This window comes from Coffea arabica, chromosome 6c (genome assembly GCF_036785885.1).
Source record: "Coffea arabica cultivar ET-39 chromosome 6c, Coffea Arabica ET-39 HiFi, whole genome shotgun sequence".
In the NCBI taxonomy this organism is placed as follows: Eukaryota; Viridiplantae; Streptophyta; class Magnoliopsida; order Gentianales; family Rubiaceae; genus Coffea; species Coffea arabica.
Genome location: NC_092320.1, coordinates 16,191,138 through 16,334,059, shown reverse-complemented (window position 1 = coordinate 16,334,059; position 142,922 = coordinate 16,191,138). Strand labels below are relative to the sequence as shown.

At 34.8% G+C, this 142,922-nt stretch overlaps 11 protein-coding genes and 1 long non-coding RNA gene across 40 annotated transcripts in view; 7 read left to right on the top strand and 5 right to left on the bottom strand.

Moving 5' to 3' along the window:
- LOC113692763 (guanylate kinase 2) overlaps positions 1 to 2,863 on the top strand; it is a 4,697-nt gene extending 1,834 nt beyond the window's left edge. For all 3 annotated transcript variants that reach the window (XM_027211311.2, XM_027211312.2, XM_027211310.2), the window contains exons 6-12: positions 1 to 288; positions 875 to 996; positions 1,076 to 1,211; positions 1,298 to 1,343; positions 1,435 to 1,534; positions 1,608 to 1,705; positions 2,497 to 2,863. The exon at positions 1 to 288 is cut by the window's left edge. In XM_027211311.2, the coding sequence (XP_027067112.1) occupies positions 1 to 288; positions 875 to 996; positions 1,076 to 1,211; positions 1,298 to 1,343; positions 1,435 to 1,534; positions 1,608 to 1,705; positions 2,497 to 2,588 (882 nt within the window). In that variant the 3' untranslated portion in view covers positions 2,589 to 2,863. The remainder of the gene's footprint in view (positions 289 to 874; positions 997 to 1,075; positions 1,212 to 1,297; positions 1,344 to 1,434; positions 1,535 to 1,607; positions 1,706 to 2,496) is intronic.
- Positions 2,864 to 6,216: 3,353 nt separating this feature from the next.
- Positions 6,217 to 12,742, bottom strand: LOC113691985 (nuclear transcription factor Y subunit A-6). Of its 10 annotated transcripts, none has more exons than XM_072053128.1 (6): positions 12,431 to 12,742; positions 10,065 to 10,370; positions 9,205 to 9,296; positions 7,510 to 7,575; positions 6,820 to 6,984; positions 6,217 to 6,701 (listed from the first exon to the last, which is right to left on the bottom strand). In XM_072053128.1, the coding sequence occupies exons 2-6, from the start codon at positions 10,342 to 10,344 to the stop codon at positions 6,411 to 6,413; spliced, it is 894 nt and encodes a 297-aa protein (XP_071909229.1). In that variant the 5' UTR covers positions 10,345 to 10,370; positions 12,431 to 12,742; the 3' UTR covers positions 6,217 to 6,410. The 10 variants fall into 10 exon arrangements, 5 of the variants coding, with proteins under 5 accessions (XP_071909229.1, XP_071909228.1, XP_071909231.1 ...); XM_072053127.1 differs by having other exon boundaries at positions 10,065 to 10,373; positions 12,431 to 12,740; XM_072053130.1 differs by lacking the exon at positions 12,431 to 12,742 and adding an exon at positions 9,608 to 9,990 and having other exon boundaries at positions 10,065 to 10,203.
- An 8,934-nt stretch (positions 12,743 to 21,676) lies between these two features.
- LOC113691345 (G-type lectin S-receptor-like serine/threonine-protein kinase SD3-1) lies at positions 21,677 to 25,662 on the bottom strand. Its single transcript, XM_027209444.2, has 3 exons — positions 25,489 to 25,662; positions 24,636 to 24,736; positions 21,677 to 24,298 (listed from the first exon to the last, which is right to left on the bottom strand). Exon 3 carries the CDS (start codon positions 24,245 to 24,247, stop codon positions 21,962 to 21,964), a length of 2,286 nt encoding a protein of 761 aa, XP_027065245.1. The 5' UTR covers positions 24,248 to 24,298; positions 24,636 to 24,736; positions 25,489 to 25,662; the 3' UTR covers positions 21,677 to 21,961.
- Positions 25,663 to 46,266: 20,604 nt separating this feature from the next.
- LOC113693852 (zinc finger CCCH domain-containing protein 30-like) lies at positions 46,267 to 51,088 on the top strand. Of its 9 annotated transcripts, none has more exons than XM_072053125.1 (5): positions 46,267 to 46,618; positions 46,823 to 46,908; positions 47,470 to 47,654; positions 48,229 to 50,421; positions 50,875 to 51,088. In XM_072053125.1, exons 4-5 carry the CDS (start codon positions 48,317 to 48,319, stop codon positions 50,879 to 50,881), a joined length of 2,112 nt encoding a protein of 703 aa, XP_071909226.1. In that variant the 5' UTR covers positions 46,267 to 46,618; positions 46,823 to 46,908; positions 47,470 to 47,654; positions 48,229 to 48,316; the 3' UTR covers positions 50,882 to 51,088. The 9 variants fall into 9 exon arrangements, with proteins under 9 accessions (XP_071909226.1, XP_071909225.1, XP_071909227.1 ...); XM_072053124.1 differs by lacking the exon at positions 47,470 to 47,654 and adding an exon at positions 47,071 to 47,149; XM_072053126.1 differs by lacking the exon at positions 47,470 to 47,654 and adding an exon at positions 47,071 to 47,149 and having other exon boundaries at positions 46,823 to 46,917.
- Positions 51,089 to 57,354: 6,266 nt separating this feature from the next.
- LOC113694294 (protein DETOXIFICATION 42-like) lies at positions 57,355 to 65,098 on the bottom strand. 8 transcript variants are annotated; one of them, XM_027213205.2, is made up of 15 exons: positions 64,755 to 65,098; positions 64,318 to 64,669; positions 63,987 to 64,186; positions 63,721 to 63,842; positions 62,752 to 62,961; positions 62,390 to 62,568; positions 61,218 to 61,353; positions 60,917 to 61,013; positions 60,703 to 60,803; positions 59,185 to 59,348; positions 58,595 to 58,666; positions 58,364 to 58,480; positions 58,191 to 58,286; positions 57,868 to 57,989; positions 57,355 to 57,691 (listed from the first exon to the last, which is right to left on the bottom strand). In XM_027213205.2, exons 3-15 carry the CDS (start codon positions 64,061 to 64,063, stop codon positions 57,649 to 57,651), a joined length of 1,536 nt encoding a protein of 511 aa, XP_027069006.1. In that variant the 5' UTR covers positions 64,064 to 64,186; positions 64,318 to 64,669; positions 64,755 to 65,098; the 3' UTR covers positions 57,355 to 57,648. The 8 variants fall into 8 exon arrangements, with proteins under 8 accessions (XP_027069006.1, XP_071909219.1, XP_027069007.1 ...); XM_072053118.1 differs by having other exon boundaries at positions 63,987 to 64,181; XM_027213206.2 differs by having other exon boundaries at positions 64,400 to 64,669.
- A 1,276-nt stretch (positions 65,099 to 66,374) lies between these two features.
- LOC113694293 (putative pentatricopeptide repeat-containing protein At5g52630) lies at positions 66,375 to 70,203 on the bottom strand. The gene is made up of 4 exons (XM_027213201.2): positions 68,206 to 70,203; positions 67,811 to 68,016; positions 67,276 to 67,661; positions 66,375 to 67,040 (listed from the first exon to the last, which is right to left on the bottom strand). Exon 1 carries the CDS (start codon positions 70,054 to 70,056, stop codon positions 68,215 to 68,217), a length of 1,842 nt encoding a protein of 613 aa, XP_027069002.2. The 5' UTR covers positions 70,057 to 70,203; the 3' UTR covers positions 66,375 to 67,040; positions 67,276 to 67,661; positions 67,811 to 68,016; positions 68,206 to 68,214.
- Positions 70,204 to 74,538: 4,335 nt separating this feature from the next.
- Positions 74,539 to 99,032, top strand: LOC113693645 (uncharacterized). Of its 3 annotated transcripts, none has more exons than XM_072053115.1 (24): positions 74,539 to 74,854; positions 74,967 to 75,067; positions 75,551 to 75,761; positions 76,474 to 76,555; positions 76,664 to 76,958; positions 78,678 to 78,780; positions 78,869 to 79,005; positions 79,106 to 79,279; positions 85,123 to 85,328; positions 85,419 to 85,562; positions 85,649 to 85,737; positions 87,017 to 87,164; positions 87,935 to 87,981; positions 89,348 to 89,403; positions 91,821 to 91,984; positions 93,572 to 93,747; positions 94,617 to 94,674; positions 94,755 to 94,827; positions 97,074 to 97,175; positions 97,259 to 97,355; positions 97,429 to 97,557; positions 97,640 to 97,878; positions 97,956 to 98,096; positions 98,650 to 99,032. In XM_072053115.1, exons 1-24 carry the CDS (start codon positions 74,668 to 74,670, stop codon positions 98,827 to 98,829), a joined length of 3,339 nt encoding a protein of 1,112 aa, XP_071909216.1. In that variant the 5' UTR covers positions 74,539 to 74,667; the 3' UTR covers positions 98,830 to 99,032. The 3 variants fall into 3 exon arrangements, with proteins under 3 accessions (XP_071909216.1, XP_071909217.1, XP_027068028.1); XM_072053116.1 differs by having other exon boundaries at positions 78,678 to 78,783; positions 98,723 to 99,032; XM_027212227.2 differs by having other exon boundaries at positions 78,678 to 78,783.
- Positions 99,033 to 101,414: 2,382 nt separating this feature from the next.
- On the top strand, positions 101,415 to 103,826 carry LOC113693027 (uncharacterized). The gene is made up of 2 exons (XM_072053477.1): positions 101,415 to 102,538; positions 102,702 to 103,826. The coding sequence occupies exons 1-2, from the start codon at positions 101,759 to 101,761 to the stop codon at positions 103,785 to 103,787; spliced, it is 1,866 nt and encodes a 621-aa protein (XP_071909578.1). The 5' UTR covers positions 101,415 to 101,758; the 3' UTR covers positions 103,788 to 103,826.
- A 4,462-nt stretch (positions 103,827 to 108,288) lies between these two features.
- On the top strand, positions 108,289 to 111,366 carry LOC113692518 (uncharacterized). Its single transcript, XM_027210940.2, has 2 exons — positions 108,289 to 109,652; positions 110,166 to 111,366. Exons 1-2 carry the CDS (start codon positions 108,409 to 108,411, stop codon positions 111,193 to 111,195), a joined length of 2,274 nt encoding a protein of 757 aa, XP_027066741.1. The 5' UTR covers positions 108,289 to 108,408; the 3' UTR covers positions 111,196 to 111,366.
- Positions 111,367 to 114,059: 2,693 nt separating this feature from the next.
- Positions 114,060 to 116,631, bottom strand: LOC113693026 (uncharacterized). The gene is made up of 3 exons (XM_027211615.1): positions 116,581 to 116,631; positions 114,740 to 115,052; positions 114,060 to 114,619 (listed from the first exon to the last, which is right to left on the bottom strand). Exons 1-3 carry the CDS (start codon positions 116,629 to 116,631, stop codon positions 114,060 to 114,062), a joined length of 924 nt encoding a protein of 307 aa, XP_027067416.1.
- A 909-nt stretch (positions 116,632 to 117,540) lies between these two features.
- Positions 117,541 to 121,104, top strand: LOC113692477 (uncharacterized). Its single transcript, XR_003448956.2, has 2 exons — positions 117,541 to 118,283; positions 120,661 to 121,104. It is a non-coding gene; the product is annotated as an uncharacterized lncRNA (long non-coding RNA).
- Positions 121,105 to 134,252: 13,148 nt separating this feature from the next.
- On the top strand, positions 134,253 to 139,242 carry LOC113691774 (putative polyol transporter 1). Its single transcript, XM_027210070.2, has 3 exons — positions 134,253 to 134,613; positions 135,085 to 135,447; positions 137,758 to 139,242. The coding sequence occupies exons 1-3, from the start codon at positions 134,469 to 134,471 to the stop codon at positions 138,813 to 138,815; spliced, it is 1,566 nt and encodes a 521-aa protein (XP_027065871.1). The 5' UTR covers positions 134,253 to 134,468; the 3' UTR covers positions 138,816 to 139,242.
- The last annotated feature ends 3,680 nt before the right edge of the window (positions 139,243 to 142,922 follow it).

Here is a 142,922-nt window from a genome sequence, read left to right as displayed (position 1 = left end):
GGTGATGCTAAAAAGCCAATCGTTATCAGTGGGCCTTCTGGAGTTGGTAAGGGTACCTTAATATCTGCACTGATGAAAGAATTTCCATCAACATTTGGGTTTTCTGTGAGCCATACTACCCGTGCTCCGAGGGAGAGAGAGCAGAATGGGGTCCACTATCATTTTACTGAACGAAGCGTCATGGCGGAAGAGATTAGAGATGGAAAGTTTCTTGAGTTTGCTGAAGTTCATGGAAATCTCTATGGAACCAGCATAGAAGCGGTTGAGGTGGTTGCAGACGCTGGAAAGGTAAATTGGCAACCCTTGTTGTGTCTTCCTGATTAAATTAGCAGAGAAAAATGGTGTTTATGACCAATATGGGATCTGATATTAAGAGACTATCAAACAGATCATTCGGTAGATAAAATACCATTCATTACAGGTTATTTAGCTGACCTTAGTCAATAGCTTCACAAAATCAGCTAAACTTGCACTTTCCTATGCGATACCTCCTTTGGTTCCAATATGTAGTTTTGATGTCTGTTAGCAACTTTGGAGCCTTTACTTTTTGGTTGTCACCTTTAAGTTAGATTCTTGACACAACCTGACTGGTTAAATTCCTGTTTCATCAATGTTTCATATTCAGTTTCTGTTAAAAATCCTGTTTTTGCTAAATCACTACAAAATTTGGAGCTTTAATGAGTTGATATGCCCTTGGGATCAATATTCGTTGGATAGAAGATGAAAAAACGAATGGCGTCATGGTTTGATGTGATAAGCATCCATAGGTGATTACAGTCCATCATGATTATGCCAGTATCTCGTAGTCAAAATTAAGTGCATGGCTAAATTCAGTATTGCAACATTGAAAATGGTCTTGTATGATTTTGTGTAGAGATGCATCCTTGATATTGATGTTCAAGGGGCAAGGTCCGTGAGGGCTAGTTCTCTTGAAGCCATTTTCATCTTTGTTTGTCCTCCCTCGTTTGAGGAGCTTGAGAAGCGCCTTCGTGCAAGGTGGGCTCACCTAGACATTCAAATTTTGCTGTCCTCACATCATCTGTTGGATTGAGATGAAGTTTATTGACTTTGACAGGGGAACTGAAACTGAACAACAGATCCAAAAGCGACTACAAAATGCAAAGGCTGAGCTTGAACAAGCCAAGTCACAAGGACTCTTTGATCACATGTTGGTGAATGATGACCTGGAGACTTGTTATGCGAGCCTTAAGGTTGGCTCTCATCCTCCAGATTGCCATTCACTCCACATCGCCCCTCTTAAATCTTATGCTCACAATTTATCTTGTTATTGATGTAGAAACTGTTGGACCTTGATGAAGCTGTGGAGATAATAAATGAATCATGTATGCCTTGTCTTGTACATTCTTTTGAGTGCCTCATTTTTAGTTCCAACTAGAGATTTTATTTATCTAAAGCGGGTACTTTCTGTTGCAGCTCCGCCATTAGTCGACTTGCCAAGGGACCATTCGGTATCAAAGATTGATAAGAAGATTCTCATAAGTTGTGGCACTCGAGAAAGAGCTTCCAAAAACATGTATGTGGTTTACAGGTAGGCCTGTCTTCTTGATGTCCCATGAATATTTCTAACTTTTGGAACTTACGTGCAGATTTTTGCTGGATTTGTCCTCACTCAAAGGAGGGGCACCAGGAAGGACAAGAGGGCTCGATATTTATACCAGTGATTCAATGACAAATGGCATAAATGGTCATAAACCTTAGCCAACATCAATTTTCTACTTGACTTTAGTTTTCTCTTTCCTCTCTTCTTCAGTCTTTTTTCTTTTCAGTTAACCTAAGACAAGTTGAAGCTTTTCTGAAGTTCTGATTCCCATAAAGAATCAGTTTTACTTTGAAAAGTCATTTTTCTAAAGCATAGATGATTTGGAGAGGTAACCATTTCAACTTTTAACCTCCTGCCACACAGTAGATAGAATGCCTACTCCATATATATATATATATATATTGGTTGAGCTTCTAGCCTCAAACTCTTGCTCCTTTTCCTTTTACTTTGAGAGATGATGAAGGAAAAAGATTGACGTCTTGAGTCTTGAACCATGGAGGGATTTATTTGGGCATGCATCTTTTGAGTTATTATTCGTGTTTATTTTTTTCCCCCTCATGCATGGACATGTATTCGACTTCTTTATCCTGGTTGGTCTTTTCAATTTTTTGGGTGAAAAAATACTGTTGATCTAGCACTTTGCGTTGCCTTTAGAGTGTACAAAATGGGCTGCTAATTGCTTGGCCAGATCAAGAAATTAACTCCCTTCACTGTCTAGAAATTAACTCAAAAGTGTTCCCTTGCCATAACAGGGTATCATCATAGCATGATCCAACTCTGTCTTTTGTTTGGATTATGTTTGCCATGGTATTCACCATAATTGACAAAACCTGATGTAACTAAAACTGCGCTTTTTAGTGGACTTTATGCTAATTATGTGTGGTTTAAAACAGTCTTGAAATTCCCAAACTAACATGAATAACTTGCTAATAAAGTGGCTGTAGAAGGAGATGGAGAGCACTTGCATGAAGTTGAAGTGATTCAAGAGTATGAAATTGAAGGTGAAGGACCGTCGATCATGAAGTGAGCGAATGAAGATCACAGATGTCTAGCAACTAATTACGGTCAAGAATTCAGTAGTGTAACAGCCAGAAGATGATCATGATGAACAGCGGATTACAAATCCCTGATCTTTCAAATCACAATTGATTTGATTTATGATGGCTGCACGAGGCACAATATTTGATTTCTAGGTGTAGCAGAGTATGTATGCCGACAATAATCGCGCTTTTGGCACTGTCCATCAAAAGTAGTGAGAAAATTGTGATATACACAGAAACAAGCAAGTTGTCCGTGAAGAAACAGTTGTTTGGCAAATTTTACCATCAAACGGATCAAACAATAGTGGGAAGGGAATTTCCCCAGTGACTTCTTGCAAAGGAGGCACGGTGGGTCATAATTCATGGACCACAATAGTGTCAATCACCACAACACGTTTGCTTCAAGAATTAATAATCTTCCCTGAGCTGGAAGAATTGCAGTTGAACAGAAACTTGAACTTGGTAGTGATATATCAATCACATGCAAGCAATCAAGCAAGGCTGTTGGGATGAATGTGTGGATCAACTCCTTAATTGGATGCCTATGATAAATCTACCTTAACATATCCAAGTGGTGCCCAAGTTGCAACTACCCTTAAAGAACAAGGAAGTGTTAGGAATCTCAAATGAACGGACCTTTACCATCATTTAAGGGAAAAAAGAAGAAAGCTTTTTGTTGTAGAATGACTAATAAGATGGCCTTGCTTAGGTTTTATTTTTACAATAGAATCCTTTGATAAAAAGTTAAAAGGTGATGCATCCAACCATTATATGTATGTTTGGAAGATCAAGTTTAAACTGTTTTCTGAATTTCAAACTTCAAATTGATAATCTTTTAGATTTGTGTTTTGATAAGTAGAATGTTTTGAATTCAAAATCTTCTACTTACAATTTCCGTCATCTTACTACTCAATCCAATCCTTCTTCTGATCTTTTAGTTTTTGAGAGCACGAATTGAGACTTCACGCTATTTTGGATGACCAAGTTGAAACTTTTCAACTAAAAGGACCAATTTAGGATTTTATGTTATTCTTGGAAGGTCAATACAAAACTTGTAAATTTGAGGGACCAAATTGAAGTTTTGGCCCAAGGAATTAAGTAATTTTGCAATAGTCTTCTAGAAGCGTTGAACAGGACTTTCAAATTCTTTCTAAAAGCTCAGGGCGGTGGCTGGGGCCTGGGGGTGGGGGAGAGATCCAACTTGACAAGTGACGGAGACAGCCCAGCCGCAGTGCTGTATCCTCGTTTTATCATAGGATACTCGATGTAGAATTGGCCCATTCAAGAGGGGGGGCCCTAGAAAAGAATTTTGTTATGATTGTCGAAGAGGCCAAATGGGCCCCTCAAATTTTCAGAATTTTGCAAGTGGCCACATGTCTGTCCGGCCTGCTATTATTATCTTCCCGCTACAAGTTGCCAAATTTTGCCGGCATTAGTAAGCTTTCTTCTTTGGTACAAGCTTTTCAAAGCTAGTGTTGACTGATATTGGAAGGTGGACCTGATGATAATTAAGACATGTCTTTTGTTTGAAAATTCTAGGAAATTTCCTGCTAGTTTTTCTTTAATTGTCGTTGTTTCTTCGGTTAAGGAATCTTACTTTCTTCTACGCAAGAGTTTTACAATCATTATTGTGTTTGGATTTATTAGTTGAAATATTTATTAATATATTTTTTATGATTTGATACATGTGAAATGAGAAGGCAGTTAAAAAAAAACGTATTTATATTTCAAGTATAATAATATTTTTTAAAAAAAAAAAATAGGCATTCAGATGTTTTTCATAATACCAAGTGAATTTTTTGGATGTTTGTCTAAATTTTTTTTACTGTAGTTTACTGTAGAATTTTAAAAAAAAAATTAAAATGTGTACATTTTTTAATATTTTGAAATGTATAGCTTGAAATTTTTGAGATTAGTGTAGCTAAAGTTACTTGTAGCAGACAAACTTGATAAAAAACTTGCCTGCTAAACAAGGCCATTTTTTGCATTCTAAATGCATAGAAACGTGCTTCCAAAATCCAATCCAACTGATAAGAACATATGTAACTCGTCCCCTTTCTCTACCAAGACTGCTCCTTCTTCTCCTTCGTCTCCTCTCTTTTTTTTTTTGGGGAGAGGAGGGTGTTCTTACGCTTCTAAGAGTTTCACTTGAATCAGAAAATAAACAAATAAACAAAACAAGATGTGAAAGAGCATTAGAGTTAATAGAAGTCAAAATTTCCTTTCCTTTTTTTTTTTTTGGTTTTATTTTCGACTTGGAGACTTAGGAATCAACTAATTTTGCAAATTTGGTTGGTAGTTGGTACTAGGAAATGAATAGATTGCTTGAACCAAACATCTTACCACCATAGATACATTGCTGGTGCTGGTGACAGAGTCCATTTGATTTGGATTTGGTCAGTCCTCCTTTCTTGCCTTTACTGATTCCAACCCCAACATCCACTCATCACTCATGTTTTTTTGAATTGATGAAGAACCTGATAAACGGTTTTGATTTGGTCCAAGATTTTGCTCAATCCCTTTAAAAGTTTGGTCTTACAGTCCAGAGCAGTAGTAGTTTAAAATTTTTACCTTCGTTACAATTTCAGAATTGCCTTACAATTTTGCAATTTACAATTTTACCGTGTACTCCTTGACCTAGTAACCAAGAGCATCACTCTTAGGAAAATTTGGAGTCCAAATGTTTTTTTTTTCCAAGCTTACTAGTGACTTTTTTAACTACAAAGCTCAAAACAGTTCAGATTTCTGACTGCTGGAATCTAGAGTAATCTGACTTGAGTTTTATAATAACAAAAAAAAAATCCAGCAATGAACACATACTCCCCCAATTCCCCAAAAATGTTTTACTATGGCCTCAAACAAGGCCGCAAAAACCCAAGAATGGGTTCCAACTGGGCTTGACTTCGCTTTGCTAGGTCAAACTTGAACATTCAATGTCCAACTCGAATTCAAGTACATGTATAAATGAGCTTGAATTCGAACCTAATTAACCTCAAATTAAATTGAAATGAATTATAATAATTATTTTTTATAATAGATAATATATATATGTATATATGTTACTCTAAATACATATAAAAAATAAAATAAAAGGAATATATGTTGTTAGGCCCCAAGAGCATTTATGTCAAGTATCGAATAGCCCAAATTTCACTAAAAAGCTCGTCAACTCAAGTATTAAACAGCTCAAACTCGACCAAAAAACTTGTCGAACTCAACTCGACCGTATTAGTGATTAGTGATTGAGCAGGCTGACAAGCTCTCAACAAGTTAGCTCGATTCACTTTAGCCTCAAGCATTTTACACATCACTGTATTTTGGAAAAACGTAGTCGTAGTTTTGCAAAAATATTTTTCCAAAAAGTTTCACACACAACCTTGTGCCGTGTCTACATTGTAAAGGAAATGGGGAGGCTGGAAGCAGCAAAGTTCGAGGTCCATCCCGCCTATGAAACATTGGCCTTAAACAAGAAGTGCATTTTAGGCTAAAAATTATAGTGTCATAAGATTGTTTTGATAGCTAAGCAGCTGCAGCCATACTGCTAAATACATCAGTAATTGGTTCATATGCCACCAGAAATACGTTAACTGTACAACCGAAACTCTCAGACCAAAATTTTGCTCGTAAGAACAATCCATCCCTCTTATAGAAACGCCCGTTTCACAGCTGCAGAATGTGTCACAGTATCACACACAACTTTACAAGCTATCAACACTGTATCAAGCTAAAAGACACTTTTTAGCAGTGGTGAGGAATTTCTCCATCCCAACTTTCCAGTCCGATGGCTACCTGGAAGTCCCTATTGGTAGTTATTGAGTTTTACAATGGTATTGATATCCCCATTCAAAAGTGTTTGTGTTCTGCATTTCTTGGAGCAGAAACCCCTTCACTTCGTTACAGCTCTTCTGAGAAGTGCTGGAAAAGGGATGCTGAGAACCAAGTGAATCCTTCATCTCTGTGGGCGTAGCATTAAAATCGATGCTCTTCTTGGAAGCAGCACGGCTATCTGATTTATCAACATTCTTTTTGCTCAGGAACCTGCCTCCGCAACCTCTGGCTCTTCTCATAGCATGCAAGTGTCGAGATTCATGAAGATACGGCTGGAAAGCAAGCAACAGAAGCCTTAATCATACAACATGATCTCTAAAACCATCAGTAGATGCTGGAGAGTGTATCACATGATCCACTGAGATCAATTAAACAAAAGCTAAAACCAACCTTTCTAGCTTTCGCCACCTTATTTTCCAACTCAGCCTTTGCACGCAGTTGTCTTCGCCTTAAAATCCCATGGTATTGTTTCGCGTTCACATACACTGGTTCCTCCGCCAATTCAAGAGGCAATGCCAACCTAGAGTCGTGCATACTTTGCAAGTCTGGATGCACCTAAAACACAAAATATTATGTAAAACATTACATTAGGACAAAAAGAAAAGTTTGTGCTGAACTAAGCTGTCTCTGAAACTGGAAAGTCTTTGTGTTATACTCCTCGCAAACAGATCAAACAACAGAAGGAAGATAACTGAATCAATCTCCCCACTCAGCTCCACATCAGAAATTCCATACAGCGTGCCCCTATGCTGGACGAAAAGTAGTTTAAATCTCATCAGCTCTTAGAAGCATTTCTTTAGTAAAATACATTTGCATATCATCCTTTCAACCAACTCATGAAAATATTGATGGATTTTAGGTCCCGCCCCCTTTTCTCATGGATACCGTACCACTTGCTTGGCGTAGACTGATTGATGCACTTATGACACATTAAACATACTTTACAATCAAACTAACACATAATTCTTCAATGCCATCAGACCATTATAGATGTTACCTTATATCCATGCAGTCAACTAGATCTAAACTCGGATAGAGTGTAAATTTGTTATAAAAAATATTCTACGCTATATTAACAACCTCTAAACTGTCATCTGAAAGCAGGAAACGGTTGCCAGAATCACTTTTTCCACGCATGCCATTTTCCTGGAAAAAAAATTTTCAGGTGAAGACATAAAACATCCAAATGAAAACTGTTATCTAAATCTCTCTCACTGGTTTTGTTCTTTCTGGTAAGTTATGTTGATGTAGTCTTCTTCCAAAATATTTAATTGCACACCAAAAATAATATGTTTCTTCATCCACTAGATATGTTTAATTCTAAGATGGCCACCCATTGTTATCCATTACATCCTAGTTATCAGGCACTTTATAAATCAAAGGCCGTTAAGCACATTAGTAAAGAACCTTTTATATCTGGAAGCACTAGTAGTACAGTATCTCCAACAGCAAATCCAGCAATAATCATACTCATCATTGCTAAGTTGCATTAAGTACAAAAAAGATTTAAGGATAACATTAGAGCTGAGGATATCGTTACTTAAAGAAAAGTTCCAAGTCAATGAATCAATTTTTTAACTACTACTTTAGTTTGCTGATCAGCATACCTAGGACATTTGTCACTGCCATTGCATATATCCTCTAATTGGAGAGAGAATCTTGTTTTGTGTTTAAGTTCTCATATTGTGTTAGGCTGAAGGCCAAGGGTAATTCAGAAAATATATGTAAAAGGTAACATCAAAAGGGCTCCTCCTGCTTTATGTTTATGTTGATGATATGTTAGTTTTTTGTTACTTCTACCTGAATCTTTGTACGGCAATTTTCAAGACTACTCAGCAAAACTAATGAAGCTTCTGTATATAATAGTTGGATATCTGTTCTGCAAATCAAATCTGATGTTATAGTTTATATATAGTCAAGTATGACTTGTTAGTTGCTGTAATTTACGCAAATTTGAAATTATTGGTTGCAGTTCCACTAATTATCACCTTGAATCAAGCCCTGTTCAATGTTCAGTAGTTCTAGTGATTATAGTTGTCCATGTCTCAAAACTTGATGTTCCTGAGATGACATTTAGATTTCTGAAGTGACATTGATCAATCTATCTTTCACATATCTTTCACATGGAGATACAAAAGCCAGCAAAAACTGTTAAGATTTGGAGTCACTCTAGACAGTTTCATTCGTATTAATGCTTAATCCAGTGAAGCAAAAAATTATTAACGCATCATGCATAGCAAATGCTTGAGCATAACAAGTTTAGTTTACAGTGCACAAAGAAATAAATCAAGAATCGGAGTAACTTCTTTAAGGATTTTCAAATTCATGGAACAAAAAAGCTATTGAAACCCCTAATTCTGCAATGATCGCAGTGGACCAAGAAGAATGCTCAAGACAGAGACTGACCACGTTCACAGCATCAACATTAGCAGGCACAAAGAAAATGCAGATTCAAACCAAGCATATATCCAAAATGTGTATATAGAGGAGAGAGCCCGGCTTACATACCCAAGTTTGACCATGATCATGCGAATTACCCCAGAAAGATGATTCTGGACAAGGATATGTTGTGCATGCCAGGGACAGGAAAAGAGAAAAAAAAAAAAAAAAAGCAAAGATTTATTAGAAAGACAATGACAATAATAATTTCAGGTTCATGAAAGAAACATATTAATTTTAGATGCAAACAAAAATTCCAATTAAATTATGGAAGCCATGGATTCTCACATATGTACGTTGGAAGAAGGAAGAGAAATACATTGGATGATTGCTTACAAGTTTCAGTTGAGTAACTGGTATTAGATGTTCGCTCATCGTCGGAGAAGCTATACTTGAGAATTTGAGAAGTTCTTGTGCACTATTTTGGTCTAAACATTCAGACCAAAAAAAAAAATTATCTTGACATCCGTATCATGTAAATCAGCAAGTACTTGTGATTGCTCATTGTAGCAAAAAGAAGACATAGCCCTTATACTACACTTAAGAAACTAATGAACTACTTCTTTATTTTACTCACAAATTAAAGAATACACAAGATTAACATTGAATTGAATGTCAATGGAAAGATTATAGTAATGTGGTGTAATCATAATAAGGATGTCAATGGCAGAGAGTGGAAGACAACAATTAGACAAGCATACATTAAGAACTTTTTAAAACACTAATTGATAGAAGTTACCCAAGAGGAGCCTTCGAATGGTAAGACATTGGTTGTTCCAAGACGTTCGCTTTAACTTTTGGTACATATGGTATAAACAAATTCACCTATCAGCCACTTCCACAAAAGTGCCAAAAGAACACAAGAAGCACAATGGATACAGCATCAAACATATTGGCGATGGAAACAAAACAAAAATGTCCCTTTCAGAGCTTTCCTTTCTTCCCTTTTGCAAGCAACATACGTCTTGTTGAGACTCAAAAAATGACATTTTGAGTGTGCTCTATTTTTGCTTTTTTATACACATTTAAATGAACCAACCATCGTTAAGAAGCAACAGCAATCACCAAACTGCTATTGGATCTTAAAAAAGGCCAGACTTAGAAAGAATCACTTGTTACATCCTGCAAGTCAAAATTAAAATTGGAAAGCGGGAAAATACAGGAAGCGTGTTGATACTACTATAAATCCTTAGTACCTGATTCTAGGAACTTTGCAGTTTCCACTTCTCTGTATATTTCACCTCCACTTTTCTCCAAAAACTTTGCTTCTAATTCATTAGATGTTGTCACCAGTCCAGCATTTTGTTGGCTAGGCAAGGTTAGACTTGATCTGCTATTACCAAACACTAATACTTCTGTGGAGACACTACTGTTATTTTCGAAACCACTCAAATAACTCCGTGAATCAGTTGATGCATGTGAAATGCTTTTCACAGCGGACTCCAGTTTGTCAAATGTGCCTGATTTTTCCCGCATAGTTTTGATATTTACTCTGCTGTAATCTGCTGATGATAACAACAAAATTACCAGGATGTGTTAGCGTTAAATAAAAAAAAATTCAAAGACCGTGTTCTTAGCATTAAATTTCATGGAAGTGGGGCGACTCATGATGGTTCAGTTACATTCAGGAAAGCATCTCTCATCGAATTCCTCGGTATTTTTTTCCCCAAAAGAACTCTTTAAAATATGTTGAATACAGTAGAATTTTTGGACCGCATTAGTTTTGCTCTAAAATTGTCGATTTCCTACTTGATCCTAACCAATATTTTGGAACTCAGACCGGTGATCGAACCGGTAAAGTGGCCGAGTCAAGGTTCGACCGGTTCAATCCTAGCTCATTGATTTTATTTATTTATTTATTATTTTTAAAAATAAAAGATAACAAATAAGCAGAAATATATAAAATCAACGCCAAAATCCTAAATTTTGTAATATCTTATGGAGAAGATTTACTAATCTGTTACCTTCTCATTCATCGGCCAAATAAAAGAAAAAGCATTTCATAAAGAAATAAAGAATCAACAAAATTATGAACAAATCTATCCAATATTTTAAATTAAACAAGGACGAGTTTAACTTTCCCAACTGAAGAACAAATTTGATAGGATTTGTAAAATTAACTCCAAAAAAAAGGAGAAAAATATGAATATGAAAACAAAAGATAGAAGAGGAAAGGGAAAACAATTGTGTTTCTTTATCTATTGAGCTCAACTTCATTATCATCTTCATCATCAATAATGTAAAAGAAAAAATAGAAGAGAAGAGGGTAAAAAATGGAGATAAGCGAGGCTTGTCAAGCGGGCCTGGAGGTGAAAATTCTTACAGGAGGAAAGACGATTGAAAGTTTCTTTAGTTTTTAGTTGGATTAGTTATTTTGCTTTTAAGTTGGGCTAGGTAAGTTTTTTTGTTTTTAATTTGAGAAAAAAGGCCCATCAACCAACTTAATTTTAGTAGCAGACAATTAGTTGTAGTTGTTAAGCTTTGATAGAAACTAAAAGCCCAAAAAAGTCAGCAGCCATTAGGAAAAAAAAAAAAAAAGTTGAAGCCCCAAGTAAAAAATTCAAAAACCTGACTTGACCGCCGTTCATTTCGGTTCGCGGGTTTCGACTGATTTTTTTAACTTTTGAGTTTTTCATAAAATCGAACCGATGTCGCGGTTGGTTTACGGTTCGATCGATCGAATCAACTGGTCCGATCCGATTTTTAAAACATCTATCCTAACTTTCAATATTCCTAAATTTTTGGAGACTACAAAAGTGAAACATAATCCATCAAAGAGATACCAAAGCAAATCGGCCTATGAGGTTACGGGCTTGTTCTGTGCTTACTTTATTTACGCGATCGTAGTTTCGGATTTTGGACATAACTCATCTTCTTGTTTGCTTTTCCATCCATCTAGAGTATTAAATTATTCAGTTGCCAAAAGAGATAAAATCCTGAATCTACTAGTAAATAGTAGCTATAACTGATTCTTACTATTTTAGCCTCGTCTCTTCACAATCACCTGTTGCAAATTTACCTGCAGCAACTAAGCAAGAAGACCTATCTATATATGTTGCAGCACATTTCGGGTCACGCAATAGAATACTCCTAACAACTGAACTCCTCTTGATATCTAAATGAAAAGTCAAATTACAGAATACTTTACTGATCGAAGTGGTGTATGTGAAAAACTTAACACCATAGATATATCATTGGGATGTCTTAGAATTATTTTTGGAGTTTATTACTGTAAACTGCAACGACAAAAAAATGTTTTTCAAAACGAGGGTAAGATCCATTTTCTTTGTTGCACTAGTAGATGTTAAGATCAAGACAATAATGCCCACTAACAAATGCATAACCCCAAACGAAATGGAGTTAAGTTATGCATCCTCAACTCATTATCACACTCTGCTACATGCGTAAATTTTTATTTTTTTTTTTTTTTTAAAAAAGGAAGAGATATATATATATATGAACTCCCCAACAAATTAAGCAAAAGTGTCGAAAAGAAACTGTAGTACATATAAAAACCAAAACATGCAGATATCGAAGAGGGATTAATCTCAAGAAGACTTACACTAGATCATGAGCAAACAGGTTTTGGATCCCTTTCATGCATGCAATCCCATAAGGCTAAGAAGATAAAAGAGGGTTGATGGAGTTGTTTCAGTCTCTGAATGCCGTGTGAGGTGGGGTTTTTGTCGTAGCAGGAGATGATGATGAATATGGAAAGACGGCCATAGACTGGCAGGTAGATAAAAGGAGAGGAGAGAGAATCGAGAAGCGAAGGTAAGAGAGAGTGACCAGATCGATCGAGTGGCATGCGAATGTACAACTCAATCTTAGGATCAATCTTAAAGACAGCGATGTCTTCTGCTTCCCTTTCTTTCTTTCTTTCCTTCCCTGTTTAATATAATAGTTTAATAATAATAACAGTTGACAGGTATTACGACTTCCAGCTGCCGCTTGGACAGACTCCGCCCTAGATTTTGCCCATAATGACGTTAATGTCCAATGCCTTCTTCAAATAGTAACCCTATATATTACCCAATCATGCAGACTGGATAAACAAATTTGATGTCATTTTCTGTGCAAAAAAGTAGAAAATATTTTAAATGAAAAGGTTAATTTAACAATTAAGATCTAATTTGCCTATGAACACATTGGTTACACAACTAGCATATGGAAGTAATCAAATTCTCGTTACATCGATCCATTCCAAATTTGTTTTGACAATTCATATTAGCAAATTGGAGAGAGGCATTGGGATTCACCATTCCCAAGTTGCTTTATAAGGAAGGCAATCTTGTGACTAAGACAAGAATTCTAAGTTATATTGTCGAGGAGGATATGTTGCAGATTGTCTTTCATCGTAAATAAAAGAATTACCTTTTTTTTTAAAAAAAAAAAGAAAAGTATTTTTCAGTCTTTATTGTTTGAAAATTGAAGTATTCAAAAATTATTTCAAGACAATGGATAAATTAGTAGACCAATTGTCCTTCTAAACTCGTTTGGATTGCTATTCTTTGAAGTTTTAATAGAAAAATATATTCTGGTGATTTAATATATGTAAAATAAAAATATGATTAGAAAATATGTTCACAAAAACCTTAAAAAATTTTTTAGAGAAAAATGACGATCTAAACAAAGCATGTACACTAACCAAATAACTCAGTCTAAATTTAAAGGGACTATTATGAGATAAGATTCAAACTACTTAAAAATGGAAATATGTACATACAATTATGATCTATTTACTTAAAAAAAAAAGAAATTCTCAAAACAAAAGTTACATTACTCGTTTAGTGCTAAAAACATACAAATTTTTTTTAGATACATCAGAAAATGCAAAGCCTAATATAAAGTGAAGCTTTCTTGTTTGGATTATGACTTTTTAACAAAAAAATTTTACGTTTTTCGTGAATATATTTTTCAATCACATTTTTATCAAATATAATCAAATTATTACGGTATATTTTTCTATAAAAAAATTTCAAAAAATAGCAATTCAAATGGAAGCTTAATATTTAGTCAAATTCATGAGGCAAGTAAACCAAGTAACTAGTCATGGAGCTAAACCATCTTGCCACCATAGGCAGAAAAATGAAGGGGTAGAGTCGTCTTTAAGAAGTGACACTACTGATAACCTGTGGACTTGTACCGCAAGATGACATTAGCGTGATTAAGATAATCAGAGGCGACAATAAATTGATTAACGATTAACATTGATTTGTATTATTGGTCCAGTTTTGCATGTGCTGCCCCTCCAGCTTAAGCCGCTACGTGTCGAGCAGTGGTGGGGCCCGAATACCTACTTCCCCGGTGCGAAGGCCAGGTGTTGAATCAGTCCCCTTCCTAATTGATGACTCAACCGCCAGATAACGGCGTCGCGCCGTTAGTGGGGCCCGTTGTTTTGGAGTTGGGTGACAAGGCCTACCGTAACCCCCTCCAAAGAAGCAAGACGACATCGCACGGGTCTGACAATAGCGACCGTCAACTTTCCACGCGTCCCCTGACTGGTATCAGCGGACGTCATCAACATTGTACAATCCTCAGTCAACTTTCCAATTTGTGATGGACGCCAAACAATGAATAATTACTCGGGATTAACTTTTCTCTCTTTTTTTTTTTTTTTAAATATTACTGGATCAATTTCTCTTGAAACTTGTTCCTAGCCCCTGTTTGCTTGATTGTGAGGTCAAGTCCGCTTCAAAATTTAGGGGCTCGAATGGCCCATTTTGCTCTTTCTCGATATTAGATACATTTAAGGTTGCAAACGAGGCTAACAAAAGTAAACAATTTACAGTTCAAACTTGTTTATTTGTTTTACGGAATTTAAAATCATGTTTAAAAGTTAGGCTTTTTTATTTATCAAGTAAAATTCGGATGAGTTTCTATTGAGTCAAAACCGAGTTGAGTTTGAGTCATTTGACTAGTTCACATGCAAATTTCAATATTACGTTAATTGAGTCAAGTTTGAGTTGACTTTGAAATTTTACAATGTACAAAATTGTGTGTTTATTTTTTATTTGATTAATTAGCGAATCAAATTCGAACTTGCTTCAATCGAGTTGAACTCAATTTGAATACTGAACACCTTGATTTGCCTTTCCGTCTATGTTTTGAAGCTCAGGTCGATCGGTTCAATTGATTGAACCAAAAACCGAGTTGACATCCGATCTTTAAAAAATCATGAAACAAAACTTGGTCAAATCCAATCAAAAGTCGGGTTTGACCGAAAGAACCGCTTCAACCGGAGTCTAACCGGCTAAGATCTAAAGAAAAGTAAAGACGGACATTGGTTTGTGTAGTGGGGACCACTTAAAAACTAAATGCATGGGGCATGTGCTGTACACAATTGCCGCCAACATTGTGTGCCGTTTCTGACCATTGTTGTATTTTTGAGCTTTTTTAATTTTTTCCATCTTTTCCTTTTTTACCCTTTTTGTTTTCCTTTTGTGATTCTTCCTTTTAATTACTCTCAAATCTCTTCACAAACCCTACCATAAATCTCTCTCAAACAACTCCAATGGAAGATCTAAGTTTAAAAAGGAATAAAACATTAAAAAAAGAAAATAAAAAATTCACCTAGAAATATTTTATCAATTTTATGATTTGACCCTCAGAGTACTAGAAAACTATTATTACACCTAGAAACATTTTAGAACTTATAGCAATAGTCCTAATTTCTTGTATTACTTTTCAAATAAGCCCTTCAATTTGGTTCTAATTAAATTGTAAATTGCATAAATTGCTACTTAATTATACTACCTTATTTGTATTTTCTTGTAAAGTATCTTAGAAACATCAAATATACATTGAACCTACATTTCTTAGTATTAATATATTTTTAGAAATTCTACATAATATATTAATTTTTCAAATTAAATATATTTATGATATCACAATGATGCCATTCGGTTCTTGGATGGGTTCGACCAACCCATTGATCCCTAATTCTTGACCTATACTGAGTCGATAGCCGATTCGAGTTTCAAAACATAGCTTTTAGTAAGAGAAATTTGTTTTCTTCGGAATCATCTAAAGCGGGTGGGTTTCAATTCTGCTAACTTTTGATCTAAGATGGTATGGCTTTAGACCCATCAACATTCAGATCAAGGGTAGGTTTTTTTTTTTTTTTTTGGTCAAAGGTCAACTTCTATATATATGTATGATCAAGGGTAGATATTAGATAGAGGCGATTCTACGTTTCCTCTTAGGTATGATATCCTTGCCTAGGTCTAGCTTAGGTATGGTATCTTCTTAGATTTTCCCTTGACCTCTTTAGGTCCTTCCCTCCCCATAGCATCAAATAAATGTAATTATATCGTATCGGCAAAAAAAAAATTATATCCTCGCCTAGGTGCTTCTGCCACAAAATAGTGCAGCGAAATATTTTCCAAGAATTAAAAAAGAGAGGTGCTGGGAGGAAAGCCCTCGTCCCATTTAGCAACCCATATCTGATCAAAAGTTGTGCGCGTGATGGGCTCAACTAAAATGAGATACGGGCTCAAAATGAAACGGCCGATGCAGCCATGGTTTGAAGAATTTTGGGCTTAACTGAGCATTCCCACAAGAACATGATACTCTTTTTCTCTGTTATGAATTAATTATGTTCTTTTTTTCTTGAAACTAGACAATTGGCTTTAGTTTAATGAAAATTCTACATAAAATTCTTACCTTTGACATCAGGTATACCAAAATTTATAGACAGCCGACCCACCGAACCTTCTAACTTTGGCATGGCCATGGTTCCCATTTGGAACCGGAACCGGAATCAAAACCGTGGAACCAGAATCATGGTAGAACCTTGGATAAAGGTTTCGGTTCTCTAAAAAATAGAATCAGAACCAGAACCTTCGGTTCCAGAATCGTTAAAAAATAATTAAAAATAATTAATATAAGTAATAAGATAATTTGAAAAAATTAGTTGTGTTTAATAGGTTTTAAGAAAGTTTAAATTTTTAGCCTAGAATTAAGAAAGTTTAAGAAAGTAGTGAGACAAAGTCGAGGTTAAGCCTAGAATCACTAGAAATTCAAGCATGCGTGGATGATTGGACTAGAGCAGAATATAGACAACAAGAAATGGAAAAAGATGAAGAAGAAGAATTCAATTATACAACTGATTCTAGTGTCGTCGCAAGCAATGAAGATGATTAAATAATTAATGTTTGTTTTGATATTTCATCTCAATTTCAATGAAAAAATCATGCATTTTCTTTTCCATTTAAAATGATCACCATTTGATAGTGTAATGTATTTTTTAATTTGACAATGTAACGTACTTTTCATAAAATTTTTATTATCTATTTATTACTTTGTACTTTGTAGAATAATAATAAAATTAAAATATGATCTTATTTTGTATTTATTTTTTTACATTCTATTTGAAATTTTAAATATATTGTTATATTCGCATTAAAATTGGTAAGGATAAGGAATTAAATAAAATTGTATACAATCACACAGAACCAAAACCATCTTAGATGGTGCGGTTCTGGTTCTACCTCTTTGAAGAACCAGAACCGGCGGTTCTAGAACCGTGGCCATGCATCTAACTTCAGGAAAGAGGAGGAGGCGGATGCCGCTGCGGGTGAGAATTCAATTCATTCGCTTGTTCGTTGTGATTGGTTATTGAGTTTGATTGTTTGGATCGGTTATTTGATAATTTAGATCAATTTCAGTGGCTTTTTGGTGGTGATGTTATAAAAATGCCACTAAAATTGCTCAAAATACAGCAATCGCCACCGAAATTGGACCAATCAGAGGCTTCAATTTTGCAAATCAGCAATCCAATTGCAATCCAATTTCACTCATCCACGCTTTTATAATAATAATAATAATATAGATTTGGATTTTAAGCATGTAAAGGTGAAATCAGATTCTTGACTAGGAGTTCATCTCGTCAATCAGGATGCAGATGATCAAATCCGCTACAATATATTGTGAAAATCCGCAAGTTATTAGATCGGAATCATGAATGCAAATTGAGCCATTTTTGGAGGAATGGCAAGGCTTGTACCCATGCATTAGCTAAGGCAAGTCTTTTGAGTATGCAACTTGGGATTGTTTGCACAGAACCGGATTTGTTACTACTCACTAGCCAAGCCACGTTTTAATATGCAAGTCATGAAACTTCTTCTTTTCAATTTGGTACTTTTGTATTAATCTAACTATTGGATTGTTTTAAAGAAAAGAAGGGAATGGGGGAAACGAAGGAAAGATTTCACTGTCGTTGTTGTTGGATATTGCTGTGTTATAATTTAGCAACTCAATATCAAAGCATAACTGCCATTTGAAGATTAAATGGTAGAATCCAAGTACAGGCAAAAAATTTCACTCACACGCTAACGAGATAATCTAAGTAAAGCGGAACTAATATTGGTTGGATTCAAATGCTAATCATTTCAAACTAAAAATCTTCTGAAATGCCCCTAAGAAGAAGGCCTCAATGTCAGGAGGAGCAAAATATGCAATAGTGGTTGATGATCTTTTTGATAAGCACTGATCAGCAGCAGCTATTCTTCTCTTCTTTGGAGCTGATGGACATGTTCTAATCTCAGGTATTCTAAACCTCTTTGCCTTCGGTGTCGAATAAACAGCAGCATTCACCAAAAGATCTTTGCCATTATCCTCAATAAAGTTAATCTTCAAAGACCCTTTGCAAGCCTCAGCACTGCTGCAATGATCACAAGATAACTCCATGTTTTGCTGCTGCTGCTGCTTCTGCTAACTGTTTTTTCTCCTCCTCCTCCTCCTCCTTCTTCTTCTTCTTCTTCTTGTGTTATATACTGCCATGATAAAGGCTAATTGCCAAGTAATTAGTCTCCTCTGCTGTTCTTATCCAAAGAAACAGTTGAAAAGTGCTCATACTTTGTCAAAAAACGACACTTGATTTGCTCCTGCTATATCTTTGCCAAGGTAAGCAATGAGATAATGAGCTTGAAAAACACAAAATTATGGGTTTTTAGCATTGAGCGATACCCCATTGGACCGTTGAATAATTGGCTTCTTGGAAGAGGTTATGTCATACTCGTAATAGGTACAAGAAGAACACTACAACAGCAGCAACTGCTACCACTAATAAAGAAATTTCAATTTAGCACTTTTTGAACAATTCTAACTTTTACCCTTCTACCAATGTACCTTGAGACTTTGAACTTTTGTAGGGTTTTCATAGCTGTGAAAAAAAAAAAGGTTTTGCGGACATGCATTTACACTGACATAAATAAAGGTATGTTGGGTGGAGTTAATGAAATTTGATTGCTGGTTAAGTGGTTGGAGTTATCATACCTCTACACCAAATTTTATGTCTGTCAAGATTTTTTTTTTTTTTAAAAAAAAAAGAGAACAAAAATTTTAACTATCAAATCTATTAATGTGAAAATACAATAAGAGAGCAAAAATTTTCATGTTTATTAATTTGATGATCTCTGTTCAAATATTTGAGTTTTTAAATTAAAAATTAGTAGCTGTTTCTCTCGACCTCAAATGTATGTCTCAACTAGGGTGGAGTCTGCCTTCTAAATCTTTTTGTACAGATAGGCCATTACTAGAAGATGGAAATTTTTTTTCTTTTTTTTTTTTGGATAAGGACTTTAAACCTCCCGGTGGGAATGGAGAAAAATTAGTGTGTTCGGATAGAAGATTATTTGGGAGAATTATTTTTTTTTAAAATACTATAGTATTTTTTTTATGTGATATATGGAAGATGAAAAGATGATTGAAAAATATTTTTATGACACAATCAAATAAATTTTTACAAATAATGAGCTGTCCAAACACACACACATAGGTGGTATTTTATTTCTTGTTACGAATTATGAGAAATAGTGAAAATTTTGCGGGATAAATCATCCAGCCCAGACCACATGCATGTTAGGCTCACAACTTATTGTAGAGGGCCAGGTGGGCTCGCGTTGCTCCAGTGAGGCCCAAATTGTAAAGAAGTGATCTATACAATTAACCAAGAAAAGAAAATGAGAGGGAGTTTAGGCCGAAGAAGAAAAGGAAAAAGTAAAAAAGACAGAAATTAATTGTGTTGATGGCTTGGTGCTATCTTATGTTACACGCTACAATTGGTCTTGAAGCCACTGGGTTAGTGATCTGATATGTCTTCTCCAACCAATTCCTGGCCCAAATATAAATTTTTTTTCGGAGAGCTCAAAATCTTCATTTCAAGAAAGTTTCTTATATTTTAGAATTCCAGTTCAAAAGCATTTAAACAAAGAATTAATCTTTTATACACTGACCGTGTATGCATTTTCACCACTGAATATATGACACATAATCTGAATTTGAATTTGAAAATCAAAATTTTGCAGGTGCATCGTACATTCAACCGTGATAATAATGTATATGCTATCAGCGTATATAAGATTTACTTTTAAACAAAAGTCAGATCAAAGGGAAGAAAAGAGACCCTAAGCTTGGGAGTAGTAGTTTTAATTCTTGAGACGGTACAACTATGCAGAGAACAAATGAGGATGACATTTTGACTGCTTTGTTACGTGTACTTAATCAAAGGGTTAAAAGCACTAAGTTCCCCTAATGTTTGGTGCCATTTGCATTTTCTTTCTCGACGTTATTTTTGTTGCACTTTGCTCCCTCTGTTAAGCCGCTTCAGCTTTTACGATTAAAAAATGTCTGAAGTTTCAGTTTTGTCCTTGTCTTCGTTTTCCTCTATTCTTCTTTTCCTCCCCCAAACTTCTCATGTCACCCATTTCTAGCAATGAAATTATTTACTTTTTTTAAGAAAATCATGAACTAAGTTCCCAAAATATTTTAATTCTACTAAAGAAAAAATCTAGTCATATTAAGTAAATTTGAAACTTTACAATTGTTAAAAATATTTCCTCCTCAAATCATGAACATCAACAAATGGACATAAGATATAAATATGGTAAGATATCTCCCATACACGTCGTGAAAATTTTAATATTTTGACACAAAAGTTTTTTTTGTTAAAAGTACATGATATTCTTTTTTGATAAATGTACATAAAATGATTTTATTTTTATTTATGCAATAGATTTCAAGTGCATGTAATTTTCTTAAGGTATTTGGATCCCATTTTTATCAAATTCTACAGGTAAAACGACCTGTAGATCATTGAAATTCAATGACCTTTTTTGGTAAAATGACCTTCGGCAATAAGTTATTTTTTTACCGATACAATTTGGCAAAATGACTTTGCTGGCCATTTTTTGCCAATTTAATGACTTTTGTAGCCACAAAAAAAGTTTGATGACTGATCCGTACCCTGCTTGAGAGTTTAGTGACCTCTTTTACCATCCACTCTAAAAGTTTTGGTGCAAAACTATCGGTGTCATCCAACATTTCTCTGAAAGTGCAGTAATCAACTAAGTACTTGGAAAACATGCAATCCGGACTTTAACCCCCTCAACCAAAAAGAAAAAGGAGTGCCCAGCCTTGATGCACGATGAGTTATAGTTACTCAGTGTCAAGACTTTGTCGTTGCTATCACTTTTTTCTGTTCCCTTTTGGGCAGAATTTGCGCTCACTATCATTTCCCTGAGAAGCGTTATTAGGCAGCAAGCTTGACTTTTGTAGCCAAGAAGTTGGGAACAACTATGAACCATCAAAGGTGAGCATCAGTTTGAGCCGTCAAATCCATCCCTGACTGCAAAAATAAAAGGCTTTTTTCTAAACGTTTTATAGTTTTTAGCGTATCATTTTCGTACCTGATAATCTGTGCTGACAGCCTAATAAGACCTACAAAAATGTCTATTTGAATGTCTAATGGTTTAAACTTCAAAGCAAAGAAAATATCAATTCATGCTACACTGAAAAGGAGATCCACTACAAAAGAACAACACTAACGACAATGAAAAATTATAAAATTTCTGCACAGGCTTACTGATTAAAAAAATGCATCACAGAAATTCATTGCTCAAAATGGTTGCGACCCCTTAAAGCTGAGCAAAGGATGGAATATGCTCATCAGAGATCTTCAGATGATGGAATAAGCATATGGACTATAAAGGGTACAACCCTGCATTGATACTTGCATTTGCGCTGCTGTTACAATGAACTTAACTATACAATTGAGGGGGAAGAGGAACTTAAAATGGGAGGGTAGAAGCCTTTACCCCGATTCTGCATTTGATTCCAGTTTTCCTTCTGATGATGTCCTAGAATGGCAATGAGAAAAGAGAGGTGGTGGGATATCAACACTCAATGTGCCTTCTAGCACCTTAACTACCTCGCCCATTGAAGGTCTCATCCGTGCATCAGCTTGCAGGCACCAGAATGCAATTCTCAATGCTCGTTGCAACTCATCTGAACTCACACTTCCTTCCAATCGACTATCAACTATTTCGTAGCTTTGGTCAGCTAGCCATTTTTCATATGCCCATTCACAAGCATCGTCTGCATTTTGGCTTCCACTCATTATTTTCACCAACATCTTCCCAAAATCTCTAACATCTGCCTCTGCAGTTTGTTCGGTGTCTGATTCTTCACTAAGAAAAGTCTGCAACCCAAATTCACTCACCTTGACTTCAAAGTTATCATCTAAAAGCACATTTTCACATTTTAAATTCCCGTGACTTACGTAAACTCTACATCCTGTATGCAAGTAATAAATAGCCCTTGCCACTGCTAAGCAAATGCTTATCCTCCTTCTCCATGTCAATCTCTTGCACATTTTTGGATCTTCCAAACAATCTCCAAGTGAGCCGTTCTTTGCAAATTCATAGACCAAGAGCCTGTTGCTTGAATCACAACAGTAACCATCCAACTTTAACAGATTCTTATGAAATATACTTGCTATTTTAGAAACTGCACTCCTGAACTTCCTTTCTTCAATGCTTGTAGCCAAATCTTTGATTGCAACTGGTCGTTTATCTGGAAGTACACCTTTGAACACCTTGGGACCAATCTTGAGCTTAAAATTCTCTGTCAGCTCAGTAATCTCAGCATATGATAACATGATACAACCTCCGGTATTAGGATCCACATTACTAAAATCAGTTTTCTTCCTGATATATTTTCTTCTCCTCAAAAAGTAGAATCCAGCACAAAGTTGGATCACAAGAATTATGCCAAATGTTCCTGCAGCAACTCCAATAAGACAAGGAATGCAGATTTTCCGCAATGACTTTTGAATAAGTTTAGATTCAGGGGATTGAGGTAAAACTGCAACAGGATCTGAACATGTCTTTATCAGAGATATAGAACCCAATGAAGGATCAGACTTGCCACTCATATATCTAGTGTTTTTTATTCGGCATTGTGGAGTGCCATTGTTTATGAAGGTTACAGCAGTACAACGTGGGTCTTTCTCACACAAGGTTTTACATTCTTGCAGGTTGGTATGCACAATTGTATCGTTAGGCGGGTAAATTCCATATAGAAAAGTATGCTCATACAGAATCAGGGAAGAACCAGAATCACAATTTTCATCAGAGGAAGCCAAACATTTTGAGTTAAACTCACCAGCTGGCATGTATGGACATTTGCAAACTGGTAAGCCAGACTCGTTGAATACACAAATGCCATGGACGCCACAAGTTGCAAATACATCACACTGATTGTTGACAGCTTGCCAAACAGATCTCCATGAGCTTGAAGCATTTTGCCAAGAGTACAACCGAAGATTTCCATCAGCATCCAGCCTAAGAAACCGAAAATGTACGTTCGAATCATTGTGGTCGTCTCCAAAAATGGACCAAATAGACTTGGATGTTTGGTCAATTAATTGCAGTGTTCCATCAGCACTAAGTATTGCTCGATGAGCTGACTGGGATGGATTCCCACTGGTCCAGTAAATGATGCTAGTTTCCCACCTAAGTTGCAATTGACCAGAGTCACCCATATAAAGACTGTAATAGCTTGAAACAGGACTGTTACTAGGAGGCCGGAGTACATGGGAAGCAGAGAAATTCTGGCCTGGGAGAAGTGTATCAGAGGGATTATCAAAACTCTGCCAAACAGTGATCTTTTGTTTGTTCAGCAGGACAAAATTACCATCGTCACGAAGAAGAGCTGATACGACAGATGCATTACTAGTTTTGCTTGTCCAAGCAGTTATTCCAGTGTCAGAATCAAAAAGAAACAATTCCCCACTCTCATCAAGCTGGAAATATGACTTGTTACCAACTTTAAGGTCTGCTCCAGCCACCCAAACCACTGTTTGCTTATCTATAGGGATCGAACTTGAATTAAAGTGAATGCCAACTTTATATAGGTTGAAATAACTAAAAAATCCAATTGCAAAATCCCCATTGGAGGAGACCCAAAAGTTGTTATCTTCTACCGAGATTTTGGAGCCTAGTTGGATTTCTGAACTGACAACAAAGTTAAGGAGGAGGGTAAGAGAAACACAGAGCTGGACTGCTGTACTGAAGATCAATTTTGCTTGTCTAAGCATATCTGCATATGCTCAAAGATGAAGATAGCAACAGAATTGGACCACATCCAGCTGCCGCAGAACAAGAAGCAATGATTCAAATCTAACAGGGCAACAATTAAGCTAACAAAATTGCTAAGCTTTGAAACACGAGGAAACCTGTAGTTGCTTGGAAAAGACAAGCAGAAAGAAATGGCTATCATTTCGCCATAGGGAAGAGTATTCTAAACTGTCTTTATCATTTTGAAAGGACTGAAGTAATTTTGTAGAACTATTGGGTAGAGGAATCAAAAAGTCTTGTAATTTAGGTTTCTGTTAACTTAGTCAATATTTAAACCAAAGGCACATGTAGTTGAATGAAAGATGTAGAACGATAGAAAATAGACTGCAACATTTTAGAATATGATACCTGAAAAGGTATTCACAGTCCTCAAGCTTCAGGACAACTCTGGTAGATGCTTCTATTGGCAAGAGCTTGTATGCAGCCAGGGATACAACACTGGTTTGGTCCTAGTTGAAAAATTAACATGTTAGAAACAAATGAACCCACAGATGATGATTACACCAAAGAGCTCATGACCTAAAAAATTCAATCCTGGACCACCATGTATTCCACAAATGCATTTCAACATACATTTATTTTATGGATTTGATTGGGCCTGGTGTTGAAATCTTGGTTCAAATGGGACCCAATGCTGGTCAAAATTATGAGCCTAAAGGCTTATGCAATCACTTCGTGAACCTCAAACAGACAAGAAGAAGTGTTTTACAGGTATTCAAAGTTGTAAAGATCAAGGACTACTGAAACCATATGATATTGATATCACAAAAGAAAAAAAAAAAGAATATACATGAAGATATTATCACAAGTCAACACATAAAACAAAAGACTAATCTACTTTATTGGTTGGTCATTGATGGTAATTTTTACAAAAATTGCAGCTTTACACAACATTCTTTGTACTAAAAACTGTAACTTTTTCAAAACTTAAACCCAAATTAGGCCAATGGCCCATTGAAAAGAGCATTTGTGCAAGATCAAATTTTTACGTTCAAAGGAGAAACTGCAGGCAAAAATAAGTGAAGAATCAGTGTGAAGAATGTAGTTAAACCAGTAAAAATGCGTACAACTTCTTCTGGGATGGAACTAAATGCAGAGAAAATGAGAATCCATGTTTCAAACACTTCAAAACAACTGAGCAAAATACAATAATGTGGCGTTTTTCTTTTTTCCTTTGTTGCCAGAGTGAAAGAGGGAATACTATGTAAGAGAGATGTGGCCTAGTTGGAAGGTTGAATCCACTGCAGATTTGGTTGCATTGTCGCCGGAAATGGGAACGGAAGTCGTCGGAGTCAGTGGAGAGAATTCGCCGGAGAACCTTTGGCTTCGAGGATTTTGTTGTTAAAGAGTGTGAACTGTGGAAGTGAAGTCAAAGAGAACAAGCGAAAGTCTAATCCAGACATATGTCTTAACTCTTAAATTAATGTCACATAAATAGAAAATAATGCAGGCGCAGCAGCCGGTGGCCCACCATTTGTGTATCCATATATATAACCCAAAAAAAAAAAGAAAAAAAAATAGAGAATTGTAAGACGTAATTAATAATATTTGTTAGATGGAGTTATCAAATGGTAATTCTGCATTTTATAAGTTATAATCAGGACATACAAATTTCTCGCATAAATGCAAGATAGGGAAATAATTGTAATGTACAAAATTTTCACATAAATGCAAGATAGAATGATCGTCCCTTCTCTTGCATTTAAAACCTTCGTGACAAGGTTTAATTTATTCAAATTATCAACTGTTTTTGGAACTCATTTCACTAAATTTTCTTTGACAATTTTTAGACAATTTGAACTTTCCATATTGTAACTATTCTTTCTTTTTTTTTGGTAATAAAGTTTTACAATTTCAATAAATCAAATGATCGTATCGTTACAGAGAGATTGGTGTTATTTATTTTTCTGTTCTAAAGGGCATGGTCACCTTCTAAGTTAATTGCAAGTTAAAATTTTTATAAGAATATAAAGTTAATGTAGTAACCAACTCGTTTAGAAGGGGGACTCTCACTTTAATGTTTTAATTGTGTAAATAGTTAATGGAATTATACTGATGTAGATAAGGACCTTTCCTTTTGAACAAACTCTTTTTGCATATGTTAATAAAATATTTCGATCGTGTTTGGATTGTAATTTTTTGAAATTTTTATAGAAAATATACTATAATGATTTGATATATATGAAATAAAATATTATTAAAAAATATATTACAAAAAATATAGAGGTTTTTTTTTTGATGAAAAATCCCTTTCCATTTCTTGCTCAAAACCAAAAAAAAAAAAAAAAAACGTGTTATGGGGACGTTAGGTTAGGGTGGACACTGGACTCTTGGAATCTTCAATCGGATCTTTGACAGTTTGACTTTCAAGGCTTGGATGAGAATGTCGGGAGCACAGTACCAGAGCTCTGTTAAAAAATGCAACCCGTGTTATGGGCTTGGTACAATTTCAGAAACCTCCCTAAAATTTTTGACACTTTCACTATTCTCCCCTGAAATATTAGAGATTATACTAGCCTTCCTTGAACTAAACGTTTTGATAACCTAATAGGTCCACGTCATGAAAAAATACCATAAAAAAGTGTTTTGAGAAGTGAGATGATAAATTTGTTCCATGTATGCCCTTTTCTAATTGTTTTCAAGTTGCATTAGTAAAGAATGAAGCAATTAACAAAAATTAAGGAGTATAAGTGAAATTGAAAATGAAGCAGCAACGAGAAGCAACAATAATCTTTTACAATAGCTAGTGCAAAGTGCAACAGCTATATTTTCTGTCCTTTACAACTACACGTAAAGGATACGACTAGGTCTATATAGCTATTAGATTATCAATATAAGGATCTAAATATGGAGTAAAAAAAATTACCCTTTCTATTGTAGTTAGTGAGGTGAAAGTAAAGTATTGGTACAAAAAACATACATGGGAGTAACAAATCAGCAGAAAAGCATGAATAAATTTTGTCTCGACACAAGATTCAATAAAACAAGTCGTCCAGAAAAACCCTTCTATTTCTCTTGCTCATAAAGTCCTTGTCTAAGTCAAGTGATATCAATAAAAAAAAAATATCGCACCATATTAGGATAGCAATTAATGCCATTTGTTACTGTAATTACGACTGTTAATTTGAGATTAAATAAATGTCATCATTCTGGTTTAATTAGTTAATTTCATTTATTTAGTGCTCTAACCTTTTTTTTGTTAAATATCCATTTGTAATAAAGTTTTTTTTTTTTTTTAGTCTTAGGATAAATCAGTACTTCCTCTATATCTTATATAAGCAACAGAGTCCAAATTTCTAATAAGAGAAAGTCAGTGTAATTTCTAAAATCTCAAGGGAAATCAGTGAAATTTCTATAAAACCTCGGGAGAGGCTTCTATTATACCTAAGGGCTTTAATTACCATTTTAAACCACCACCTCAGTAGAGCTCTTTGCCTGGCAAATTGCAGAAGAAAAAGAATCACTCTCTCCCCTCGTATAATAATGTTTTGATGGTCTCATGATTTTGATTTGATCATTTTGTGTCGTTTTGGCGTACATTCATCATTACTATGGTTTATGTTCAAAATTAATCATGAAGGTTAGGCCATAGGCAACCATGACATTTTCCGATGTCTATTTCAAAAGCTATAAATCAACAATTACACCATTCACGTTCTGGCTGTAAATCTGAACGTCCAAACACGATTTTTTTTTTTTTCCTTTTGTCTTTCAAAAAAAAAAAACCGAACTTTTCCATCCGTCAAAATCTTGATAATAACATTGGTACGTCATACACTGTTAAACACTAATTAGTTGTCCGACTAATAAGTGCCCATTGGGAAAACATATAATTTAGGTTTGTTTGGATAGAGGATTATTTATTAAAATTTATTTGCTTACATGGGTTTGTCTGGATAGTGTATTATTTGAAATAAATACTGTAGCACTTTTTGTGATATGATATATGTGAGATAAAAAGGTGATTGAGAATATAAAAAGGTAGGTTGGGAAATGTGTTTGTGATGCAAGCGAAATATTATTTGGAATAATTTTGGTATCCAAACACTCCCACTATTATCATTACAATTTTCAACACACTTTTTTATCTTTTCAATTATCTTTTTATCTCACATACATCACATCACAAAAAGTGTTACAGTAAAAATATCTCAAATAATTTACAATCCAAACAGATCTATTATTGTTCCGAATCCAAATTCAAACAAAGATTAAAAGCATATATGAAAGGTTAGATGTCTAATCTATGAACTAGCCAAACAAGAAAAAAAAAAAAAAGAAAGAAAAAGGGAAAAGGTCTTGGTTGGTCACTTGCTCCAAACCTAATGTCATTTCTCAACAAGAAGCTGTCTCTCACGGATGCCATACTTTCTTGATGGGAAGTAAACAAACATATTGCTACCAATACCATGGAATTGTAACAGCAGATGATATGATTATTTAAAGAAGAGAAGCGGACAAGTAGGAACCAGCAGAAAATGGCCATGCCGTGCATGCAATCCAACAAAGTGGCTTTTGATCTCATCTCGTGACATCTCCACCACCGTATCCCTGGCTAATCACATTGGACCCATTTCATTATTGGGAGAATCACTCTTTTGCACTTTTCGGGGGTATTTATCCGGATTACTTCCATTGCCCGGTAGAGTTTTCCAATAATAGGTTTATGAAATTTTTTTTATATATTATTCTTTTTTATTTCACAGACAAGTTTATCCAAACACCAATGTAACGGCATATAATCTTTTATTATTTGAAATATTATTTAAAATAATTACTGTATCACTTTTTGTGATGTGATATATGTAAGATAAAAAGATAATTAAAAATATAAAAAGGTAAATTAGGAAATGTGATTATGATATAAGCGAAATATTATTTGAAAAAATTTAGTATCCAAACACTACTATTATACTGCTACAATGCTAAGAAGCACCTGCCAACACAAGTTAATCAAATGACAAGGACGAGCCACTTTTTTGACAAAAGATCATGTATTTAAATTATACTATTGATGTGATTAAGGGTTGTGTGGGTGAGTAATGTGTAAGAACTTTCATAAGCGACGTATGGTTCCAACAATATGTCCTGACTAATGAGAGTGATCGGAGTCGAATCTGTCCAAACTTTTTTTTCATCAAAAGGAAAAATAACATAAACTCAAGTGGATTTAGAGGAATGTAAAATAGAGTGACTTTTAATTGCAAATTCAAACTCATTTTAACCATAAGATTAGCATAAAAATAGGATCATGTCCTGACCTACAGTAATAACCAGAGTCGAATCCATTTAATTTTTTTTTAAAAAAAAAGAAACACCCTTATATTTGTTAATAACATAAACTTAAAGGGGATTTAGAGGAATGCAAAATAAATTGACCATTAACTGCAAATTCAAACTCATTTTAACCATGAGATTGGCATAAAAATTGTCTTCGAGACAGTAGTGAGATCTGGTACATTACCAATCGTGATGGCAGAGATTTTATTTACCAAAATAACCATCCAAATGAGGTCTTTTTTTGGGCTTTGGAATTTGGACATAAGCATGTCTCATACACAGCCATTGCTCAAAGTTTGTGGGCCTTTTGGTTTGCCTTCAGGTAGCCCGTCTAATTCTTATACAGGAATTACGAAAGAAGTGAATCTAGCGTGATGAGCCCAACAAAGTTTGCCTTGATTCCATCATAGCTAACAAGTTTAAGGCCCATAGTTTTTTATTCGTTTCTGCTTGTTAGCATTTGATGATTTGAAATTTGGATACTTTGTGGAAACATACTTCGGCGACAATTTGGGCCATGAGAGAGCCCATCCTCTGTTTAGTTGCGGTCGCCACACCAAACTCTCAAGGAAGAGTTTGAAAGACTAAGTGCCTGTTTGATAACATAAAAAAAGTGCTGAAATTGAATTCATTCAAACATTCAGATGTTGTAGGTGTTTGATAAATAAAAATTCACCTGCTGAACTTATTAAGTGGTGCTGAATTTGTATGTATTTTTTTCAGCACAAGAATCGTAGCTGAATGCTTAATTTGATAAGAATCAAGAGATTTACTTCAACTACTTTATTTTATCTACCAAATATATCCATGTTTGTTAATTACATTCAAAATCCTTATCTAATTAAACAACCTAATATTCCCTATTCAAAATCCTTATCTAATAAAACAAAACAACCTGATATTTTCTATTCAAAATTTTTTTTTAACAATAGTATTTTTTTGCAGTAATTTTCATCCACAAACATTTATATTTTGATATTTTTTTGTGCAGATAAATATTATTTATGTGATGCAGCTTATCCACACACATGTGGCTTTATGACACCATATCGAAATATTAGATATTGGTTATCTGATTTTCGAAATACTTCTCGTCCAAAATCAAAAGAAGAACGCTTTAACCAAACACATGCAAGATTGAGAAATGTAATTGAACGTGCTTTTGCAGTATTAAAAGCTCGTTTTTCCATTTTCAAAATGATGAAATCATACCCTTTTCTCACACAAAGAAACATTGTCACTGAATGCATTGCTCTTCACAATCATTGTCATTTTCATACCTAATAATTTTAAATTAATTAAATTATAGGTTCTATTTCCTTTTTGGATTAAAAGATAGAAGGGTAAAATTGTACAATTTAACTTATTAAACATTAAGTTATGAATATTTATCAAACAGTATAAATAGATTTAGCATTAAGATTCAGACATTCATATATCTCTTTTCAGTGCTTAAAATTCAGCAAATTAATTATTTCAGTATTCAGAATTCAGATTCAGTGTTATCAAACGGAGCCTAAGTACCTGTTTGATAACATAAAAAAGTGTTGAAACTGAATTCATTCAGACATTCAGATGTCGTAGGTGTTTGATAAATAAAAATTCACCTGCTGAACTTATTAAGTGGTGCTGAATTTGTATGTATTTTTTTCAGCACAAGAATCGTAGTTGAATGCTTAATTTGATAAGAATCAAGAGATTTACTTCAACTACTTTATCTTATCTATCAAATATATCCCTATTTGTTAATTACATTCAAATTCCTTATCTAATTAAACAACCTAATATTCCCTATTCAAAATCCTTATCTAATTCGACAAAACAACCTGATATTCTCTATTCAAAAATTTTTTTTAACAATAGTATTTTTTTTTTTGCAGTAATTTTCATCCACAAACATTTTTATTTTGATATATATATTTTTGTGCAGATAAATATTATTTATGTGATGCAGCTTATCCACACACACGTGGCTTTATGACACCATATCGAAATATTAGATATTGGTTGTCTAATTTTCAAAATGCTTCTCGTCCAAGATCAAAAGAAAAACGCTTTAACCAAGCACATGCAAGATTGAGAAATGTAATTGAACGTGCTTTTGGAGTATTAAAAGCTTGTTTTCCCATTTTCAAAATGATGAAACCATACTCTTTTCCCATACAAAGAAATATTGTCATTGTATGCATTGCTCTTCACAATCATTGTCATTTTCATACTTAACAATTTTAAGTTAATTAAATCATAAGTTCTATTTCCTTTTTGGATTAAAAGATAGAAGGGTAAAATTGTACAATTTAACTTATTAAGCATTAAGTTATGAATATTTATCAAACACTATAAATAGATTCAGCATTAAGATTCAGACATTCATATATCTCTTTTCAGTGCTTAAAATTCAGCAAATTAATTATTTCAGTATTCAGTATTCAGAATTCAGATTCAGTGTTATCAAACGGAGCCTAAGGGGGCGTTTGGTAAAAGGGTATCGGAATCAAGTAATGGAATAAACTTCATAATTGGTGTTTGATTCACTGATATGGAAATTAAAATTTTGGAATGATTTTTAAAAATTTGGCATCCCTCCATTCCTTAGTAAAATGGTGGGTTTTGTCCAAAACCCATGTGTGATTCCAAAATCTTATAATTACATAATATTTAGTATAATTAATATTTATATATATTATATATTTATATTTATATTATAATATATACATATATATAACATATTATAATTATATATTTTATTATAATATTAGTATATTATATAAATATATATTATAATTATTTAGTTAAATATAATTATATTTATAGAGTATATATTATAAATTTCTTAATATTATATAATAATATATTTATAATATATATGTATATTTATAAATGTATATTATATGTGCATATAATTATAATAAATACATATATGTGATATTAATAAATTATATAATTATATTTATTTTTATTTTTTAAATATAATAATATATAATAACTATATCTAATTAATTTGCATTATATTTATATAAAATATTAGTACAATTAATATTTATATATTATATAATTATAATTATATATTTATATTATAACATTTGTATAATTATAATTAATTATATATATAATATTTAATTTAGTTAGTTACAAACTTATAATAATGATATTATTACATTATATAACTATATATTATAATTATTTTATGTAATATATATTATAAATTTATTAATATTATATAATAATATATTTATAATATATACGTATATTTATAAATGTATATTATATGTGCATATAACTACAATATATACATGTATGTAATATTAATAAGTTTTATTATTATAATTATAATTATTATTTTAAATATAATAATAACTATATTTAGTATGTAATATATATTATATTTATATAAAATATTTGTATATATTATATAATTATAATTATATATTTATACTATAACATTTGTACATTTATATTTAATTTTATTAGTTACAAACTTATAATAATATTATTATTAGTTATATGTATTATATAATGTATATTAATTTATGTAATATAATTAATATTATCAATTATACTAATAATTATACATGTTTACTAATGGAAATTATTAATCAGTTAGACTAAATTTACTAATATATTTAATTAGTGAAAATTTCTTATATCCCATTTACAAATAGCCAATAACTATCATTTACAATGTGATTTATAATATATTTATTATATTCCATTCCAAAAGAGTCGACGAACTAAACATCAACTATAGTAATGATACACATTTGGCAAAGTTATGTATGGTTATTTTATCCTAGATCTTAAAATCTTATCTTTTTATTTCATATTTGTTTTTTTAACTTTGTAATATTGTTTTTCTTTTTTCTAAGAAAAGAAGAGATGGTGAAAGAAGACATTTCTATCATTAACATCAAAACTTTTTATTAGACAATGAACCAAAATATGGAAACAGAAATTAATTGTTACAAATCACGAATTCTTTGATGTCTAAATATCGTACAGCTACTCCTCTTCATTTTTTCCTTTCCAACCTTTCAACAAAAATATCTTTCCCCTTCTTTTTTCTTATCCTTATCCAAATTCCCAAGTACAATAGTACCCCTGTTTGTTTGCACCACAATAATACTTCTTACCAGTTAGCTGACAGACAAACTGTTATATGACAATATAGTTTATTTAATGCATGTAATTCATGAATGTTGTATATATCAATGTATATAATACTCCCTCCATCCCACTTTGATAATTCTGATTTTTTTTTTACACAGTTTAATAAAAAGTAATTAATTTTGTTGGAACAATCAATTTAGGTAGCTATTTTTCTAAAATACCCTCACATTAATTAGAGTACAACTTTATGGGAACTTGAATTGATGGTAAAAAAAGAATCAACTCTTATTAAATGGGGTAGGTTTATAGTAACAACAACTTACATTGAATAAGGGTATTTTAGAAAAATTAAAATACAACAACATTCTTCAATTGAAAAGTGGACTACAATTTGGGATAGACGAAAAAGAAAAACAAGACTATCAAAGTGAGACGGAGGGAATAGTAAGATTTTTTCTAGCTGACGTATGCAGAGCATTCGTTAACACGTTTAATATTTATCAAATCTATTATGTGTACGTATATTTTAATAGCTATTATCCTTCCTTATATTTATATATTTTTTAATTTTATTTTATCTATTTTTTTATTATATTATATTATATTATATTTATTTTAATTAATTTTATATTTTTAAAAATATAACACTTGAAATATATCTGAACGTGTCCTTACATTATAAACGTGATCAAATGGACGATGTAGATCAGCCCATTTGGTGAAATTTTCACCAAGAAGTTCTCTTCAGGTGAAGTGGGACCTTATAATCCAAATTCCGTGGTTGGATGAACACTGCTCCAGTAAATGCACTTGCAGCTTTTTTCGCAGGCCACTACTACCAAGTGCTAGTACAACGAAAAAACATGCATTTATACTTTCAGGCAGAGCCCCCAACCAAAACCACTGAACCTACATTTTTTTCATTTTTTTTATTGAGGCCAGCCAAACAATCAAGGCATGCCATGTGTTTGAAGGCCTCACTGCCTATGGCCCGAAGGGGACCCATTTCCTAGGGTAGTACAAAAACTTTTGAAATCCAATGGAGCCCATTAATCCTGAGACATTTCAATTCCTGTCATTCTCATATGAAGAACCACCATACGAGGGAGTCAGATCAGAGTCCCAAATCAATTTCATGGCCCACCAACTGGTGGAATTGAAAAGGTTCCTAAATTGATTACGTCCTTAATATAGAATTGACATTTTATACAGTAACAGGATAGTAATTTTTTTATAGTAACAATTATATATATATACCCTCCCAATTCTTCATATATTTTTTCATTCCTAATTATTAGGTATAAAATTTGAACCCTAAACTTGTAAGTGAGAAGAATTTTAGGAAATCTTTCTTGATCATTGGGCCTAACGAAGGCACTAAATTGCAAATAAGTGCCCTTGGACATCGAGTTTTGATTATGGAAGAAAAACCATCATAAGTATAAGTTACGAATTAGATTCACCCTCCGGTCCATACAAAGGCCGAAACCAAGCAAAATCCCCCTGATCAAGTTGTATTAAAAAAAGAGTCCATTTATAAAATGCGATAGAAAATCATGACATTTTAAATGATAGATATAAATATGAAAATTCTTAAAATCAAGAAAGTAGATCATCTTTTAGTTCTATTTTTATTATTTAAATCTTATGTCGCTTAATATAAGATTTTTCTTATGAGTAAAATCCAAGTATCCAAATAGTTCATTTTTTTTAATTCTTTTAATTTTATTCAATTAGACATGTCAGCTCAGGAGAGAAGATATACGTAATTAAAATAACAACTTTCACACGCACGCACACAACAACTAGAGAGAAAGTCAATAGATGTTCACAAGTCTCGACCGGTTTTTTTATCTTCATATCATGCATGAAGTCCTTTAAGAATTCCTTCCAGAGAGGTATTAATTTTGGTTTGATTCAAATGATTCATGTGAACTAATCATCAAACTTTTAAAAAATTTTAGCTGTTGCGCAGTTTCGATTGATTATCCTGTTTTGATTTTTGATTTCTGTTGACTTACTAAGGCTCATTTATTTAGGTAGATAGAAGTAATTGATCAATCACTCGATTTTGATTACGAACTTATGCCTTCAAAACAATTTTTTTTTCTTTAGGAGTCTCAGGTAAATAATCTAGATGGAACAATCTAAGATTCGCGAACATAATTTTCTACATGAATCTCAAGCAAATAATATTTGTGTTTGGTACCCCGCTTTTTTTGAGGGTTTTTTTTTTATCCAACTTTTTAAACAATTTTATCTACAATAACTTCTAAAAACATCACAAATTTTTTAGAATACATACCTCAAAACAAACATATGTATTTCTCTCTTCTATCACTGTCCTTCCACCTCAACTCACCACCACCTTACCCTCCCCATTCGTATATTCTGAAACACTCTCTTTTGCGATTTCGGCAGCTAAAACTTATTTCAAATCTTATATATCGCATATTCTTTTCACAATTTGGACTTGTTTCGAATTTTGGATATAATATCTACTCAATTTTTTAATTTCAACATATTTTTGAATAGACTATTCATTAGTACTCTTTGGAAATAAACTTCTTGAGTTTCCTAAAAGGTTTAATGGTACTATGTAATGCATAATGATCCCGTGGAAATTGCAGGGGAAAGAAACACTTTAATCAAGTAAAGGTAAAGATTTGGTTGACTTTAAAGTAATCTTTCGTTCTCCTTATTCCGTGTAAGGTTTATAATATCCTTTAAACTGAAAAATTGAAGTGCAACCTTGCTATTTTTTTTTTCTTCCCTTTCTCATCTTAACTTTTTCCTTCCCCCCCCCCCCCCCTCCTTTCTGATCCCATCTTAACTTGACATGCTAAGGGTGCAGCTGAATTTACTTTTAGATACGGGTGCTTCCATGTCAACAATGAAGATAGAGAAAAAGCAAAGTTCTAAGCTTTCTGGTCCCGTTCTTGATGTTCTACGTAACAAACTTTTGAAAAAGAAACGAAGGACATTATTTGGTTGATAATGTCCAGAAATCTTATATCTCCAATGAATTTATTCGCTGATAGAGATAGAGGCGAACATGAACGAAGCCAATTTAATTGTCGGATTCTTGAAGGGCCAATGTTCACAAACTTGAGACAGAAAGCGTTGTTATCATTATCATTCTATTGTGTGAGCGCCACCACGTTTCCAGTGGTCATTTCAAGATGTTCGTATTCAAATACCAGGGCAAAAAGCCCATTTGGCTCTCAAATTTTAATAATTTTATACTTTAGCCCTCAAACTATTAATTGTACTTATTTGGCCCTTGAACTATTCAAAACGGACAGTTATAGTTCCTTCGTTCGTTTGAGGTGTTAAAGTTAATGAAAAGAGTATCAAATGTGATGCACGAGGAGGGAAGGAATATGTTGGATGTTTAGAAGGAGGGAGTGTAAGTGAGAGATTTTGGGTTTGAATCCTTCCGTTTGCACTAAAAAAAAAATACGATGCACGAGTGAAAATGGAAATTTTTTCTTGCACGTTAGTAAAGAGAGTAACTCTGGTTTAGGATTTTTAATTCAACACAAAAGTAAGACAAATAAGTCATGTATCCAAATTCTTTATGAAATGAAGAGTTCATCGATATAAAATAGTAAAAAATGGACATATTAGGTTTTGAAGTAAATGCAAAAGGTTGAAAAAATACTAGTTAACTCATGACAATTTGGAGCATTTTATGTCAAATTCTTTCTCGATTTAAACTCTTCATGCACTAAGGAACATTTTGATATAAAATCCAAAAGACCTAGTGAAAGATTTGTAAAATGGAGATAGAACTACCATATTTGACTTCAAATCTAGTCTTATCTAGTGAGATGCATTGAAAACTAAGCCAAAATTTGAAGTATATGCAAAAGATGAAATCCAAGGGTTTACATGTCAATGGCCTTTGATTGGTAATGAATAGATCAATAGTCACCGGTTTTGATTTGAGGAAGAAGAAGATCAAAACTACGCCATTTTGAACTATATTTCCCTAAAGTTAATGGTTTAAATTGACGAAAGGGGTATGAGTACACATTTTAAATAATTTTAGGGGTTAAAAAGATACAAATAATGGTTAGAGGACTAAAAGTATGAGACCCTTAAAGTTTGAGGGCTAAATAATCTTTTTGCCCTAAATACTAACTTCTACATAGTGCCGCGTCACATTTAAAACATTTCAAATTCTACCTCATGTTTAAAATGAACATTTTACCTTTCTCTATTGTGGTGATTGCTCCCAATAATTAATAGATTTGACATGAGATCAATAGAGGCACAAAAAAAGTGGTAGAAATTATAAAAAGAAAGATAGAAACTAGAACTAGTAGTGATGAGTATGTACAAATTGTTCGATTGGTTTCCTTTAAAAAAGTCAAAATTTTTAAAATAAAATCAACAGAACTAACCCTCAAAAGCACATGAAAAAATAGCTCCAATAACACTAAAAAAAAAACACACACGCACGCAATAACCTTTTATCTTTCCGTTTTGACTATTCTTGGCCATCCCTCACTTTGTTTTTAGGGATAATTTCAGACACCTTCCTTAAGGTATCTGATTATTGCAGGTAGCTCCTCTTTAGTTTAAAAAATTATGCTTACCTCCCCAATTGTAAGTATTTCAGTAACAATATAAATCCAATATGCTAAATTTGTCCTCAAAACTCCTAAAATACCCTTTTGTTAGAAGAAAAAAAACTCACTTATGGCTTTCATCCACGCTACAACCATTGCAAACGGTATAACCACTATCTTGACAAATTCAACAATTCACCTCAACTTGTCCATCTCAACTTGATCTTTATATTCTTACAATTTTGACAACCCAATATCTCCCACTTTCGTTGTTCCAAAGCTTCCAACCTAGTATTTACCCTTATTTTTCTAGGGCTAAATTCAATATTTGAATTGACCAATGTCACTGTTTAAACTTCAATCCTAATGTTTACAACATTCTTAATGCTAAAATAATCTAACCCATCAAGAATGCCAACACAGAGCAGCCTAGAGCAATACTAGCGACCAAATCCTATATCTGTAGGCAAATCCGATTGCAACTTTTATAATCCAAAAATCTATTTTGCACAATCAACATAATAGGGTAACCTTCACCAATCCTCAATTCATGTCCTTTTTTTAGCCATTACTTTTTTTTCTTATTTGTAGTCTATATCACCACCATCATTTTCATTTTCATTTAGTTTGACAACAAATTTACTCCTCCAACTTGTCATTTGGCAATTTCAATTCTACAATACTTACAAAAAATAGAAAAAAAAAACAAAAATAAAATAAAAAAAGAGGCCTATTTCCTTACTAGCAAGGATTCAGGATGTTTCAAATTGTAGTGTGGATGGCGGCTGTGGAACAAAAAATGGATGATGAGAGGAAAAAGACAGAAGACAGAAAAGTGAGGCACTGAGAGGGAGGGGAAGAGTTTGTTTGTTTGGTAGCCGTTGCTTTAGAATGAAAATTTGATTATAGTTGTAAGGTTTTGTCGTTTGTTGAAATTATGTAAAAGTGAAGAACATTATAGTTATTTTACTGTTGAAGGGAGATTAGTGTAATTATTCAAATCTGAAGGAATATGAGTGAAATTGTCAAAAACCTCAAGGGAGGTTTTTGAAATTATCCTATATTTTTAATGTGTTATTAGTGTATTTTTAGAGATCATAGTAAAATTACTTCTCCACTCCTTCGACATCTTCCGCGTCCTCTTTCCCCCTCCTTTCCTATTTCTTTTCCCTCGCCACCCACTATTTCTATCTCTGCCACATTTTCCACACCCTTCCCTCCTCTCTTTTTTTTCTCCAACTATCCTTTCCCCACCTTCCTCCAGCCACCTTATTTCTTCCAATCCCCTTTGTTTACCCTCTCTTTATTACTTCTCGGGCCCTTTTTCCTACAATTTTGGTCATAAGAAAAAGAAGATGAAAAAGATAATAGGAGACATAGAAGAAGGGGATAGGTGGTTAAGGAAAGAAAATAGATAGAGGATGGAGAGGGAGATGAAGAGTAGTAGGTCGTGGTGGTTGATGTGGAAATGCATATAGCTGTGTGAGTGTTTTAGGCATTTTAGCAATTTTTGTGTATTGTTTTGGGTATTTTTTTAGATAATGTATAGTGTTCTTGGAGTATTTATAAAAAATTACTATAGATGAGTATTCTAGACAAACAGTGTGTGTGCTTAAATAGGAGATTATTTGCAAATATATATTGTGACATTTTTATGATGTGATATATGTGAGATGAAAATATAATTAAAAATATAAAAAGATGGTTATCAAAATATGTTTATGATGCAAGTCTTTATTTTTTTGAAAATAAAAGTTGTATCTAAACAAGCCCAATAATGTTTTCTCAAAACAAGACAATCAAATAATGGGGTAATATTATTGGGGATGCCAATTGGGCTTTTTGAACTACGTTTTAGCAAGGCCAAACTTGGCTCACAAATTATATGAACTTTTGGCCTTTGGACTTTTACGATTCGAGCTCATATTAGTAAGTTCAAACTCAACTCATACTATTATATAAATTTTGGTTTCAAATTGGGTTTGATCCAAATTCATAATTAAATACATAATTATGTATAATATGTATTTTATAATTATGAATTAATACAAATTTATATAAAAATTATTAACATTTTATGTCGTAATATGTATAATTATAGATATTATTTTATATATTTTACATATATAATTATACTTATATATAGGCTAGACTTTAATCGAGATTGAATCTAGTATGATCCAAACTCGATTTACATTTAATTCGGGCCTAATATTTAAGCTAAATCTCTATTCGGACCAATTAAAATTTAGGTTCAATGAGTTTTTTTTTTTTAACTCAATAGACTGAGTTTGGGTTGACCCGACTCCATTAACAGTCCTAAATATTATTGGTGTTTTGCATCACTTCCACAACTATGAAATAAAAATACCACAACTACAAGTATGAAATGATCAACGAGCAAACTTTGTAGTATTGCATTTGAATACTTCCACCCTTTTTGTGCATAAACAAAAAAGAGTTTTCATCCTATTTTGCTTAGTTATAAGCCTTATGCACAGTCGTGTCTCCCCAGGCGTCTTTTCTCCTTTTTGTTTCCCTGCGTCATAAATTCTTTTATTTATGATCTCGTCTCTGTTTTCCTTTTGACTTTTTGAAGTAGTGCCACCTCTTGTGCACGTTCAAATGTGTATTTACATGATTTATGAGCATGAGAAAGTTGAATAAGGAAGAAGCACCGCCGAAATCCACCGCAATGCCCAGGCAAGCCGCCAACGTAAGCAAGGGTGGAGTCCGGACATTTCGAGCAAGAGAGACAGACGTCATAAAATCGCCCGAGCCCCTCGGCCTTTTCTGCTGGAAGCGAACTCTGCTTTAGCTCTCCATCGTCCAAATGTCTTCATTCATGGCTCCAACTGCACGTGTTACTCTCGCAGCACGACCGATTATTGGCGTCACAAAGACGTCAATAAACAAATAAATAAGCACGGCCTAGCCTGGCATGAATATTCATTCTGTGAACGGATATATATCATTTTCAGGTTCACCACCAAAAAATGGCCACAAACTTAGGGGAAAGGTCGGGTGTGTATACATGCAGTTCAAAAATTAGTAATGAAATGTAGAAATATAAAATGGTTTGAATTTTTTTATCAGCGATTTTTTTTTCCTTTTTTGGGCAAAGTGGGGAGGGCGCGGAATTTGAAAAAACGGAGAGCCAAAAATGAAAATTGAAACTCGGAATTTTTAAGTTTTAAAATTTCAACTTTAGTCGATGAATTAAGGCCTCGTCGACTTTCCTATCAAAGATAATTCCCTGAAAAATAAGATTAAATCTTATATATACTGATAGTATATATACTATTACTGTTGGATTTATGGTACATGTGAAAAAAAATTGTATTTGAAATTCAAAAATTGACATAGTTGTCATTCATATTTCTAGTATTTTATTCATATTTTTAGGTTGCAAAAGTGATTTTTAAGTCATTGATAGATACTTTTTAATATTTGTGGCAACATAGCCTGTAGGGAAAAGTAAATCACTCAAAAAAAAAAAAAAAAGAAAAGGGTAAGAGAAATAATTCAAGACTTGGTAGTTCATGTTAAAAATATAAATCTATCTTCTCGATCTTAAATCTTGGAGGTTGTTAAAAAATCATTTTTAGTTTGTTGAACCAAAAAAGAGAATTTCTACTTAGATAGAATTAACGTTTGCAATTTTCTGGCATTGCTCTACCTTACTCATTGGCTTAAATGATCCTTCATTGATTGATTACATTACATCTCTAGGGACTTATATAAGTAGAATTTATTATACATTACTGTTTGTTAATTAATTACCCTTTTTTTTTTTGGTGGACAAAGTCTTAATTATCGAAGCGGGCACAGAATTAGTCAGAAAGATAAAAAGATTAAGCAATACTCGGCGTAAGTTTAAGACAATTACTTGAGTAAAGTCAGTGGTAATGCAATTAAGAAGACTTATTGTATCACCTACCCACTCTCACAGACCAGCCAAAAGCAAAAGAAAAACATAATCCCGCTTAACATTTCTTGAAATACATTTTTAAAATGATCACTAAGAATTACAATGATAGAGGCAATTTGTGTAAGCATCAAATAAACAGGAGTTGAAATGCATACACATTGTAATTTTAATCTCCTACAAGCTGGGATTAATTGTACGTTTGAAAGAAAATTTTGCAACTTTGCAGCAAAAAAGAAAAAAAAACAATTCTTGATGATCAAACTACATATTTGTTTATTGGTCAATTTATTTTCTCCTTGTTGCTCTAAAATTAGATTCACCACAAAGAAGAATAAAGAAAAAAAAAAAAACGGAAATTCCCACTTGCTGGATTGCTTGACATGAAACTTTCAAATTCATGCAATTACCCACCAACGGTAGGTGCCCACAAGAGAAACTAAAAATGGATGATTCTAATTCCTCGGACCATAGTTCCTATTCTTTCTATGACATATATTGCAATGTGTTTTGCGTACAACTTTTTCTTTTTTCTTGATTTTTTTCTCCCACTATTCTTTTCATCTCTTTTCTCACGTGCTTCGTTGCCTTTTTCAACTAGAATTAATTAATGGCCCCAGTAAAGCTCCTAGAAAAGAAAGAAAAAGGAATAATTTTAGAAACACCTCTTGAGGATTCACAAAATATAACATAGCTTCCCTGAAATTTTTAAAATCTTACTTAATGCCCTTGAAGTGATGGTGAGACCATATGCTAATATTAAAGGTGAAGAATTATCAATAATACCCTAATATTTAAACTTCCTAAACTTGTTTTTATTTCTCTAAGTTTCCTGATTTTTTTAACAACGTTGACACACACACACACACACATATGTTGTTGAATTGCAAATGTCAACGAAATATAGAATTTAATCAATAAAATATTCCCGCGCATTTGGATTAGAAGAATTGCAGGTACTTTTTCCCCTTTTTTTGTGTTGTACAACTATATTTATCTATTTATTTGTTCCTATTCACATAGAGCATGAGAGAGGTGAAATAACTGAAGCTCTGGATGTCTTAGTTTTTTAAATTTTGACTTTTTCTTTTTATAATAAAATTTTTATTTTTTCACACCCATGAAAAGATCGGTCTATTTTGAGTAAATTCTCCGTATGCTATTGAAGTTCAATTTCATCTATTGCTGAGGTTTTTTGCTCAAATGCATGAGTTTTATATGCTAATTTCCTTCAACACAGTAGAAGGTTTTATTTATAGAAATGATTTAAAATATAGTATTTGCTTTTAGCGTCTCTCTCCGCTATAGAATTAACTATTTGCTGCAATATAAATGCTTATCAATTTTCATTCCCTTGCTTTTAAAATAATTCCAATTCAATACTTTTTCCCTTGATTTGTAAAATGTTCATTTTTTGATGGGTAATAAGGGCACTAAAATAGTCTCTCTCATCTAACATGAATTTTCTAATGTTAATTTTTATTAGAAGGGCTGACAATATAACCAAAATGTCAATTCAATGGTGCTAAAATGAGATTATGAAAACCTCAACGAAGCTAAATAATATTTCGTGAAACCTCAGGAAGGTTTGTAAATCAACCCAAAAAAATTAGGCCAAAAGTTTTTTTTTTTCTTCTGAAACGATAGGAAGGCCAAAAAGTTTTCAATTTTGCAGTTTTTGCATTGTATCTTTTAGTCAACTGCGGCGGCTGTCATGTCTCTTCCCTTGCCACAATTTCTTTAATTATTGATAACTATTTGTCTGCAAAATCCAATCCACTTTTTGGATTTCTTTCCCTCCTCGTCACAAAAGAAATAATAATTGCTTTAATTTCTAATACAAGCGAAAAATAAAATTTTTTGAATTAATAAAAATTTTGAAATTTTATTTTTGCCAAATTTAATTTCCGGTGTTTTTAGTCGTTGGTGCGCCGTGCTTTTTATCCCCCCACGCGATTTGACTTCAACATTTAACCAAAATTGACCTTTCCCTGAAATCCGAGACTCCAATTCGCGGAACTCAACCACGCATTCAATTCCAGTTTAATCTTTATCCAACACGCTCCCACGCGCTGCCACTGCTTCAACCGGTTACCCCTGCGCCCTTTGCTTACCTAACGGGCGACTTTAGTGACGTCTCTCACTCATCCAGCCGGTTCCCTTACCACTCCAAGTCCAACCGGTGCGGACAATTCTGTTGCAGGGCCTGGCACTTGGGGACGTGGGAAGAGTTCATTCGAAGAGCTCACGTCACTGTAGAAAAAGAGAAGGTTATTTGCGTCATAAAGTTTGTGGATTGTAAAATAGGGTGGTGCCGCCACGTAGTAAAGTTGCACAGGGATACGGTGCTACCTGTGGATGTGGTTCTGGTTCCAGCTGACCGAATTTCACTTTCATGTGGAGTGAATTTGGGTGAAGTTTTGAGGTTTTGCTTGCGGTTAAAACTAGAAAGTGAAGGGCATGATCTGGTGCTTTTGCATCCACAACCAGGCACAATGATCTTATGACGTGTAGAGAAGTAGAGCCAATAAGGTACTAAAAGTAAAATGAATTTACCTTCCATCACTAGTTTTCTTTGTTTGGGTGCGGTAATTTGCAAAGCTTACTCAATTACTAGCCCCATTTCGAAAAGCTCTTCTTTCTCTAAGAGAATAATGATGATAAATATTTTGAGATTTAGACTTTAGCTATAATGATAGAAATCATGATAAAGAGGAAAATCAAGAAAATATAAAATCATGACGATATGTAGGAAGCAAATTTATGTGTTAAATGCACAAAATTCATTTTATTAGGATATTGTCTTTCATTGTTGAGATATTGTCATTGTTTGTATTCAAATAAAAAATGATTAATAAGTAATAATGGAATAGTTATTTGAATGAAAATAGTTTTGACTTAAAAATGGCTTTTCTTTTTGCTGTTTTTAACTGTTTTGTCAATGGATTGTTAAATGTGAGAAAAACAAAAATCTTTGATTTTATCGACTAATTGTGGAGAAATTCTTTCAATTCTTGAAATAGTTTTACGCTCCTTTTATTATGAAAATTCTATTTCTCTAAGAGTTTTCTAACTAAGAACATTCGAACTTCAATTAAGATTGTAAATATAATCATTGGGATGGAAATCAAGAAATTATAAAATTCATTGTGAAGCAATGTGTATGACAATTTATACGATAGTGTAATAAATTATGACAATTTAAAAGAAGCCATTTTACTTGTACGTGTTAAATACATGAATTGTGTATTTATAATTTTTTTTGGCCGTCAAAATATTCTCGATGTCCTTGTTCAAATAAAATTAAAGTAATTATTTATGAAAATAACTTTTGACCGAAAATGCCTTTTTTGTGCTATTGGTTAGCATTTCTAAAGATAAAGAGCAACAAAATCTTTAATTTTGTCGTTTAGATGCCGAGAAAATCTTTTCATTAAAATACATTTTTTCTTTTTTGTCGTGGTATATTTCTCGACTAACTATCAACACAGTCTTCGTTTTGTCGTTTTATTCTTGAAGTACATTTATTTTCCGTTTGTCGTGATACATTTTTTCGATTAACTGATCATTCAAATTTTCTTCCGTCGTAACTAACTATCAACGTAATCTTTCCTTTTTCTCGACTGACTGACCATTCAAATTTTCTTTTGTCATTTTATTCTTAAAAATGCATATATTTTCCTTTTGTCACGATATATGTTTCCGGCTAACTAACTATCAACATAATATTTCCTTTGTCGTTTTATACTTAAAATATATATATTTTTCTTTTGTCGCGGCATATTTTTTCAACTAACTATCAACACAATCTTTCCTTTGTCATTTTAATTATAGTGAATCCTAACAATAGCAATTAAAAGAATTGAAATCCCCACATATAAATTGGAAATGCTGAAGTGAATATATGAAATTTAAGCCTAAAGAAAAGAATGTGAAACTTAAATCATAATGAAAGCCATTATACCATATCCATATTAGATTTGTAGTCTCCACGGTCAAATTTCCGCACACACGCTCCTATTGGTACCAGGTCAGAATGGTTCAGAAACCATGGACGCATAGGATAGCACCTCAAAATCAAAATGACATCGCAGTCCACTTTCTTTCTTTGAGAAAAATATTACTCCGAAGAAACATTTACCAAATCTTTGTTTGGACATATGTAAAAACGGTTTATCCCCTATTGGGTAGGCGTTCATTTCAATCAAAAATTACTCCAGACAAAGAGAGAGTGGTGTTCAACCGTGCGTAAAAAGAAATAGAAAAAAGAGAGGAGGAGTGATCGAGTATTACTTTTTTTAAAAAAAATAAAAAATTTTCAGTGCTATTTTTTGTAATATAATAATGATGGTCTTGATCATGAGTTGAGAGATTCTCGAGACAATTGAGAGTGAAAGAAAGTAAAGGGGAAGAAAGAAAGAAAGAAAAGAAGGACATAGGTAATGGCGAAACAGAAAGAAAGAAGAAGAAACTGAGGAGAAAAAAACAAACAGAGCACTAAACTAAACTAACAAGCACCTCCCTCTTCTACAGTTCTTCTTCTTCTTCTCTTTGCTTCACAACTTTTCCTTTCATCCCTTTTGTTCTCTAGATCTGTAAACTCATCCCTTCTTCTATTTTCCCGATTTTCCCTGTCTTTTCAGATTGTTCCTATTATGCATGCACTGGAAGAATGGAGCTGCTGAAGGAGTTTTGTTATTCTGATTAGCAGCTGAACCAATTTGTAGTGGTAAGAAATGTTAGTATTACTATTACTTCATTCATCTTTTGCATGTTATTCAATTTGTGCTCATTTTTTTTGTTTTCTGTTTGTAAGTTCTTTGTGCTGCCTTTTCAATCTTTGCTTCTTGAGATTATATTGGGATTCTGATGTATATATATGTGCATGCAGATAAGAAGCTTTTGATGTGAGCAAGTATTTGTGTCTATGTCTATAAATGTGTCAAGGGATGATGTTGTTTTGTTGTTAGGTGGGGATTTAGCGACTCTCTTTTCCTTTTCTTGATTGACTTTATTTTCAGGTTCTATTTTATTTTATTAAATTAGCTTACTTTCTTTGTGTTCAGGGGTTTTGCTGTTAAACTGTTGATGCATCTTTGCTTCTTGGTCCTTTTTTTCCCTCTTTCTTGTTTTAATCAATTTGTTTTATATGATTATATAGTTGTTTTAGATTTTCTTTCTACTTTCTTCTTTATCTCTTTTACATGATCCTTATGGTTCCTGAAAAATAGAGTACTGGAAAAGGAAGTGGCTTTCGTATATGAATAAAATGTTGTGCTTTACACTTCAGAAGTTTGAAGAGCCCCAAGTCAATGTACAAAGAAGAAACCTTTGTTAATGCATAAAGCAAAGTTCTTTTTCTGTCAATAACCGCACTGCCACCGAACTCAGCCCCCTGGATTGGGATTCTGAGATTGGGGGAGGAGAGGAGAGGGTGTTTTAGTGGTTTGGTTATGTCCAATCCTAGGCAGAAAGGTTAGATTCATTTGCCTTTTCTGTCATTTGCTTTTATGTCCCAAAGATTGAAATCCAAGTTCCAAAGTGGAGAAATCTTCTTCTTTCAGAAGTGTTTTCACCAACCAGGAATGGCATTTCGTCATTTTTCAGAAAATAATCCATAATGATACTGCTGCAAGTTTGGGGGCTTTTTAGCTCTCACAAATACAGATACACTTGCACATGTGAACCTCATCCATTATTTGATATAAATTGGTGAGCATATGGATGAGTCTGTTCCAAAAATGGTAACTTTTAATTGTCCAATCTGATTATCTCTTTAGCCAGTCAAAATATTTTTCAAATTTTATTGCTTTTCCGTTTTTACCTAAAAGTTTATCTCTTTCCCGTTATATTTTAATGTTTATTTGTTTCCTTTCTTGTTCTTGTACAATATCCACAATTTAGAACATAATTTTGGTCTATTCTGCCTAGTGGCTTTCTTTCATATTGCCAAGCTTTTGGTTGGAAATAGCTGCTCGTTGTGCTTGTCTCTCACTAATCTGACTTGATTGTATTAGTGTGATACTAATATCAAATCTTTTATTTGCAGTGTGAAATGGAAGTATGTTTTATGGACTGGAGTGGTTAAAGCGAAGACTGCCTCAAATTGTATCATCTCCTTTTGGTTATTGATAATAATGGACATGAATCATTTAACTGTTGAAACTGAAGATGTTTTGGCCAGTGTGCTTGAGCTTGCTGCCAACAATGACATGGATGGCTTCAAAAGATGGGTGGAACAGGACCCAACTAGCGTTGATGAAGTTGGGTTGTGGTATGGCCGCCAAAAGGGCTCAAAGCAAATGGTTCTTGAGGAAAGGACTCCTTTGATGGTTGCTGCTACATATGGCAGCATCGATGTTTTGGAACTGATTCTATCTCTGTCTGAAATAGATGTTAATCGGTCTTGTGGTCTTGACAAGAGCACCGCACTTCACTGTGCTGCCTCTGGTGGATCCGTAAAGGCCGTTGATGCTGTGAAATTGCTTTTAGCTGCTGGTGCTGATCCAAACTTGATGGACATCAATGGTCATCGACCTATTGATGTCATTATTGTCTGTCCTAAGTTCCAGGAAAGGAAACTTCTACTTGAAAAGCTTCTCAGTACTGAAGCTTCACTTGGTGACCACAGACTCAGGGTGTCAACAACTACTTCAAATTCGAATTCCAATTCACCGCCTCTTTCTCCATCCCCTGGAAATGGATCTCCATCATCTCATTCAGATTCAACTTCTTCTCCAAAGATTAGCGATCTTCCTGCCTCATCCATGTCAGAGAAGAAAGAGTACCCTGTTGATCCATCCTTGCCTGACATTAAGAACAGCATCTATTCAACAGATGAGTTCAGAATGTATTCATTTAAGGTTCGACCCTGCTCTCGTGCCTATTCACATGATTGGACAGAGTGCCCATTTGTCCATCCTGGTGAAAATGCTCGAAGAAGGGACCCGAGAAAGTTCCACTACAGCTGCGTTCCTTGCCCAGATTTTCGCAAGGGAACTTGTCGAAGGGGGGATATGTGTGAATATGCTCATGGGGTTTTCGAGTGCTGGCTTCACCCTGCACAGTACAGGACTCGGCTTTGTAAAGATGGTACAAGTTGCAATAGAAGAGTTTGCTTCTTTGCCCACACACAAGAGGAGATGCGCCCCTTGTATGTGTCTACTGGTTCTGCTGTTCCGTCTCCTCGCACGGGCCCCTCCAGCACTAATGCTGTGGATTTTGCTGGAATGAACTTCTTACCAGGTTCTCCTTCATCAGTTACGATGATGTCTCCATCTCCATTCAACCCACCCATGTCTCCTTCCACCAATGGCATTGCGAACATGGGATGGGCACAGCCAAATGCCCCGGCGTTGCATCTCCCTGGAAGCAATCTTCAGTCCAGTCGCTTGAGATCATCATTCAATGCCAGAGACATCCCTACTGAGGACTTAAACATGTTGTCAGAGTTCGATGTTCAACAGCAGCAGTTCCTTGATGAAATCTCTCGTATTTCTCAACCAAATATCAACTCAAGTTCTTTAAACCGAACTTCTCGTCCAAAAACCATGACACCGTCAAATCTTGAAGACCTATTTAATGTGGAGGGCTTATCTCCTAGATACTCTGATCAGGCATTAGCTTCTGCTGTTTTTTCCCCTACTCATAAGTCTGCGGTTCTTAATCAGTTTCAGCAGCAGCAGCAGAGCATGTTATCTCCAATCAACACTAACTTTTCACCCAAAAGTGTTGATCACTCTCTATTGCAGGCTTCTTTTGGAGTTTCATCATCAGGGAGGATGTCTCCCCGAAGCATGGACCCCATCTCACCTATGAGTTCCAGGGTTTCAATGCTCGCCCAGCGTGAGCAGCAGCAGCAGCAGCAGCCGCAGCAGCAGTTCCGGAGTCTTAGCTCGCGCGATCTTGGCTCCAGTTCAGCTGCAGTAGTTGGATCTCCAGCTGATACCTGGTCTAATTGGGGTTCCTCCATGGGGAAGCCTGACTGGGCTGTCAGCACCGAGTTTGGTAGGCTTAAGAGATCATCATCATTTGAGCTTGGAAATGAGGAGCCAGATTTATCATGGGTTCAGTCCCTTGTCAGAGACTCTCCACAAGAGATGAAGGAAAAGTCTGTACAGTATGTTGCTGGTGCTGCTACTTCAGCTGAGGGCGCAAATTTAGATCACCAAATTGATCAAATGGATCCTTCTGCTTTGACTGCATTGCTTGATCAAATGCAGCTTGACCATCTCATTGCTCAGTAAGATAAAAAAAAGTTTATCTTTGCTGGTCTTGAGGTTTTGAAAGTCGCAAGGTTTTGGTAAATACAGCAAGTTTTCAATTTTTTTGGTTTTTGTTGCCGGTGGCTTTTGGAAGATGGTAATTGCATCCTAAAAAGGTCCAAGGTGAAAAGGTCCAAAATTGTGGAGGAAAACCATTTTTCTTTATTCTAGTCTCATTTCAAGAAGATTTTAGAAGGATGAGGAAAGATTGGGTTTACTTGAGTAAGCAGGCCCTGTTTAGGTTATTACTCTCCTAATTACCAATATTTTTGCATTATTAGGTTCATTTGTCATTGTTTCTTTCTCTTTATCCATCGCCATAATGTTTCTCTGAAGTGGAGCTACTGATGCGTGGATAATCTTTATGGCGATGCGGTTGTTACTTTGAGGAGTTCATAATTTGTTCATTGGTTAACATCCATATTCTTTAGGGGGTAAAGAAAAGGAGCATGTTGCTGATGCAGATAATTTCTGTGGACTCTGATGTTGGAACTCCAAAATAATACCATACAGTTGTCAGAATTGCAGAGTAGAGGAAGATGAAAGAACTACCTATAGTTTTATATATGTAAAGCATGTAACTTTTACTGTTATTGGTACCATTTATTACTCTTGATTCTATGCATGTGTTCTTTCTTCCTTTAATGCTAGTTGCATTTTTATTCCAAGTGTTTTCCTATGTCATGTCATCACATATATTATACTCTTGGCATTGGTTGAGCCATGGGAACCTGATCCATAGTGGATTCCAAATCCCAATATCCAAAAGCTGGATGTGAGTTTGTGGGAGATGTGGACATGGGAATATGGATTGCAAGAAAAGGCTATCTACTTGTGGATTCTACCAATCCGTGTGCAGATCAGATGCTTGAGAAAATGTTTTATATAATCTAGGAATTATGAATCTTTCTTTCTAAGAGATGATGATGATGATGGTGATGATAATGAAGCTTTTGCACACCAAAATAAATAAATAAAGAAGGATTATGCGCTTATGGCAATGAATTGAACTCGATCTTCTTTTGGTGATGCAACTCTTATGCGGCATGTGGGTTCGATATTCTATGATTCTGGATTTGATGCTCTTGATAACATATGTTAGTGGAAGAAAATGATTTTTACTGGGATCATCTCCACCTGTTCTTTACTACTATTTTATTTGCTTGAGAGAATCACATTCACCATATCTTGTATCTTGATCAGATAAAATCTTATTCCTTTTGATCGAGTGTTTTTCCACGGAAAGGAAACTCGTGTGTTCTCTAGCATTATCCTCTCATTCTCTAGTGTAATCCCCTATTTCAGTTTTTAATCAGGGCTTTTTGAGTTCATACACGAATGCTATCAATTAGGTTAGGGCATGCTATTATTGATAGAACTCTTGTTAAACAAGATTATCTTTGTTAAAACGCCATGATTCTCTTCACAGATAGTGCACAGTGAAATTCAAACTCGATTAGACACGGTTGTTTGTGAAATGACACATTATTGGTGTCATTACTTATTAGGGTTTAGGTGTTTGTTGTTTCAATAAATATTCATAAAGCTTTCTGAATGTATGCTTGAAACAATTTCTTCTCACCCCCTCTCCCTTCTTGGGGGAATCCAAAAACCCGTGATTTTGTGCGTTGGTGCTCATTCTTTATTTATTTATTTTTTTGATAAATAAAAGTTTGAGTGAGTTCGACTCCGATCACTACGATGGGTTAAGGCATGTCCTGAGACCCATAACTCGCTTACAGAGATTCTTACAGATTGCCTACCGATATATCCATTATATCGTCAGCGGGATTCAAATGTACAAAATTTTTGTAAAAAAGCAATCCGTTGTTATCAATTGAGGCAACTTGTGTTTGCGGTGGTGCTCGTTCCACGATAGCAGACTACCTTGCTAGCTAGCTAGCTAGCTTAGCGCAGAAGGCATGGTGCTTTGTCATCTAGATGTTGAGCAATATGCCATGAGAACCTATCATCAAATTAGAATGGGTCTAAATTTAATTCATTGAACCCCAAAATAAAGGTCTCTTTAATTAAAGACTAGTCATTTTCTTGAATTAACATGCATGAGAAGAAAATGAAAAGAAGAGGTAAAAGGGGTGGAAAAAAGTAGTGTCACGTCCGTGTTGTCTTTCGGTGCCCATGCAACCGGGGAACTTTTTCCTTGTCCGTTCTAAGTTTTTCAAACTAGTACAAGAAAAGAACTTTTAGTAAACGGGAAAGAAACTTGCCCCCCCAACAACACAAAACCAAAAAAATATTGACCACAAAATAAATAAGTATATAAATATTAAAAAAATGGCATAGAGTAAGTTGGAGAAGGAAACAAGACTGTGATAACAACATTTGATAAATTATTGAAGCAAATGACCATGTCAAACAATGAATGACATTTAAGTCATTAACCAGTACCAACATTTGAATTATATATGAATTTAACGTCCCATCAATCCCTAAGTCTTTCCCCCCAAAACCCTGAGAAAAAACAAAGAAAGGTAGCCCATCAAGTTGCAACAGGGTTACCAATTGGCTGGATGAAGTTTCTCTGTGTTTATTTTACACATATATTTATATATTATGAATTAAAATTCTCAAAACTTAGGGGGGGCCATGGCCCCCCTCTGCCCCCCCTTGGCTCCATCATTGCTCTGTGGGTTCCTCTTATATTGTTCTTGGGGCTGATCTTAGCGATGCCTTCTGTGTCGTTTGCGTTGAGTGATGTGTGTGCGCTTTCTGTAACATTTGTGAAAGAAAAAAGTTGCAACAGGGTTCGACAAAAAAAAAAAAAAATCAAGTTGCAACAGGGGCTATAATAATAATTAGAAGTGGCAAAATGGATATATGGTTGATAAATGGTTTTAGTTAAATGGATTGTGGATCAAATTGATCCAATCCAATTAAAACCATTTAATAAATGGATCTAAATGGATGTCATTTAAATGGATAGTGTAAACCATGATCCATTCATTTATCCATTTACTCTCCCAAATCCTAAATTTAAGATCAAAATGTTTTTTTTCCAAAAAATACATATCCCCAAAGTTCTATCCTTAAATCACCTAAAACCTTTTGGTAATAACAAATACTTGTACTACTACTCTATTTCAGTTCTTCATAAAATTAGTTTAATTCCAAGAAAATTTAACTGTTGTGGTCAATTTAACCTTTCGTCATTACTTTAAGTATCATTTTGTAAAGTAATGAACAATTAAGAACTTGGCCATATTTTTATAACTTTTGAATGAATTGAATACGGCTTTACAGTGAAAAAAAGTTTACGTTTCCAATTTTTTGCACTCCTGTTCAAGAGTGATGTCTTGAATAAAAGTGGAGTTCTAATAAGAAATCTTATGTTATTTGACAAGTAAAATATTTGCATCACATGTGCACGTAGTACCTAAAAATGTATGAAACTCCTTATTATACCATTGATATACCAGCTACCTTATATTACTTAGTAAATTAGGTGTCTTTTGTTTTTTGGATAGTTGAGTTGGGTGATAAGGGGAGAGGGATTGCAAGTATGAGGATTTGGGAAAAAAAAAAGTGTCATTTACATATCTTAACCAATGTTGCGGGGACACTCGTTAGAAAATTTTTTTTTTATAAATAAAAGAATTAAAAAAATAAAAATTATTTTGACACTGCATGATGCATTCTCGCTTTTTCTTTACTTAAGAATATAAATGTTTGCAATCATTACTACATGAGAGTTTAATTAAAAAAAACAAGAGTAGAGACTAAAATATAATTTTGAAAAGGATGGAAGAAGTCTAGGAACTAGAACCAAATAAAATGCAATTAATGTTATTGGCAACTTGGCATGCGAGGAAGTTATGAAAGAAAGAATAGGTGGTCCCACAAAATTAATTTGACATATGATAAAGTTATGAAGAAAAGAATAGATGGTCCCACAACATTTTATCTCACATTCTTATAAATGTGTTTTCTATTTTTTAAGTTAAATGGATGTATATGGATAAGATGGATAATCCATTTAAATCCACTAACATAATTGGATTTAAATGGTTATCCATTTAAAACCATTGAATTTATATGGATCATCCAAATCCATTTAAGGTTGGTTTATATGGATGGATTAGTGGATATGAATCCATTTTGCCACTTCTAATAATAATATTTGTTAAACAAGAATGTTCTATGCGGCTGTGCCATGTTTGTTATGCAATGCAGAGTACTTACCTTAAGAGTCCTCAGACAAAGGTTAAAGGGATTGAGATTCTCTGAGATCATATCAGGAAATGATGATGTTAAAGATGAAAAATGTATCACAACCTTCTTTACTTTTCTTTCCTTTTTTTTTGGGTTTTTTTTTTAAGTTTTGTTTTCTTCTTTTATTTATCGACCATTCGCTTCATATATATCCGAAAAAAAAATTAAGATAAAAAATTAAAGATGAAAAATGTGGCACCATAGAGCTGAGATTGGTCACGTACACAGCATTCAAATACGGAGTATATGTCATTTTACATGCACAGAAAGATACTTTTCATCCCAAAAACAATTTATCTAACATCTTTGTATATGGTCCATCAAGCACTACACAAAATTCTTCTTCTTCTTTAAATTTTATTTTCATGGTGATGCAAAGAGGGAGAAGGGGGGGGGGGGGGAGAGGTGGGTATAGTATAGTGGTTAGCCATGATCAAATCAATTGTCATTGGGTCTGATCCATTGGTAGGTTTAGGGTTTAAATATGAGCCACACAGTAGTATTAATATGAGTGGTTTTGGTGGATGAAGGCACCTAATTTTGGAAATAACCATTAGTAGCATCAAAACACAATGAGTGGAGCTAATTATCATCCTAAACAATTTATTCCGTGATGTGGTCCTCAAATAATTTTCAAGACTTGATTTTAAATTTTCATTTTAAAATAACATATTTTGTATTCTCAACTGCTTTTCATATCCCAATTTTATTTTAGATTTTTTAGCCTAAAAAACTAAAAAAAAAAAATCAAAAGAATCTATTGCAATACTTTTTTATTCCGATTTTCTAAAACTAGCTATTATACACTAGCAGTTAAGAACGGCGCCGTTATTCCTTTTTCAAGTTTCCTTTTCATCCTCTAAAAGAAGTCGGATGAAAATATTTTCCCATTGTTTCTGTTAGGTATATTCACCAGTTTAAATCGTACATAATACTTGGCCTTTGAAGATTAGATTATTAATTGATATTTGAAAGAAATTAGTTATGAAATGAGTTGTTGGTAGGGATGGCAACGGGGCGGGGGAGGGGTCGGGGTTGAGGCGGGGGACCCTCCCCCATCCCTCGCCCCGCTGCCTACAAACTCCCCCCGCCCCATCCCCTGTCCCCTGCTCCCCCCGTCCCGTCCCCGCTTCCCCCGCGGGTGCCTTCACGGGGCTAATAAAAATTTGTTATATAATTTTATTATGGTTAAATTTTAGCAAATAATCAAGTACTAAAATATCAATATATCATCAAATTATTATTCATTGTAATTTTACAATTGAAACTTATAAAAACAATCAAACAAAAATTATTTGAATACAATCCAACATGATGAAATAAATATAACTAAAGTAGTCAAGTTTTCACTTTTGGCACAAATACAATCACTAATTCATTATTGTGCTTGTGTTTTTTTTAAGAAAAAAATGTTATTGTATTAAGTGTAATCAGGGATTTAGTATAAATGTATTACTAAATTTAGTATAACCAATTAATAATTTGTATTAGTAAACATATATAATTATTAGTATAATTAATAATATCAATTATATTATATATACTAATAGACATCATATAATACATATAACTAATAATATCATTATCATAAGTTTGTAACTAATTAAATTATATATTATATAATAATTATATACATATATATTTTATATATTTATTTTTTTAAAGCGGGTGGCGGGGCGGGGGTACACTCCCCCGTCCCCAGCCCCGTTTCTAAACGGGGGGAAAAAATTCCCCCCGCCCCCGCCCCACCCCCTCCCCATTAGCCCCCGTGGGCACCCGCCCCCATTGCCATCCCTAGTTGTGGGGCTTTGTCTACTGCCCTTTTGTTGGTTTCTGTTGTACTTTTTCTTTTCTTTTCTTTTTTTTTTTTGTTGTAGTTATAGCTGGTGCAGGCAAAAATTCAAGCTTACAAATTTATGTGGCCATCGGTTGTAAGACAATTTATCTCAAATAATTTGGTACTTTCTTTTTTGCTTATATACTTCAAACAGGTGGTTGGAAATGGATTCTCATTGATTCTCTTTGAAATAAAGGGGATTATTTAACAGCTCGTTAACACACTTATATTCCACCTAATCTAACACACACACACACATATATACACACACACTAAAAATTATTATCTTACTTTGCATTTGCATTTTTTTTCTAATTAATTTTACTTTTTCAAAAATTTAATATCTGAATTATGTGTTTTGGATACATGTTTTGTAAAATAATACCTCGATATATTATATGCCATAATGGGTCAAAGAAATTTAAAAGGGAATAAAAATGCTTATTCTAGTTTTTATCTCATGAAGGGGTGCTTTTATCTCATTAAAAATTAGTCAGACTTTTAAGTGGAGTCCAAAAACACCCCTTTAGGAGTTAGGCATGACTTTCCGCCTTTCTTAGGTGGAGTGATGAGGCGTGATACCAAACAGATTCCATTTTCACGCCTTGAGGAGATAGGTTGCGATCTCGCAGATGGCAGGTATAGTGCGGGTACTAAAAACGTTAACGCTGTTATGCTGCCCCCAGCCGTAGAGGGCAAGAGGCGTGATATATATCTTGCTATCAGTTCCACGTCTTTAGATTTTGCACACTGACACCTCTCATTAAAACTTGACAGAGAAAGCATAGTAAGGTTCTTATGGCTCTAATGTAATCTAACATTTTGCTTAAAAGGAAAAAAGATATGAAGAAAATCTAACCTAATTTTTCCTCCTCCATTTCCTTCTTCTTTTTTTTTTTTTGTTATTTGCTTTTTTTGGCTTTTGGCAGTTTTACAAACACATTGATCATATGGATATCATTTGCCTCATACAGCTCTCAAGATGCTATTGATACAACAAGGAATGAAAGTAGTGATTTATACCTACTAATATTATGGCCATCTAATATTATCAGCCACATATTCCTAAATGATGGCAGGAATTCTTCCAAAACCAAGAAAAATGAGGTGGTGCAAATCCAGCTATAATCAGCAGAAATTATCCCCGGAGATAGCGCCAAGGTCCTGTTCTGGTTCCTATCCTGCAGGTGTAAAAATGGAAATTAAGTAACAATTTAGATATTTGACAAAATTTCATGAAATTATAGCCTGCATGGAAATGTGAAGGGAAAGGTTCTCCCCTGTAGCTACAAGGGAAAAAAGAGTGTTTCTTTTCTATTGATTATGGAGAAATAACCATTAACCAATGCCAGATTACCTCCAAAATCCAGCTAACGCCCGCAAACTCATGAAGATAGATAATGCAAGCCATATACCAACAAAACCAAATCTCGAGGACAGCAGTAGCAAGAGTATTATACTCACTGCTGCCACAGAAATCTGCAGGAGAAAATACAAGATAAGCTAAACTTTGTCTATGGTTTCTTGAGAAGCAGGGAAATTTCTTTTTAACTTGTGCTGCTCATACTGGCAAAATATCATATGATAGACATGATGGACAGGAGTACGAGGAAATGCACAAGACTTCTCTCTAGACAAGCATCACGAATAGAAAGGAAAAGTTGAAGGGTTGAAACTTGCCATGGAGTAGGCAGAATAAGAAAAATCAGATGCTCCATAGTTTATTCCATCAAAAACAAAGGCCACAGAGTTAATTGGCTGCGTCACTACAACAAACTGCATTCAACCGTTAGTATACATTTTAACCGACACTGGAAACTTAAAAGAAGATCTTCGTGGAAAGCAAAATATACCGGGATGCCCAAACTTAAAAGATGGAGAACATTTATATCTGCTGTGAAAATTGTTGATGCATATTTCAGTATAACAATGACAATGAGTGAAAGAACCAGCCCAAGTACCAATCCCAACTGCAGAGTTGAAGATCTTGTCAGTACAGAATATAGATAGGAAAAAAATTTAAGAAAAAGGCAGAGATGAATGAAAGTAACAAGAAGTTCTTAAAGTATAAACAGTGGAAGTACCTGTAAGACACGAGAGGCAGTAGTTGTGGCTCTCTCGTAGTCATTTTTTGCAAATGCACTGGCAAGAATGGCCTGCAAAACAATTAAAACAAAGCTACCTATGTCTTAACACCAACAAATCAAAAGTACTTTCTAAAACTTGAGCAAAAAATGGGATAAAGCGTTGAATATTATGCAGAACAAAGGAATTAGTCCACTCAAAAGTAAGACTTAAACATGGCGTTGAATGAGTTATCTAGCTTCGGCCTTAAATGAATTAATCAGCTTTTCTAGTGCTTGGACTGCTAAATACTTGTTATGCTTGAAATGATATTTCAAATAGTTTGGACAAGAAACAGACTCATTCACATACATTTCACATGCTTATAGTTAGAATATACTAGTTATAGATGATCACGAACTCTCAGATTATATACATAACCCCTATGGTTCCAATTTTCTAGACATTATTCAGCGGTCATCATCTTTAAGTTGAGTGTGCTTCTTTAAGCCTCAGATAAGAAAAATTAAGTACAGATTAACTAATAATAAATTGCATCATTTATCAAAAACAAAAGACAATTAATGTAAACTGAATTAATGATCCTTACTTGTCCCGATACGGCTAATCCATCAGCAAGTAATGAGGTTGCCAGCCAAACCTGCAAGCAGACCTGGAAAGCAGCCATCGATGTTGATCCCACCCTTGCAGCCAATGAAGCTGCCAAGGTTACGCAGAATGTTGCTGCTATGACTCTCAATAATAGCAGAAATCCTGATCCCAAGTATGCAAAATAAATTAGTATTTCCATGCATATACATTTCCATCTATAAACAGCCGGAAGAAGTTAAGTGAATGCTTTGGGGGAAGAGAGGAAGAGACAAATAAGCATACATGGTAAATCAGCCAAGAGATCAAATATAGTGTATTTGATTGAAAATTTCATGAAATAAATGGTTTCATTTGCAAAACCAGATACTGAGAGTACAAAACTACAAATTTCAATTGCTAGAACAGATGAAGAATTTAGAAACTATGTCATGTTGCAGGTAGACACTCTGCTAATCGAGAAATAAAGCTTTTATGAATTACTTACCATCCTGGTTTTTCCTTCACAAAATTTTCATTTATTTTTAACAAATTGAACAATAGTATGTCTTTGCAAACTTTTTCCTTTGAACCATGCAAAGCATCATTTATACTGCAAAGAAGATTCAATAACTATCATGAAACTATCATCCCAATATATTTTTTCTCTTCTTTTCTCCTTTTGCAGGTATGGAGAAGGATTTGCATTTTTAGGGCCATGCAAACATACTTGAGTGGTGTCCGATTTCACTTGTAAACTCTGGGTATGATAAAAGTAAGAGATAATTGTTGTACAAGTTATATGTCAGTTATCACTTCCTTTTCAGCATGAGACTGCTAATTGCAGGTCTACAATATGTGCATGGATATTTGCCTACATCCCTGGTTGTATTCAATTCAAAAGGTACCAATTTATACAAACAAGCATTGATGGAAGCTAGCTCTTTTCTTGCATTAAGGTAATAGCAACGAGTATTGGTTGACTGCTAGTCAAAGGAAGAAGAATTGGACCCATAAATGGGGCACGTAGAGCATCAAAAATTATTTTCACCATGCTTCAACAGAATTACCCTATTGTTACTCTTAGAAAGAGAAGTATAAATACTTGCATAGCAGTCCACTTAAGGAGAAGCTTCTTGTGACATTATTAAAGAGGCAGGTTATTATCTTTTATACCATGTGTGGTGGTGTGACTAGAAGCATAGATCCGAAAGACTAAGTTACTGGTTTTGTTTTCTGAAAAATCAATTATTCCACAACAGAATTAAATCCAATACCAAATTTCACCAACTCAAGTGATAACTCAAATCTCATATTTTAATTTATATACTGAAATAAAAGTTGTCAATATGCTTAGTTGGTAAATTGTTTATGGATTGGCAAGGAAGAAGTATTCCACCTGGCTTATGCGTTCAATCAGCAACAACCCTGCAGTTCTAAGGTGATAAAGAAACTCCCCCATCATGCAGGTTACAGGAGGTATATGATGTTGGACAACACAAATAATGGATTGATGTCTTTAGCATCAGACATTACTCACCATTCTTAAGAAACCGACCCAACTGCAGATCTTTGATACTAGGGGCTAAAAGATCTACTTCACTCATTAATCTCCACATAAGTATTAGGGAAATAAAGTACCTGCAATTATTTAAAGACCAAATGAGAAGAAACTAAAATGAGCAAATAATACAAAAATTACAAGTTTAGATAAAATTACAAATAATTTACAACAGGTGAAACTTAAATCTTACTGGGAGATAACATGGGCAACGGCTGCACCAGTAACACCTAAACCAAACAGGAAAATGAATATTGGGTCCAGAATTATGTTTGTCAGATCTCCAATCACTGCGTTCCAGTAAACAATGTCAGCCTAATTGCATAGGGTAACAATTTTCACATACAAGAGCAGATTGGTAAAAATCTGTCACAAAAGATAGTAAATGTATAAAACTAGTCTGATTCATTTGTCCACTAGTACCCCAAAAGCAAGAGAAACATAAATATTAGTCAGAAAAAAAAGGTGCCTAAGAAACTTCAAAGCTTGCTTACTGGTTGCATAAAGAGGGGTTTTTGTATCCTTGAATCCACGAAAGACACCCTGCATGGCCAAGGAAAGGAGGACAGCTGGAGCGCCAAGTGACCTCACTATTAAGTACTTTTGGGCTGGGTTCAGCATAGGTGAATTCTACATGGAGAAAACAAAGCACTGTTATTTCATTTGGTTGCAGTAATGATCATTGATGATACAGTGGATACTGTGACAAGTAAGATAAAATGGTATTTGTAGAAATGTAAGCAATCCTGCATTAGATAATATTGTATAATCAGTTATCTTTATGAAACATCAACTGACTACTCCAAAACCCAATTACATTCTAATCCTTAAGAAAATTTTGAATTTTGAAAGTACAGAGCAGATACTCACACATTCAAGGCTAAGGAACAAACTTGACAATATTACAGCTTTGGGTATTAATTTATATCCTCATCAGTGAGAAATGAAAAAAACAACTTTGGTCATTACAATAATACACACCCAGTTGCTCTGTTTGCAAGAAACAACTGAATAACTCATAGAAATCTTGATAAAATTTGAATTGATCCTAGCTTAGATATAGATCTTAAAGCAAAAGAAGTACCATCTCCCCAGATGGACAAATGACCTACATCTTGTAAGCTAAAGATTAGACTTGAAGAGAAGATTCTTCTTCTCCAAAACAAGGTTGATGAGTTAAATTTGAAAGTACAAATGGAGGTCTCAACAAGAATCTGGTACAATGCTTAATAGTCACAATACATTCAACATGGTGAGATGTATAACATTCAGGTGAGGTATCATGTATTGCTTCTTACAATTCCATAAAATCTACTGATGAAGAACTAGGTGCAAGATAGGGATTAAACCAAAAATACAACTTAATATTTCTGTTCCACCAGACTATTTATCTTTCAAATTTGAAAGACATGAAGTAAATTAGAAAAAGCAAAACGCCCTGCTTAAAGAGTATATCTGATTCTTAAAGAGTTGCTCCATGGATTCTTTTTAACGACTTCACTCATATAGGAAACAACTTAAACAAAATTTGAATATCAACAAGAAGAAACTTCATTCAAGTTGAGCTATGAGATGTTCTGTTTATACTGAGGAGACCACCTAAAAAATGGTGAAGGCTGTGTGAAAGAACCATAAGTGATTACTAATATTAAGAAGATTAACTTACAGATTCTACACCCATGTAGTTTAACAAGGGTTTTGCAGCAAAAATGAGGAAAATTGCTTGGATGATACCAAGTATACAACCTATGAGCAATGCTGATGAAGCAGAAGAGTTATGCCTGCTGTTCCGCCTACCATCAACCACCTTCCCTTGGCTACTGCTGAATGATTTGCTACTCAATTCTGTATCAAGGTAGAGAACATCGGAAAAGTTCACAACAGCAGGAGCAAGATTGCTTATTTAACTAACAACTGTAATCAAATAGATAACATTGAAAAAGTGAATTTTCATATTTTCAACAAAAAAGGAATTATCACAGCACTTTTTTCTACGGATGACAAAGAGAAAAATAGTCAAAGCCTTACCCACTTTCGGTAGCAACTCTTCCTTTTCGCCATCTGCAGCAAAACCATTCTCCACTATTTCAATTTCTTGTGAATCAATGCTCAAACTTTTAGTAGCATCTTCTTCAGCAACAAAAGAAGTTGTCACACTAACGAGTGGGAATATTGCAATTTTTGATGCTTGGTTAAATACAGCAATGGCGACACCTACAGCCGCAAGTTCCACTGGACCTACATGCAGTTATGATGAATCAGTCAGACAATTAGGTTACCACTAGCGACTTTCCAAGACCCAATACGTAAAAAGCAAGAGGAAAGATATGACTTAGGTTGCATATAATTAATATTTTACAAGAGCTACAACGGTATTCAACATAACCAGTTCAGAAAAGAAAAAAGCAGAGAAGTACATTCCCTTTGCTGCTGCATTCATCTGAGAGCAGTTTAACAAAAAAAGAAGAAGAAGAAGAAGAAAGTGGTGAATTGCAAACACAGCCACAAGCCTAGGTAGCTTTGCAATAAACATAGCTCTAGTTCTAAGAATCTGAAGATTTGACCAGAAACTAGAAGCAAATGTGCAAAGAATATACTTCAAATTAAACTAGCAATCTTTTTATATGATTTATCAAAAGCAGGTCCAATGCAAATTGATGTTTCAATGCCAGAGTAGCAGAAACCAAATCTTTTTGGTATTTATAAAAATGTCATATGGTATTCTTAGAAGGGTAATTGTTTTCAGCTGATTGATGTTTTCTGGAGTGTCAAGTCCCTTTACATGTTTTCATTACCTCCAAAAGCACAATTTTTCACTATAGCACAAAGAAGCCTCAAGTTTTCATGTACGTTTTTCAATTATGGATGGAACAAAGAATCTTTATTGATTAAACAGGACAAAGTACAGCACAACTTTCAGAATGAAAATGCGATCACATAAGACCATCAGTAAAGTATCAGCAGTGATGAAAGAACACCAGGAAGAAAGGAACAAACCTATATGACCAATGAAAGCTGTATCAACTAAAGAAGCAATTGGGTCAGCAGCTAAGGCCATTGCTGCAGGTATTGCAATCTGTGCAATTTCCACTCCTAACTCGTCCTTCTTGAAAACATTTCTGCACCACACATTATCAACTTCAAATTAAATATCTATCTAACAAGAGACCTTATATTCCCTCCCCACCTAAAAAGTTAAAAGAGCAACCATCATACAAACAATTGACGAAAACAACACAAGCCTTTTCAAAATCAATCAGTACCTTATGTTCTTAAACAGACCCCATACAGGATTCTCGCCCATATTTCTATACAGATACAAGACATCATAGTCTGACATGGCTGAGTAAAGGCCTCCAAAGCTCTCAAGCTTTAAACTTGAGTAAAGCTCACCGCATTAACTTCAGCATCCCAGACACCCAAAATGATCAGAAAAGGCTCCAAGTTTACCAAGAACACTGAACTGGGTTCCAGGAAAAAGTGTCAAATAACAGAAAAGGAATTCAATTCCAGCAAGAAAACTTTACTGGTTTCTAACAAACACAACAAGAATACGGAAAGAAGAACAAACTCAAAGAATCAAGAACTGATCACCTAATAACTCTTCCTACTTTATGTAACGAAAAATTGAAAAGAATCTTGATTCTTGAATCCACGAAGAGTTCAAAGGAGGTACCCCAGAAAGACTTGGGTAAAAAAGTAAAAAACTCAAGTATCTAAGAATGCTTAACAGGCAAGCACTGGAACGGTCAGCACATGAGATGGAGGTTGGTTGGAAGTGCCGGTTTGACTCAGGGAGCGTATAGACCTTCCTCAGTAATGGCAGCCCCAGAAAAGTTCGAGGAGGACTTTTAAAAGGGCGCAAGAGAGGCAGGTCCAATATTTTAAGGGGAGGGAACCTTCCACTGTCTGATATCCAAAATCCCCAGCAATTCCACCACCTGTCCTGTGGGAAAAATCCATGCATGTACAATTGGATCGTCAGATGGAAATTAGCAAAAATTGAAAGTGGGTTTAGCATAGGATATCACCTTAAGCAATTGATTGTTCAGAAATGTTTCCAAGAAACAAGCCAAAAGAAAAACCATGCAAACGCGAGTTCTATATTGGAAAAAAAATTTTGAGAGCAAGAAATTATATATATCTCGGACTATGATGTGATAGTTGGATTGTTTAATTTCCTTGTGTTTCTTCTGTCCCTTTCAAGATGTTATCTGAAAAAGATGTTTGAGTCAATTTTTCAGGTGTGCTTTCCCATATTCGTTTCCAACTTCGAGTGGTGTCCAGAGGATTCATGCTCCAAACGCTTTGCACCAGTGATAGTGGCGGATGAGACCCACCCGCACACAAATTGTTCGGACGTAGTAAGCTAATAGGAAAACAAACTCCATGTTGGTCAGTGTTGTTTAAAATGGCGTCAACATCCATAAGGTTCTCTAAAAGTTTAAGTACCAATAATACCCCCAAGGTATAGTTAATAATAATCACTTTGCATTTATTTCATGGAGGCCTCTATACCTAGGCCTGTCAACGGGGGTCCCGGACTTGATCCGTGAATTTTTTGCGAGTACGAGTAGGGATTTAATTCCGTTATCCGGATCCGAATCCATTTTATCAAATAAAAAAATGGGTCGGATACGGAATATAGTATTCCGGCCCGTATTAGACCTAGATCCGGATATAAATGGATTAATAATTTAAAATATATATTTATCAATATAATTAGATTAGGGTGATGTATTTGAGTAAAGTCAATTTGATTTCTTTTCTTATTTGGTTTTTTTTATATTAGTTAGAAATTAGTTTACAAATATATTTTTTTCTCATTTTTATTAGAAATTATAAGTTTTTGATAATTTTTTTCGGGCCGACCCGACTCGGATCTGAGATCTGTCGGATCCGAATTCGAAATATAGAGTAGAAGACCCGTCGGGTAAATGGGTCGAATCCAGGTCCAATATGATATGCCGGGTCCGGATCCGGAATAATGAATTTCGGTCCGGATCCTGGCCCGTTGATAGGCCTATCTATACCCTTGACTATAAAGTTTTAATTTAAAAAAAAAAAGAAAAAGCGCGCGCGCGCGCACACACACACATAAGCATACGCACAATACTTTCAAAGTTGTAAAACTCCACAAAAATGAAGCAATAGAAAATTTCAAACCAAACATTCTTTTTGCGGCTAGATCGAGTCTCTCTCGGTCCTATAGAATGAAATCTTGAAGGTTAGTGCTTTATTCAAGAATTACAAAATAATTTATAGGCACACGATATTGAAAAATATCGATAGTTATTAGGAATTTACTTCATTACTAGTATCCAAACAATTTGACATTAAAGTAGATAAAGTTAGTGGTGAATGTATGGAGGGGTAAATTTGTTTTCTAAATCATTTTGTAAGTTTACGTGTTATTTCATTAAGCAGAAAAGAAAAGAGGAGTGCTTGGAGGGTTTTTTTTTGGAGTGCCAACAATAATACATCATTAGTCAAAATTAATTCTATTAGTGTGATTCTATTTCGAGTGGCACTTGTCCCATGTGATTTAATGCAGCGAAGAAATTATTTGCTGTCCAGATCAGCTATTTAATAAGTCTATTAATTGATCTTTAATAAGTCTATTTAGTTAGAAGACTAATGTACCTCGTAGCTTGCCCAAGAACGCAAGCGCATTATCATAGCTAACTTCGAACTGATGACATATAGGATACGACAATTGTGAGACGAGCCAATTTCGCTTGATTAAGCTTACAAAACTAGAGGACGGCAGGCTACTAGAAATCACGGCCTCCCAGTTTGAGACTAATTTTACCACACATTTACGGCCGTGTCCTTCTATGTTTTGGAATAAGACCTAAATTCCTTTTTTACCGTCACTGCAATATACCAATTCTTTTACGTACATTCGATAACATATTGATCGCGTGACCAATGAGCAAGCAAGCAACCGGGTTTGAAACGTCTCCTGCACTGCAACATCCAGAGAGCCAATTAATGATTAGAATCTTGATGATGCTGGAGGCAATTGTGTCCCTCGACCACACGTAAGATTTCATGGCTTGCATCCTTCAGCAGACAACACTGAAACTCCCAAAGAAACATATGCCCCAGATGCAATACATGATTGGGTAGAACACAAAAGAATTGCCTGATGAAAGGTGATCTTGCAGACCTTGCACTTCTAGATCTGCACGTCTTGCCGTGATCTTAGCAATCACTCTGCAGCCCTGTGCCCAAAACTTAAAGCAAAAAAGTACCAAATCCTCCGCACATGCCATTTATGTCTCAAAAATCATATTCTGCAATTATGTAGGTACCTACAGCAGAAAAGACCAATTATGGAGGGATCCAAAATACTTTTTCATTGATTTCAATAATGCTGGAATCCATATTAAAAGGACTGCTAAGTATCAGACCAATAATATAAACTACTTGTAGCATCATTCCTTTATTTACCAAAAAAAAATCATTGCTTTTATCTTTTTGCGGAAGGCAGCCCTTACTTTGTGATGGAACTGCATATTCTAAAGTAAAGGAGTTTCCATTTTATACCTTGATATCTCTCCAGTTCTTTTAAACTCTACAAGCAGCAAGCTCCAGCAAAGACAATTTGAACTCCTGCTTTTTCAAGTTCAGCAAAAACTTTTCGCTTTCTGACGACTAAGCAACTTCAATGCCATGCCAGACTTCTTGTACAATGCACCAACACTGACTAATACAGAGTATTAACAATTAAACAGTACCTCAGTCTCAAAAAATGGAATATCCAATTGGCTTCATCATTTTGTAAGCAGAATAAGCTGCAAGTCAACAACAAACAGCCATTGCATTTGTAAACTCAAGGCAGCTACACGGCCGACGGTGCTATCTTGCAGATAATTAACATGGTGGACTGGAAGTCTGGAACTTCCAAATCTCATACTTCTGCTTTCCCCAACCTTAAGGAGAGCATCTCCAGCATTAGTAAGTACTCAAAGTTAAAACTTCACAGACTGGTATGCATGAATGAATCAAAAAACTGCCGGGCTATTATTGTTGAAACTCATGGAAGTGAGAAAGGGGTCGGGTGGGGGGTGGGGGAGAGTACCTTCTGGATTAAATCACTCTCACGCTGGAAGTTGATGAATTTTACTTGTAAAAAAGTGCTAAATTGGCCTTTTGATCCAAAAATGGGCAACCTCTCAGAAACAGGGTTTCACTTGTTTATTAAGGGCATGAAGTTCCCTACCAGAGAAAAGAGAAAGATCTTGCATGAAGTCCCTCTCTCCTCCTACAACACCTTTCACTGGTACCCTGCCAGCCTCAAAATAATCAAGTTCAGCATCTTAATCAGAAGAAATTACTTGACCAAAAGAACACTTTCTCTGAATGGAAAGTAGCAATGATTATTCTTGTTATTGGTCCTTTATTTTTTCAGAGAATGAGATTACCAATTAATTATCACTTAATATTACAAATAACCAATTAGGTAGAAATCCTTACCACTTAATATCACCAATAATCACCACAGGAACATTCCCCACCCGAAAAATGATGGAACCGCTTGTTATCTCTCACAATGATTAATCTTCCGGTGCACTTCGACATAAACTTAATAGCTGTGTGACAATCACCACAAACTCGCAAGTTCTTCATAATTCTAATTGGCCTTTCAGGTGGAAAGGTTATTAGTGCAAATGCAATAGCTAATCTTTCACTATGATACCTAATTGCTTCACTCTTCTCTTCATTGCCAACTGCTCGCAACACTTGACTGGTGTCCATAACATAGCCAGCTAGCTCCATTTCATTCTCTAGTTCCCCAAGTTTTTCATAAATTTCCTTAGATTTAAAATGTTGCCTTTCCCCTGCAGCAAATGTATGGACCTTATTTCCTTCCTCAACCCAACTTAAACCAGTTTCTTTCTTCACTCCTCGATCCCTTAACATCTTTCTGGCTTTGGCCGCTTCTTCATACCTACCAACAGCTGCATAAGCATTTGATAACAGAACGTTAAAGCCTGAACTTACTGAACCTAATTCAAGGATCCTATCAGCTGCATAGGCCGCCAACTCAGTATTACCATGAAGTCGGCAGCCGGTCAGTAGAGCTCCCCATACAGATTCTGTTGGTTGAATTGGCATTTCCTTGATAAGCTTCGTAGCCTCCTCCAATTTCCCAGCTCGCCCAAGCAAGTCCACCATGGAAGCATAATGCTGATCCCCTGGCTCAATGCCATACTCCTTCATTAATCCAAAATAGTAGTTACCTTCTTTGACTAGCCCCGCATGACTGCACGCATAAAGCACACACAAAATGGTTATAAAATTTGGCTTCATCCCACAACTCTTCATTCTCCCAAACAACTCAAACACCTTCTTTGTGTGTCCATGTTGAGCACAAGCAATCAACATTGAATTCCACATTCCTAAATTCTTATCAACTACCTCATTGAAAACCTGACAAGCATTCTCTACAACGCCGCACTTCGAGTACAGAGATATCAAAGAACTTCCCACAAAACTCGAAGAATCACAATTCATCTTCACACACAAGCTATGCATTTGTCTCCCCAACTCCAGCAACGTAGAATTTCCACAAACACGAATCACACTTGAAAAGGTAAAGTCGTTTAAACTCAAACCCCCCTCCAACGCCCTCTTAAAAAGACCCAAAGCTTCATTATCCTCCCCCATCTGCGCATACCCATAGATCATCCCACTCCACGAGACAATGTTTCTCTCAGGCATTTCGTCAAACAACTTCCTCGCATACCCCAATTCCGCACATTTTGCGTACATATCCACCAAAGAACTTCCAACATACACGTCCAAATTCATTGCATTTTTCACTGCAAGACAATGCATTGACATCCCAACATCATGCCTACTCATGATCGCACAAGCCTTAACAGCGCTAGGCAAAATATGCTCATCTGGAGCAAACCCATTATAAAGCATTGCCCGGAAGTACGATAATGCTAAAATAGGCAGATCATTTTGGGCAAACGTGGAAATCATAGAGCTCCAGGTGGTTGATGACTTAAAAGGTGCTTCCTCGAAAACAAACTGGGAGTCAAATGGGCGTTGAAGCTTTGAATACAAGTTGATTAAGTGGTGGGAAACTAATGGAATTATCTGAATCCCAGACTTGACGATGTGGGAATGCAAGGCTTGGCCTTTGAGAAGGGAGCCTGAGCGAGTAAGGGAAAGCAAGAAATTGCATATTATCCTGAAGTTCTCCTGAAAACTTTGCTGGTTTAATGGGTTTTTGGGAGGTTTATAGGGAAGGGTCTGAATAGGTGGTGATGGGCGCGAGAATTGGGGTGGATCTTGGAGGAGAGGGAGAACCATCACAAGGTGGAACTGGAGCTAAAGGCGCTGGTGTTGGGGAACCAACCGTCTGTTCGTTGGTACGGACTGAAGTGAAGGGACAGAGACACAAAATGGAGGGAAATTGTGGAATTTGGATTTGAGGGATTTTCTCATAGTGAATATTTTAGCCTATTATTTGTAATTTTGTATCGTTCGTGTAGTTTAGGAAACTCCCCTTAAACTATAGTGAGATTCACAGTTTATGCTATAATTTTTATCTCACTTTGACTAGCAGTCTTTTTTTTTTTTCCTTAGCTTTGAGTAATCGTATCCCTACCCTCAGTGACACTAATTATCCAGACTTTTACTCTGGAGTGAAAACCTAATTTAGAACTTTTCAAGACGTTACATATAAAAGTTGAATTTGAGATTTGTTGTTGGTCTTAAAAAAAAAATTAGATCTGTTGTTGGTATTAGCAACCCTCTTGCCAATTGTACTAAACTCATGGCTTAAACTAGCAGTCCTTCATACTAAGCTTTTTTTTTTTTTTTTTGGTGGGGAAGGGTTTCGTGGGGTGGGATTTGGTCTGATAGTAGTTCGATGCTCATCGATTCCTGTAAGTTCATTCATGTCTTCCCTTTAGATTAGGATAGAGTAGGATAATATAGATAAATTGACGATAACAAAAAAAAAAATTCATGGTGGTGAAGTAGCAAATGAGTGAAATAAAATTATTAGAAAAAAATATTAATATTTAATTACTTATAAAGAATTGTATACAAAATAATCAAACAAGAAAAAATTCATTAGAAGAAAATGAACAAAAATATGTCCAACTAACTAGCATGTGAATGTGATTGTAATAAATGAATAATTTATTTCGAAATTTTTAATAAGGATATAGAGTATAATTTTTTAAAATTTATTATATTGAAAAAAATGGACAAAATAAATTAGAATATAATTGATTGATAATTTCCTTATGCTTATACTATATAAGAACGAATTTGATATTAGATTTCAATCGCAAGGGTGAGACTATTTTGGGAATGTGAGAGTGTTTGAAGAATAATTGGAACATTGAGTACAAGTCATTATAGTTTTAATTTCATTATAATTACTTATATAACCTTTCAGACATTTAAGGTTAGGGGCAGGTTTGGTATGTTACAATGTTTGGTGCCAAATTGAGTATCAGGTACAATTGAATAAACCTTGTATTTTGATAGAACGAGTTTAGGACTAGATTTCAACCGCAGGGGTGATGCTATTTTGGGAATGTGAGAGTGCTTGAAGAGTAATTGGAACATTGAGTACAAGTCATTATAGCTTTAATTTCACTATAATTACTTATATAACCTTTCAAACATTTAAGATTAGGGGCAGATTTGGTATGTTACAATGTTTGGTGTCAAGTTGAATATCAAATACAATTGAATAAAGCTTGTATTTTGATAGAATTACATAAAAGTCCTTTTAATCATTTATTATATTAACATCGAAGCCTTCAAATTTCTTAAAACCTTTTTTATCCATTAAGAAATTAATTGAATGTTTACATAATTGGATTTTAATTACAATTAATTAACTTAATTATTATCTGAACAATCATTATCATATTTATGTCCCCATATTTAACTGATATCCTTTCTTCTTTTTCGGTTTCACCTCTTTGATTTTATTATGGCTATTAAATATTTGGTGGAATGCATAACTTTTCCCTTAAATATAAGAACGAGTTTAGGACTATATTTCAACCACAGAGGTGAGACTATTTTAAAAATGCGCGAGTATTTGAAGAGTAATTGGAACATTGAGTACAAGTCATTATAACTTTAATTTCACTATAATTACTTATATAACATTTCAGACATTTAAGGTTAGGGGCAGATTTGGTATGTTACAATGTTTGGTGCCAAGTTGAGTATCAAGTACAACTGAATAAAACTTGTTTTGTATTTTGATAGAATTACATAAAAGTTCTTTTAATCATTTATTATACTAACATCCAAGTCTTCCAATTTCCTGAAACCTTTCTCATCCGTTAAGAAATTAATTGGATGTTTACATAATTGGATTTTAATTATAATTAATTAACTTAATTATTATCTGAACAATCATTATCATATTTATGTTCCCATGTTTAGCCGATACCCTTTCTTCTTTTTCGGTTTCACCTCTTTAATTTTATTATGACTATTAAATATTTGGTGGAATACATAGTTTTTCCTTTAAATTGAGGTGAGTTCTTTAGATTTGTCTTCTTCGATTGTAGTTTTTTTTTTCTGATGATTGGTTTATTAAAGAATTCCATATAGTTTGCCATTTGATATTTCTAATTCTAAAAACTAATTAATTGTATTGTTTTTCTTAGTAAATTTCAGAGATTCTGTCTCTGTCAAAATACAATTTGAGATAATGTTGTCACTTTCTAAAATAATCAAAAAAGTAATTTTATCATCTTTTCCTCCTCAGCCAAGATATTATCTATTTATTTAAGTCAAATAACCTTATTTCTCATGAATTTTCTCCTATTATTATTGACTCTAGAGATCTGTTGACTACATTCCAGCAATTATGGTTCAAGTAGTTATTTTTTCATGTAATATGATTTGAAATTCAACTTGTGTTTATTTTAATTGAAAATTTTATGATTGTAAAATTTATTAATTTAGAATTTTGTACTTCATTGAAACTAAAAAAGAAAATTAATCATGCTACATAGTACTAAGATGTCATTTGCACTCTATTTGCATTCCATGTTATGATCTCGTTCTTGTATTATATTGTTTATATAGTTTCAAATACAAAAAATTTATTTTTTATACTATGTAAAAGAATTTGTAGTGGAACTTGATGAGTTTAAATGCTTTAGCTACAACACCATTTTGATTGCATTGTATTAATTCATTTACTCATAATTGTATGCTGTACAATGATAAATAATGTTTCTTGATTTGATTGATGCAACTATTATCCATAGTTCAAACGAGTCAATTAAGTAGAGATGTTATATTGGATACTTATACAAGTAAACATTAGAAAATATCATTAAGCAGTTTCTACCTATAGTTTGCAATTCAAATTTATATGAGGAATTTCTTCTGATTTTACTTACCATTTTCTACAATTTCAAATTTAGAAAATATTGTTTGCACCAATTTTTTATAATCAAGATAGTTTCAATTTAAATCTTTAACAATTATGCAGATTTGAACTTATTTATGAGATTATAAAGAAATGCCCCTAGCAAAAAACACCAAATCTAAATAGTTTCTACAAAATTTTGAAAAAGATCACTTAAGTTTCTTATCTATCTATCATTTTTTGGCATTATTATCTCTGTAAGAAACATGTGATTAAGTCGTATTATACCCACCAAATTATATAAATAGTTAGTAAAAAATAAAATTATTTTAGATTAGATTGGACGCAAAGTGATTGATGGATAAACTTGACTTGATAATTTAGCTTGAGTTTAAGTCGAGGGAGAAATCAAAAGCATTACTTGAGTGATCTTTCACGAACATATATAGATTCGAGAGATGAAAAGTCCAATTGATACTTTAAAATGTTTTATCATCTTGGATAAGTTTTAGAAGAGACTTTTGAATACTTTTCAATTGCACCTCAAACATTCTTACATTTTCAAACTACCCTTATCTTTGCAGTTGAAATTCAAACATAACTTTTGATCACAACGGATTCTTATATAATATAACGATAAGGATGTCTTATTGCACATTATTTTTATTGACTCACTATGCAACTTATAATTTTTCTATTAAAATCACATGATAAAATCATCATACTTCAGTTCCTATATTATAAAATATTAAACAATAATTATTAATTATCTTGAATCACAAACACCAAATTCCCACGTGTCGCGCGGGCTGTCCTCCCTAGTACTAATTATAAGTAAATGTAGGCATTGTAAATTTTTGGATGGGATGAATTATGACAAATGAAAACAATACAAAGTAATGTCGAATCTCCTATATTTAAAAATAAAATAATAGTAGAACGTAATTTTATGTAAACTTAATTATTTGATGGTACAAAATTTAGAAAATGAACTAATGGGTGGAAGAAAATTTATTTGCTAAAAAAAAAGAAGAACACAAATAAAGAAAAAAAATTCAACATAATGGAGGGATAATTTTTTTCTCTTGAGGAGGTTAAGTAAAAAAAAAAAATAGAGATTTTTTTTTTTTTGGGAGGAGGCGAGATGGCAGTGGGTGGAGGAGAGAGGAGTTTGGATAGCAAATTTTTTCAAAAAAAAAATTCACTTGCATCATAAATACATTTGCTAATTTATTTTTTTATATTTTTAATCACTTTTTTATCTCATCACAACAAGTATCACAGTAATTATTTCAAATAATTGTTTAGAATAATATTCTATCCAAACAAAGCTAATTTACCGTAGTGCCAACCTAACACGACTTCAGCATGCAGCGCTACCAGACACCGAAACTTCACTTCACACAGTCAAGACTAAAATCGCTAAATCCTTTCCCCTTTCTCTTCTTTTCTCGTCTCGTCTCTGGTCTCCCCATTTTACAATTAGCCTATTCGAAGTTCTTCTGCTATTACAGTGTACTACCAAGCACAATAATACAGAATCTGTTAGTATTCTATTATCAATGGAAGAGAAAGAACAACCAGAGTTGATGCTGAAACCGTCATCCTCCAACTTTGTAGCAGAATCGAATTCAATGGTATCCGCTACACTGGGCAGAGTTATGCACACGCTACTCGACGCTCGCCCCAAGAAGCTCCAACATGCAATCTCCAATCTTCACTCCCCTCCTAAACTAGCCCCTCTTAGCAGTAATCTAACAAAATTTGCCCTTTTTTTCCTGCAATAGTGATTTTAACTAAGTTAATCAGTTCATTTACTTGTTTTTTTTTTCTGGGTTTTTTTTATTTATTTAATTTTCAGTTTCTTTGGAGCAGTCATTGTTGTTTCTGCATAAGTACGTTGGGGATGCTGCTGAGAAGGAGGGCACATTGGATGAAGTTCTTGTTCCCATGATTGAACATGTCTGTTTGGGATTCTAAGTTTCTTGTTTTCAAAATTTTGAGCTTTTTCTTGAAATTTTAGCCAGTTAAGATTAATATGATCTACTGGACCTCTTGTCTCGAAGATTTTGTATGCAAGAAAATAGAACTTTAGCTTAATTCTTTAAATTGTTATCTACACACTTTTCTACGGGTTCTTGGGGATTTTCTACCATGTCGTCTGTTTATCTGATTCTCGATTGATATTTAGCTTAGTTGTAAAAATTATGTTATCATTGTATCCAAACAATGTAATTCTGGGAAATGTTAATTTTTTCCTTTCATGGATAAAAGAAGATATTCCTGTACTTCAGTTCATCTTTTTGGTTTTTCCTTAAGCCTTTTTTTGTTTCTTTGGTATTTTAATCGTAGTGTTTTAATCCATTCTTTGATATGTCTATGACATCCATTTATTAACATTCTGTTGCGGTGTATTTTATATGTTTCCTGACTTTCTCCCTGCAGTATTTGAAATTTAGGGAGTCAAGACACAGCAAACAGGCAATGGTGCTCCTCAATTGGCTTTTTCAAGATGAAGTTCTTTTCCAGGCTCTTGCAAGTAATCTAGCAGAGATTATATTGAGAAAAGATGACCATTATATTGCCTTAGGCTGGTGTTTTCTTGCTCGTGATCTCATACAGTATGAGATTAGCATGAATAAGCTTATGAGTAATGGTAAGATCATTATTAGGTGATTGATTTTCTAAAAGAAGCATATCTTTCTTTACCTTTGTTAGATGTTTACTACAGTTGTTCCTTTTTCATGCTATACTCGTATCTTAATGTAATTGCATTTCCTTTGTTTGATGACATTGGTGGCGTATTTAGGCCTGCTGTTCAAAGAATGGTGGTGGAGCTAGATGTCTTTGCTGGCTGCTGAGTGATGTCTGTGATTGTTAATTCTGATTGTTAAATATGAGGATTGAGGCAACAGTGAGACTAACTTCATGATGCATGATAATAGGGTTTCAGATTGCTGTAAATGTTTAATACCATATGGTTTCAGAATAGTAGTAAAATGATAAAAGAATAAAATAAAACGAAAGTATTGAAAACAGATGATTTCCTTACTGGAAGGGTGTTTGGTTTTGTCGCCATGCTTAAGTTTCAATGCACAGCAAAGTGTTGGGTTGTAAAGTAATAATGAGAGAATCTAACAACTCAGCTGAAGGATCCAAAGTTGTGCAAAAAGTCATGCAAACTGGTTATGATTGGACTGTTATTATTTAAAGTTACAATGGCCATGCCATTGTGTTTAGCATCATGCAAATTTGAAATTCATTTTGATGACTGAGATGCCTACTGCACTTTTTGCAATTGATAGAGCCATTGATGCTTTTATTAAAAAAAAAAAGAGCCATAGAGGTTAATTTATTTTCTAATGCAGGAATATGGGAGAAGTACACTGCACTATTGAAGATTCTGTGTTCGTGTATCAGACATCTTTCAACCCTTATAAGCAGTGGAAGGTATGCTATATATCCTATGTTCAAATACTTGAGTGGCAAATTTATGTTAAGTTCATTAGCTTTTGTGTAATGGGTTGTAATTGTAATGTTTGAGCACTTTCTGTATAGCACTTTGCAGGGGGGATTTGAGGTTCCAACTCGACTTGCAATTGCTTCAGCTGATTTTATTTTGTCGCTTACAGTAGCACTTACAAGGAAGGATCTGGTATCCGACTATGACAAGGGAAAACTAATTAGTTCAAATTCTCGAGGTCGGCCAGTTTCTTTACTAAATGTTGATTCTGACAAGGAAAAAGTGAAGGTAGACACAAAAGCTTTGGTAATCTTGAAGGACATGGGACCAAAATTGTCGCTTTGGGATCATATAGACGACCTGATTGTTCTTGTTGGGAGGCTTAAAGCAGTATGTTTTCAGCTCATTTTGCAAACAGCAAATTTTTATCATATCTTGACCATGTTTGGTAGTTTTTTGCATGAATCTGTGCTCATTTTCATCTCTACTTTTTATGCTTAGTAGAATATAACAAATGATTTGAAAAGTGGTGCTTTAGACTTCTGAAAAAGAGAATATAAAATTTGAGAGATAGCGTATGATGTTTTTGAGATTGGCCGATACCTCTACAGGTGCATGTTTAATGAATCGTTGATGATGAAGTGCCATAACATGATCATGTTAAAAGATGGCATATGAAGTTCGTAATTGCCAAGTTCTGTATGAATGCTTGTAGTTTGTAATTGTTGAACATCAAGAACCATGCTATGGAACTGTCTATGAAGATTTTAATCTACAAGTTCTGGATGATTTTAAGTCTTCTAATGGGAGGATCTTTTTCTTCACTAGCAAGTTGTTTGATATACTTGTTAAGTAATTCGTTGAGGAATTTGGGCTTTGATTGAAATTATAAAACGGTTTATGAAGTTTTTAATTGAAAAGTTTCATGCTATAATATGATATATGTATTTATTAGTTGACAAGTTCTGTCTGATGATTATAGGGCATTTGGTAAAACTGAAAATAGAAGGTTGAGATCTGACTCTGAAATTTGAGTGCTGGAGTATTAATTTTCTGAATTCATTAATTCATATCTGTTTGATAACCAGCTGAATTGCAAGCATATAATATGGGTTAACACCAATTTGATGCTTATTTTATATTAAATTAGTTTTGTTTTGATATTAATTTTTTATACCAATAACTTAAATACTAATAGATAAAAAGTTTGTTTGTTTATTACGACTATGTGTTTAAAAATGTGTGCTTTGAGAGAAGAAAAATTCATGTTTCTGTGCATGAGAGGGAGATTATGTTTGAAAGTGTGTGTTAGAGAAGGAAACGTGTATTTCTGAGAGAGGGAGAAGAGTATATGTCAATTTATGAATGTGTGTGTTGGGGGGGGGGGGGGGCGGGAGAGAGAGAGAGAACCCACGTTTGAAAGTGTGAGGGTGTGTGATATGGTATTTTTCAGTCAATGCTGCTATATTGGTTTGAAAATTCAGCAAATTTATTGGCAAAAGTTTCACTTAAAAGTTTTGTGCAGATTGTAGCTCTTAATGTATTCAGAGGTAAGAGAATTCTGTTATTAAACACAACATTTATTTCATTAAGTACTTAATGGGGTAATCAAACACCCTCAGGTCTTGCAATAAGATCTGGAGGATCTTTTTCTTTAGTACCGGCAGTTTTTTAATAATTTGGCAAACGTTTTCTTAAAGAATCTGGGTTTTGATAGAAACAGTAGAGGACAAATTTAAAATGTCATTAGGATTTGTGGAAAGGTAGTTAAGTGCCTTGATTACCATGCAAGTTGCTAATCAAGAGTTTGGAATTAATAGGAGAAACAAGAGTCGGGCTGAGTTTTATTCTTATCATCTTAGCCTACATGAGAAATCGAAGTTGATTTTTGTTTCTGGTGCTATTTTAGATGATATTCGACAGTTTTATTTTTATTTGGCTATGGTTATTCTCTTGTGATGCCGAGAATTGCCAAGAATTATGCACCCAATCTTTTTTAATTCGGGTTGGTTCGTGTTTGTTATTTGTACCTTTATAGGTTTTGAGTTGCTTACTTGTTGACCATTTGAAAGATTAAAAGTCTCTCAATAGAGCTTTTATTGTATACAGTGGAGCAGAAAAAGCAGGTCATTGCATTCAAGGGGGTTGGAGAGGGTATTTAAGTGGTTACAGGCCACTCAAACACGATATGTTTGCTGTCAAAATGAGGCAGGCGGTTAGCAAGTTTGTTAAATTTTTCTCATCATTTTTTTCTTCTTTTAATTTCTGCTCCATTTGTATCCTGACAATGTTGAAGGCAGACATGCAAATGTTGAAGACTGGAGTATTGCTTCTCTCATCTTGTTGGAAACATTATGGCATGCTGTCACACTTGGAAGATTGCAACTTTTCTCGCCAATACAAAGGATTGTTGGATGAGTACTTATCTGGAATTAAGGTAAATGGCACCACAGTAATCCTAGTACAAGTATCTGAGATCTCTCCTCTTCTCTTGCATACATTTTTCCCTTTTTAATCTTTGGCGTTTGTTAATGCAGTTTTATGCAGACAACCATGCCCATGGACCTGCTGCAGATAAAGATAGTGCAATTGAGACCATAAAGTTCTTTATGAACTGCCTCTCTCTTCTGCTAGGTCGGTTACATGAGAAGCAACTTGAAACTGCACTGGCTGAAAATGGATCCCTGCTGTCCGAGGTTCTTATTTCCCAGGTAGCATTTGATGATACCAAACTGAAGCAATTATTTCATCATGCATGTTATCAGCTTCCCTATCTTTAAAAGCAGAAGAGGGAAGGGTTGCCTGCCAAAAGCAGGGATTCTGTGTCAGGCTATAAGTTTTTGATCCATTTATTAAGTTAAAGAAACATTTAAATACAAATGTATGCAAGCTCAAAAGAAATTCCTTTTAATTATAGATTTTTCTCCCCTCCCCCCAACCTTCCCCCACCCCCAAAAACCCTAAAAAAAAGTTACTTTGTAGGAAAAGACTAAATTTCAATTGCTTTCCTATCTTTAAGGATTAACAGTCTTGATGAAAACAAAAAAATTATGGATGTTTTAAATGGGCTTACAAAAACTCTGATGACTTAAGCATGAAGCTTGTTATGTGATTATATGCGTTAAGAGTGCTTTTGATATTCTGTCTGCCTTTCCTCTGCAAGAATTGCCAGGAAACTCTCATTTCCATACTTTTACATATATGAACTCCCGTATGCTACTGCTTCTACATTGAAAAAACAAATATCTTAGAGAACTTGACGTCTTAGTTATACTAATGTTCTTTGAGAAAGGCAATGGGCGATTATTAATAACATAAAATAATAATATTTTGTGAAAAAATAAAGACACTATTTAAAAGAGATTTAGGATAAGATGGGAAACTATTTCGCTTGCATTGTGTTGAAAAGTATTGTTGTCTATGAGAACAGGTATCTTGGAGGAAAAACATCTAGTCACTGTATTATGAGTGACCAACTAGTATTTATAGGAGTAAAAACCTATCAAATTATTTACAAGAATACCCTTACTAATTTATTATCTACAAGAATACTTATATTCTCCTAACACTCCCCCTTAAGTTGGAGCATATATATCATAAGCACCCAACTTGTTACAAATGTATTTCATCCTAGAATTCCCTAAACTCTTGGTAAACAAATCAGCCAATTGATCTACAGACGGTATATGAGACGTCTTGATAATTCTGTCAAGCAATTTTTCTCGAAAGAAATGACAATCAACTTCAATATGTTTTGTCCTTTCATGAAACACTGGATTAGACGCAATATGAACAGCCGCCTGATTATGACACACTAAATTCATAGGCTGTTTATGTTCAAACCCAATTTCAAGTAACACGCTCTTCAACCAAACCAACTCACACAGAGCGTGAGCCATAGTACGGTATTCAGATTCTACACTTGATTTGAAGACAACTGTTTGCTTCTTACTCTTCCACGACACTAAATTACCGCCAACAAACACACAATATCCTGTGGTCAATTTTCGATTTGAAGCAGAACCAGCCCAATCTGCATCACTATATCCTTCAACATCAGTGTGTCTATGATTTTATACAGCAACCCTTTTCCAGGAGCATTCTTAAGATACTTGAGAATCCGTATAATAGCATTCCGATGACTAGTACGAGAGGTATCAAGAAATTGACTCACAACACTCACTACAAACGAAATATCAGGTCTCGTTACAGTGAGATAATTTAATTTACCCAGAAGTCTTCGATATTGCTTAGGATCATCTAGTAATATACCTTGATCTGCTACTAATTTTACATAAGGATCCATAGGAGTATCCACAGGTCGCAACCTAACATCCCAATTTCACTCAGCATATTGAGTACATATTTTCTTTGACATAAATAAATCCCATATTTAGACCGAACTACCTCAATATCCAGAAAATACTGTAGATGACCTAAATCTTTTGTTTGAAAGTTTGCCTACAGATTGGATTTAAGTTTCTGGATCCCCACAGCATCATCACCTGTAATCACAATATCATCCACATAAACAACTAATAAGATTTTACCAGCATTAGAATGCCGATAAAATACAGAGTGATCTACTTCACATCTTGTCAGACCAAATTCCATGACAACACTACTAAACCGGCCGAACCAAACCCTCGGAGACTGTTTCAATCCATATAAGAATTTTTTCAAACGACAAACCAATCGCGAATTCTCCTCCTGAACAACAAAATCAGGAGGTTATTCTATATATATACCTCTTTTTCCAAATCTCCATGTAGAAATGCATTTTTCACATTCAACTAATGTAATGGCCAATTATAAGTTGCTGTCAAAGAGATAAGAAGACGAACCGAGGTAATCTTTGCAATAGGAGAAAATGTTTCTAAGTAGTCTATTCCATACACCTGAGTAAATCCTCTAGCTACCACACGAGCCTTCAATCTATCAATAAAACTATTAGGCTGCACTTTTATAGTGTACACCCTTTTATAACCAACAACAGGCTTATCAAAAGGAAGAGGGACAAGATCCCAAGTACTATTTTGTTCCAAAGCAGACATCTCTTCTTGCATAACTAATCTCCAATCAGGGTGATTAAGAGCATGAGTAATAAACTTAGGAATAGAGACAGAATCAAGAGAAGCAACAAAAGAAGAATATGACATAGAGAGACGAGAATAAGAAACAAAATTAAAAATAGGATGAGAAGTACAATGCTTCTTACCTTTGCGTAAAGCAATAGGAAGATCTAACTCAGAGGAGGGCGTCATACCTGGATTTGAAGGTTGAGAGTTAATTGGTGAAGTGCGTGACATATTAGAAACTTGCTTAACCATGGAACGACGAGAATAAACTTGAAAATTAGGACGAGATAATCGAGCTATGGAATCTGGTGGACTAGATAACTCAGGTAATAAAGAGAAAGGGACAGGTAAAACAGGAGAGGAAAAAGACGGATACTGGTCTAACTCACGAGGCACACCGTGTTTCATAAAATATGGAGTGGATTCAAAGAAAGTAACATCAACACAAGTAAAAAATCGATTTAAAATTGGATTGTAACATCTATACCCTTTTTGCGCTCGTGCGTATCCTAAGAAAATACACTTAATAGCAGGAGGATCTAATTTATCCACCCCGGGAGCTAGCTGATGAACAAAACACATACATCAAAAAATACGAGGAGGTAATTTAAACACAGATTCATGAGGAAAAAGAACGAAGTGAGGTAATTGGCCTCCAAGAATATTAGATGGCATGCGATTAATTAAATAACATGCAGTTAGAAATGCATCACTCCAAAATTGTTTGGGCACATTCAATCATTCATGTGCAACAAAAGTGTCGAGCAACCTCGATTAAATGTCCAATTTTTCTTTCAGTAACTCCATTCTGTTGTGGAGTGTGAGGATAGGAGAACTGATGAATAATACCGGATTTAGTCATAAAGGTATTAAAAGGATCACATTATCACTGCGAAGTATATGTACAGGCACATCAAATTGATTCTTTATTTCTGTAACAAATACACAAAAAATGAAATATAGTTCTAAACAATTTTTCATTAAATAAAGCCATCTAACTCTTGAAAAATCATCAACAAAGATTACAAAAAATTTAAAATCTAACTTTGAAGCAACTCGACTAGGACCCCAAGCATCAAAATGAACTAGCATAAAGGGTTCAAAAACTCGTTTATTGACTCTAGGAGCAAAAGAAACACGATGATGCTTTCCTAACTGACAAGACTCACATTCTAACGAAGACAACTGACTCAAAGTAGGAACCAACTTTTTCAAATTTTATAAAAACGGATGACCCAAATGACAGTGAATTTCAAGAGGAGGAACAGTAGTAAGACATGCAATCGGACCATTGGAGTTGAGAAAATAAAGATCATTATGCTCATGCCCTCCACCAATCGTCCTCTTTGTCTTCAAATCATGAATGACAACAAAATCAGGAGAAAAAGTAACTGAATACTATAGAGATTTAGTGAGCTTACTAACAAACATTAGAATAAAGGGCAAATTGGGTACATAAAGAACAGAAGACAGCGGAAGAGATGGGTTAACTTCTACAATGCCTAGTCCTTTAACTTTAGTGGTAGATCCACCAGCTAAAGTAATATGAGAAAAGGAAGTAGACTTGAAAATTATAAAAATTTTTAGAGGTACCTGACATATGATCAGTAGCTCCGGAGTCAATAATCCATAAGTCATTACCTTTTTGTGCTAAAGAAGCAGAGGGAAGAGATGCATGATTTGTAGCTTGGTACTGTAGGAATTTAATATAATCTTCCTCGGATATAATAAAAGTCTTCTGGGACTCATGTGCTGAAGAACTTGATTCAACTTGGTCAATAGTAACCACATTAGCAAAACTTTCAACCATAGCGAATAGCACTTCAAACCAAAAAAAAGGATCAAAACTCGAGATGAACAGTGAACAGTCATGATGAACAGTGTCTCATGAACAGTATTTTTGAACAGTTGTGATGAACATTATGAGTGAACAGTATCGTGTGAACAGTATTTTTTTGAACGGTCGCTTGAACAGTATGTGATGAACAATAATGCGATAAACAATATCGCGCGAACAAGACTCTTGCTAGATGTTTAACCCTAACCCTAGGACTTTAGCTCTGATATCATGAGAACAAGTATTTTGGAGGGAAAACATCTAGTCACTGTATTATGAGTGACCAACTAGTATTTATAGGAGTAAAAACCTAACAATCTATTTACAAGAATACCCTTATTAATTTATTATCTACAAGAATACTTATATTCTCCTAACAGTCTAAAGTCCTGATTTGTGGACCATGTTTATGGAAGATACGTTTTAGTTGGTAAGTAGATTAGTTTAGTTGCGAATATGTTTTGCAAGTGCAGAGTATTGAATATCTAGTGGAGTCGGTAAGTAGATTAGTTCAGTTATCCATATATGCACTGCAAGTGCAGAGTATTGACATCTAGTGGAGTTATTTCATAGTTAAAAAAGAAGATTGCAAAAGAAAAATTAATTTAGCTTCCTCTGTTTAATTATCACCTTCTTTTTGTGGTTAAATTTATTCATCGCCTTAAAAATTTCTTTGCAGAATATTTTTTAGGTGTCATGATGATTTTATCTAACGAATGGTTCTAGTCATTGACTCATTTTATGTGCTCAAATGATGAATGAGACACTGTTTGACGTGCTTAAAGCAGTTCTTAATTATCATCTTTTTGTGGTTAAATTTATTCATCACCTTAAAAATTTCTTTGCAGAATATTTTTTAGGTGTCATGATGATTTTATCTAACGAATGCTTCTAGTTATTGACTCATTTTATGTGGTCAAATGATGAATGAGACACTAGTTGACTTGCTTAAAGCAGTTCTTAGTTGGGGTTACCCACGGATGGCTTGTAGAAATCTCAATAAAGCATTTGAAATCTAGTGGGTCGTTTCCCATTGGTAAGAAACTTTTTGAACTTTCTTGAAATGGTCTCTGAAATGCTTGGAGGAACAATTAAATGACATTATACAGCATTTGAATGCTTCAAAGGTTCCCAACAGTTAAACTGGTGCTGTATCACAAAGTCTGGGAAATGTTGTGACAGCTTGAGTCACACCTTGACCTTTCTGTTGTTAGTGGAAAGGTCCTAAAGTGTTTTGAAACACCCTGAGTTAATGATTTATGTGATGGAAAGGAGTCAGAAAGATGATATGGACCTTGTGGGAAAATTTTCTACATGATGAATGGAACCCAAGTGAATTGACCCTCTGCATGGAAAAGCTTCTTTAACATCAACATAAACTTAAAATGCTTGTTATAGCATATTAGTTGTTTACCTGAATTGTGGAAACCGGAAACCAATTGCAAGAGTAAATTTGCTACTTTGATTTTGACCCTCTGGTTATTAATTGCTCCTGTGGCTTTAATATATCATATACCTTGGCTTGAAGTTGATTAAATGGATACAATTATGAACCCCTATGTGGAGATATAGAGAAGTCCTATGCTGTTTGGAATCTACCAAACTTGTTAGTGGAACTAATATGTTGGATTTTTTGTAGTTTCGCTGTGCTGATGTGGAAGTAATTGATAGCGCTGTGTACATCTTCAAAGCTGCCATCTTTAGGATGCAGTATACTTCATCTGGGGACTATAATGCCAATAGGAGAGAGATGGATTCTGTTCTGCCAATGTTAATACATCTTCTGGATGAGCAGGATAGTGCTGCAAAAGCTGTTGTCAAGCTTGTTGCAGAATATTGTTCTGTGTAGGCCCAACTAAGTTTCCTGATTCACTTCCTTTGACATTCATTTTGGGTTTGAACTTCTAAGCTTTCTTCCTCATTTGTACATGCCAGGCGCTCAGACAATTGTCGTCTCCAAAATGTTCTGAAAGGGCTGACTTCTGGAAACTTTCCACAGAGGATGAATGCTATTGATGTTATCTCAGATCTTATAGACATATCATTAGAGTCTAGTAGCTCACTTTCAGATCAGATGTGGTACAAGACTTTTGTGAAGGGTTTTTAGCATTCCCCCCTCCCCCCTCAACTCCTTAATTGACACTTCGGTCTTTCTGAATTCACAGGCAAGATATAGCAGATCACTTGTTGGAATGCCTTGGTGATGAAGAACTAGTTATTCGAACACGAGCATCTGCACTGCTTCCTGTAATTGGTCAGTTTGAAAACATTGAAGTGCATTTTCAAACTTGGAGCATTTTTTTTAATCATTTTATTTATTTACTATTTGGTGCAAATCAAATATTTGGAGAGTTAAGGGTTATATTTGTTTATTTAAAATTTATATTTTCACATCTTGGTGAAAAAGCTTTGGGATATTATAGTAGAGATTTCGCCTCGTGCCCAGGTTTCACTATTAATGGTTCTTGAATATGACATTTGTTTGTTGTCAACTCTTTGAAGCATCAAAGAAGTAGCATGTCATGTTATGTCACTAAGCCCAAAGCCAGAGGGCTTGAAGAATGTCCTTCTTTCTATGTTACCTAATTCTGTTCAGCAGCGCTTGATCTTTTAGTTTGTTTCTCCTTCCAACATTTACTAATTTCCTCTGCTGGCTTGTCTTTGCTTTGGTTTATCCTCATTCCTTTGGAAGACAACAATTGTTCATGTTCCGACATTTCAATGTTTTGATGATTCTTTTTCTTTTTTAAAGTCTGCTTCTCGTTTTCTTGTATGGAGCTGCAAGGACTACAATGCCTGTGCAATGTAATTTTTTTAAATAGGATTGGTTATCTAATTGCCTTTTAATTTTGTTCTGGTTGTTCAATGAGCTGTATATGGTTACGGCATTATGGCTTGTTTAGTTTATCCATTCATGTGATTAATATCTTGGTAATTATAGAAGATAAATAAGCTAAATCCTAAGCAATATTCTAACATCACATGTCCCTTGATGCCTAAGACCTTGTAACTTTATGCTTCTGAATAAACTTTCACAAAGAATTATTGATCATGTACTTTTTTTTTTCCCGCTCTTCTAAGTCTGGAATCTCATGGTCTGACAAGTGTTCTTTTAAAAATTTTGAAGCTAGTTATTTTGCCTATGCATTTCTAAGACCAGATTGGAGGAATCACTTGTAGTTATAACATCCAGGCACCAAATTATAATCCGTTGTCCCTTTTTTACCATTTTCAGCATTCTCCTTGGCAATCTTTTCAATCACAATGTTATGCTTCCTCTTTTGTAGAATCCTGTTAACTTGTTTCAATTTGTTTAGAGTGTGGATCCTGGCTTCTCCTATATGTTCTTTTTGTTGAGTTTTTTTCCCTCTGGGTTAGGGAACATCATTTATTGATTTGTAGACAGCACCAAGATGAAAGCCAAAGAAGATGTAACTTTTCTGTAATGTGGTCCAAACTCCCATATTTCTTGAAGTTGTCGGATGTCCCTCTCGGCTTGTATTCATTGATCAATCTATTCTTTATTTCTGCAGATCCATCACTAACTTTGCCTGCTCTAGTTCGTCTTATTTACACATCAAATGAAAGGGTACAGTCCTTGGCAAGTGAGACGTTATTAGTAGTGCTGAAAACTCACAAGGAAGAACCTGAAGTATTGTGCTTGCTGCTTGATTGTCTTGGGTATGCATCAATCTTTTTGCTGCAATTAAGGTTCAATAATTTCTGCCTATTCTTATCTTTCACCCTGAAAAGCACAGTGTGTTCAGAGAGTACATTTTCTTTTTGGGATGCATTGAATGAATCCAAAAATCAAGGAGGAGCTGGCTGCTGTAAAGTGAATTGGCAAAACAGGAAACCTTTTTTTTTTAGTAATTTGTATGTTTATTGGCCAATCATGTAGTTTTTTGCTTTAATAAGAAGACTTCTTGGGAGAAGAAGGGCAAACGTGTTAGGTTTGTTCTGTTTTTAGCATTAATATCATTGACATACTTTGCCTCTAAAGCTTAATCTAATAGAAAGATATTTGTATTCATCTTATTATCAAAAGAGCCAATGAAATTATTATTATTTTTGGGCGCCAATGAAATTATTAATCTGAAATTCTGCACTTGTGGCTAAGGCTTTTGAAGTGTCTACTTTGTACTTTAGATAATATTTCTCTTTGCAATTACTCTTTCTATCAATAGACTTTATAGATTACTTTTGAGGCATGTCCAATATCATGCAATTTACAAGATATCATTTAATTTGTTTAATCATTTCTAATTTGGAGTTTGGATGTCTAAATGATGAACTTTGCGTCTCTGTCTCTCCACCCAACTAGAAAGCAAACAAAGGGAAAAAAGAGAAATGGAAGAATTTACAAAGCACTATGCCGGAACTTCTAGCTTTCAAAGTGTATTCTTCTTTTTTGTATGTACTTTCATAATGGTTAATATTGACATGTGCAGCAATCTCTGCAACACTTCAGATCCTGATGCCACAGGAGATGCACAAGGTGTTCATTTTTTCTTTGTTTTTTGGTTTTTGTTCCTTTCTTAATATATCTTCTTTTTGCCTTTTGATCAAGGGAACGTGTGTGATATGTACTGTGATTCTTTGTTGATCTTAAAGATCATTAGTCATAATGGAAGTGAGATGCTACTAAGTGCCATCGTAGGTCTTGATGATTAGGTAACTGATTAAAGAAAAGTCATCGACTATATTTTCAAAGAAAATGTTTGGGTGGACACAGTGCCATGAGATGTTACATACTTTGCTGTAATAATAAAATTGTTGCATGATGCAACACCACACTTAAATTGTAGGTGGTGTATATTGCCTATGTCTGGGTGTGAATTAGAGGGCTGGGCACCATTCTGAGTACGAAGAATAGTAAGAAGGAAGGCACCATGGGCTGCTTTAGGAAAGGGTGTTGCCACAATATTGAAATGCAAAGCCCCTTCTCTATCTTAAAACCCTTAACTGTAAGAAACCAGCTAATCCTGATTGATGTCTCCCATCAGTGAACTTAAAGGTTAATCTATGTGCTGTTAGGCATTTGTAGACTGGGGAATACTAGAGCTCTAAGGAGTACTGATGGCTAGTTGTCATTACCTGTAGCTATGTTTGGATACTGTGCCTCTTTTCTTCATCTGGTACCGTGTTTTGTACTGTCTCCATATCTTTTTGGCTCCAGGTACTCTGCCTTTGTTGTAGGTTGTTCATTTTCAGTTTGTATCTTGAGAAATTTCTGTGTACGGTTCTTCTTTATTGACTTTGTTCCATAACATCATAGATGCATCTGGCATATGTCTGAAGTATTTTTCCAGCTGCAGTTTGATAGTTCAATTGGGTATGCTTGAGAATTACTTGTAGCATGTTCTTAGTGCTGAAACACACTGTGAGTTCGTGTCTATTGGGACGATGAATGGAGATGGACTTCATGTTGGGAAGTATAATCAGATTTCTGCAGAGCTTGAGCTTGTTCTTGTTGGACAGGGAATTTTGGTCAAGTTGTTTGTTGAACCATGTTCAATATTTATATCCAGTTCCTGTGTGGTGAAGTAAAACATTGGCACTTGATGTTAGATTGAGTGGCTCTGTTGCATATACTTGTGTTTTTCTTGCTTTTGAATTAATGTAAGTGAGCCTATGATTGAATCCTATGCTTTAGAACTTGTTCACTTTCTATGGTAAGCGTTTTTAACATCAGTGAAGAATTAATGATTCCAAATAATGCTACTTGAACAAAGTTCTCTAGGCAAGCACATGGTAATAATGAGAAAAAGGGACTTATCTTACCAATTAGTTTTGTGCTTATTTGCTTACCTCTTTGTTTCTTTCGCCCTCTCAAAAGTGTGTTTTTGTTTTTATTCTATTAGGAGCAAAATTGGACAGTGATAGGGTGCTAAAGCTGTTACCAGAGTGGTCAAAACTGGTAAGTTTGTTATCCTGTAATCTTTAAAGTGTTTTTCATATGTACTTAGTATAGTTTGTTGCTTATGTTCTTTTTATTTTTAGGTAGCTTCTTTTCTCACTTCCTTACCCATCAATTTAAATTGCAATGGGGTTGTTGATGCTAAAGGTTTTCCTTGATGTATGCTAATGCCGTTAAAGTATATATTGTGTTATAATCATCTTGTCTATGTAGTGCAATAGCAGTCGTACAATTCTCGCTTCCTGTCTGAAAAGTGGAAGAAACTCAGAACAACATTTAATCTTTTGGGTTGATGCTGTGTTTGACTCAGTGCTAGATCTGTCTTTTCTTTTTTCCCTACCTCTTATATAAACCAAAAATTTGACCTGCGACAGGGATCCTACTTATTTAGTGCCAAGAAGGATGCCCATGCCCTTTCAAATGACAGTTAATTTTGTTGTAACCTTTCGTATCGATTGCTCGATTTCACATAACGTTGCAGTCAGGCTGCTTGCCATTTAGCACATAGCGCCAGCCATGACTTGCCCCCTTTCATGGATGGCACATTGCCTTGTGCCAATTAGGCCATTTCATGTGCTTTTCTTACTATTCACTCTGACTGTTTTCCTGAGCCTTGGAGACATCTCACGATCACAGAAGATAATGTGCATTTGAGCTTGTTTATCCAGAAATTTGAATGTACTATGTAATTGGTTTGCTTAAAAAATTGCATGATGTATGGAGACCATGCCTTCCATATTGTTAGTGAAAGGGTGAAGCTTGTGTGTTTTTAAAGGACAAAGTTGTGGATTGAAATAGGATAATGTGGATGATATCTCATCTATTTACATGTATTTGATCACCAGAAGAGAAGTACATATTATAGGGTAATGGCTTTTTCATGCAGCCATCCTTGAATGGGAGGTTGTGGTGATGTATGGAAGTAGGGTCAGATATCACATTGTCACACCTTTTAAGGTGTCTCAAGGACAAAATCCTAAGGCCTAGTGCACAAATAACATCTGAATATCTGATGATGCATTAATAGCATCTTGCAATGCTTTTCTGCATTTCTACATTGTAGAGAGGAATTCACAATCAACATGCATAGTTCTTTGTATTGTGGAAACTTGAGGTCTTTGTACAACGCTGAAGCATAGTTTATGTAGATACATGATACATGGCAAGGACTAAATTTCATATTCAAAGACTTTAAAAATTTTCCTTGGTTGTAGGACAGGACACGATTCCATCTTGTAACCAGCGCGGAATACCTCTTGTTGGTTTATCTGTCAAGTAAAATTTAGTTCTGGCTGCTTGGTTTCTTAACTCTATGATCCTTGTTTTTGCACAAGCCACGGTGCTTCTATCTATGGAACTCTCAAATTTGGTAGTGTTATGTAGGATAGAGTTATAAACAAGTAGAGAGTTGCAAAGAAGTTAGGGCATGATTAGGGGAAAATTTAACCTCTCTGTCTGACTAATGATCTGAAGCTGTAAATAGATCATGGAGTAGATGCAACTGTATCGGATGAGTTATGATGCTATGTTCCATTTCATTTATCGTCTCTCTCTCTCTCTATCTCTCTCTCTCCCGCGTGTAAGTCTGAATTTTTCAAATTTGAGTTCTGCAGCCAATTCATTGGCTTCGTTTTGGTTAACTTGTATAATCTCAGTTGTTTTCTGCAAGTTAATGGTTTTCGTTTGTGAAAATTAGGCTTTGAGAGATTCTTGGTTTCCATCACTTGTTGCTTGTAAGTCCCATTTTGTATGTTTATCGGTTACAGTGTGGCCTTTCTGGCTGCCAATGTGAAGGTCTCCCAGCCTCTCTCTCATCTTCGTCCTCTTGAAAGATGCTTTTTCCTCTTAGAACTGTCATCAATCTTCTGCAATTCTTTAGGCATGTTTTCCATTTACGGCTAAGAAGCTTTTATTTGTTTCTGAGCATCTTATGATTCAGCATACTGTAGCTTTTTATCCTAAACAAGTGTGACATACACTGTTTACAGTCCCTAAAGCACATGAGCACACTCGTGGGTTGGTCTCTTATCCATTACTTTCCATCCATATTCTTCTTATGCTTCTTTCTTTCAAGTGCTACCCATCTCATTCATATACTGCCCTTTTGGTAATTTATTTATTTTTTGAAGTTAGCATCAAAATTGCAGTTCCTGCACCCTTTCCTTTCCATTCATTTCTCATAAAAAATATTGAGTAATACTGTACGCAGCTTTTTTGCTGAAAATCTGTTGGGCACATGCATTCGCTCAAAATGTTCACATAGGTAGAATACCAAAGGTTGTCAGATAGTTGCATAGCACCTGTTTTGGCAATACTGACTTGTATGATTCCTTTTCCGTTGCCTTTTGCACCAAATGTTGAAGTGCTTATATTTGGATTTCCAGTGTAAATGAGTTTAGGTGAATGAAAATTTTCAGGTTGAAGATTGGAACGTGATGATCAGTGCATTGTTAGACAAACTCTTTGCAGAGCCATCAAACGCAGTTATTGTGCGGTCTCTCAGTTACATCAGCGAACACCTGGCAGACTTGGCTGATTTGGTCTTTGATCAACTTCTCCTGTACACAAAAGGGCAGAACAAGTATGTTTATCTTGTTTCACAATTCTTCAATCTGATCCATGGGAATCATATCCCTGAAGTTGGTAGTAATCATTTGTTTTCTCAAAAAGTATCATTACCTTAGGAGCTGCTATTTTCTGTTGCATTTGGTTTGTAATCCTAGGTTTATGTTACTATCTATGGACCTGAATAGAAGAAGATTAGATCGATTAGAACTGTTGTTCCAGTTTTAGGTTCTCTGCATATGGCTTCAGGTTGGTTGATGAATTGCTAGAAACTGATTTACAAATTTTGGTATAAAAGATTTTCCTGCCAGCAGCTTTAGTGATTCAGTTATTAACCACATTTGGTCTTCAGTAAGGGAGCGGCTAGGTCCTTGTTTGGTTAGTTCTAGTTGAGTGCTTTCTGAACTCAGTTTACATAGGTCTATGGTGCTCAATAGGGTTCTGGGCAATTTTCAGTCTCTTTCTTGCTGTAATACTGCTTTATAAATCTGTATCAAATCCGACAATTGATAATTTAGAATGGAGCCATATGAGCTCTCAAAGCTTTGTCTCTGGATCTCATGCATCAAAGATCATTCATCAGCTGAAATGACCTAAACCGGAACTGTATCAACTTCACAATTCAACAAGTGCGATTTGAAATTGGAGTTCCCTTTTTTTTTAAAAAAAAAATCTGGTTGGCCTGTCTCTTATTGAGATAATGTAACTTGGTGAACCACTAATGTTGAATCATGACATATGTCCTAGTATAGGATCTGCATTTCTTGGCTAGATTTGCACCAAACTAGTTCAGGTGTTCTATTTTTGTTACCCTCTTATTTTTGGTTCTCTCTTATTTTTGCTACACCGAACATGCTCAGGTGTTCTCTTTTAGTTGCCCTCTTATTTTCGGTTTCCTGGTTGTCTATTTGGTTAGTTTCAGCAAAATTTCTCTGCTTTATGTTTTCATTAATTTTTTTTTCATAATACCCGGTATTATTATTGCTACCTTTTATTGCAAGTATTGCTTTATCATATGTAGCTATTTAGTGGAAGGAATTTTTTGCACTATCATGGTTCTTCCAGATTCACTTTTTGCGTCATTTCCTTAAAGAATGCCAAAACTTTTGAGCAGAGGAGAGCATCAAATTTTTATCATGTCTAGCTAATACGAGTGCAGAATTCCTTATATCTGATTTTTTTCCATAGTAACTTTTGTGTCATTTGTGTAGAATGGAAATGGCAAAAATTTGTTAGCATGTAAGAGCATTGAAATAACTTTATCATTATTATTATTAATTTTCTGATAAGCACTTATATTTCTCTGTTTGAGCATAAGTTGTTCCATGCGTTATTCTGCATGAAACGCTTCATGATTTGCCGTCTTTCTAATCCAACTAGAGGAAGTATTGGTACATGTTACTGTGTCTGATACTGTTTGAATCCTGTTCTTGGCAAATCATCATTCTGTACATCATGTGATCAACAGTTGTGTTCATTTGGTTTGTTTTGTTTAAAGCATTGGAAAATTTATTGTTATCTTTTTTTTTTTCGTTTACATTTTATACATTAAGTTAACTCTTCTGGTTTTTATCTCCATTAAATTTATCTCCTTCTTTGGCAGCATTCTGGAGAGCGTTTCCAAAGGGGAGAGTGGGACCTGTCAAGATGTTGATTCTTTCAATTCTCTCTTTAGTCGCCTTTGCCCATTACTAGTAATCAAACTGCTCCCGCTAAAAGTTTTTGACAATCTCAGTTCTCCTTTGGTTTATGGGCATTTGAAGGAAAGTGTTGTGCATGGTATGTCTACTGTTGATTTGTCTCTTGCTATTGGTTTTTGGTGCTTCATCCTCTTCATTTAATAGATATATATACACGCATGTGCTTAGTAGTTAGTCTCGAGCCCATGCTCCTCTTTCTTATAAATAATTACAAATTCCGTTGACCGATAGCTTGTAGTGATGTTATTCGAACATTCTATTAATCTTGTGAACGGTCCTGCTGTCAGGACAAGTGACTGATATACTTGGAAATAAGAGTTTAACTCTATGTGATGAGTGATGATTTTATAGATAAATAGTTAGTCTTAAGCCCGTGCTCCTTTTTCTTCTAAATAATTACAAATTCCATTGGCCGATAGCTTGTAGTGATGATATTTGGACATTCTATTAATCTTGTGAAACGCTCCTGCTGTCAGGATGAGTGACTGATATACTTGGAAATAAGAGATTTAACTCTTTGTGATGTGTGACGCATCTATGGGTGGATAAAATGATATAGTTTTCCTTTTCTTATAATTTCTGATCGGCCTTTTGTTGCTTGCATTTTTTCTAAAAAGAGTTTGAAACAGAAGATTTGACAGTTTTCTTATTGATACGGAAGGATAATCCATGTGGATATCACATTGCCTATTCTCTCCTCTTTTTTTATTTTTGGGTAGAAAGATATTTAGTGTCATTCAATGTGCAGTTGTTCTCGTTGGTATATAAATCCATTGTTCAGATATTGAATTATTCATTTTATAAGCATCTTGCTTTTTCACTTTGACTAGGTAATGGCATATGTTCTAACTTGAGCTTTTATGTACTTTGTTCTGCCTTCAACCAATGAGTAGTCCATCTGCTATTTCTTTGGACTTACATTTGCTTTCCTGCTATCTATGCTTCCAGATACTGGACGTCTAACCATAGATGACACTGAATGCATTGGTGCGCTTCTAATTGACAGGTTTGTATATAAGAATAAGAATTCTGGAACTTCTACTTGTGAAAAAAGATTATTAAGTTTCTAATTTTAAACCTTTTCAGGGCGTTCAACAAGTTTGAATTCGAAGATGTTCGGAAACTTGCAGCTGAACTTTGCGGGCGCATGCATCCGCATGTATGTAAAGAAGTACAAAGTTTATTTTATGTTTTAGCTTTACGCTCCTGCCAAACTCCCTTATCCGTGCTGAATGGTGTTAGTTTCTAACATGTGGTTTCAATAACTATTATCCAACTCCCTATGTATGGTAATGGTTGCCTAAGATATTGTTCTAATGTGGGTCTTTCACCTTCAAACTGGTTAGTGGCCTCTAACTATGTTTATGGGATCAATTGACTCATACTTTTCTCTATGGAGCAAGGGAACTGCCTGGTGGTTGTGGGAGTGTGTTAATTTTTGCACTTTGGAGTTGAAGTTTGTGAAGTTTGTGCATGACTATTGCTTGTGTTAAATGAGCAACTTAATTAGACCTTATCTTAATCTTAAGGTGGATACCTGATTAAGACAGAAAATGAAAATAGTAGAAATTGAAGACAGAGAGAGGGGGTTTTGCTTATGCTCTGAATCAAAGATCAACATGGTTATTTTAAGTAAACAGTGAATGAGATGGTTGTTTCAAGAAAATAGACTCTCTTGATTGGAATGGCTACAGTGCAATGTAGATGCATTTTTAAATCTCGTGTAATGTTTGTGCACGATAATGAAGTCATGGACTTCTTACACGTCGCGGAACTGGGAAGACTGGTTGGTTGTTGAAGCAAAGCAACTTGTCAATTGCTGTACTATTTGCTAGTAGAACTATAGCAAACCACCACAAGATGAGGTTTAACAGCCCTGGGGGAGGGGAAGAATTCTGGTATATGATTGGAAGCAAAAATGATTTTTATCTGAGCTTGCTTTACAGAGAGTGTTGAGTTTCAGTTTTCAATTGACTCCTCCAGCTTATGAATTGTCCTTTCATCTCAATCCACAGACCACCAGAATAGACAACCATTTAGTGTCTGTCCATGAGCAGATACTATAAATGTCTGTCTTCCATTTCGTTTGCATGATGAAAAACCAGCTTCGAGATTCTTTTGCCTTGTAAAGATTTGCCCAAAGACAAGCACGTTTTTGTGGAGCTTGCTGAGCAAGGTAGCAACATGGACATGAACTCCCTCAACAGGAGTGTGGCCTTGCCAGCCATCTGTAGTGAAAGAAGTTGGCTGAAGACGTTCTTCTTTTGTTGGGAACAATTGTAAGATTTCGTAGAGAACCATCAATAAGTGTCCTATGTTTCTCTTCATCATTGCATCCCAAACTCATGTTACTGAATATTCTTTTCGCTGCCCCAGCTTCCAAAACCTAAATGTGTTTCCTCAGCTACAAAGTCTTGCCAAATGCAGCATTCTTATTGGACAAGACTTGAGTTCCTTAGTAAATTAGCCAGTTCAAGGAATCCCATGCTTCACTTTACCTTCAAGGTTTTGAATTGAGCATGATTGAATAGTGTGAATCATGTAGTTGGCGGTAACAGTGAGTTACCAGAATTTGTCTTGCAATTGCAGAGACATCTGTCCTCCCCCCCCCCCCCCCCCCCCCCCCCCCACAACAAAAAAAAACTCAAAAAAGAAAAATCTCCTCATTTTTATACTGTATCTAACCTCTCTTTAGTTCTTAGTCAATCCTGAATAGTCCTATTTTTTCAAGTTGAGACTCTAAAACCATAATATGTTGCTGTCCTTTAAATACTTTATATGCAAAATGAATGGTGGTCTAACATGATCCTTCTTTATGCCTTTAAATTTCAAATAGTCGTTATGGTGGCCTGATGTATTTCTTTCTTTCTTTTGAATTGTTTTTATTTGCAAAACTTGCTTATTGATGAAGGAAGTATTGCATTACTTGCACTCTTTTTTATTGCTTTTACACAGTTAAAAGTTGTTGACATTGTGCAAATAATGTGTCCTATGTTCAAAATTACCTTATGAGTACAATAATATAGATGAGAAATTGTAAATAAGTGCATCTACAATCTATTAAGTAGTCCCTTTTATTAACGGGACATGTTGATGGGGGAGGTTGCTGTACCAATTGTAATAGAACTTAACGGAGTCAGTTTGATTACTTCCTTGATGTGTTACTATATATTTCAGTATTGCTGCTCCTTACAAATATACTCATGACAAAATGGTGTTCATAATTATTTTTGTTGAAACCATAGTTTAGTTTGCACGAGAAGGTAACTTGATAGATTCTCCTTCAGCTTTGGCTGTATTTTCTCATACTGGATGTGGTTTAGGCTTCTAAAATTTGTGGTGTGCATTGTGGATGTGTGTTTCAACACTTAAACCCCTATAATACTGACCATGGTGATGCTGCAGGTGTTAATTCCATTAATTTCTTCACAACTAGAAGTTGCTGCAACAGCTGAGGACACAATGAAGATAAAGTCTTGTCTTTTTACAATTTGCACTTCGCTCTTGGTATGGAAATGCATGTTGTCCACACATTTGTTATCATTTCTTTTTACAACTTATAAATTATCATTTCAACCTTTTGATTATAGGTCAGAGGCGAGGATTCATATAAGCATTCTGGCATGAGTGTAATAAGGAAGACTATAAATACCATTTTATCTTGGCCTTCGATGGATAGAAACGATGGTGAGTGCTTGATGATCTCTCATAAGGTGTAAACTTTAAGTCAGATTTCTGATGGCTGCTGGGGAATCTTCAGTCTTGAAAGCACAACATGGATGCATTGATTGCCTGTCATGGATGATGTGTGCTGAACTAGAAGGTTCAAAGCGAGGAAGAAGTTCAACTAAAGATGAAGCACGCATGATTGATGTGGGCCTATCTTCAGGTTGGGTTTGGCTTGTTGTGTTCTCTTTTCCTTCTTAAATCATCTGGAAGAAACTTTTTTATGTTAAAAGCCACTCATGCAGGGGATGTTACTTTAGAGAGCTCAGTCTGCAATTACGTGATTGGACTATTGACTGCCAATGCTAATGATTCTGTTACTTCTGGATTGGCTAAATGGAACAAGGAATCAGAAGCAAAGATGCACATCTCATTTCGTCTCTGCATGGCTAATGTCCTCATCAGTGCTTGTCAGAAGGTTTCAGAGTCTGGCAAGATGCTATTGGCTCAGAAAATTCTCCCACCTGTCATTTGCTCCACCAGGGTATTTCGTGTTATTATTTCATAGGTTTTCCTATATGAGCTTGTCATTCTTCCTGCTCATCTCTTCATTTTTGGCAGGCAATTACAGAATCTGAAATTAGGGCTGCCTGCAACCAGGTTCTCTTCTCTGCGGTGTACCATTTGAAATCTGCAGTTCTTCCTTACTCCTCCGATATTCTGAAGATTGCATTAACTTCACTTACAGATGTTGTGGAAAAGGTAATACGGTGACCTTTAATATTTTTGGATGTTGCTCATTGGAATTGCTCACATACACATGCACATATACACCTGTGTGCTTTTTATGCAGACAGACACATGCACACGCACGGAGTTTATAACTGATGTATGACAATTGTAATTATTTTACCAACCATAACTCAGCGAATATGGCCAGGCCTAAATGGTAGCCTCTCTCTCTGACGCACATACACACACAGATTTAGGAAAAGTTCAGAATGATAGGAACAAAGGAGGATTGAAAGGCATATATAGTCCTTCCCTCCGGCCCCCCCCCCTCCAAAAACACCCAAAACAACTTCCATCTCTGACACTCATGCACCAAGATTTGCTTTCGCGCAAGCAAATAATTGTTTAAACTGGAAAAGATTTGATTTGAGGAAAGAAAAATCAACATATTGGAGGAATTTTTTATTGCTCTTGAATCTCTAAAGTCTGGTTCGGTAATAAATTTTTACTGGAAAACGTCTTGTTTTCTTTCTGAGGTGCTACCTTGTGACGTTCCTATGAGTGTTTGTATCCTGTCCATTAGGTGAGGATAACAGGTGCCAAGTTATTGGCTTCTTTAATGGCAAGTGAGGAAGCTGTTATCCACAATATTTCAGGGGGACTGCTGGAAGCAAGAACATTGCTTCAAACAATATCCACATCAGATCCTTCAATGGAGGTCAGGCAACTGTGCCAGAAATTGCTTGCATGTCTGACATCCTAGTAACTCGTTTTTATTAGTTTTCTTTTTCGTAGGCTTCTGATGAGGCTAAGCATTTTTGTCCTTTTATCCATGTATATTAGGTAGAGTGTGGTCCAACATTGAAAAACATAAGCTGGATGTATGTTGTTTACACATCATGTACATGTCTGATGAATGGCTGTGATGTTCTGCAATTTCCTCTATCTACGCCTGCATTTTATTTCTGTTTGTGCTGCCATATTTTTTTCTCATATTTCAGCTAATCGTGGAGAAATGCATAGTATTTGATAGCCTGCGAGGTGGAGATGCTCCATGATAAGAAACTTTAGAGCTTACCTGGAAGAGATATTATAGAAAACCTGCGTGCTTATAGATGTTCATTTGATGATTCAATAAGAATCTTATACCTCTGCTTTTTCATGCCATGATTTTTAACCAAGCCTTACAATTCAGCCTCTACAACTTCAGAACTTTTACCTGGAAGAGATATCAGAAGCCCATGTTTTAGATGGTCATTTCGATTATTTAGTTTCTTGTGAAGGAAATCCCCACCTCTGCTATTGGTAAAGACAGCTTGTCTGCCATGGGGATTCACAAGTCTTTCTTCTCCTTATAGTTGCTCTCGATCTGCGTCTGGTGGATGTATATAGTCGAGATATATGCATAGGCATGGTACCTGGTGAATGCATGGACATGGCTCTTGCATCCCAGGAGATGGACATACACGAAAGATCAACACATGCTCCTTACCGTATGTATAACCCATGTAGTACAACTTAACCAATGTTTTCACGTTTGTCTCCTTTTTTTTTTCCAAATATTTTTTAAAACTTTTTGCAAAAAATTGGGTGGTTTATAACATGATTGTTGGTGAAAATTTTTATATTGTTTTAAATAACTTTTTTTTTTCAGAAAACTAATTATTAAATCATAAAAAAAAAGTCAGATTAGAAAATAGTTAAATTGGTGGGCATGTGCTCTTTTAGGACCAATCCGGGTCTTGTGAAAGTTAATATGTGCTATCTGATCAAGTTTTGGAGTTGATGCAAGATGTCATTCTTCCAGTGGATTAATTTTTGAAGAATGATTTTGCACTCTCCCGGCTGAAAGCATCTTATGTGTAATAATATTGGCAGCAACTCTCTCATTGGAATTAGGGTGGGAGAATCCTCAAAGTTAAGGATCTGAAGTAGCTATGAAAATTGAAGAAGTAGAATCTATACTTGCCATCGGGTTGATGATCAAATCTCATTGCCTCACGAATCAAGAATCCTATAAAAAAAAAACTAAGGATTCTAAGGGTCCGTTTGTTTCAGGTGAAAATGTTTTGCAGGAAAATATTTTCCTAATTTCCCGTATTTGATTGCACAAAAGTTACTGAAAACATTTTCCTATGTAAAATATTTTCACTCATCTTATGGAAAATAACTTCCCTTCCAAACTTACTGAAGTTGTTTTCCGAAATGCATGCATCCCGCCTGTAGTATGTTCCAAACTTACTGAAAACATTTTATAGTATGTTCCTTTTTTTTTTTTTAGTGTAAACAGCAGGACTCGAACCCAAGACCTCTTCCTTACACTCCCTCCCCCGTACCACCCAACCCAACCCAATCCAACCCTCCCTCTAGTATATTCAAAATAAAAAAAAAATCTCATCCTACTCATCCTATGCTAATAATTAATTACGTATAATAGGGACATTCTTTTCTAGAGAAACTTTCAGCAGTGAGAGTGCAAGATATATGTCACAATAAACATTGCATGTGATTGATATTTGACACTAAATGGCCAGCAATTTGTTTATTGCTTAAGGAAATATTTTTTATTCATATATACATTTCTCCAAGATTTTTTAAAGTTAAACAATGAGATAAATTTTCTTATTTTGCATGGGAAGAAGTATGTAGTTATAATGTGTAGAAAGTAAAGATAGAGATAAAAGTAAAAATGTTTCAAAAGAGAAACAAACACCAGAAAAATGAAGTAAGAAAATATTTTCAATAAGTTAACCAAACACCTGAAAATGATGAAAGGGAAATGATTTTCATGAAAAATTACTTCCACGGAAAATATTTTTCCAAAGAAAACATTTTATTTCCAACCAAACAGACCCTAAACCACTTTCCTTTTACTTGGGTGTAAGGTAATGCGCTGCCTATAGTTTCTCTGAAATGGTCGTCAGATAGTCGGCAAAACTACTTGTGCCATGCCATGCCATGCCATGCCTGTTCTGGAAAATGTAAGAGCTGCTTCTACTGTTGTTATTCTTGTGACTTCAACCTTGATAGATATCTTGTATGCCTTTTTTGTTCAAGGCAAATGGGAACATTTATTTAAGTCATGAACATCCATTAACTCTGCTAATAAGACAAGCTTCATTCACTTGCGATACATGTGGAACAAAATAAGAGCAATCCAATATTTATGCTACCTGTCACTACATAAGGGTTGTGCTTACCTGACCAGCATCCTTTTTCTCTTGCATATTCCGCGACCTTTGCCTGTATTTTGTTTGGCTTTGTCATGTCATTTTATCTGCTCATTTCAGCTAAATCAAGGAGATGTATAATATTATCTCTGATGTTTGCCGGAGAGGTCCAATTTCATCGCACTCCCAAGATTGAGGACCTGCAGAGGCAGCAATTGATCATGTAGTTAGTTAATCCCTGTAGCAAATGATCTCAAAACAATAAAAAAAAAAAAGTGCATAAAAGATCAAAGATTCCAAAATCTGAGGAGTTGTTCACAAGACAAGACTGGCTCCCTCCACCACTGTCCTTTGCTTTGCTCAGCTGCCAAATAATGCACATACGGCATAACATTTCTCATATGGTCCAATCGCTTTCTTTCAAGATCAGCAGCACTCCAGCCAGCCAGGATAAGCATTTTTTACGTTTTGCCGACATTAAAACGGCAAAAGATATGGAGGGGGAGCTGAAACACTTTAGCCATGAAAAGCATCCTCGCTACTCAGCTCCAGCACGATGATCAGAAACCTATTAATAGTGTCTGCTACGGCTGTCAAAAACCAATTCTTGAAGAGCCCACATACAAATGCAGCGAATGCAACATCTTCCTCCACAAAACATGTGCAGAGCTGCCAAGGGAGATGTTGCATCATCCCCTGCACCCTAACCATCCACTCAAACTCCTGCCAAATTCACCTTATCCCAAAGACAGAAGATGCTTGTGCGATGCCTGTAGACAACCATGGAATAGCTTCGTCTATCATTGTTATCGTTGTAACTTCGACCTTGATATCTTGTGTGCTTTTCCTCAAGGCAAATTGGAACATCCTAGCCACGAACATCCACTGACTCTGGTACAAAGAATAGCTTCGTTCGCTTGCGATGCTTGTGGAACAAAAGAGGAGCAGCAATCCTATATTTGTACTGCCTGTACCTTCTGGATCCATAGGAGTTGTGCCTTGTTGCCGACTATCAACCATCGAAAGCCTCATCAGCATCCTCTTTCTCTTGCATATTGTTTTCCGATTGAATATTGTAGATATGAAATTCCGTGTGACATCTCCTTCAAGAAAATACCCTTCCAAAATTGGGTGTACTATTGCGGTCCCTGTAGATACTTTGTCCATCTCAAGTGCATGACAAGGGACAGGATTCTACCGCAAGTATTCTTCATTTTTTTTCTTAGTTATAGAATAATCCAGGTTGTTCAGTTCAATGATTATAACATTATAGAGAACCCACTTCGTGGCGAGACACCGAATTGATTGATATTCATTATCGAGTACCCCTGTATTTCCTGAATCCTGCATGTGCCCTCTTTGTTGCATAATTGACAAGAGAGTACATTCCCATTTTGATTTTGTTTTGATAGAAGTGAACATGATTTTGCCGTCACATTTTGCTTTCTTTCATCTATTGATGTAATCACCTTTAAACATCTCCTTCTGTATAAGCAGGCGTGGAATGCATGGACCAAAGGGTAAGGAAGATGAGGAGGATTTGGTCCAATTACCTACCAACTATTTTGTCCAGGAAATGAGACACATTTTGGAGAAAAAACAGGGCCTGGAGATTATGCGAGTTCCCAAGAAAGTACAGGTCAGTTGTTGCCAACATACCTTGGCTATTGTGGACATCCAGAAACTTATCAAATCAAGAAATATTGAACGCATAACGTGCAACCGATGCATTGAACCTGTTGTTTCCTTGTGCTGCCATTGTACTCAATGCAATTATTTTGTCCACTTAACCTGTGCTCAATTACCAGAGGAACTACAACACCCAAGTCATGAGAAGCATAAACTTAAGCTGGCTTTTGTGTCATTTGTATGGGGGATGATCAAGTGTAGCGCGTGCAATCTGGACTATAATGGCTACTTATTCAAGTGTGACACATGCAGGTTGTATACTTTTGATCATGATGTGAAGTGTGCTTTATTACCCTCCACAATCGATCACAAAGCACACGAGCATTCCCTTGTTCAAATGTATAGGGGCAATGGCAACAGATGTAACTCCTGTGGAAATGTTGTTCGTAGTTTTCTTTATGCCTGTGAGCCTTGTGGTTTCTATTTGGACTATGAATGTGCTTTGCTACCAGAGAGTGTCAATCACAGGTGGGATAAATACGCTCTTCCCCTAAGCTTTCCTCCTTTCAGTGACCGTCCTGATGAATTCTATTGTGAGATTTGCAAAGAAGAAATTCATCCCAGGCGTTGGCACTATCATTGTCGCGAGTGTGATCAATCTTTTCACCCTCGTTGTATCCCCGGACTTGGTGTGACACGAAATTGCAATTTTGGGCGCATTCTTGAATTTGGAAGACATCCGCACCCTCTCAAGTTAGTTTGTGATGGTGAATATCGTTCCACCTGCGACTCTTGCCATGAACGGATGTATGGCAACAGGGTGTTTAAATGTGAAACTTGCCAGTTCTATATATGCATTAAATATGTAGCAAGAGTAGCTAATTCTGGCAAAATCGCTGGTCCTGCTAAGATTTCTGAGTGATGTGTTTAATTTAATGTACCCTATTTGGGAAAAGGCAAATGCAGATATCCTTGTTCAAACAAGTTGTATTGGTGTCACTCTTCCAATTGCAAAGTATGTTGGGAATAAACAAAGGTTGTTCTGTCTTCTGCATTTGTTTTTTTTTTTTTTTTTCTCGAAGAGGTGGATGGTAGGGATCACTTCTCTTATAACTTGTCCTGCAACATATATCTACCGACTCAAAGTAGGCAGGTAGGATAATATTGCTAGGAAGAAAAGCGCAATAGAGGAAGAAAAGTTGACACTACAAACGGCTAAGAAATATGTTAGGAGTTAGGACAGGACAACTTAGGATGCTGAGGATCCCTACTTTGAGCCAAAGCGAAAGGTAACTGTTATAGCAGAGACGATAACATCAGCGGAAAGGAAAAGATTCCAAACGTGTAATAGATTAATTTTGGATTCACCTCTTTCTATGTACTATTAAGAAGTTCTTGGAATTGATCCAAAGTAGAAACACAACCTTTCATTGTCAAGCCATCCTCATAGTAATTTTCCCCATCTTAGCTTTGATTTCCACATAGCATATCATAGAAATGGAATACCTGAAACATTTCAGCCACGAGCATCTGCTGATTCTGGTGAAAGGGGAAAGAGATGAGATTGTTCGAAAATCAGTTTGCTATGGCTGCCAAACGCCAATCCTTGCAGAGCCCACATATTCTTGTGGAAAGTGTAGCTTCTTCCTTCACAAAAGATGTGCTGAACTTCCAAAGGACATTTCTCATGCCATGCACCCTCAGCACCGCCTCATCCTTATTGACAAGCCGCCTTACAGTGGAGGCAGCTGCTTCTGTAATGGCCGCCAACAAATGTGGAGAAACTTCACCTATCACTATAACCCTTGTGCATTTGACCTCGACATCATATGTGTTACCATTGAAGACCGTAAATTGAAGCATCCAAGCCATGTACACGCTTTGACCTTCAAAAACCAGCGGGCCACGTTTCGGTGCCATGCCTGTGGGAATATAGAGAAAGATATGTCGTATTCATGTACTAGTTATCCATATTGGATCACAACGTATCTTCTGTCCCACACCCTGTGCCATTTTCTGTCCCATTTTTTAGTATATTGATATTTCTCCTGTATAAACATCACGTTTTAGTTCTTTTTTGTTTCCTTAAGATCCAATAACTATTAATTGAGTAATACACAAAATTTAACAAGCTCAAAAAACCAAAATACATAAAAATTGAAATTTTTTATGAATTTTCTGCTGTATTTTTTAATTTTCTATTATATATTACTTTTTTGAACCTCCTGTATTTATTTTTTACTCAATTAATAGTTATTGAATCTTAAGAAAACAAAAAAGAACTAAAACGTGATGTTTATACAGGAGAAATATCAATATACTAAAAAGTGGGACAGAGAGTGGCACAAGGTGTGGAACAGAAGATCCGTTGCGATATTGGATCCATGTACTAGTTTGCCGATTTCAGTGGAAAGAAGTTTGGCCATGGGGTAAAGAATATATCGAACCTAGTCTTCGAAACATTTGACATTAATTATAAGCGCCAATGGGCTAAGTCCTTCGTCTGTGCCAACGAAAAGATATAGACCTGTTGCTGGAATTATTGCGGTGGCCCATATAGACATTTTGTGCATCTTAGGTCCATTGAAACAGAAAGGAAGAACTACGGAACGTACCTGCTCTGCCACTCAGTTAATTTTTAATTTTTAATCACTCGCTCATCTCACAAAAGAGGCACACTACTAGCCAATTGTGTCAAATTTTGCCATTAAACTTCCTATTTTCTTGTTGGTTTCTGAGTTATTGTGTCAATTTATGAAAATTTCATTATGCAATTTATGCATAGACGAAAGAGAACGAGGCAGAGGACAAAAACTAGGGAATAGATTATCATATTACTTTAAGGCTATCGGAATTAGAATTGGAATTTGGTGGTAAACAAAAAAAGTGAAATACTTTTAAAATAATAAAAGTATTTAATTCTTTTTTATTTGTATTTTTTAAAAAAGAATTGAGCTCTTTCTCTTTCTCTATCTCTCCTCCTCCCCCTCTCCATCTTTCTATTTTTTTTTTTGCAATATTAATAAGATTGCCAATAAGAAAGAAATTAACACTTTGACCTTTTTCGTGATACTAAAAAAAAGACGAATCACTCTAAATTTTTTTATTATTTTTATTATACAAAGAGGAGGGCACTTTGTTCTAAAGTTCTTTAACTTGTTAAGTTGGTTTAATGGTAGGATAAATTGCCTTAAAAATAATTCTATGCGGTAAATTGATAATGAGGTTACAGTTTGTAGGGGTAAAGTGATAATAATTTTAAGAGTTAAACATGTCTTTTAATTTTAATTAACAAGCTCCGTTAAGTTTGATCGTTAGTTTTGGGGATAAAGTGACTAAAAGATAATGTTAAGGAGAAAATTGATAGTGACACCGAACGTTAAGGGGATAAAGTGATATTAACCCTGAGTCTCCACCTCTTTCAAACCAACCAGCAGATACTAAATAGGATGTAAACATATTGGGCCTCACTGGATGATGGTTATCCCACCATCAATTATAATCCCTTTCATCTGATGCACCAATCCTTACTTTGTCTTCTGTTTTCTTGTTTCTCCATTTCTTTTTCCAAAACTTGTTACTCTTTCGTTTTTTTCTTTTCATTCCTTTCCTTTTCTTTCCTTTTGCTTTATTCTGTCAACAAAATGAAAAGACGTTTCTCATCTATTCTTTTTCTTTTGTTACTTCTTTTTTTGTACCCTTGAATCCTCTCTCTCTCAATTCACTTTCCTTTTTCGCTATGTTCTTTTGCTTTTCCCTTTGTTGAACTCAGATGTGTCATTCGTTTTTGTTTGAGAGATGAAATTGGCATTGGATGAGTAGGAGATTTAGGAAAAGTCAAAAACAGAAAACCAAAAAAAAAAAAAGTAAGCAGAAAGCTGAAAAAAAAAAAAGGATAAAGAAAGGAAGAAAGAAATAGAAAAAAAAAAAAACCACACTTCTCATTAATTTTCCTGGTTTTTTACTAAGTTGGATTGGTTTTGGATTAATCTTCTATACACCGACAGTGTACACACTATCAACTTTGAATGAATGACAATTATAAAAAAAAAATTAAATTTAAAATTCAACTTTTACACATATACCATGGATTCAATGGTAATAGTGTATATACGGTATATAAGATTTATTCTAGGTTTTTAGGTAAACTAAGACCCTTGTACTTTTGGGTTCTCGGTTGGATAGGTAAAATCAACAAATTCAGTCCGAATTTAAAAAAAAAAAAAAAAAAAAACTGCACATTGCACGCAAGTAAAAATTAATATTTGACTTTTAGCATGGCCAAGTATTACAGTCATGCATCTCTAGGGAAATGAATAACCAAAAAAAGAAACCATTTTACACAGTCTTGGACTAGGTATAGTTGTGGTTTGTTACAAATATATTCAGTTGTTGTAGTCCTTACAAATTTCATTACACAAAAAAAAAAAAAAAAAAAAAGAGAGAGAAAAGTTGCACTAGATCATATGAATGGTACGATAATCGCGTACAATTTACACACGAAATGTATAGCTACGCTTGATCCATTACCATTTCAAAGGATGTTGTTAATGCCAGAATCCAATATCAACATAAGTTTACGGTATCTAGCATTCTGTATCAAAAGAAAACTAGCATTCTGTTTTGTGTGATGCCAAATCCTTTCCACAAGAATTGGCAGCTACCTTGCTTTTTGATTTAGCAAGCTAAATAGCTAACCTTCTCTTCTTTTTTTTTTCTTTTATAGTTCGGGATGTTCCCAAATGAAGGATAGCGTGTAAACTTAAAGTAGTAGTCATTCAGAATTGCTATATATTTACGCAAAACAAACTAAAGAAAAATGACATAAAATAATATTTGATTTTGCTTTCACTATTTTTAATACAATTCCATAACCCCTCAAATGTGCTTGTTCTTATGATGTAATTATATTATATTATATTGTTGATTTATTTTTCTTCTGTCACACATTTTTTTTTAGTGGAATTGTTTGGGTTCCACGGTGATGCCAAACTTGATTCAGGAGAAATGCTCTCTTTATTTGGGGGGACATGCGAAATAAAGAGAAGTGAAGTGTACGTAAAACTAATTATTAATTGATCCCTTTGGCCAAATATCTCACATTTTAGAAAGCAAACAAGGAGGAAAAGGATCAGTTAATAAACTTAGTAAATGCTTTCGTGGAAACTGTTAATATTAATTTGTCAAATGTTGTTAAATATTTAAGCAATGGAAGATTGTTCTTATTATTTCGTACTCGTGAGAGAAATCACTGACCAAACCCTGAATTGAATATATTTTCGCAAAATTATAATTTTAAAAAAAAAAATTTATCTTTGCGCGAATCATATTAATATTGCATCTTCCTCCGTGAAGGCACGCAGTATAAGAGTCCTTGTAATTTTCACATGAAAATTCATTGATACAGAATCACATTGCATCTTCTTCCCGTACCATTTCCACAGGTATAAACCTAATCAAACTCTTCATCTTGGCATTTAAATTTCTATTGTCATTCTCGCAAGAGACAATCTTCCCATAGGAGAGAGAGAGAGATCATAGAAATGGAAGAGCTGAAACATTTCAGCCATGAGCAGCACCTGCTGATCCTAGAGAAAGGGGAAAGGGATGAGACTGTTCAGAAATCAATCTGCTATGGCTGCGGAGCACCAGTGCTTTCAGAGCCCACCTATTCCTGTAAAGAGTGCAGCATCTTTCTTCACAGAAGATGTGCTGAACTTCCAGAGAAACTTTCTGATCATCCCATGCACCCTCAACACCGCCTCACCCTTCTTGAGAAGCCTCCAAATAAAGAAGGGATCTGCGACTGTAAAGGCTGCGGGCAATCATGGAGAAACTTCACCTATCACTGTAACACTTGTAATTTTAACCTCGACATCTCTTGTGCTAAACTTCCAAAGGAAATTTCTCACGCCATGCACCCTCAACACCGCCTCACCCTTCTTGAGAAGCCTCCAAATAAACACGGGATCTGCGACTGTGAAGGCTGCGGGCAATCATGGAGAAACTTCACCTATCACTGCAACACTTGTAATTTTAACCTCGACGTCTCGTGTGCTAAACTTCCAGAGAAAATTTCTCATGCCATGCACCCTCAACACCACCTCACCCTTCTTGAGAAGCCTCCAAATAAAGAAGGGATCTGCGACTGTGAAGGCTGCGGGCAATCATGGAGAAACTTCACCTATCACTGCAACACTTGTAATTTTAACCTCGACGTCTCGTGTGCTAAACTTCCAGAGAAAATTTCTCATGCCATGCACCCTCAACACCACCTCACCCTTCTTGAGAAGCCTCCAAATAAAGAAGGGATCTGCGACTGTGAAGGCTGCGGGCAATCATGGAGAAACTTCACCTATCACTGTAACACTTGTAATTTTAACCTCGACATCTCGTGTGCTACCGAAGACCGAAAATTGAACCATCCAAGTCATGCACACACTCTAAAATTCGTGCCAAAGCCAGTCACGTTTGAGTGCCATGCTTGCTGGGAAAGAAAGGAAGATGTATCATACTTGTGTACTAGTTCTAGTTGTCCATATTGGATCCACAAGAGATGTGCCTCATCACCTACCATCAAGAAACGCTGGGATCACGATCACCCTCTCTCCCTTGCCTATTGTCTTTCGGATGATTACATTGCCTATGAGTTTTCTTGTGATGTCTGCGACCAAATGATAAAGCCGAATGATTGGAATTACTACTGCGGCCCATGTAGACACTTTGTGCATCTTACGTGCATCAATGCACGGGTCGGACTACTGCACCAAATGCGGGGCCTGCCTACGTGAGTTTTTTAGGTGTTTGTATAAAATTTTATTATAGATCACCGTAGAAGTTGTAGAAAAATTTTTGTAAGATAAAAAGTTTTTTTTTTCTTTTTCTTTTCTCTCTTTCTTTTTTCTTTTTTTTCTCTCTTTCTTCTTTCTTTTCCTTTCATTTTTTGTGTATTATTTGGAAGTGCTCAGGTTAAAAATTTTGATAAGTTTTTTAGGGTTTCTATAGCAAAAGTTGTTAAAAAATTAGTATTATACAAACTTGCTAAAAACTTGAGGTTCCAAACAGGCCCTTCGTTCTTACCTTTTTTTTTTTTTTTCATATATTGCACTAGTTTACTTTATTCTGTTATTGGGCATTAGCGCTATTTGTTTTTCAAATCCAATTTAAAGAATAATTTTGCCATGCTTTGATGTAGATCATTTCCACCTTAGTCTGCAATAATTAGTTCTTTGAACTTAATTATCTTGTTTGAATTTAACGTGCTTGCTAATTCTGATGCCTCGGCCTCTAAATTGTTTAGAAAATGGGGTCAACGAAGGACCATAATGCTGCCCAGGGACAATTATTATGAAGAAGTTGCAAGGGAGTGGATAGCGCGGGAGTTGGGAGCTCTGAGAGGATTGATCAGGGAACCAATTTGTGGGCATCCCGTGGTTCATCTTGATGTGCGAGAGGACGCTACCGCAAGAGGCAAAGAAATCACATGCGAAGCTTGCACTGAACCGATCGTCTCTACATGCTATAAGCGGGTAACCTCCAATCACTTTCTTCACGACGCTTGTGTCATGCAGCAGACTGCTTTATATCACCCACCCAATCCGTCTTGTAATGTTCCGAGTGGCAAGCCAAAAGTTGAATTGACATCGCCTGCAAGCACTTGCGGCTTTTTCAAGTGTGATGCCTGCAATTTGGATTCCAATGGTTACTCGTTCAATTGCGAGGGATGTAGCCTCCGCCTAGATGTCAAGTGTGGAAACTTACCAAAAGAGGTTTTTCATGGTTCTCACCGCCAGCACTGGCTCATCAGTGCCAGAGAATATCCAGTCCCGAACCAAAAAAGGTGCAAGGGTTGTGGTGATTTCGTTACTTGCCTATATTTTAAGTGTAGTCGTAATTATTGCAGCTTCGTTCTAGGATATGATTGCGCTCTCCTACCCAAAAGAGTGAAGCATAGGTGGGATAAGCACCCCCTCGTTCTAAGCTTTCCTCCTTTCTTTGAACAACCTGATAAATTCTATTGTGAGGTTTGTGAAGAAGAAATCCATCCCCGGCATTGGCAGTATCGTTGTAGTGAATGTGATCAATCTTTTCATCCTCGTTGTATCCCACAGGCCAGTTCATCCCGGAACATCAAGTTTGGGATCACTACAGATGTCGGTGCACATCCGCATGCTCTGAAGTTAGTTCCGGAAGGCGAATATCGTTCTGCTTGCTCCTCCTGTAAAGCATCATTGTATGGACGCCGGGCATTCAAGTGCACTGCAACTTGCAAGTTCTACCTCTGCCATGATTGTGTTGCTGAGAGATCTGCTGATACTAGTACTCATTAAAATTTCTGTCTATGGATCTGCACTCTTGATTACTAGTATTACGTACATATCCGTCTCTCAAACATGTATACATATGTGTCTCCAGAATCAAGTGTGGCTACCTGATAAATGTCCTGTAATTAAGATGTGTACTAATGTTTAAGGCAAGTGTGACCTCGTTACATGATCCTTCAGGGATGCATCTAATATAGAAAATCAGAGTTATTTGGGAGGCAAACAGTCGCTAATTTGACAAGTAGCAACCCAGGGCCGATTCCAGCACCGACAACCTTCTAATACTCGGGGGTGTTCATGGGTCCGATATCTTACTCGTGAACCAAAATGCTGGCCACATTAATCACTTGGGATCCTCGGTGACAAGTTTATTGTGTCAATCCAATGCCACCTATAATATTGGCGCAATAAACTTGTCACTGAGGATCCCAAGTGCACATTAGTAACCAATGTGGATATCTAGATATTCAGGTCTCCGTATTATGCGGATTGAATCGATCGAATATTAAATTCATATCAGATTTTTAAAATTTCTTTTAAAAAAAAAGTTATAAATTTCAAAGATAAAAGTTACATGTGAGTTTTTAGTCAAAAATTAATCTTTTTTTTTCTATTGCAATGTAATGTAACTTCTGTATACTTTTTCTTATTTTGATTCAAACAAATAACAGTCAATATTTCATCTACAATTTTTTTTATCCACAATTTATATGACTATATGTTTAAAAACTTAATGCCATATGGAAAAAAAAAAGCCTATTTTGAAAAAGGACATAGATATAAAAATAAGAAACAAAAGATAAAACTATTATAAATTAGTGAATTTAATGTATTAAAAATTCTTTTTAAAAAAATACTATGCAGATTGGATATTCGCAGATCACAAAAAATGAGATCCGAATCCGATCATCATAACTTCTTGATTCGGATATGATCCGATCTGCTTATGATTCGACAGATCGAATATCCACTAATTCAGATCGGACTCGATCGAATTATCATATTTTTCAAATTGCTGGATCAAGATTCATGCCCCTCTTGTCCTGTCCTCCTGTAAGAGCCTTGGGCCAGATGGCGGGCCGGTTCTTCTTCTGCATCCAATTTGGGCTGATATTCGCTTGTTTTCGTATTTTCTCTATTATTTCTCTCCTTTTTCTTTTTCTTTTTTTTTCCTAATTGCTTTGTTCCTATGAATAGAATTCTCAAGAAAATATAATCTAGCAAAGTAAAGAAAATATATTAACTAAATAAATGGTGAACAACTCACAGAGGCAGTTGTTAATAGGCTTCCAAAATCTCCTCAAACCCAAAAAAAAAAAAAAAAGTATTGCAGATCGATTTTGTCATGTTTGGGACAAAAGTACTGGCAGTTGGATTGAGAATAAATCCTAAAGACGACATTAACTTGGACAGCCCAACTGTGTCACAATCTGTCGTACTTAAAGCCCAGTCCTTATTATTTATTAATTTTTCAAGTCATGGAGACGGTTTGGGTGCAAGAACACTTCCTTTATCTTTTTGTTTTTTTTTCTTTTTTCGATTTTGTTTGTGTTATTAATCTGTGGTACACAAAATATAACTCACGACATGCATATTACTAATTATTGCATTTGATGAAGAAATGCAAGTTATGAAAATGCAATGCAAAAAATAAATAAAAATTGCCCAAGTCACTGTCAGGATAGTCTTATTCCCTTCCATCTTCTTATTAGTTGTTAGGGGCTACGCATTTGTTAAACGATGACTGTCCTATTTAATGGTCTCATTTTCTAATAAATTATCGCTTATCAAAACAATTTATGGACCCCCAAACATTAAAGAACTTCAAAAATGACTTGTAGATTGATGTTTATTTTCAACCTCCTGCAAACACGTATAGCTGATTAGAGAAACTGCAATATTTTACAGGCTTCGACATGATAGTAAAAAAAAATTGACTATTTGATTGTTTGGTGAAAAAAAAAAAAGGAAAGGTCAGATCGTTACAGTATATTTTAGATTTTGGTTTTTCGCAAAAAAAAAAATTATAATTTCAATGAACACATTTCTCGATCATAGTTTTATCTTTACATACATCAAATTGCTATATTATATTTTTCTACAAAAACTCCTAAAAATAACAATTCAAACGGAATTTTTGACATAAAAAGTCATCGTCTTTAGAAAACTTTATGTTGTTCGATCAAATATACTACTATAACCAGTGACGGAGTCAGGATTTTTTTTTTGGGGGGGCCAAAATTTTTTCCTAATAAAATTATCTTAATATATTGTGTTCAAAATAATTTCCTTTTATTTAAATATATGACATCTAAAAATATCAAATATTAAATTTAATTATAAAGGTATGTCTATTCATAAATATACGGTACAGTCATAACAAAAATTAATAAAAAAGATAACCTTTGATTAAATATCTTATAACATCACAAACCATCCAATTTACACATTATGAGAAGATGCTCTCCAATATGTCACCTATGCTATAAATATATATATATATATATATATATATATATATATATATATATATATATATATATATATATATAAAAAACCTTGTAATATAAATGTAACTATTTTTAATTAAAAAAAGATAAAAGTTATGTTAGCATACTTTGAAATTTCAACATCTTTTCTTATAAGTAAATTGAGTTCTACGCTCTTTCATAGAACTAAATTCATCTATGATTGAATCACTGCTAAAATTTTCAGCAACTTCCTTTTCTATATACACAGTTAGACAATCATTCAAGAAATTATCTTCCATCTTGTTTTGGAGTTTTGTCTTGATTATTTTCATAATTGAAAATACCCGCTCTGAAGTTGCAGTTGATACAGGAAGAGTAAGAACATGTCTAATCAATCTATCAATAACAAGATATATCACTGATTTTCTTGTCTTCACCAAGCCTTAATACAAATTCATTAATACCAGATAATTCTTGCAATTTAGGATGATTTGGAATGTCGAGTTCAAAATGTTGAAGTTCTATTCTTAGACGTTCTAGTTCTTGCTCCATAAAATCATTCGGATAGAACTTCTCTGCAATTTTACAAATATCATCAATTTTGAACAGCATAAATCCATTTCTAGGATCTAAAGCAGTGCTCAAAATAAGCAATTCCACGGTATGATCATTAAACCTGCTATGTAACTCTTGCAGTTGATAATCAATTGTTGCAAGAAATATATCCACTCGATAATAATGCTCCACACTAATCTCATCATGATGACTTCGAGATCTACCACGTCTTGCAATATATTGAGCATTCATACATGGGATATCAATTTGATGTTGCTCACAAAATAATTTAACATACACAAAGAAATCATCCCATCCCAAATCTCGAAAATTCTTCAGTAGCTTTGTTGTGCTTGAGACAATATGCAGTGCATTCAAAATATCTTGAGATTTATGTTGTAATGCTATACAAAGAAGATGAGTAATTTCCATAATATTTTTCATAAGATGCAAAGTGAAAACAAGCTTAAAGGATAACAACTGACTCAAAGCAAAATTTCCATCTCCACGTTAAGAGTATGAACCTCCATCTACTGCAATGTTACTTAAACCCACACAAGTAGCATTGAACATTTTCAGTAAACTAGAAATATAATCCAAATGAGAACCCCAACGAGTATCTCCAGCTCGTTTTAAAGTGCCAATTTGATTAAGCTCCATTCCAATTTCAAGCTCACCATTAGCAATCTTAGTAGCAACTTCAATTGCTTGAGCCTCCTTTAATTCATCATTACGTTTGTTAGATGCAGTAACAATGTTGATAATGAAAACTAAATTGGAGAAAATTTGGTGAACAGAAGCTACTTCTCTAGAAACTGCTACTAAAGCAAGTTGAACCTTATGAGCCAAACAATGAATGTAATAGGCATATGGACATTCATGGCAAATTAAAGCTTGCAAGCCATTCCATTCAAAGATGACTATATATATATATATATATATATATATATATATATATATATATATATATATATTTATTTATTTATTTATTTATCAACTCTCATAATATAAATTAAAATTGAAAAAATTTAGGGGGGGCCAATTTTATTTTACACACATATTTACATATTATGAATTAAAATTCTCAAAACTTAGGGGGGCCATGGCCCCCCTCTGCCCCCCCTTGGCTCCATCATTGACTATAACATATACTACAAACTACTCACGACCAAGTGGATAGTATGAGATATACTACAATGCTTTCAAAAACAAAAGATCTATTACTAAAATAACTTAAAATCACACATCCTCGTTTACTTTTACTAGTATTTAAGCCAAAAATATCTTATTGGAGTCAAGTTAGGATTTTAATAATTTTATTGGAGTTAAGTTATGGTAGTTTTATTATTTAATAATAATATTTGATTATAAAATTTCTTATTATTGTAAGATTTGTTTACCAAGTCACGTGACTTATAAATATAGAGTTTTATTATTGTATGAGTTGATAAGAGTAAAATTTGAGAGTCTTGTTTTTAGTGTGTAATTAATATATTATTATTGATATTTATTCCTCTTTCTCCAACACACACTAGTATGTGCGTGATTTGCCTTCCTATTTACATTGATTTTATGAAATTTATCTCATATAAACTTTTGGTGGAATATTTTGGGTTCTACATGGCTATGTGGGGCACGAATGATTCAAGAAAGAAATATTAGTAATATCCTTATGTGTTTATTCAGAAATGTTATTGAATTCTCTCGGGCATTAATTTACTATTTTAATGTGATAATGTTTACTACCAAATACTGCAAGCCATGCAAAAAAAAAAAAAGGGATATTCTTTAGGATAATAATTAAACATGTTCAACAATTATAGACCTAGAAATGAGCAAAGTTATGCCTTTATATTTATTTGAACACAAAAGATGTAGCAATCTATTTTTTCATGAATGAAAACTCAATTTTTATCAAAGTTACTCTATATGGCAAAAAAAGCTCTATATGGATAGAAAAATAATTCATACGAAAATTTGATTTTTGGGAAAGAAAAAGATGACACCATAATCCCTATATCAACAATTTTGTTCCATAGTTTTTTAGTTCAAGGACAAACCAAAACTACTAAAGACAAGTCCTCCTAAATTTGTGGCCAATTGTCAACAACGAAATTATGAAAGTTAGAGATTTTATGCGTTAAAATATTACGTACTATTGATTCGTTTGGCACCCCTGTTTTTTATGCATTTTTTTTAATAGACAAAATTTTTTTTCCAACTTTAACTATAGGAACTTACTAAAAAATCCCAAGTTTTATTTAAAAAAAAAACCCCAAATTATTCAAAAATACATACCCATTTTCCTATCCTATCGCCACCCTTCTTAACTATTTCACTTTTACCAATACTGCCCCTACCTTACTTCACCTCTGCTGTCGCCGTCTGCACTAACCGTCTCCACCTCCGCCTCCATCACCCTATCCCCACCACCACCCGCTACCCCTATGAATTAGAGCCCTTTACCTTTAGTAGAAAAAATTTACCATGTAGCACGGAAAAATTAATACTAAACTCACTTCTTGTGACCCGCCTTTAGGTTTAGGTATCAAATAAATTGATTTTCTCTTGTAAATCAATTAATACAGAAATGTTTGAATTTTTCTAATAGCTTCTTTAGAGGCGCGTTCTAATGCGTATTATAATTAACTTACCATCTAAGAGTGCACGTACGCGCACTCAAGTTCAGTAAAACCTACTAATATCATTGCAAAAGACAATACTAAAGTACGTATCAAGTAGTCATTTTACTTGAGAAGGAGTAATCATTACTACGTATCAAGTATTATGTTTTTTCATGGAAATGAGGCAGGAACGGTTGCTGGCAGTTGATGCCATGATTTGGCCAAAAAATTTTGTACAGCTCAGATCACATTTTGTAATTTGATTTTCATGTTGTATGTGGGACCTATAAAAATTTGTTCTAAAGTTATATCGTGTATAAAGAAAATTACACCGTGTGCAATCAAAGTTATGCACAGTAAAAAATGCACACAATCGACAGAAATGATTGCACCTGCAACCGTTTGTGCCCCTTGCCCGTTTTTTCATATATGCACGGCTCGAGAAGGAGTTAAAATGAAATGCTTATAATAATACTAAACTACGTATCAAATAATCATTACAACTTCTAATTTTTATCAATCAAAAAGCCCAAAAAAAATACTATGTATAATTCATAATTGCCAATAAAAATATATCATCAAAAGGCGAACTAATGCTAATTGACATACTATCTTGAGGGTGGTTCGTGCAATTATCCGGAAACTACAAGAACAAAGTAGTTGTTTGACAAGAAGATTCGTCATCTTTTCTTACTCTTTATTCATTTCCAAAACTTTTCTAGCTTCCTCACGATGACCCGTTTTCTCACCTACTAAAAATATTGCCTCTTTGTTACTTTAAAGTGAATCCAACCCCGCTGCTTTTTTATTCGAAATTTCTGAGTTCTCTCCCTCGCAATATTTTAGACCGGTCAAATCTCCTCAAACCCCACCCAACCGCCTAATAAAAAACGTAAACTACCATTCCAAAGTCAAGTCTCCTGATCAACTCAAAAGTCTCACGCCCCTCATCCCCAACATTTTTCTCCCCCCCCCCCCCCATTCTTTCCCTCCGCTATAAAAAAAATCCGTCAAGATTCACAAATTCATCCATCCAGTTCTTCAGCGCTGCTACTGCAATTTGCATCTTCATCGTCTGTTATTCTTGTTCCAGTGAAACAAAAGAAATGATTGAGCTGTTTTTCGCGGTGGCTTTCTCGGCGATGCCGTTGACACTCTACGTCCCGCCGATCCGAAGCTTAAACTTGTTCGTCGAGTCGTTGCAGAACCTGCTCCGGCAAACCACCGCCTATACTCATCGGGTCTTCCCTCGTCTCCGGACTGCCGTCTCCAGATTGCTCTCTAACTATTCCGCCTCTCGCCGGATGTAGATTGTAAAAAAGGTTCAGCTTTTCCTTTTCCAGATTCAACACATCCAAACCGGCCCTTTATTTTCTTTGTTAAGAGTAATTTGACCGCAGGATGAGTGGGATTTTGGATTGAATACCGATACTGGCAAAAGCAGGTCAATCATCACCTCCTTTTCTTTTTTTTCCTTGTGGAGACTGGAGATTGTATGAGCAGATATAATATCATTTTGTACCTCTTTTTCACTGTGAATTTGAGGTGAAATGTACATGATCGAAGAAAAAAGAAATGCACTTTTTATGATTTCCTTTTTATTATTTTTGGTAAATCCGATGATGGGTTGACTTTATCTCTCTTTTTTATTATTATTCTTTTTGGAGATTTTCTGCCAATATTGGAGTAGATGACCATTTTGTGGATATAATTTTTTCTTATTTTTTTTTTAATGTAGATTGATGAGTTAAATCGGCTTCAATCAGTCAGTAACAAAACAGAAAACAGAATAAACAAAGAACTAAAGTTGAAGAATTTTAAGATGTTTGATGTTGAATTACCACTATGTGCCATCAGTATTCTTGTGATTGAATTTGAGATGGCTTTGATGTTTAGGTTTCTTGTTTACAATGAGAAACCATCAAAAATTGTTTCTATTTGCATCCTAGGGACATCCCATTAGTACTAATTTGAAGCTACAATTTGGTTGTAAATTGTTCCCTTGGATTTCTATCATGTGGCTAGGCATGTCAATGGGCGGGTTTTATCCAGATTTAATCCAGATCCAATATATTTGGATAGGATTTAGATTTAATTTCTTAAATTCAGACCCTACTCAGACCCGAACCTTGCGAGAGTATCGTGGGTTTGGATAGGATTTGATTTTCTATAATTCATATTCAAATTCAGATTCATACCAGATTTTATTCAGATTCATATTTATTTAATTAAATAATATATATATGTTAGTAAATTTATAAAATAATATAATATTTTATGGCTATTGGATCGAATACAGTAAGATTTTATGGCATTAGAATTTGTATTTAGTATTGGTGGTTGGATGATTGATGAGACTCGTGGCAAATTGCTTTTAGATATGGTTGAAACATTAGTGATTACTGATGATTGGATTGGATTGAAACATTAGTGATTACTGATGATTGGATTGAATAAAAAAAAATGAGTAAGTGTTTATAAATTTTTTTATTCTATTATTTATTTGCTATCGATTCTTAATCAAATGACTTTTATCTTATTCACTATTTTAGTGCTGGACTGCGAGACATCTACTAATATTGAAGTTTAAATAAAAAAAAGAGGTACAAAATTACATTTTTTTAATAAGACTAAATATTTATATATGTTATAGTTGTTTTCTTTTTTAAAAACTAGTCATAGTTATCATTGTAATTGATACAAACTTTTTCAAGAAAAGGAGAAAAGGTAAAGGCAAACAAATAAAATATTGAATGTGGATGCAGTTGAATCTTTGAAAATATATAGAAGTAGTCAATAATAATTTTTTCTTTGAATTCACAATATTGCATTCAACTTGTTAATTTTATTATTTGAAAACAAAAATTGGATGGTATTTATAGTATTTATGAACTCTATATATTTTAAATACATTTTTACTTTAGTATGTTCAGAAAATATCCATAGATGCTCGTTGGATATCCAAATCCATAATGATTTGGGTATGAACTTATTTTTTCAGATCCAAAAGGGTATGGATTTGAGTCTGGGTCAAACTAAATTAAATGGGTTTGGATCTGAATCAAAGGGATCCAATTTAGACCCTACTCATTGACATGCCTGCACGTGGCAATAAAATATTTCAGCCAAAAAAAAAAAGGGTACAAATAGAATAGATTTCTCTTTTTGGTTTTTGGTGATGAGGGGTGGAGGAGGTAGGAGATTCTTTTTTTTTTTTTTTTGGGTGGGGGGTTGGTGTGCGCAGGGTATTGGCAGTTGGGGTACTTTCGGGGGGCAACCTTAGCTGCTTCTGCCTAATTCAGTTGCAGAAACATTACGCTATTAGGTTCACCAAATTAACTATCCTATGAGCAGAGCAGTAGCAGAAAATCCTAATTAGTATTTGGATTATTGTCTTTCGGGACTAATTCTTCCAAATTCTCCGAGGCTTCATTTTTATTGAGGAATTTGATAAATAATTTAAAATTTATTCAAATCGTTGTAACTGTTTGGATTTCTTGATAGTTTGTAATACAATTATATTATTAAAATATATTTTAAATGCTAGAATAATTAATAATTTATAAATTTAAATACCTCTTAAATAATAAAAATAAGGATTCAATAGAATTTCAAATCTTTTGTCAAACATCTTTGATCCAAACGCAAGAGCCTTATCATATCTCCCCTAATGGTCATAGTTTACGTGTGAGCTTGACTTGTGTGTGCATTCACTTTCAGCATGAAAAATGTGATTTGGTTGGACTGTATGGTGGTTGATGTTTGCTACTATTACTATTAGTAGTATTTGATTTGCCTTTGGATTTAAAATTTTCATGTAGAAACATGTAAGATTGGTCCAGAAGCTGATGGTTGCCAGATGTCAACCTTTAAATCTTCATCGACTGGATAGATGAAGTGATATGTGCCACAGATTCGGTTGGTGAACTTGATAGGCCTCGTACATTCTTGAAAATTTCAGAATTCTTGGCAGTCCGTAAGGAACCGCTGACCCAGTTGGCTCAATGGTCAAGTCTTTTTTGCAAAATGAAAAAAAATTAAAGGACTTTTTGATTTAGTCAGATCTTTGTATATCTACTAGCATTTTTTTAAATTTAGTCATCTATATAACTGTTAATCCCTTTTACAGTCTCTTTAACCTCTTCTCTCTATAAAATAGGATAAATGTTATCGTTGCTCAAAACAAAAAACAAAAAAAAAACAACCCATCAAGGTATTTGAGAGTCAGTGGAGACCCCTGGAATATATGGACTTCGTTTGGATTTTGAGAGTTTTCAAAATACTTGTTTTTCATTTACAAATCTACGTAACACACTTCAAAAACACCACCAAAAAACAGTCCTTGTATTTCAAATACAACTTTAAAAAAATATAAATAAATTTTATCATCTTTTCTTTTTCCTCTAATCACCATCACCCACCACCACCATCTACTATTTCCTCCTTCTCCGTTCACCATCACTATTATCTCCACTGTTGCTCATTCCCTCCTCTCTCCACCCCCTCACTTTTTCTCCCCTCCTTCCTTCTCTCCTCCTCCTCCTCCTCCTTTTCCTTCCTCCTCCTCCTCCCTCTCCTCTTCTCTCCTCCCCTAAGAACTAGCAACAGCTCCAGCTGCAACTTTTTGGTCGCAGTAATCGTGACCTTCTGGTTGCAACCAGATTTGGAGGAAGGTTGGGTCGGCAATCTCCAGGTGGGCCTAGGGGGAGGGGAGGAGAGGTAGGGAAGAAGGAGAAAGAGAGGGAGAAGGAGGGAGGAAGGAGGGGAGAATGTAGGGGGAAGGGGATGAAAGATAAAGGGGGGAGGGAGGAGGAGGAGAGAGAGGAAGGAAGAGGGAGGGAGGCCGTGGTGGTGATGAGTGGTGTAAATTTTTTAAAAAACACCCAAACATATTTTAAATTATAAAAATACCCCAAAAATACATCTCATATATCTCCAAAAATATCTCAAAAAACACCACCAAAAATAGAGGAGGGGAAGAGGGAGGGGGGAGGAGTGGTGGTAAGATTTTATGCAATTTTAAAAATTTATCATAACTCTTTTTTTTTTTGAAAATAAAAATTTTAACTCATCCCAAAGATATCATTAAAAATATTTACAATAAAAGTTTTTCACATATATTATTACAGTAAAATATTTTAAAAACATCCCCAAAAATAATTAATTCAAATGGAGTCACGATGTTTTTTACTTCTCATCTGACAAGTGTTTGATCGGTTGTCCACCTACGTGGCAAGTCGTATTTCGTTTTCTTCAAGTTCTTCCTACTGTCCTTGAGAGGAAACAGGATCGGGGGAGGACTTGACTGAAATATGTCATTTAACGTATAATTAATGAAACAGTCATATTCCAGTGAACGCGCGATGGATTCGGAATAATAGACTTGTCAGAGGCTGAGTTGTTATTCTTAAGGGATAATTTCAGAAACCTACCCTAAGGTTTCTAACAATTTTACTAGCCTCCTCTAAAATTTATAAAATTGCACAAATCTCTCATGAGGTTAAGGTTTTAATAACCAAATTAGTCCAATTAAAAAAATTAACATTAAAAAAAATACTTTAAAAAGAGAGATGAAACTTTGATTCTATAAATATCCCTTATGCATGTATATAAGTTCTATTAGTAAAAGAATAAAAATAATTAAAAGTTAGAAACAATTAATACACACATTTCATCATTCAAAAAGTTCACATTTAATAATCAGATAACACAAATAAGTAACAATATTATATTAATGATCACAAGATTCAGCAAAACAAACTAGTTATCTCTTTTAGCATGATGTTTGCTATAATTCTTGTGATTTTGAACAAAAAAATTTCAAATTTTGCCTTTCTTTTTCCTCATTCCTCTATTAGGTATATTAATTGATATTATTTTATAAATACAAGTCATCGTTCATCATTAAAAAAGTTTTCAACAGTTATTTTTGTTAATTAGTACTCTAATTACTTCATCGTTAGATAATAATAAAGGAGAATGGAGGGAAAAGAAAGGCAAAATTAAAAAAAAAATTGGTTGAAAATCACAAAAATCATAGTAAATATCATTCCAAAAGAGATGATTAGTCTATTTTGTTGAATCTTGTGATCATTATTGTAGTTTTGTTGCTTATTTGTATTGTCTAATTTATTAGATGTGAACTTTTTGAGTGATGAAATATGTGTATTAATTATTTTTATCCTTTTACTAATATAACTTATATACATGCATAAGAGGTATTTATGGAATAAAAATTTCATCTCTCTTCTTAAAGTACTTTTTAATGTTACTTTTTCTAATTGGACTAATTTTGTTATCAAAACCTTAATCTCATGGGAGGTTTGTTTAATTTTGCAAACTTCAGGAGAGGCTAGTAAAATTGTTAGAAACTTTATGAGAGATTTCTGAAATTATCCCTATTCTAAACTCTTTTGCCTAATATTCCGAAAATCTTTTGCGTACTTTTGATTGATTCGTACTATTTAATTACTAAAAGATGCAACTATCCTTGCTAATTACTAAAAGATGCTACTATCCTTGCCAATTTTTGCAATTGGCACTATGTAAAGGGTTTGGATTATGTGAATTTTCGTACTATTTGTTTTTGTTTTTAGGGATAATTTCAAAAACCTCTCCTGAGGTTTCTGAAAATTTCATAGAGGTCCTTTGAGATTTTCAATATTACACTTACCTCCCTTGATGATAGACAATAACTATAATAACCTTCATAATTTTTCAAAAGAAAAGCCATTGACAAAAAAGGGAAAAGATAATAGAAAAAGGTAAAAGGAAAAAAGGAAAACAATTCTTCTTGACTAGACCATATATTGTGGCTAAACTATTTCAGTTATAGTTATTAAATTGTAACTTTCTATCACTCAAATATGCTGATCACGGTAGATATCTCCTTCCTTCTATCACTCAAATATGTTATAGAGAGGTAAAGATTATATATGGAAGAAATCTATAGAGAGGTAAAGATTATGAAAGTAAGAATTATGATGGTAGATTTTGGCATTTAAGACAAAGAGTTTGTTTGGAAGAAGAAGAAATGATAAGAGTTTGAAAGTTTGAGTAGATGTAGAAAACCATGGGGATGGAAAATATCAAAACATTGGTTAAACAATAAATCTCATAATTTTAGTAGTATACAAGTGTATTCTTGACTTTTAAAAAATTTTAATGATTATTCATATTAAGGAAATTTAGATGAGGGCAATTTTGGACATTCATATACTTTTTTGGTCTTACATCATCAAGGTGAAATCCAAACCTATGTTCTAGAGGAGTTATGTATAATTTTTAAAATGTGAGAGAGCTATTTGAAATTACTAGAAACCTCAAGGAGGTTTATGAAATTATCCCTTGTTTTTATTTGGATGCTGTTGCCAGATTGGGGCTAACTGTGTCTCTACATGATTATGATGTAATTTGATATTCCTTTTTTAAAAAAAATACAGAAGAATGAAAGCTAGAAAAAGACACTAGTACGTGGCGATAATTACGGACAATTGTTGATCGAAGGGTTGATTGTAGTAGGATAATTGCCGATAATTGTTTGGATAGCGAAGTTTTCTCAAATAATCATAGCTCTGTGTGGATTAGCTATTTTTGGGAGGTGCTTTTATAAAATTTTATTGTAGCAGTGTATATGAAAAATTTTTAGTATAAAATTTTTTTGAAATATTTGATATATTGTATGGATGGGATTTCTTTTTAGTTATTGTGTATTAATGTAGTATTGTATTTGAAAAACTTGTTTTTGAAAAAATGGCCAATCCAAACAAAGTCCAATAATTTCAGAAACATCCTCTAAGATTTCCATCAACTGCACTGATCTCCCTCAAATTTTTAAAAATTCTACAAATCTCCCCTAGAACACGTTAGCTTGTAATAAGTCAAGCCCAATTTAAAAATTAAACAATAAAAAACTGGGTTCAAGCGAGAGAAGACCATATGATTCTAGAGATGCCCTTCATATGTTACGTTAGTTAGCTAATCAATTATAAAAGCATAAATTGTCATTTAAATAAAGTACAAACTAGGAGGTGTAAGTACAAATAGAGGTACTATCGAGCCGAGTCGAGCTCGAGTAGCACCATACTCGAGCTCGAACTCGATCAGAATCAGTGCTATTCGAGCTCGAACGAGTAAATAAATTTGGACTCGATCTCGACTCGATAAAATAAAACTAAACTCGAGCTCGACTCGTTTGAGCTCGATTAAATATCAAACCCGATTTACTCGAGCTCGAGCTCGAGCTTTGAACTAAATCTATAAAATTTTTCTCAAAATATATAATATAAATATAATATGAATATATAATATAAATATAATATGAAAACTCGATTAAGCTCGTCGAGCACTCGAGTATTTATTTTTGGAGTTCGAACTCGACTCGTTGAATGTAACGAGTAGAGCTCGAGTTCGATTTGACCGAATTCGAACCAAACTTTTGACCAAACCGCTCGCAAGCTACTCGCGAGCGGCTTGACTTGATTGCACCCCTAAGTACAAATGCTTGCAAATGCAAAGTATCAATTTCAAGCTTCTACAACTATATGCAACGGCGGCTCTTTATAACAGTTACTTCCAGGAATACTTATATAACAAAACCAACAAACAATCACAGAGAAATTCTAGAGAGTTTAGATTAAAGAATTGAGGTGGAATCACTAAAAATATAATAAGAAAACTAGTTTAAACCACGAACTGGAATAACAAGGTATGATCTTTTCATGCCATAGAAAAAGGCTTGAACAAATATTGCATTGTTTTAGTTTTAAATTGTGATTATTTTTATTTATTCGATTGGTTGCTGATTTAATTGATCAAGTCCACTTAGTTGCCACATATCTTATAACCTGTAAGGCTGTCATCATTTCACCGGGTTTGATGTAAGCATTGGAACCCAATTTTATGATAAGGGAGGTCTTCGAAATTTTTGAAACTTTGAGAGAGGCCGGTGCAGGTGTCAGAAACCTCAAGGAATGTTTCTGAAATTATTTCCAAATAATATTCCGTTTGTTTCGTAAACATGTTTTTCAATTCATATTTTTGTATTTCTAATCACCTTTTATCCTATATGTATACATTATATCACAAGAAATGTTTTAAATGATACTCTATCCAAACATACTTGAATCGATTTCTTTGTCATCTTTTCAATATCAAAAAGGCACCCCGGACAATAGCAGCCACACTATTCTTAGAGTGTGATATTCATCTTCAGCCTTTCTGGTTCAAAGAAAGGTGAATGCTCTTCTAAACGAGGCATGCTTCAAGGTCGATCAGTATCATGACTCGAGTTCAAGGAGCCTATTATTAGGAAAGCTCAGTCAACCTTGAGGTACTTGGAAAAAAGAAAGGACAAGTGAAAAAATAGGTGCAAAGCTGGAATGAAGAGCCGTCAGAGTTAAATCGACAAGATGGAATGAGAAAAATATAGATAGATTTTACTTCGGACAAATTCTTGCTGTAACGTCTAACCTAATAGGCATTGCTTGCCTCATTTTGCTTCAAGTACACAAAGCATAAATATTGCACCATCAATCATTTGTCAGAAATAACAAGAAAAGAAAGAATTCTGTATCCCTGAAACAGTGACAGATTTTTCCCTTTCAATCTTTGAACGGGAAACTGCAAAGCTGGATTAATCAATGGGCAGTTGTCCTCCGGAAAAGGGTTTTCTTGTCAAGTGCCGGGTTGATCTTTAGTTGAATGGTCGTTTTCACGTTGGATCAAGCTTTTTCAATCTTTATGGGGAGAATTTGTTTGCTCCGAATGGAACCCAAGCAGGCTTCAAAAGATTTTGATGGACGCGGGCGCTGCTGCACGTACTAATCAAGGACTTCCTCTGAAAGTGATTTATCGATTAAGTTTGCAGTAATCGGTTTGTTGGGTATGAATTATTGGATTGAGTTAGGCTTTCGTTTGAAAGTCCTCCTGTTGGTTTGATCCACTAAGGGCAGTCCAGTCTTGTTTCTTCGCTTTGGATGGACTGACCAAAATCTGTCAAGAAACCCTTCAGGTCAGTCTGATGATTAGTTGAACCCATGAAGATGAGCCTAAATTTGGGATCAGTGGTTTCTGTACTAATAATTTCACGGTACAAAGTAAATAATGTCGTCACTAAAGTAATAATGCGCAAAAACACACCAAAATTTTTTCCCTCCCTTCAAAAAATTTGTGCTTCAAATTCAATTCCAACCATTTAATTTTAAGGTAGTTCATCTCCCACCATAAATTGCTCTTTACAATCCATTATGTGATTGCAAAGGCTTTTGAACCCTTAATTTGTCCCATCCCTCCTGTAATCCTGCTTACATGGTAAAGTTCATTCATCACGAGAATTTATTTGGGAGCTGACTCACAACATTGTAAGAATTTTCAAAAACTTAAAAATATTCCCAACACACTTACTTCTCAATTGGTAAGGACACATTACTTTTTCTCATAAAAATTTGCACAATTATTCCGAAAAGCGGCTAATAGTTTCGAACGCATAGCTTGATCCGTGACAGTGATACCACCCAAACTTTTTATTATCGAAAACAAAATAAAATAAAATGCTTCCTAAAGCAACAGTTGAGATTGTTGGGGCTCTTTGTCAAGTTTCGAAAGTGCTAGACAGCTTTGTACATCTTTGGTCTATTATCAAACTTGCATTTTTATATTAGCTTTGGAGGTAAGTTGCTTTTGTACATCCCCTGTGGTTTGTAAATTTATATACATCATTGTTGCTAGACAGCTTGTAAACGGTTAACATCTGATTGAGCACAGCAAGTTTGACCTCTTTGGCATCAAAAGTGCAAGCTAAGTGATGTATTTTTAATCCAAGTGACAAAGAACTCTGGTGTTTTTTTTTTTTTTTTTTTGTGGGTGGTGGGGGGGGGGGGGTGGTGGTAAATAATGGAATTTCATCCGTTAAGAGAAAATTGCGTTAATGGCAACAAATACATAGTTATCATGCGATAGAACAACAAGGGATACAAATATTGAAAATTATTTCCTTGGAACATTAAATAAAAAAATCAATGAAAATATACACCATAAATCTCCAAAATTTCTAATATTGGCAAATCTATGCAGTTCCAATACATAATCCGTGCATGTTGTTTTCCACGGTAAATATTCTAAGTTTCAAGGGAAAGTTTAGATTTAACCAAATTGATTCAGAAAACAAAAAATTGTCAATCTTCAATATCGAACTCTGCTTCTCTATATCGAGAAGAAGAAGTGCACTACTATATACCCTTTAAATTTAACAACAGGACAATGTTACAGTGTCTATAGTTATGGTAACGATATTAGGGAAACCTACTATTGTAGGTTTTTATTACATTTAGTGACACAGATCAAGTTTTTTAGCGACTTTTTAAATATTATATTAAACTAATTAATATTAACTTTAGTAAGTTTCGTTATCATAACGATCGTTACTTCAGACTTTTCCTTAACAACAAGTGTAATAGTTTGAATTCTGATTAGCGGTTAGGGCTACGTGTTAATGTGTTAGTTATATGATTGCCAACTCAACTAAAGGGGGTTGGTTTGAAGTGTCGTGCTGAGTAAAATGCTGATTAACTTGAGATTCGTATCAAATTAGGCTAAACTTGAACTGAAGATATATGCAAAGTCGTAAATGATGGATGAACAAAATTTTAAGAGCGGGACGTGTCCATAGCTCTGAAAGTTCCAAGGGGCCAGTCCGGAAGGCGCAGACGCCGAAAAGCTAAGCATAGCCTATTGTGATGTTCAGTGAGATGCTGGTATTGACAGCGGAATTTGCAAGTTGTTTGTTTGAGGTCTCTTTTCTTTGATCTGAAAACGTCTTCGCCATTTTTGTTTTCTTGTTGACCACTTGCGACCTCATACAAGAAGACACCTGTCACGGTTGGCAAAATCTGGTCAGCTGGAGACGGCATTAAATTACATAACCACGTTGGAAACACCTGATTTAAGGGTAATGACAGTTCAGATGATTCAGACATCCATAATAATGAATAATCCATCAAGTGTGAGGCTCGTTATGATAATGGCGAGCCAGATTCTTAATGTCACTTTACACAACACACCAAAGGAAGGAACTAAAAACCCGCAAACATGAGTTAATTAATGGATTGCAATTTTCCTCCAAAAAAAAAAAAAAACCTTTTACGTTTTCTGTCTGGAAAAGCGTTTTTTAATCACCCATCTATCTCGCGTACAACAAATTGTTATATTACAATTTTCTACAAAAACTCTAAAAAATAACAATTCAAACGGGCTCTTTGCCAGATAATGGCAAGTTTAAGAATAACCAAAGAGAACGTCATTAAACACAAATTTGTAGATTAGAGAAAGGTTAACATGATGTTTGGAGATCATTTGGACAAGTTGGCCTTGATGTTTCTTGTCTTGGTGCAGGGTAAGACAGTCAAGCACGGGATCAAGGTGGTTATTAATTGCCAATTGAACTCGCAGAAAGATGGTATGCGATTTGTGCTTTGTAGCCGATACAGAAAATCTGCGAATCAAAATCGCGAGTTCAAACGAGTCAAAGAAGACGACTAAACTTTCCAAGAAGTGTAGATTCCTTTTAATTTAGCTCCTGTTTTTGGATAATTTCTTTTTTCTATTGATTCTGCAGGACTTGCCTGCGACAACATGGCTAGGATCTATCATGAAGGGCCAGAAAAATAGAGCGTAATTTGTCTTGCTGATAAGGATCTTTTTTTTTTTTTTCCTTTTTTGAGGCCAGAAGAAAAGAGCATAATTTGCTGAGACGCAATTAGACAAGTGGAAAAAAAGAATTATGATTCTCTAGGTTACTTATCCAGATAATGATCGGCGTTTAAATGTCGTAATCATAGGGAGATGTTGATGATGGAGTTGTAGAAATAATAATTAAGTTCAGTACTTAATGAATAATGTTGCTTCCAATTTTTATTTGCGCTCAAATGAATGAATCACTTCAGATAAACTATAAATCTTAAATGTAATCACCAGTGCCGAGAGTTGAGCTGAACGGTAAGACGAAAGGAATTATAAATAAAAAATTATGGACTACAAAAAAAAATGTAATCATCAAATAAACATGTAGAAATGAGTCAAAGTGTTTAATTAGAATGTGTTGCCCCCAGAATTTTTTAGCGTTATTCTTTCTTCCACATGATTGAAGAGTTCCTCTTGTACACAATTGTTGTTGGGGGAAAGTGTAGATGCAGGTCCCTTGGGTAATTTTTAGGTAAGGACTTATGGATTGATTGAGAGGTTCTCAAACCAATAAACTTTTGCTGAACATATACTTGATGTAATTACCTCAAAATTGTTCTTCAACCCTTAATTTTGCAGCACCTAAAAATACATAATTGAAGAAACAATCACATCCATTCTAATTTTCCGTCAGGGAGAAGTGCTCAAGTTGTATTCTTCCTAACCACGATTGGCTAATACTTCTGACCACTGAGTTATTTTATTTTGGTTTCGCTCTGACTTGGGGTTGCGCGAGTGACGTGCATGCAGATGATACGTCAATTTTTCTCTTTTTTTCGATAAACAAGTGATGACGATAACTTACAAAAACCAGAAAATCAGGGCTAATCGGACAAAGGGCAGGACGGTTGCCGGTACAACCGCCTCCGGCGATTTTGATTATTTTTAACAAAGCGTAAATTTGGTTGCATACCGAGTAATTTTATTTGTACAACATGTAATTTTAATACAAAATTTTGCGGACTTCACACACGATGTTAAAATCGATGCATAATTTGTGATTTGAATCGCACAAAATTTTTTGACCAAATCATGACCATTAACTGTTCAGGAACGGTCATCAAGATGACCGTCCCTACCCCTTGTCCGGGCTAATCAGCTTGGGAAATTCCCCAACTTTTATGTGTTTAATTAATTAATGGATTAAATGCCTTCTATGCGTCCTTTATTATTATTATTATTATTATTTCATTCTTTTGTTACTTCTAATTAAATCAGCTTAAAACTTGATTTGGGCGTCCTACCTACTTAAGTTGGAAAATAAGTGTGCATCGTGATACTTGTGAAATATGTTAACATTGGAGATAGTTATCTTAACTGCGCTAGAATTGAAAGTTTTGTGAAATAAGTGTGCATCGTGACATTTGTGAAATGTGTAACATCGGCAGGTCGGCAGATAGATAGATAGATATGTATATATAGAAAAATGATCTGTTTCACTTTTCATATTTCATAAAAATATTATTTTCATCCTCCATTTTTAAAACAAAAATTTTCGTTCCTGACATTCAAAAATTGAAACTATTACATCCCTAAACCCAACTTCCAATATGAATCAAATCATCTAATAACCTAGTAATAAATTTCGGAGATAAAATTGATAGATCACTCGATCAATCTCATCACATTCACCTGACATTTATTGAACCAAGAAGAAAAAAATTAAAAATTATAACATAAACAATCTATTCTTTGTCTTGGAATAATAGAGTTTTTTTTAAATAAATCTTTTCGTGTATCGTTAGTATACTTTTATGAACTTAGATGCATACCATACATAAAAATTTGGTGTTTAAATTTAAATTGAAATAATGTGACTTGTATCTAGACTCGTTAGTGTATACAATGATAATGTATGAAAGATTAATCCTTTTTTTATGTTATAATTTTTATGTTTCCTTTTTGGGCTCATCACGTGAATATCAAGTTGGGTTAACCAAAAGATCTAACACCAATTTTACCCTCGAAATTTGTCATCAGGCTGATGGATAGTTAGATTCAGATTGTTGATTTCAGGGATGTAATAACTTCTGTTTATAAATGTCAATGATGAATTAGTTTTGTTTTAAAAGTGAGGGATGATAATAATATTTTTATGAAACATGAGAGCTGAAACGTGTCATTTTCATATATACATATATATATTTTTAGTTATTCCAATAGGAAAAGAGTGGGACTTAAAAAATAGGAAGAGATGAAGGATTTGGACCTCTAATTCCTGGCAATATACTTATGAATGTCTAATATTATGAAACGGATTTCGCTAGAATATCAAATGCTTCATGCTATGTATGATCTTTCACGAAAATTTATCATAGAATAAGCTTTACAATTTTGTGAGCAAGGAACTTTCTTATTCTTTAAAGAAAAAGATCCTCATATACCATTTCGAGTTTTGGTGCTTCTGCAATCTTCAGTGTAGTTATTTTAATCTAGAACAGGAGAACGGGAGAGAAGGCATCAAGATAGGATATTAGGCCCAAAAGATAAGGCATGTTGAAGAAATGACTGACAATACTGCACTCTACTCATTAGGCCCCCAAAAGAGGAAAAGAGGAAGGGTGTGAAAAGATTAGGATTAGGACACAGTCGGACTGCAAAGGCGCAATAGACAGAATCAATGGAAGCCAATATGACGATTGCCATATTGGACGCCTAAGGGAGTGTTATGTTGAATGTTGCTTCACTTTCATCAGAAGGGAATATAACTCTGTCAGCCATCAATTAGCACAATTTGCTATTGATTTGAAACTTGATCTCTGTTGGAAGGAATCCTTCCCCCTGTGGCTGACCAAAGCAGCACAGGAAGGCTGTAGGGCTGTTGTCCCTTAATTGTAAAATCCATTATGATTATACAAAAAATTATTGTTGTCGTTTGGAAAAAAAAAAAAAAAGAGAGATTAGGCCCCCCAAAAGGAAAAAAGAAAAATCAGTATCCAACATATTTATATCAAGAAACAGTTTTGGAATTTTATTGTAACAGAGAATATCTTTTTACAATTGGAAAAGCTATTTGTTATATCATAAAATGACTTATAAGGAATTAAGGATATTAGTTTAAAAGCTCCATTTTTATGTCTTTACATATTGGATATTTTCTACCACTTATAGATTTACCTTTTTATAAAAATAAATAAATAAATAAAATGAAATTGATAATAAAAAGCAAATGCCTACCACTAAGGCTCAATAACATGGTTAAAAACCTAAACTCTCAATGCTCTGGGATTCAGAGGTCTCTCAATGCTCTGGGATTCAAAGGTCCTAGGTATTAATTCCCCTTCTTCCTCCTTGCTTCTTAAATCTCATCTCTCCCCTGTTATAAATAAAATTTTTAAAAAAAACTAAACTTTTAGTGAACGTCGAGGAATCTTAGAAAAACTGGGTGCTCAAAATCCCCTTTCTTTTCTTTACCAATGGTTATTAAAAATCAAGACCTAGCATTTGGGATAAATCTTTTCATAATTGTTTTATCCAAACATGAACTTTAGATACTTAAAATTACAAAATGAGGCCATTTTAGAGAACTAACTTAAAATATTGCACTCTATTGATTTGGCCCCAAAAGGAAAACACAATATCCAACGGATTTAGATGATGAAACAATTTAGGAATTTTATTGTGACATAGAAGATTTTTATAGAACTGGAAGAACAATTTATTAAGTCTTAAATTGACTTGTAAGGATATTAGCATAGGAGCTAGGGTCTGATGCTTCTTTCCACTTTTATGTCTTTTAGATTTTGGATTTTTTTTTTCCTACAATCGATAGATTTACCTTCTTATCCAAAAGAAAGTAAAAAAATGCTAGTAGAGAACAAATGCTTGCGACTAAGGCTAAATAAAGGATAACGCTAAACGCTTGTATGAAATAGGTGTTTTTGAAAACCATACTATGGTATTGTATATGCAAAATTTTTACTATAATTATTTGTTAGAATATTTTTAAAAATTAAAATTTTATTAGAATATATTTTAAAAAATAAAAAAATTACCACACACCACCACTCATCATCACTCCCTTCCTCTCCGCTCTAGCTATATCACTGTCGTTACTGCTCCTCCCCTTCCTCTCGTGGATGCAGGGGAAGGAAAGGAAGGAGGGAGAAGGTGGAAGAAAAGGGAGGGAGACGAATAGAGAAAGGAAGGAAAGGGAGAGGAGTTGTGGTGACACTGAAGAAGGAAGGAGATGAGGGTGGTTGCTATGGTGAGTGGTGGTGATCATGGATGGAAGTAAAAGGGCGATGGGATTATTTTTATAAGTTTGTATTCGAAGTTATCAGTAGTGTCTTTGGAGTTCTTTTTAGAGTTTGTTATTATAAATTTCACGAACAAAAACGATATAGCAAGAAAATGGCAAATCCAAGGAGAGCCAAAGTTGTACTAAATGTAGAGCAATTCTAGAAAATTCGGGTTCAATCCAATCCACAAGCCTTCCCTTCACTTTGGTAAAGTAATTGTAACATAATAAAAAGGTAAAACCGGAAAACCCTTTATTTTAATTTTATTTTGTGAAATTGTATCTCTCTTATTGAAAAGGAGATCAATATGGTTTCGTGTTAGATGCGTCATGTGCAATTATAGTGTTTTTATCTTTTCTATTTTGCTCTGTTGCAAAAAGTGACCGGCCGCAAGTGTACCAACTTGCAAAGACCATAACGGCAACTCCCCGTGTCCTGTGCTGTGGGAACGTATATCCTTTTTGCGGCCCTCGTGAAATCTATAAAAGGCCCATCTGCGCCCCCTTCACTGCTTGAATCGTTTCATATCATCTCTTCCTCACAAGTCCCAACACCGGAGCTTCAGACACAAGAATCACTCTCTAGTCTCTACATCGATCTTCTCTCTTTCCCCTTTCTCCTCCTCCTCCTGCTTCTAACCTCGATTTGCCATGGAGGAACAATCGCTAAGTAAAGCCCTTACTAGGGCGGAGTCGTCTATTCCAGATTTTGGTCCTCCTCCAAGGCCTAAAAGGAACAAATATTCCTTGGCCTGTGCTCTTTTAGCCTCCATGACATCAATCCTGCTTGGTTATGGTAAGATCAGCTTGCTCCTAATGTTTACTTTTCCTTAGATTAAATTACCTCTCCATTTCTTTCAACAAATTTTTTTTAAAAAAAATAAATAAATTTTATCCTTTTTCAGTAAAGTTTGCCTTTTCATTTCCTGATCCCTCCAGCCCCTGTACCCCAAAAAAAAAAAAACAATTATCATGAGTTTGTCTTCTTTTTTTTTTTTTTTTTGTTTGCTTGTTGAAGAAATTCTTCTGCTGATGTAGTAGCATGGATAATTTCCTAAAACCCTCCAATCCCACAAAAAAAAAGGAATAAATAAATAAAGAGAGAGAGAGAGAGAGAGAGAGCATTATTATACTTTTGTCTAATTTTTTTTTTTTGTTGGCTCGTTAAAGAAATTATTTTGTTCTTGATGGAAGTAGAACATACACTTGAGGAAATTTAATAGGTGGAGTGTGTACTGAAATCTTTTGGTGGTCCATGCACATGCAGACACAGGAGTGATGAGTGGAGCCACACTTTACATAAAGCAGGATCTTCACGTCTCCGACGTGCAAATAGAAATTTTGGTGGGAACCATCAATATATACTCTCTTGTGGGGTCAGCCATTGCCGGAAAGACGTCCGACATGGTTGGCCGACGATACACCATAGTCATCGCCGCCGTCGTCTTCTTCGTCGGGGCCTTTTTAATGGGATTTGCCACCAACTATGCTTTCCTAATGTTTGGCCGTTTTGTAGCCGGAATAGGAGTCGGCTATGCTCTCATGATCGCACCCGTATATACCGCCGAGGTGGCTCCGTCATCGTCTAGAGGTTTTCTCACTTCTTTTCCCGAAGTGTTTATCAACTTTGGTACGTGGTCTTTTTCTATTGACTCATCCACCATTATTATATTACTATTATTAATAATAAAATTGTTGCTTGTCCCGAAAAAATTGTTCGTGTGGTTGGTCCCCTACAAGTACATTTATTTGTATACGTACATTTTTGTCTTTTTATAATTATGATAACGGGCAGAGGAAGCAAAATGTCATCCTTGGAAAGGGACCATGCTAGTCTAATCTCCCAACCATTTTGTTCATCCATGTTCATAGCTTATAAATAGACATGAATATCTTAAAAAAAATTAAGGGGAATCTAAATAGTTGATTTCAACAGAGGTTTCGGATTCGAGTCGTCGCAATTACACTATTAAAAAAATAATTAATTTACATTTAGTGTGTTTGGATTGTAAGTTATTTCTTTAAATATATTTGCTTACATCACCATTACAATTTTTAATACACCTTTTTTTCTTTTCAATTATCTTTTTATCTCACATACATCACATCACAAAAAGTGCTACAGTAAAAATATCTCAAATAACTTACAATCCAAACACATTTATTGACTCGTTAATTTAATAATTTTTAGATTGATGAGTTATATGATCATCTACATTTATCTAAAATAAATAACAAGACAAGATGCGGATACGAAGGAAACCACCAATGTTGTTGCTAAGAATTATTGGTTGGATGTGTAATTTTGGGTCATCAACTTATTATCAAAGAAGGAAATGCCATATCTTTTCTTGTTTGTGTAGGTTGTGGAATTTTTGACTTTAAATTTTGTCTAACAACACTAGGAGGATGAGTTTTTTTTTTTTTTTTTTAATAATGGGGGCTACTTAGCTACTAGTTGGCCCTGTCATCCTCATTGGCTCAACCGTAGTTATACCCTTTTTGATGACTTTACTTCTCAGTGCAAAAGTGCGCTACAATACGTACTCCATGGAAATAAATACGTGACACGTACATAGTGAGACATTAATTTACTCTATAGCCCCTTTCTTTGTTAAATGCCTTTTTTTTTCATATAGATTTCTTAATCCTCGCATGCATCCTCGTAGCCTTCTCACTTGTCCCCCATAGGAACCTGAACTTTTTCTTCTTTAATCCTTTCTCCTATTCCCATATTACCCTTCTCACCCATAATACTGTGTTTGATAGGAGAGATTTGGCCGGAAAAAAAAAAAGTGATACAGGAAGTCAAATTTTCAACGTTTGGGAGATTCTTGATCTTTAAAAAAGAAAAAAAAAATAGGCTAATTTGGTTAGATCTGTTTTGACGCTACGGCAGAGAAAAGTTTTCTGTCTATTTTGGACTGATTTGGATAAAAAGCGAAAGTGTGCCTCTGAATTTTTTTTCTTAAAAATGATTAATTGAACAAACTTTTAATGACATATGCATCCAAAATCTTTTTTCTCCTTTTTAAGCTCTCAAACAACATAAAAAATTTCTTTTTTTTTCTTTCATTAACTTAAAATTTCTTTTCTTTTTTTTTTTATGCCCTAAACTCCCAAACTAGCCATGAGTGGCGTCGAACAGTGGAGAAAACTCTGCATAGCCTTTCTCTCGCCATTGAATCTAATATATTTGTTAAATACTTGATTGTCTTTCCTTCATTTTATATTTTATCCTTCAAATGAAAAGACCAAGGAGATGACTCGTCTTCTCATGTCTCTTGACAACCACTAGAATTCGTTATTGTTTATCTTCTCATTGTTTTCAAGTTGTGAAGAGCAAGGAGGAATCCAGAGCTTCCGTCCTGAAAAGTCCCGAGTTATGTGAAGAGTCTCATGAAAAGATTGATTGATGGACTAAGAAGACCTGCAAGTAAAACGGATGATTATCCTACGGGATGACCTAACACATGAATAATAGTACACTACTTCGCAAGAACCGCAAGCTTTTTCTTTTTTCTTTTTTCCTTTGGTTCCTTCAAGGCTAGTGGGGTTGACGGTGATTGGGTGGGATCGGGAATCAATACAAACCCTGCCAGGTATCACTATGGTTTACGTAGTTATTTGAGAGTCGGTCATTATAGCAATCGACTAAACCCAAAACTTGATAACTACAAGCATGAAGAAGCATCCAACAAACAAGGCAAAGACGCCAATTGCAACAATGACCGATCACTTTTTTTTTTATTCGGCAAGCAACATATTAATAATTCCTATGGTCGCCCCGCTTTAATTCTTGACAACGTGGAAACATTGCATCACCTATCACGTTGGATGCTGTTCCATAACTTTGTAACGTTGTTGTTAAAAGAAGAAGAATATAAGATTCAATTTCAGTAGTCAATGATTGTTTTTTTGTGTTTCTTGAATGCAACAGGTGTCTTGTTGGGATACGTGTCCAACTACTTTTTTGCCAAGCTTCCAGTTAACTTGGGCTGGCGGTTCATGATGGGGGTTGGTGCGCTGCCCTCGGTGCTTCTAGGCCTCGGGGTCTTGGCCATGCCGGAATCGCCCCGTTGGCTGGTGATGCAGGGCAGACTTGCGGATGCAAGAAAAGTTCTGGACAGAACCTCCGAGTCTCTGCAAGAATCACACGACAGATTGGCGGATATCAAGGAAGCCGCCGGCATCCCTGCCGAGTGCAATGAGGACGTTGTCGAGGTGCCCAGACGCAAGAAGGGCGGTGCGGGCGTGTGGAAAGAGCTGTTCATCCACCCTACACCCAAAGTTCTGCACATTTTAATCGCAGGCATCGGTGTACATTTCTTCCAGCAAGCGAGCGGGATAGATTCCGTGGTGATGTACAGTCCTAGGATTTTTGAAAAAGCGGGCATCACGAGCACCAACGGGAAGTTGCTCTGCACCATAGCCGTCGGCGTAACCAAAACCATCTTTATCTTGATTTCCACATGTTATCTGGACAGGGTCGGTCGGCGTGTATTGCTTATCGCTAGCTCTGCTGGTTTGGTGGCATCGCTCTGGGGACTGGCCATTGGATTGACGGTCATTGATCATTATCCAGGACAGAAGCTGACATGGGCCATAGGCATTAGCTTTTTCTGCACGTTGTCAAGCGTGGCGACCTTCTCGTCGGGGATGGGTCCGATTGCTTGGGTGTATAGCTCTGAGATTTTCCCTTTGAAGTTGAGGGCACAGGGGAACAGCATAGCCGTGGCCATCAATAGGGTCACTAGCGGCATAATCTTGATGACCTTTATTTCTTTGTACAAGGCCATTACCATTGGGGGGTCCTTCTTTTTCTACGGGGCAATTGCATTTGCTGGCTTTCTATTTTTCTGTACGCTGCTTCCTGAGACAAAGGGCAGAAGCCTTGAGGAGACGGAGGAATTGTTTGGCACCTTTTTCAGGTGGAGGTCAAGAGCGAGAGAGGTGGAGAGCAGGAAATGGGAAAATGAGAAGAATCCTCCTATTTAGATTAGTAGGTTGGAGGACATCTTATTACCATACTTAGTTGGATGTTGAAATAATTATGATGTGCATTGCTTGTGTTCTAGTGGTGATGGATGGAGCCTTGAGGAGGCGGAGGAATTGTTTGGCACCTTTTTCAGAGTTCAAGAACGGAAGAGGTGGAAAATGAAAAGAATCCTCCCACTTAGATTGGGTTGGAGGGCATCTTACCATACTTAGTTTGATGTTGATGTTGAAATAATTATGGTATGCATTTCTTGTGTTTTCTACTGTTGAGGGATTAGTACAGTCTAGTAGCATCTGAAGTGATTTTGCATTTCACTTCGGAAATTTATAATTAGGGGAATATTTTGGAATTTCCCTAATTCAGGTCTATATATATGAATATATGTATGTGGTTTGATGTTTGAACAATGCTACATCTTTGTGCTCCCTTTCCATTCCCAAAACAGTAATTAAGGAACCATCCTCGTTGAAACTCCCTAATAAGTTAGTACTATAGTATTTGAAGTGTGGGAATTGCGAGGCTTAAAGTCTCCCCTTGAATTATAAATGTGTTTTTCGTTGAAAGAAAAAGAAATGAGCGGAGAGGTTTCCGAGAGTCTTGGGGGTTAGTATACCTTTAGTAGTAGAGACTCTCCCTGGTCTTTCTACACCAAATCTCACATCGGCCCTCGAGGGGGGGTTAAGGGTTAGATTATTAGTTCTTTGAGTAGTCTCAAGAGTTGCCGACTTTTGTGTTAAACACTTGAGATTCAGGGTTAGTAATTTAATTCTGATTTTTTTGTTGAAAGAGTTATAATGTGCGATTTGATAAACCGTCTTTGAACGTCAATCTCTGCTTTTAGCTCCATGAGTTCAATTACGGAATATGTTTGAACTCCAATCTCTTCAAGAAATGAATTTCAATAGTTTTAACAAATAATCCGCTCAAACCCTTTATTTATTATGTGGTGGACCCTAAAAGATACGACTAATCGCTGACAATTATGTTTAATGGAAAATACATGTGCGGATCAGGTGCAGTGATTGGTCAGAGCAAGAAGTAACAAGAGTTCAACATGGTCAAGATTTCGCAATGATGATCGCACTGACTAGAAACATGGCTGCACAATCTGATGATAATCGCAATGTTGGTGGGCGCAAGTCTCATCCTCGCACTCAACTTGTTTTGAAAATTCAGTGCATGCGCCAAGGAAACGTCATGTCCACTTGCATCTATTTGGAAGCAATTGTAACTTTCTAATCCAAGGAAAAAAAAAAAAAAGAAGTTCTCATTGCCTAATTTAGAACTCATTTTCTTTATGGAAACTTTCAAATTTTACACGGCAGTTCGTTTTTCCGGGATTAGGTTGGATAATGAGATCATTTGCAGTAGTTATTGTTGAGATAGTAATCGGAGAACAAAATTATCCTAGACTCATATCGAACCAACAAATGATTTACTAAAAATTTTCTGTTTGGATTGCAATTTTCTGGAATTTTCATTAAAAAAATATACTGTAATGATCTGATATACGTGAGATAAAAAGTTGATTGAAAATTTTTTTTTTTTGCCGATAAAAAGATGACTTTCCAAATAGGGATCCAAGGATAGGCGGAAAGGTGCAAAAGATTCAAAAAAAGTAGCCCCTTAATAATGATGCAAGAAATGTATGTTGCTGCTTTTGCCATGTAAAATGCGAACTTTCAGATGCAAAAGAACTTCTTTTCTCCTCTACCGTGGGACTGCAATATATTATTATGAGTCCAAGCTTTGTCCATGCCCTTTGGGACCTTGTAGGTAGGATAGCTCAATGCCGTGTACAACAGGGGAAAGGGCAGAGAAAATACACTTTTATTTGTTGGCTTGCTGACAAAATGGCTATCTGTCAAGTTTTTGTATGGACTCTTCCAAATAATATAAATGACATCAGATTCTCTTCGGAGGGTAGAAGAATTGACATTGTCTATGTATACGTGTTGCAGTTTATAACCGTATAATAATAGCTTTTAGAATGAATGGTATTCATTAAGGCCTCTCTCGCAAATGTTTTGCACTTTTTGACAGTTCGATCAGCCTTTTTTGTGGTGCTTCACCTTTGCTGGAATTAGCAAACGCGAACAGGTCGGCTCTAGTTAAAGCACGCGAATAAAGGCTGGACTGAAATTCAAGTCCTAATCGACAACGGAAAATTGCTAGACAACAATACTGTAGGGCCTGAATCATCTATAGCAAATGTTTGCAAGTTGCACGTTTACAACAAGCATAGAAGATAGGGTTAGTAATATTCCATTTCATCATTAAAAGTGTTGTACTTTTCGTTTCAAGATGTACCACGTGAGAACCCGTAATTTTCATTTTCTAGATTTCTCATATTTTTATGGCTTGTTTTCTGCATTTTCGTGATTAGAAAAATTTCTAGATAATTTTAAGGAGCAGATATAATTTTTAGATGCTTTTTCTAGTATCGAATGGATTTTGAGAAATTAAGAGCGTATACCGGACGTGGGACCCACTAGTGCGAAAAGTTCGTAAAAATTCGACCAACTAAGTTAAGTTTTAGATATTGGAGTTAATTTATCGGGTGTTAAGAGATAAGTAGGGGTTGTAATTTGGATTGATATGAGAGAGACAAGTTAGGTAGGTATTTAATAAAAGGTGACAAGTGTCACTTGGCTATTGGTTGGACCATTTGACTACTATTGCATGTCTTACCAATTGACTTAAATATCTTAAAAATTCACAAAAAATCCATCATTCTTCTCTTCCTCTTGGCCGAATCTCTTAAGCAAGGAAAGAAAGAAAACTCTTCAAGATTTTGGCTTCCATCTTGCTTCAATCAACTTACTTAACCATCCAACCTTAATTTTGCTCCATAAAACCACTTAAGGAAGTGTTGGTGAGTTGTTGTGTGGAATTATTTGGAAAGCTAAGGTGATCAATAGCTCTCTCTCTCTCTTGTTTTAAGGTAAGTTGTGAAGAACCACCCTCCTCCTTTAATTGATGCTTAAATCATGCTTAGTGGTAGTAGAAGATGCAAGTTGTGGATTAATACTTGATTTGTGGTTGAAATGATCAAGTTTTATTATTTTTGGCGATTTTTCTGTTTTAATATAAGCATGATTGTGTGGCTATCTATGATGATTGGAAATGGTCTATAATGACTTAAGGAGGTGGGAAAAGTGATTAATTGCAACCAATTTCTGGTTTGGAAGAAATTTCAGAAAACTAGGGTTCTTGAGGGAGCATTCTGTCCGAAATTTTAGGTCTTAGATAGAGGTCGAATTGGCCTTGGCTTAAAACATGAAAGTTGTAGGGAATGACATTTTATAGGTGCCTACAAAATTTCAGGTCAATCGGAGTAGTGTAGAATGAGATAAGTCGAAATTACTATTGCTGTTCTGGTTTTACCCGAATTGGAGAATTGCGCCTGTAATTGGTTGTTTTGGCTGGAATTGCTTCCGAATTAGTTGTTGAGGCCTTCTGATGAAATTTAGCCTTGTTTCTTAGCTTTCAGCTGGTTTTGGAATTTCTGGATTTGGACTTGTAGAGCCTGAGTTATGATGTTTCCGCTAGAATGCGTTTTGGTGAATCTGTTTTACGTTTTTTATGTAGTATCTTGCATTTTTGACCTGTTTGCACTCAAAACTGGGTTGAGTGACCTTCTGTGATGTTGTAGCCCTGTCTTTTAGCTTCGAGATGGTGGGTCTTGCACCCTCATCCGATAATCGTAGTGAAATTGGTGCCATTACCGCAAAGTGAGGACAAAAAAACTGTTTTTTCAGGGTCAAAGTTAATTGCATTTCCGAATTTTCTGGTTTCCTCTAATGTTTGTATATGCTTAGGGAACCCTGTTTTGGTAGTAGATAGAATTGGTTTATGACTTGTAATCGAGTATTATTGTGGTTATTTGAATAGTTTAGGGCTTGACTTTCATATCCGGACATTTCTTAGTTAAATTTTGTACTTGAATGCCATTAAGCCTAGTGAACGGTTTTTGGGAATGAGATTCTTTTGTACGAGATGTTGGGACTGATTTGAGGATATAATGAAGCCATGACGGCTGGAAAATTAAGCAAATTTAGTGGAAGTGCTGTCCGAACTGTGAAAGGACTTGATTGCATTGAGTT

Coding starts and splice junctions, on each gene's coding strand:
- LOC113693027 (XM_072053477.1), top strand. CDS start 101,759: ATGAAAAGCATCCTCGCTACTCAGCTCCAGCACGATGATCAGAAACCT. Junction 102,539..102,701: donor TTCGTGGCGAGACACCGAAT/TGATTGATATTC, acceptor CTATTGATGTAA/TCACCTTTAAACATCTCCTT.
- LOC113692518 (XM_027210940.2), top strand. CDS start 108,409: ATGGAAGAGCTGAAACATTTCAGCCATGAGCAGCACCTGCTGATCCTA. Junction 109,653..110,165: donor CAAATGCGGGGCCTGCCTAC/GTGAGTTTTTTA, acceptor TAAATTGTTTAG/AAAATGGGGTCAACGAAGGA.
- LOC113693852 (XM_072053125.1), top strand. CDS start 48,317: ATGGACATGAATCATTTAACTGTTGAAACTGAAGATGTTTTGGCCAGT.
- LOC113693645 (XM_027212227.2), top strand. CDS start 74,668: ATGGAAGAGAAAGAACAACCAGAGTTGATGCTGAAACCGTCATCCTCC. Junction 85,563..85,648: donor TCACTTTCAGATCAGATGTG/GTACAAGACTTT, acceptor CTGAATTCACAG/GCAAGATATAGCAGATCACT. Junction 87,982..89,347: donor TGCCACAGGAGATGCACAAG/GTGTTCATTTTT, acceptor TTATTCTATTAG/GAGCAAAATTGGACAGTGAT.
- LOC113693026 (XM_027211615.1), bottom strand. CDS start 116,631: ATGGAGGCGGAGGTGGAGACGGTTAGTGCAGACGGCGACAGCAGAGGT. Junction 115,053..116,580: donor ACGGCGACAGCAGAGGTGAA/GTAAGGTAGGGG, acceptor TTGGCTCATAAG/GTTCAACTTGCTTTAGTAGC. Junction 114,620..114,739: donor TAACATTGCAGTAGATGGAG/GTTCATACTCTT, acceptor TTCTTTGTATAG/CATTACAACATAAATCTCAA.
- LOC113691345 (XM_027209444.2), bottom strand. CDS start 24,247: ATGCTTAGACAAGCAAAATTGATCTTCAGTACAGCAGTCCAGCTCTGT.
- LOC113691985 (XM_072053128.1), bottom strand. CDS start 10,344: ATGCGGGAAAAATCAGGCACATTTGACAAACTGGAGTCCGCTGTGAAA. Junction 9,297..10,064: donor TGCAAAGTTCCTAGAATCAG/GTACTAAGGATT, acceptor CTGAATGTTTAG/ACCAAAATAGTGCACAAGAA. Junction 7,576..9,204: donor CAGTTACTCAACTGAAACTT/GTAAGCAATCAT, acceptor TTTTTTTTCCAG/GAAAATGGCATGCGTGGAAA.
- LOC113691774 (XM_027210070.2), top strand. CDS start 134,469: ATGGAGGAACAATCGCTAAGTAAAGCCCTTACTAGGGCGGAGTCGTCT. Junction 134,614..135,084: donor ATCAATCCTGCTTGGTTATG/GTAAGATCAGCT, acceptor ATGCACATGCAG/ACACAGGAGTGATGAGTGGA. Junction 135,448..137,757: donor CGAAGTGTTTATCAACTTTG/GTACGTGGTCTT, acceptor TGAATGCAACAG/GTGTCTTGTTGGGATACGTG.
- LOC113694294 (XM_027213205.2), bottom strand. CDS start 64,063: ATGTCAGACTATGATGTCTTGTATCTGTATAGAAATATGGGCGAGAAT. Junction 62,962..63,720: donor AGCTTTCATTGGTCATATAG/GTTTGTTCCTTT, acceptor AACTGCATGTAG/GTCCAGTGGAACTTGCGGCT. Junction 58,667..59,184: donor GATTAGCCGTATCGGGACAA/GTAAGGATCATT, acceptor ATTGTTTTGCAG/GCCATTCTTGCCAGTGCATT.
- LOC113694293 (XM_027213201.2), bottom strand. CDS start 70,056: ATGGTTCTCCCTCTCCTCCAAGATCCACCCCAATTCTCGCGCCCATCA.